The 128,624-nt window shown below is 48.6% G+C and overlaps 1 protein-coding gene across 1 annotated transcript; it reads left to right on the forward strand.

Moving 5' to 3' along the window:
- The first annotated feature begins 17,927 nt into the window (after positions 1-17,927).
- Positions 17,928-116,878, forward strand: LOC142309913 (uncharacterized). The gene is made up of 7 exons (XM_075347379.1): positions 17,928-17,981; positions 41,520-41,994; positions 81,252-81,371; positions 91,733-91,789; positions 97,343-97,459; positions 102,838-102,960; positions 116,187-116,878. Exons 2-7 carry the CDS (start codon positions 41,533-41,535, stop codon positions 116,253-116,255), a joined length of 948 nt encoding a protein of 315 aa, XP_075203494.1. The 5' UTR covers positions 17,928-17,981; positions 41,520-41,532; the 3' UTR covers positions 116,256-116,878.
- Positions 116,879-128,624: the final 11,746 nt, after the last annotated feature.

Raw genomic sequence — 128,624 nt, forward strand, 5'->3', positions numbered from 1 at the left:
ACATAAGCAAGGATGGTTGACCTTACGGAGATCAACATCATACACCGCGGAGACACCATCACATGTTTCTCAATGCTGGCAGGAAACTAACCAGGTCTTTCACCGGGAAGGAACAACCATGGCAAGGGCAGTCTCCAGTCAAAGAGACCACCTATGCCAAACATGGTATCCATCCACAGACAGCTGTTTCGGGGTATTTGCCCCTCATCAGTGGGGAGTAGGAAACTGGCTAGTGGAAGCAATGCCTAGTAGAAGACTACATAAGCAAGGATGACTTTAGGGAGATCAACATCCAACACCGCAGAGACACCATCGCGTGTTTCTCAACGCAGTGATTCTAGAGCAATGCCCCCTGGGAAATATTCAAAACAAGAAAGCCTGTGGAGACACCTTCACATGTTTCTCAACGCTGGCAGAAAACTAGCCAGGTCTTTCACCAGGAAGGAACAACCACGGGAAGGGCAGTCTCCAGTCAAGGAGACAAGTCTCTTTTGCTTGTTGCCTGTCCTTAGCAGTGGTTTCCTTGCAGTTATTTTACCATGAAGCCTCCTGCATAAAGTCTCTTCTTAACAGTTGTTCTAGAGATGTGTCTGCTGCTAGAACTCTGTGTGGCATTGACCTGGTCTCTAATCTGAGCTGCTGTTAACCTGCGATTTCTGAGGCTGGTGACTCGGATAAACTTATCCTCCGCAGCAGAGGTGACCCTTGGTCTTCCTTTCCTGTGGCGGTCCTCATGTGAGCCAGTTTCTTTGTAGCGTTTGATGGTTTTTGCCACTGCACTTGAGTACACTTTCAAAGTTTTCACAATTTTTCGGACTGACCTTCATTTCTTAAAGTAATGATGGTTACTCGTTTTTCTTTACTTAGAATTTGTATTATGGCAAGAAAAAAGCAGCTAACAGTCTACTCAATAGGACTATCAGCTGTGTATCCACCAGACTTCTGCACAACACACACCTGTGAAGTGAAAACCATTTCCGGTGACTACCTCTTGAAGCTCATTAAGAGTGTGCAAAGCAGTAATCAAAGCAAAAGGTTGCTACTTTGAAGACCCTAGACATATTTCCAGTTGTTTCATAAGTTTTTGTTAAGTATTCCATTCCACTTGTGTTAATTTATAGTTTTGATGCCTTCAATGTGAACCTACAATTTTCAGAGTCATGAAAATAAAGAAAACTCTTTGAATGAGAAGGTGTGTCCAAACTTTTGGTCTGTTATATATATATATATATATATATATATATATATATATATATATATATATATATATACACATGAAACACTAAATAGTCCTAGTGAATCAAACCTCATAACATACAGCACTGAGAAATGTTATGTAGCTCTAGATTTCAGCCAAAATAAAGGCTAAAGAGATGCAGTGATGTCTAAATATTCAAATAAATTATTTTATTTATAACAATTAAAAACAGCAATTGGTGCTTCATTCAATAGCTCATAAATACAGGGACATCGACTTAAAAGGTAATATCCAAGCTAATCCCCTACTCAATATAAATGGACTGTGTTCCCTCACCCCGACACATGTTTTGCCCGAAGTGTCTTCAGGGGGTGAAACTCGCCCAGTGACGACTGTGACGACATGGACACCCAATGCCAAGCATGGGTTAAAGTTTCTTAAAATTCAGCCAGACGTATTGTTCTTCTGTGTCTAATCTAATCTAAATTACCTTAGTAGCCATTGTCTAGTCTGTGACTTGCAGACTTCATCCTCAGTCTTTCTATCCACATCATTTAAATGAACATTATCCATGCAGCTTGAAATTCACCCAATAAGAGAAACAACCTTGTACAACCAATCCGCTGAGGGCACAGTATATCCGAAGGGAAGACTATGGCTATAAAGAGGGACTTCTTTAAGTCACCAGGTTGTTGGATATTGCATGATACAGTCTAATCTCTTAGGAGCTGGCTAGAGGATCAGGATACCTTGTGGACTCGGTCTAGGGACTTTGGCTCCGACTAGAGGATCACTTGGCTACATGACTTCAAACCAGAGACTACTTAAGAAGGAAACCCAGATTGGGACAATTCAGTCACCTGGTACAGACTTTGCAGACCTCAGCCAGCTTCCTAAATCTGGCGTTATTCCATTCTCGGTGGGTGCCCGCCAAAAGCGGGGTGCTGCTGGATTGGAGAAAATAGCCCTGGAACCTCTGAGGCATGGACATTCTAAATCCCTTGTGAGCCAGCGGAAGGGTGAGACTCTGTTGCCTGTTACATTTGTGTGTTTTGCTGGTTATGTGTTATGTGCCGTTAATATTTTGGGGATCCAATAAAGTCTTAATATTGGGACTCCCTCACCCTGTGTTGTCTGAGTAGTGTTCCGCCCACGGTTAAGGAGGTCGTGCGTTCAGTTGGGATGAGCCCTGAGCCACGCTGTCTTTCTAAAGGCAGCTGGGCCAGCAGACAAGAGCACCCACTGAGCCCCGTGTCTCCACATTTGGTGGCAGCGGTGGGACACTACTCAGCCTGGGTTATCTAGGGGAGCTGCAGAGGACTGGTGTTCGTGGACACCGTCCAGGGCTCAACAACCAGGGAGGCACATAAGCATACCCAGCAGGCCATAGGGGAGGCATTAAGGTTTCGGACGCTGCCATGTCCAACCCCACCAGCTCAGCCATGGGACAAGGACCAGAGAGGAGATACGACAGAAGCAGTAAATGGATGCTACAGGATCTGTGCCAGAGGCAAAAGATTGACTACAGGAACGCTGACACTCGGTCAGACTTGATCCGGAAATTAGTCCGTTGGGATGCCCAGAATGATGCAGAGGACGATGAGGATCCCGCCGATATTGACCCAGAGGATTTAATCTATGTTGCACATAATGGATATAGTGACAATCGGGAATCAACTTGGTCCAAAATGGCCCAAGCTACAGCATTGTTGACTGCATTGGGGCCTAAATCCTCAAGAGAAGAGAGGACTTGTGTTCTGGAATATGTTTATGGAGTTCCAGCTGCCGTACTGCTAACACCAGCCGCTCGAGAAGGATGGTCCCGCTACCCAGCAAAAGCTGCACCAAAACAAAGGTCTACAAACAGGGTCTGTGACTTGCCCAATCTACGGCGCTGTTATACATGTGGGCGCCATGGACATATTGATAAAGATTGTCTCCAAAACAGAGGCCGCATGCTTGGAGCCCGTCTGCCAGTCCAACCAGTCAACATATGCCGAGATGAACCAACGAGACCTGAGGAATGCTACTCCCGAGAAACACCAATAGCTGAGGAAGTGGTTTTCCCAGTCCACACCCTACGGCAGGCCAGACACCGTACACCAGCCAACCTCCATCCCCACATCCAGACGGTCAAGGTCGGTAATATACAGGCTCAGGGACTTCGAAACACTGGATCTTCCATCACCCTAGTCAGCCCAGATATTGTTCCCACAGAACAACATTTACCTGTTCGCCAAGTGACCATCACCCTTGCTGGGGGCCAGCGCTCGGACATCCCTCTGGCATGTGTGCAGTTGGACCTAAGGACCGACCAGGGAGAGGTCGAGGTGGAGCTTGTAAACAGCCTCCCCACACCTGGTATTTTGGGGACTAACCAGGAACCGATCGATGTGGGACTTGTGAACAGCCTCCCCATACCTCTCATTGTGGAGACTGACCAGAGCAAGGCTGATGTGGAGCTTATGGACACCGTCCCCACACCAGTTATTTTGGGAATGACCAGGAAGAGGTTGATGTTAGACTTGTGGACAGCCTCCACACACCTGATATTTTGGGGACCAACCAGGAAGCGATCGATGTGGGACTTGTGAACAGCCTCCCCATACCTGTCATTGTGGAGACTGACCAGATCAAGGCTGATGTAGAGCTTATGAACAGCATCCCCACCCCTGTTATTTTGGGGTCTGACCAGGAAGAGGTCCATATGGAGCTTATGGACAGCCTCCCCACACTTTTTGTTTCGGAGACTAACCAGGAGAAAGTTGATGTAGGGCTCATGGCTCCCCACTTCTGTTGTTTCAGGGACTAGCCAGGAGGAAGTTGAAGTGAGGTTCATAGATGGCCCCACCAAGCCTGTTGTTTCGGATACCACCCAGAGGGAAGTGAAAGTGGGGCTTGTGGATTATCTGCTCACACCAGTCATTTTGGAGAATGACCTAGGACAAGGACTATCCAGCCAGTTTGTTACCGCCATCACCCGCAGCCAAGCCAAACACCATCCTTGTGCAGATGTTTCTACCAACCCAACCAAGGGGAACCCTCCTCCTCAATCTTCAGCCTCCTCCTCAGATGCAATGAATGTGAGTACCTCAGACCCAACTGTGGCCATTGACTGGGGGGAGATAGATCATAAGGAATTCAGGGAAGCCCAACTCACAGACCCCACCTTAGTGCTGGTCTGCAATATGGCTGCTCAACCTGGGGGTGGTAATCAGGGGGAGGTGTATATGCAGCACCCTGGGATATGCTACCCCAGTGATCTGCAGGATCCTAAGGCTTTCTGGAACACCCTCTGCTGACAACCCACACCTCACACACAGGTAGGGGCACATTCCCTGAGACCTGAGCGCAGCATGTAGAGGGTTAACAGTGATCAGATGTGAGAACCAATCCCTTAGCTGTTAGCCTGGGAAAGGGGTGTGGCTTGTGGGAAGCAACAGGTGTTGCTAGGCAGAGTTGGCAGAGAGGAAAAACGACAGTTGAAGGAGTGTCAGTTGAAAAGGAGCCAGAGAGTGAGATAGGTGTGAGGATTGTGAGGAGACCCCCAAAAGGCGACTAGGAGGTAGTAGCCTGAGGGTAGAAAGATCCCAGGCACTACGCACGAAGGGGTACTGGACCCCAGAGTAGACAACAGCTTCAGACGGTCTGCTGATCCAGCCATGTGTGGTGACTTCCAGGGTACCACACCACCCATAGGCTCAAGGACACAGCCTCATATATGGGACCCGGGAGAGGGCACAGAGAAGTAGCCTACCCCACAAGGGACCACGAGGCCTGTCATACTGGGCCCGGAAAACAAAGGAGCGGAGCGCCGCAGGTCACCAACAGCTTCAGGCAAGGGGACCATCAGCTCTGTATGTGCACGGAGGGCTCAACTGGGACTCACATCAGCACCAGGACAAAGGAAAGTCGGTTAACCAGCTGTGCCAAATTGCACTTGCAACATCAAGTGAGTAAATATCAGTTAATCTGCAAGAACTGTGTTGTGTCTATTACTGGCGAACCACAAGGCGCAGCACACCTACATGGGACTTAAGCCCCTACTGGCGGAGGGTGCAAACTCACTTGCTGCTATACCATCTGTCCCTAAAACCACAGCAGCGGCAGGACATCTGTGGCGCCCTGGACAAGCCAGGACGTCACAGGTACTACAACAACACACCCCACACCCCGGCTAGGCACATCTAGGTCAAACACAAATCCTTGTTGCCTCCCTCCAGGGGCTGATGTCCACATCAGGGGGTGGGCCAGGCGGTTGGCCCCGCCCACCGAGGAGTTCACAGTCCTGGAGGCGGGAAAAGGAAGAAAAGTCAGATGAGTTTTGGAGAGTGATGTGGTAGTGAGGAGACTGACCGTGTCCGGGTGCGTGGCCCGGGCACATACAGCAAGGTTGGCAGACGGTGGTGACCGTCTGCAGGAGAGGCTGATTGAAGTGAACCGTAAGGACCGGGGACGGGCGGTGGCCCGCCGGTACCGGATCGGGGAGCAAAGAGAAGCCAGCACCATTCGGCAGGGCTTACGGACCCCGACCAGGCTAGGAGTCGCCGTAAAACCAGTCATATCCGTTAGCGAAGGGAACCTCCGGGGTTTCCCAGCAGTCAAGACCCGATTGAAGGCAACAGCTCAAACCGTGAAGGGAAACACAGTCACCGCCAAGGCTACAGTTCCCAAGGCCAGAGCCTGCGGGCAAAAGGGGCTCCCTCAGCATCCATCCAAGCTGGGGAGCGGGTTACCGGTGGGAAGCCATTGGAACCGTGAACACAACACAGGTGCAGGGAAAGGCAGTCACCTCCAACCTACCGAGAGAACTACCGCAGCCGTCTGTGGGATCCGTCCATCCAGCCGTTTGCTTTACCGGAGACTTTTCATTCATCATTGGCTGAGTGAGTACCACCGTGCCGTGCGGCACCGCGCTGCCCCCGTGACCCTGCACCTCACCAGGCCCCGTAACCTGCCTGCTATCCCTAACCCTCACCCGGGCCCCGGGACGACCAACCCCCCTACCCACGGAGGGGAGAAACAACATCCAAGCTGCTCCCTGTCATCGCTCCCGGGATCTCCGTCCAGAGCAGCGGTGGTGTCACAACCTCACCACAACCGTGGGTGGCGTCACGGACAATATCCCTAAACCAAACCACCCCCCCTTTCACTCATGGGCGAGGAGCGCCGCTCGACTCCCCGGGATCCGGCTCACTGCTCGAGCCACCGACCTAGCGAGCAGCAGCAGCCGGACCCGAGCAGTGGGTGAGCGCAGCGTCCCCTCCCCGCCCGCGACACATCTTATTACCGCAACCCACCAGTGGCGTCACAAGTGACATACAAAATAACCCTGTTACCGAGCGCCCCCAGGTAACGGAACTGGGCACGGCCACCTGTGATGGTTATCCCCATTATCCAACACCGAGTATCCCAAGGGCCTGGGGTGTGGCAGCGCTCTACATATAGATGCGAGCCTCTGTTGCTGACCTCACCATTAAAAAGGACAATGCCGTCAAGAGGAGAAGGGTGATTGGAAGCCCCTCCTGTCTGGCTAATATTAAGAAGGGGGAGGGATGTAACAACATGGACACTCAATGCCTAGCATGGGTTAAAGTTTCTTAAAATTCAGAAAGCCAGACGTATTGTTCTTCTGTGTGTTAACTCATGTTTGCTAAACTATTGTTTGGGACCAGACCCTTCGAGCAATCATTGTAATGTAGTTGTGTATTGCTAAACTAATGTAAATTACCTTAGTAGCCATTGTCTAGTCTGTGACTTGCAGACTTCATGTAGATATCCTCAGTCTTTCTATCCACATCATTTAAATGAACATTATCCATGCAGCTTGACTTCAAACCAGAGACTACTTAAGAAGGAAACCCAGGTTGGGACAATTCAGTCACCTGGTGCAGACTTTGCAGACCTCAGTCAGCTTCCTAAATCTGGTGTTATTCCATTTTCGGTGGGTGCCCGCCAAAAGCGGGGTGCTGCTGGATTGAAGTAAATAGCCCTGGAACCTCTGAGGCATGGACATTCTAAATCCCTGGTGAGCCAGCGGAAGGGTGAGACTCTGTTGCCTGTTACATTTGTGTGTTTTGCTGGTTATGTGCTATGTGCCATTAATTGTTTGGGGATCCAATAAAGTCTAATATTGTGATTCCCTCACCGTGTGTTGTCTGAGTAGTATTCCACCCATGGTTAAGGAGGTCGGGCGTTCAGTTGGGATGAGCCCTGAGCCACGCTGTCTTTCTAAAGGCGGCTGGGCCAGCGGACAAGAGCACCCACTGAGCCTCGTGTCTCCACAACGACTGCTTATAATTGGGATGTCATTTTGCCTACATTTTCTGGTCCCACCCTGTGTTGTAAAGAAGCTTGGAAGTTTTTTTTCCACCTTTATTATATAAGGTCTCCTTTTATTTTTTTAAAACCTATTTTAATTGTCTACTTTAGATTACGTATGCCACAAAATTGCAATTTGTCGCTGCAAGTGACTCGCCCACCCCAGGGCTATGGGACACCCGATGCCGGGCCGGAATAGTCCGGGGGTCGTCAGTGGTGGCAGGGCCCGACTCCGTGACCCTGGCGGGAGTCAATTAATATGGCTGGTGACTTGGGGGTAATTAAAGTAAAGTTTATATTCGTGACGCCACCTGTTGTTTGCGGCTATTAAGCCGCCGCTGTTGTATGGGGCCTCCGGGGCTGGTGGAATGGCAGCTTGGATGGTCCTGCTCCCCACAGGTGGAGCGGTGCCCCGCGGCAACAGTTGGTACTTGTAAGTGTCTATGGTGCGTAGTAAGGGAGGCGACACCAGGGGGTGCAGTTTCAAGATCTTTACTCACAATTCCTGGTTGTGGCGTGCAGGTGCCTTTGGACTGCTGGGACCCACTGTCAGGGACCTCCGCCAATCCCGGGTAGATCCTGGAATAAAAGCCGGTGCACCCCTCTACTGTGTTCCTTTCTTCAGCTGACTTCTGAGCCTCACCCTTGTTGGCTGAACCTGGCTTGGCCTCCACTACAGCCTCCGGGCCAGGGGCTTGCCTGTCGGTAGTTTTACCCCCTTTCCAGAGGTTCTGCTGTGGGCTGTAGCCCGGGGAGTTTGCAACTTCCCTGGGCCTCGGTTTTTACTTTTGGAGTTGACTTCTCCTCCTCCAGTTTCTAGGGACCGTCCCCTGTATGCAGCTTGATCCCTCCACCGATGTTTCTGTGGAACAGGCCACGAGCCTGAAAGCTATCTGTGGCCCTGGAATCCCTTCTGTTCTCTGCTTGGTGTCACCTGGACCTCCTGGGCCCCAGGGTCTTCACCAGGTAGCGTCACTTTCTCTTTCTTGCTCCTGACTGACTAGAGCTCTTTCCTACTGTCTCTCCTGCTCCTCTGCCTCCCGCAGACCTCCTCACACTCCTTCCTTCTCTCTCCACTTCTACTTCATCTCTCTAACTAACTACTCTTGACCTTCCTTGTCTACTCTGCTCTCGGGTGGCTCCTCCCACCCCCCAGTTGCTAAGCTACCACCCTATGGGAGCAGGGATGGGTCTTACGGCCCCTCCCAGCATGCAGCATGGGAGGGTTGCTGCCACTGTCCCTGGTCCCTGTGCATACCTAACAATGGTGTAGTGCAAATTTGCCTGTGGACCGGCGTTAACTCCTTTCCTTACCCAGGATGGGACATCACACCTCTGGCTGGGGTGCAATGTTCCTGTGGCGACGGAAGCCTCAGGGGCGCCACACTCCCCCACAGCGAATCCCAGCACGTCCGCGGGCTGAAACAACAAAAACAGTGGAGAAACTGCAAAAGACATTTTTGTTATACATAACATTAAAACAATAAAACTTTTAAAACTTTTTCTTCCCTTTATGGGAGGCCCATTTTCTTTAATGTTGCAAACATTCTTATAAAACTCTAAAATTCTTGTGTGCACTTCCAGTCCATTGCACGGTTTGGGGTATTTCTACCATAATTCTGGTAGGGAGCACAACAGGTGCAACTATATACAGGGGATCTTCTGACCAAACATAGTCCAGTGGCCCAAAACGTCTTTTCAACATTAACTTAGGGGGTTGCAGAAAGGTAACCAGCCACTAAGTCCAGTGGCCTGGTTAAACATGACACAGGACATTACCAGCGGACCACATTCCAGTCCCGTGGCCCAGTACTGTCACGCTCCCCGGGTCCCCTGCCCTGCTCCCCGGCTCACCTGCCACGCTCCCCGGCTTCTCTGCTTCTCTCCCCGGTCTCCAGCCTCCATTGCCCGCGGTCTCCAGGCGTCCCGGTCCCCGCTCCCGGCGCCCGTCGGTTACACAGCCCCAGCCCGGCTCTCCTGCTTCTTCCTCACCGCTCCCTGCCCTGGCTTCTGGCACCCGGGCCGCGCGCATGCGCATTAGGGCGCGCGCGCGGTCATTGACCCTTTCTTAAAGGGCCAGCGTCCACTGACAGGAAATTAAGCACACAGGTACAGGGTATAAAGGGGTTTAGTGTCCAAGTGGGCGGGGCCTGTTCTTCGTGTTTCCCAAGCTAGGAGTCAGGTCTCCTTGTGTTCCTGTGATATACTCACCTCTCTCTCTTCTAGAGCCGTTCCTGCCTCACCATCCGGTCCTGCCGAATCCCGAACCGCCGAACGCTGACTATCTGCCATCCTGTCAGTCCGTACCACCTCTGATCCCTGTGGTGACCCGTCCTCTCGCTCCATCGGTTCCGGACTCCGCCTGACAACATCTCGGCCTCCGAACCTGAGCTCCGTCACCCGGACTACCATCAGTGACTCCGTGGTCCCAGGGACTTCACCTTTCTACTCTTGTACACGGACTGTCCTGCTACCCGTAGTGCTCCGGCTACCGGACCCCTTGCCTTCATCAAGGAGTTCGGCCCAGTGGATCCACCTCCTGGGTCTGCCCGTCCACCTGGCCCTAACAAGTACACAGACAAGGGGGGTGACATCTTCGAAAAGAACAAAGGGGCAGAACATTCAGGATGGGTGTCATCTTCAAAAAGAACAATGGGATGGGGCAATGCAGGAAAGTCTTGAAGGAATGATGAGGGGCAGACAGGGTCTATTTACAGTTCAGCTTCTTCTTTTCTTCTTCTTCACATCACATCTCTGTGCTAGAGTCCCGACTTGGCAGGGCTTCGGGCAGCAGATAGGCCATGGAGATCCAAGTCTGTGTCTCCTGAGTGGTTGTAGCAGGCCTGCTGCAAGGTGCTGCGGCCTGGGCCTGCTCTGAGGTAGGGCTGCTTGCTTGCAGAAGGTTATGGGCTGGCGCGGGGCTGCTGGCTTGCAGAGGGTTTCTGGCGGTACGGCGCCATTCTGGCTCCTCCAGGGATGCTTTCTCCCGCAAGATATGGACACTCAGGGCATACCAGCCACGGCCCCCCATCAGCCTTGTGTATTCCACCAGGTCACCAGGCTTAGCGTCGCGCCCTGGGTGGCCTCTGGTCAGGTGTTCTTCAATATCGCGGCGGGCAACAAACACATCTTTGCCCAGGCCGGGCTCTCGGATAAAGCCCCAGCTTCCTTCCTGTCTGAAATCAATGATCTGGCCCCTTCTGACTGGGCCCTGGGATCCTTTGCGGGCCTGCCGGATTTTTGCTTTTGAGGCCAGGTTGGACGCCTCCACGGCCCTCCGCTTCTCCTCCCGGAGCTCCCGTTCCTGTTGGAACCGCTCCATTTGGCGGGCGCAGGCGATTTCTGTTGCAAGCGGGGTTGCGGCAGGGTGCAGGGGACGGGCCAGTCCCAAGTCGCGGACCGGAGCGGCATCCCAATTAATCCCAGGTGAGCGTGCATCTAGCAGGTCGGTAGGAGGGCTTGGGAAGGGGCCCACTAGGCTATCTGGGCCTGCGGTGCTCAGGGCGTCTTCGCTCCCAGCGTCTGCTACGCTCTCTCAGGCCACGGAGCTATCAGTGGGGGTCTCCTGCAGGCCTTCAGGAGAGCTCAGTGGTGTCACTTCGTAGCACCAGGAGCTTGGGCAGGCAGGGGCAACATGCGGCTTACCCAGGTCCAGTACCGCGGCCTGTTCTCGGTGGCCCACGACTTCTGCTGCCGCCTGGTTCTGCTCGGCACTCGCCCTCCGCTCTGCATCCTCCACCTGCCGTCCCACTTCAGCCTGCAGGGCGCTCAACCTCCGGGTGAGGAGCTCGACTTCCTCTCTCAGGAACTCTAGTCCAGGTTCCAGCCTCTGGGTCGCCGGGGCGTCTGGCTGCAGCTTCTCCGCCATGCTGCTTGCCTGGGGACCGTTCACTGCTGGACTGCTCGAGTGCTCGACCACGCCACTCGGCTGCACCCTTTCCCCTTTTGGAGGCGGGGCTGGGGGCTGCACCAGCGCTTGGCACCAGACTGGCACCCAGCCCATCACAGCCGGCACCGCTCCGCTCACGATCCAGTACATCTTCTTGGCCTGCTGGTCTGGCATTTAGACTTGTTCTGCCAGCCGGCCAGCTTTTCTAGGCGCCATTTCTCTCTCCTCCGCTCTGCATAGCGGGCACTGCTTCGCGCTTCTCCGGCAAGACCAAGGGGCGGGGTTTACTTTTGCGCCCTTTCTTCAGGCATGCCCCCCTTCTTCTCGCGCTTAGTACCTTCAATGGCAGCAGTTTTTACACAGTAACACAGTCTTTAAACACAGTTCTTCAGGCGCACAGTACCTGTTCGTGACGCCAAAGTTAACTCGCCCACCCCAGGGCTATGGGACATTCCTTGTCTACTCTGCTCTCGGGTGGCTCCTCCCACCCCCCAGTTGCTAAGCTACCACCCTATGGGAGCAGGGATGGGTCTTACGGCCCCTCCCAGCATGCAGCATGGGAGGGTTGCTGCCACTGTCCCTGGTCCCTGTGCGTACCTAACAATGGTGTAGTGCAAATTTGCCTGTGGACTGGCGTTTACTCCTTTCCTTACCCAGGATGGGACATCACACCTCTGGCTGGGGTGCAATGTTCCTGTGGCGACGGAAGATTCAGGGGTGCCACACAAGTTTGAACCTATGTTGCAACTTCACAACGCAGCATTTTCACTTTCCTTAAATCACATTTCAGTTAGGTTAAAGAGGGGGGATTGTCAATATTTAAAAAAGGAAATAAAAAATACACTGTTCTGCTGCTGCTAGTGCCGCTGGACCACACATTATCTGGTATCTACTCACTCTCCATAATGTCATCTATACCATACTACTACTGCTGTCATTTCTGGCCCTAAACTGACAAGCATCTGCTAGCCTGCCCCGTTTTAACTCTCCACCATACTGCTCCTGCTGCACCACTGTATCGTCATGCCAGTCACACATTGCCCACTGTACTTCATAATGCTTGACTGTACTGCCATAGCACCCAGTCATCCCAAATTCAGCAGGATTGTCTCAATTTGAAGGCTCAATCAGGCTGTCCCAGCTTTTGTCCAGGATTCCTCTCACCGACTCTGTGGCTCCATCGCTCCTACTCCTCGAGTGGCATCACGTCCATATTCAGCAGCTCTATCTATGAGCCACAGCCCTGAATGAGAGACATAGGAGGATTTAGTAATCTTAACCTGTATTGCAGACAGGGAACCCAGAAGCAGATTATACAGGTACATAGTCATACATCTATACACTGCAGTGTATTTCTATGTTCCTGTATTCTAGAGGTGAAGAAATAATCAGATTGCTTTTTGTTCCTATAAAATAAAATTATTAAAAAAAAATTGCAAAAATGTCAATTTTTTTCCAATTTCAAAAATCTAATTTTCCATTTTTTTTATGTATGTCCACTACACAAGAAGATTTTTACAAACCCTTTAAGTGATTGAAATTGAAGGTAATTTCTGTTGGTGTTGCTCTTTAATTTCTAATCTGTATCAGCTGTACAAGTACATCAGATGTGGGCTCTGCATGTGTGAGCAGGTTCAGAAACTGAGCTCATGCCACTTTGTGTGTGTATCTGTGACGCCCTGGCAAAACCAGATAGTCACAGTTAGGCCCCCGCATAACACTGTTCCCTCACTAGGAAACACACAGCCGACTAGAAAACCTAGTCACCCCTCCTTAGGGACAGATAGACACACAAGTGGGCGTGACCAGGCGGTTGGGACACACCCACCCAGGAGTCTAGACAGCCCGGGGCGAGAAAACAAGCAGTCTAAGTCAGTTCAGTCTGAAGTTCAGTTTGGAGAGGAGTGTGGGCTGGAGCTAAGTGTAGCTCCAGCAGGAAAGTCCAAGTTGAACGGTACCAGGGTAGGAGCCCTGGTGCCACTGGCTAGGAGGCAGACAGTTGTCTCCGTCAGCAGGAGATGGGAAGACGGCTCGGCAGAACCGAGGTGGACTGGGACAGGGTTGTAGCCCGCTGGTACCGACACGGGGAACCGACCCGTAAACCGTAGCACAAAGGGGGGTACTTAGACCCTGAAGCCAGAAACCGGAACCAAGCGGAACTGGTTAATTTACCGATTGAGGCCAGGACTAGAGGTCCTGTCCCCCCCCAAAGTCCCTCATAGAAGACAACAGCCCACAGATAGGGATAAGAGGTCACCGCCACGGTTCCTTAGGCCACATCCAGCCGGGAGCGGACTCCTGAGTTTCACACTAGGAAAGTCCACCTTAAATAAACAGTGCGGAGGAAAAGGATAGAGACCACCAGCCGGCTGGGGGACCCGAATGCAACCAGCTGCAGCACCGGCTACCATCACCTTGGTTTACCAGAGACTTGTGTGGTTTATTAACAGTGAGTACACCAACACTCCCTGCGGTCGCTATCCCCTGCACCAAGCCACCGGGTCCCAGGGCCATCTTCCCTGCCCACGGAGGGGTTAACAACTTGCTGCACAACATCTTCCCCGGGTGCCCCATAACAGCAGCGGTAGTGTCCCACCTCACCACACACCGCGGGTGGTGTCACGAACTTACTACGGCCTAGCCCGTAAATCTGCATTCCCCCATTTATTCGGCGTGTCCGCGAGATACCCGGTTCCAGAGACCCTTGAGCCACTACCACAGCAGGCCCGGATCCGAGCAGCGCCGGCTGCTGGCACGGGGGCGGCACATATCTACTGTGTAATACTCTGATTCAACAATTTAACATCTTAGATGCCTTTGTAAACTATGAGAGTAGCTTGTGATATTATAAATGAACCCACCTCACAGCAAGATCATTGAATGCTAATAGTATTTTTATTATACAAGGCATATGTCACACGGAGCTTTGCTTGCAAACACGCCGAGTGCCATTGCGGCACCAGACGAAGTTGACACTACAGATTCTGACACTTCACATTATGGTTTCTCTGGTGTTTCTGAGTTATACAGGCAGGCTTGGGTGTCAACTAGCTGTGCGCCCATTAAAGGTCAGGATAGCAAGAGTTAACCTCTGCTAGCGTGCTGGTCACCTCTGGGATCATATGCTGTTGGAAACCTATCAAATTTACCACCCGCCAATTTAAGATGGTGGAATCTGTCTTCCTACGCTGACTATAGTTTATTGCAGTGTTGGTCTCAATGCTGTTGTGTCCCAGTCCTGCTAGTGATTATATTGCATGGTGCTTAGAGTTGTTGTAGAATTCTCTCATTGTCTTGTTTCTTCCCTGCTCTTATTTTCCTCCTTAGCTCTTAATGTCTTATACCTTTGTGACTGTGCTGTGAGATAGAGTTTTGTTTTCCTCTGTTTGTCTATTTCTGTTGGTTTTAGCACACTTTTGTCCTGGCCCTCCCCTGGGAAAGGGGATATAAGAGAAATGCTCATGTACACTCAGTGCTCAGCCCAGAGAGAGCCGCTTGCAATGTTTGAATGGCTCACACTGGGAGTAACAACAGGATTGGATGTAGTGGTCCCCCCCACAAAAAAAAGTGGAAAAACACCGCCCACCTGCCCCCTGAAGTGATCTGTTTATGGCTGGCTGCTTTTTTGATAGAGAGCTGAACCACCCAATTAGTGACTTCCATTGGGGTTCAGGTCAAGTCCGGATCCAAAACCAAACTTTATCTAAAGTTCGGGTGAAGCCGTCAAACCGAACGTCCAACGGTCCCCCCATCTCTGCCTATTGCCTCACAAAGATTATGATGCCCACACAACTCCCCCCACACAATATTATTGCCTCCAATATCCACCACACAGTATGATATAACCCACACAATATGATTTTCCCCATCCCCACCACACATATTTTGATGTCACTTTAGCCTCCCACACACAGTATGATTCTGCCATAACCTCTCCCGCACACAGTATGGTGCTCCAACAGTATTATGTTCAACTCAGACAGTATGATGCCCCCACACAGACATCCTATTTTTCAGTATGTCCGCATTCTTAAATTACCTCATCTCCAATGCTGGTCACGTGAACTTTAGCTGAAGGTACGTGCAGATTTTTCCTTCTTTACCAGGAATGTTGAATTAAGGAAGGATCTTATTTTATTTCACTGTATTAATTGCTGTATAAATGTCCTGACATACACCTGACCTCCCGAATTTGGAGTGCTATCCTTCTGGATCCAGGATGGTTGGGAGAAATGGCTTATATGGTACAAATTAATGGTGGCATTCAAAACTGCAACTTGTCCCATGAAAAACAAAACTTCAGGTCTATATCTAAGGAAAAATTAAAAAAAAGTAATGGATCATGGAAGCAAGGAAGAAAACGAACAAGGAAAAATGAAAATGGCTGGGTTAAGGCCCTAAGGCACTAATTAGTTTATATTTTGAACATAATTAAGAATTTATTAAAGGAACACATTGAATACACTAGCACCTCTAAAAATCACATGAGAATGAAAACACAGGTGCTAGAAATTCCTGCACACCCCGTAACAATCAGGACTTTCTAGTCTATTCTGAGCTCCCTTCTTTTAGTGAGTGACCTCACCCGCCAACGCTCAGGCCACACCAATTAATACCAGGAGCACTACTTACCTGGTCAGAAGATAATGTTGTTCCTACACTCAGCGGTTGTTCAACTGCATCAAGGATATCCAATTTTGGATCTAATGGATTTTCAAAACAAAGTCATATGTGCCTCTTTTGCATATCCCCATCTAATTTGAGACTCCCTCTTAGGGCTAAGCCACACGGCGAGAAAATCGGTGCGAGTGGAGTGCGATTAAACATCGCATTCCCCTCGGACCAATTCTAGCCTGTGTGTCAGCACACATGGGCGATTATTTTCTCAGCCCTAATCGGACTGAGAAAACAATAGCAGCATGCTGCGATTGTAAGCTGAGACTCTTTCTCTCGCACCCATTCAAGTGAATGGGGCGAGAGAAAAATCGCACTGCACTCGCGGTACACCGGTGTACTGCTAGTGCAGTGCGAGAATGGCAATAGCCGGCTACGCAGTAGAGAGGGAGAGAAATTCCTCCCTCCCCTCCTGAGTGCCGGCCCGCCCCCCGCAGCTGAGGTCTGCTCGCACGAACGGACCTCAGTTGCAAGGACACAGGCATGACACTCGGCTCTGCTGTACTGCCAGCACGAGCCGAGTCTCATGCAAGTGGATCGCAGTAGTGCCCGTGTGGCCCCAGCCGTATTCACATTGCATTCATATGCTGACTTTGTTTCTGGCTGAATCATATTCCAGTTACCATATCCTTACATCACTGATCTTCATTTTATATTGTGTAAATGTAGCGCCCCACAGGGCAGGTGTTTTAACCTACTCGTTGCCGAGCCAGGGGTGCAGGTCCTCTGCGATGTCACGGGGTGTCCTGGGTCGGTTCTGTTACCCCGAGGCATACAGGAGGGGATGAAAAGTGGAGGACGGGAGGCAGGATAGAGGATGGGGGTGGTATTGACGGTTAGGAAAGTCTATTAGATGATCGTGACGCCACCTGTGGTACATGGCCAGTGATGGGGGTCACCTCTGCAGGTGCTGCTCCCGGGGCTGATGGTGAAGGTCACAGCTGGGATGGTGTCGCTCACCACAGGCAGAGCGGGATTACACCAGGGAGGATGATGGAGGAGGACAGGGGTCGTGGTAGTCCCCGTTGGTGCCCCAGCGCTGGGCGACGGCGCTGGTAAAGGAGAGGCAGAAACAGGGGCTGCGGTTCCAGGTCTTTTACTCACAAGTAGATCAGGCGCTGCCCCAGAGTACCAATCTTTGTCACAATGGGCTCCAGCTGATCCCGGATAGTCGGCAGTCACCGCCGGTGCCCGTGAAAGTCTTTTAGTGGTGTCCCTCCAGGTTGCTCCTGCTCCAACCCACGGGCCCAAAAAGAGAGAAACACTAACTCCTGTTGTCAGTGCTAGAAGTTATCCCAAGCTGTGCCCAGGAAGGTTCTGCTGTAAGTGTGTTGGTTGCGCCTACTTCTACCCCATTGGTGCCCGCCCCCAGTGGTTGTCCTAGCGACTTGGAAAGTCCCATGCTTTGTGATGGCTCACCTCCCTGTCTGCCCTAGTCCAACTTCCTGTGAGTAAGCACTTACTGTTGTATGTGTGTGTTTTGTGAAGGCACCGGCAGTTAACCCTCCCCTGACCCGGGATAGATATTACCCCTGAAAATTGGTGTAATATCATACCAAACAAGAGGGATGGTGGGCGCACTTGGTTCTACTCAAACTTTTTGACTTGCTAAAATTTTGGAAACACCTGCCAGAATCTTGGCAAAAAAACACCTTCATGAATTGGTCTGTAAGTATTCTCTGAAACAGTTCAGAATAAAACATACTTGGCTGCCATTGTGCAGCCGGGCTCTGATTCATGCTGCTGTAGTTTGGGCATCATCGATCTTGTGACAGGATACCTTTAATCATTGATTTTTTTATCTCAAATGTAATGGAGGCATGCAATAAAACAGGCTGAGGAAAGCAGACATTGCACTGTGAGGTTTACATTACTAGTGACGAGATCAAAGGTCCATATGTGAGTATCGTTAACTGTAACAGTTTATTTTTACTACAATATAGACTTGTACATTAATTGATTTACCTATATATCTTATGGCAAAACAGAATGTATTTGGAGCTGTAAAACAACAGATAAATCTATAATACTTCGATTCATGTCTCCCTCACATTGCCAGCTGTCCAAGGAGCTGAGATATGGAGGGTTATTTGCTGGAGTCCTAATAATTGCAGACATCAAGGGTTATTCCTAACAGTAAAGTTCTTTTAAATTAATTTCCATTCTGTTCATTTTGAAGAAAAACTTTGGGTGAAATCAATATTTTCTATATGTTACAGTAGCGGTTTACAGTGATTAACCCACTAACAATTCAATGTATGGCCTCATAAATGTCTGAAATATGTAACAAGAAGTGGATTAATGAGATTAACAGATTACTATTGTGTGGACTGGATTTACAGTGAATACTGTATTTTAAAATGAAAAATACATTGACTAGACACCAAATAATAACTGTTATATCCAATGATAGCAGGCTATATTGGTGTAATGCATGTCAGGTGTGTGTCCTCAATCTGTAAGAAAAGAAATCTTATCCAGAAGTGGGAGACTTGTAGAGTACTAACAGAGTTACCTTGATTTTCATGGGTGGATTCGGCTTCATTGTTTGATTAATATATTCGTTTTTACATATAGACATCAGCAGAAATGTCCAATGGGTGGTGGTAGAAGGGTTTTTGAGTTTCTGAAATTGTAGGATTTCCGTAACATCATGGATTTTTCAATTTTTAGAAATTTGAATTTGGAAGGATAATTTTAAGTTTAGGAGTAGGGATGATTGAATACCTCAAATATTCGGCTTCGCGAATATTTTCCGAATACCTCGCCGCTATTCGCGAATATTCGATGCGCAATGTAAGTCTATGGGAAACCCGAATAACAACTATTCAGAACTATTCGGGCTACCCAAAGACTTACATTGCGCATTGAATAGTCGAATAGTGGCGAGGTATTCGGAAAATATTCGCGAAGCCGAATAATCAAAGTATTCGATCATCCCTATTTAGGAGCCATCTTGAAGGATGTTAGGCTGCTTTCACATTGTGTTTTTACCTACGTTCAGTGGTTCCGTTGGAGCTTCCGCCCGAACACCCCATGCAAAACGGACAAGTCTGGGTGTTCACCTGCAGAAAGTGTATACACCTAAAAATGGTGCAAGACAGAGCACACGCTGACTCCGTCTGCTCTATTATAGTCAATTGCCCCGTCGGCACATGAGTCCAAAACCTGTTTTGTGGGCGTCTTCAGACAGAAGCTCCGACGGGACCACTGAACGTAGGTAAGAACACAGTGTGAAGGGGCCCTTAGACAATGTAGATGATTATATTTAAATCTTGCCTTTAGACTTTAAAAATAAACTGTTATCAGGTTTCCATATAATAGGCATTGGGACCCAGTTGTGGAGCTTTTTAAGCTTTTTAATCCATAACAAGCCGTGTTTATCACACAGATGTAGCACCCACAGGGCAAGGGGTTAACCTTACTGGCAATGCCCGATTTCGTGGCCCCGAGGCATAAAATAAAAAGAGGAGTAGAAAGATGGGGATGATTTGTCTCGTGACGCCACCTGTGGTAAGCGGCCAGGGATTAACCGCCGCTGCTGTCGCTGTCCTCCGGGGCGGATGGTTGTAGCAGCAAAGAAGATTCTGCTCCCCACAGGTGGAGCAGGCACCAAGGAGGATAATGAGGGAAGTAGTGGCCGTTGGCGCCGAAGCTCGGGACGCCGGCGCCGGCAAGGACAGGCGGATTCAGTTTCTGCAGTTTCAAGGTTTCTTTAACAACAAAAAGAAACAGACGTGCCAATGAGGGATCACTAGACATGCAGTTTGGAAAAAAGTAATTTACATTTTTTTTAAAAACTTTATAAAATCCCACAAACAACACCAAGGTTATCAGTAGCAACCATAGACAAAACAGACTAAAAACCTTTAAAAAACATATAACAAATACACAATGTATCACACAGGTCTGAACAGGCTAAAAAGAAAAACAAGGTGCTATGATTAACATGCAGTAATATACAAAGTAAACTCTAGGGAACAAATATGCTCAACATGCAAAGGTTCATAGATTCACAAAATGAAATAAAACCTTAGTGGCAAAAAATAGAAATGCATGAAACCTCCTGTCTGATCAGCACAAAGCAAAGTTTAGTGCATGACACCCAACGGGGAGTCAAATGGACAAAGTAAATGGCTCTAATAAGGCACATAGAAATTACGTGGAACAATATAAATTGCCATGAAAGAGCAAACTACTGCCCCAAAGCAAAGACATGAATGCATAAATACCCTGCCAGCCATGTAAGAGCTGCCGCAGATCCAGGTGATCCCCAACCCCACGTGTATCATCACGCTAGGTGACTTTATGATTAGCCGCCACTGCTGACACTGTCCTCCAGGGCGCATGGTTGTAGCAGCAAAGATGGTTCTGCTCCCTACAGGTGGTGCAGGCCCGGGGGGGGATGATGAGGGGAGTAGTGGCCTGTTATGATCCGGTAACCGTGGAAGATTACAAAAATCTCCCATTGGTGAAAAAACACCAAGAAACAAGTATAGTTGGAACCTGGGCTGACCGCAAGCACCTGACTATCAGACCACAGTAGAAGTGGCAGTGGAGCGTTCCTAAAAAACCTAGACGCCACGTCACAGCCTAAGAAACTAGCTACACCTCACAGAATGAAGTGAGGAAAACTACCTTGCCTCAGAGCAGTCCCCAAAGGAGTAGGTAGCCCCCCACATACAAAGATTACGGTGATATAGGAAAACACAATACTCAAATAGGAAAAATAGATTTAGAAAAGGCCCAACTAACTTGATACAAAGAAAAGGAAAGGAACTGATTGTGGTCAGTGCAAAATCCCTATGAAAAAATACCAAACTCCTGATAGTAAAAATGGCCCTGGAGGTCATACGACCTCACCCCCACTATATCAGGTACTCCTGTAAATAATGGGAGACCAAAATACCAAAAGAACACAAATACAGAAGAGAAAATAAACAAATCAGACATGGATAAAAATCCCTTTTCCTGCAGGAAAGCCAGCACAGGGGAAACACCCATGCTCACAACACAACTGTAACAAAACTTCACCTGCAAGAAAATAGATACAAAGTAGAACAAGGAAAAACAACACCCTAAGGTGTAAACCAGAAAGCAAGGCGAAAACTGAAACTTATCTGCAGAAGTCTTGCTCAGGGATACAGGGAAGGACAAATCTCCAGGCCAGGAACAGAAGCTGAGGAAAATACAATTATAACCGGCGCCCGCAGGGCCGAAAGTGCTCTCCTATATAGACCAGACTTGTCTGCAATAGGACTTCCCCAATTCCCAATTAACACCGACACCTGTCTGAGTCACAAGCTCAGATTCAACTCCACTACCATTCCTGGCCACCGGAGGGAGCTCCAGAACAGCACCCACACAGATGACATTCACAACAGTGGCCATTGGCGCCGAAGCACGAGGCGCTGGAGCTGGCGAGGACAGGCAATCACAGTCTCTGCGGTTTCAAGGTTTCTTTACTCACAGTCCCGGTTGCGACTCCCGGTGTACCGGTCTCCACCGTGCTGGGTCCCAGCCTATCCCGAGCAATTCGAGGTCACCGCCGGTGTTCCCACTGTGAGTCCTTTCTGGACGGGGTTCTTCCAATCCTGGTGTATGTGGAATGTGGAATGGGCTGTGGGTGTTTCCTGGACTCTCCGCAGAGCCTGGAATCCCATGTAGCTGTAGAGAACCCGGGCTGAGCTACCTGCTCCAAGCCGCGGGTCCTATGGCGCTCCCAGAAGTGTGAGGTATTAGAAGATTGGACCGAGGTCCCAACTGTGTCCTTCACCCCAAGCTGTGCTCGGGGTTGGCTGCCTAAGTGTGAAGATGCTCCTTCCCTTTCCCCCAAGTGGTGTCCGCCCCCCAGGTGGTTGTCTAGTGACCAGGAAAGTCCCATACTTCGTGATGGCCACCTTCCTATCTAACCAAGGCCATCCCCCTGATGGGAAAGCACCTAACTGTGTAATTTGTGAATGTGAGAAACACTAGCGATTAACCCCTTCTTACCCGGGATGAGTACTGCACCTTAAGTGAGATGCAGTACCCTGTGGCGATTGAAGCCTCAGGGGTGCCACATACCTCCACAGCAAATCAAAGCACTCTGGGGCTACAATACAACAGAATTAGAGTACCACAATTTTTGTTATATCAAGAATATTTTCTCTTTATGGGATGCAGCATCACATTAAACATTTCCAGCTGATATCGGTTAACAAGATGATCAAGTGCAACAAGGAAAACAAACATCAACATCTGCATAGAAAAACAGTTATTCTTGCTTGGCTGCTGTGAGGCCAGAGGGCTGGTCCCAGCCCCCTCGCTATGGACACTCAAGGGATGTCCTCTAGCAAAATGTCCTGCTTTGTTACAACAACGACATTAGCATGTCTATGGTGTCAGGAGCGGGTTTCTCCTCAGGAGCAGCCCTGGTAAAACATTCTGCAGAGGCTGGATTTCAATTACCTCAGTCTTTCCTCCATCACAGGGTTCTAGAGGTTTATATTGGAGAAAGCAGGGAATCAAAAGTCCTGGACAAAAATATTCACGATATATAGGAAAATGGCACAATTGTGAATATCGAGTTAAAATATAACTTTTAATTATTCAGTTAAAACCTAAAGTGCCTAGAAATACATACAAATTACCACCGGATTACCCTAGTGGACATACAAGCAGTGTCGTCCTAGATAGGTCATTCAAATCTCTAGTCTGCCCAATTCAAACAAACTACGCAGGGGTATAAACCCCAAGGGCAAGGGTGCTCAGAAAAAATAGACCGGATTGTTGTAACTCATATAATAATCATCACTAGTAAAATGATCCAAATACTGTATATAAATCCAAGACAGTGGTCGTAGACTATTACATATGCTTGGGAAAAACATGGGGAAACCTAAATTATGACATTGGTACATTTTATTTAGTCATATACATAACCCCCATGTCCAAATATACAACATATTCATGAGCAGCAAACAAAAAGAAAGATCTCACCCGATAAGATGATCTCGATGCCCGTCATAGCATTCTTGTCACATAGGCGGAGTGAAAGGGAAGGTTCTTAAGCCTGCTTTACACGTTGCAATATGTTGTGCGGTCGCATTTGCGATTGCACCTGCTCCCATCGTCTGTGCGGCACGAGCAATTTGTTGCCCGTGTCGCACAATCCTGCAACCCCCGTCACACGTACTTACCTTCCAAACGACCTCGCTGTGGGCCGCGAACATCCACTTCCTGAAGGGGGAGGGACGTCACAGTGACATCAAACAGCGGCCAGCCAATAGATGCGGAGGGGCGGAGATGAGTGGGGCGTAAACATCCCGCCCACCTCCTTCCTTCCACATTGCTGGAGGGACGCAGGTAAGCTGTGTTCATCGTTCCCGGGGTGTCACACGGAGCGATGTGTGCTGCCTCGGGAACATTGAACAACCGGACGCTCGATTTTTAGAAAATGAGCGACGTGTCAGCAATGAACGAGAAGGTGAGTATTTCTGCTCGTTCATAGCTATCACACGCTACGATATCACTAACGATGCCGGATGTGCGTCACTTACGATGTGACCCCCGCCGACATCTCGTTAGATATATCCTTGCATCTAAAGCCCGCTTTAGTCTGTTCAAAACTAGCTTACCCTAAACCCCAATAACACCCACCCTTACAAGAATGGTTCACAGCTAACACCTGGCTACTGTCCTTGAAAAACTATGCCTTTCAACGCGTTTCATCAACACACGTGGCTCATCAGGGGATTTGCATAAGTTCACGAAGAAAAGGGGGGTAAAGCTGGTGAAACACTATCCAGTGTAATGACGCCACTTGCCAGGAGAAAAAGAGTAGCAGATGTGCTTTGCTCTATTGGTTAATATTGGTGTGAGTGCAATGTGATTTTTTTTTCTCGCATTGCACTTGTAGCACCCAGGGATATGGGGTACTTGGTTTCGGGCAGTGTCTCTCTTGTTATGTGACGGTGGTGGCCGTTACCTGGTTCCGTGCCATGGGCCCTTTTTGTAATGGGGATATTTATAGGGGAAAATTTGATAATGTTCACTTGTGACACCACTTGCGGTGTTGCGGTTAAGTGTAGGGGGCTGCCGCTGCAGAATGTCTCTACTGGGGCTGGTGGTATTGGCAGCTAGAATGGTAGTCCCTCCACAAGTAGGGTTTTGCCCCAGAGGGTGTATGGTGCAGTGGGCGTTGGAAGAAGGCAGTCCACACAAGTATTCCGTGCAACTGGTTTACTCACTTTATGCAGATATTAACTGGTTGCCCGAGGCCGACTGGTTTCGCCTTCAGGTCCCCTTCATCACAGTGCCAGTTTGGTTCTCTGGTACCTTCTTTCCCTGCACCTGTCTCTGGTAAGTGGGTCCCCGTGGTATAGAACACTGGGGGTCCTTGTTTTGTGGTTTGTCCACTTCTGTCCGCCTGATGGTAGTGTGCACCCTGTGGGGTTGGAGTCTCTGTGACACCCCTGGACTATCGGGTCGTCACAGGGTATTGCACAATCAGTATCCACCTGCTTCTTGGTTTTGGGTCCCTAACCATATTGTGTTGCCTACATCAGCTAATCAAATCCTAGATACACCCTGCACCACACCCACCAAACACACCAGTGGACGGCTTGAGTGGAATCGAGTAGTTTACCTGTGGGGTTGGGGAGGGGAGGTGAGGAGTGAAAGTGAGAGGAGGTCGGGAGCGGGGCTCCTGGAACACTATCTAGGTGGCAGATGGTGGTCTGAGCCTAGAGAAGTCGGACCCCCAGTTGAAGGGGATTGTGGTAAGGGGTACGGGTTTGTCGAGGAGGACAGCCGGCGGCCTTGCACCATCACCGGTCCGGGTTTGAGGCACGACGGGGTACGTGGACCCTAGGTCAGGGAGTAGCTTCAGGCAACCCGATAATTTACCGGCGGAGAATGGAGCCTTCAAGATTCGTTCCCACCCAAAATCGGGGCACTAGCGGAACGAGGGGGATAGGATAGGACTTTCCAATCCAAAACGGTCCAGAAAATCCCAAGCGTGAGCCCTGAGAGAAAGCTCCCACACTTAGCCATAGTGGGGAGCGGGACCCGGAAAGTTTCACACTACCGGGACCACCAGAGAAGTAAACTCAAGAGGCAGGTCACGGATCACCAGGCAGCACCATTGGGGACGGGACCCGAACTAGCTCCCCTCAGCGGCACCGGCATCCAGAGACTTATTTTACCAGTTGTTGGTGTCTGTTTAATGGACTGAGTGAGTACTAAAGTGACCCCCTTGCACCCAATGGCATTCCCCTCAAACACCGAGTCCCGCGGTATTCGCCCCTACCCGTGAAGGGTTCTAACACCTGGCTGCCCCATTCCATCACCCCCGGGTACTCCCAACTGCAGTGGTGGTACTCCTAATTACCACATACCACGGGTGGCGTCACAAACTCTATAATATCCCTTGTAAATACCCCCTTCATTTGAGTGTCCGGAGACCCTCGAGCCACTGAGAACCCGGATCCAAGCAGCTCGGCTGCTGACACAGGAACAGCCCATGTCCACCTCCACCGTACTCCACCGGCAACCACTTCTCCTGAGAACCAGGTCACCATCAACCTGAGCCAGCACGTCACTTCTCTTTCACCTTTACACTCCTGCTGTCAACTCTCAACTCCACTAACTACTCTCCACAGTCTGCCCCTCCCACCTTTTCAACTAGGGATCTGAAATGGCACCACCTCTAGGCGGCCATCCATTGGTCCCACCCTAGCTGGGTACCATTGTATGGGGGATTGTTGGGGAAAACTGGGATTACCTGGGGTTTTGTTGGTACTGGCACTGGGGTTCTAAGTCCCTAAGGGGGTTGGCCCTGCATCCTTGTGGGGATGCAGAACCTTGTAGCACCCTGATGGTCTAAGGGGTGTTACATTCCCCCTTGGTTAATTCCAGCAGGTCCTTGGGTTGCAAGGTAAAACTGGCTACACTTCTGTTTTTTTTATTTTCACGTAAACATAACAGGTGTTCCCACACAGGTTCAACACTTTAAATGTTTCAACCTGAGGTATCCCTTCCTGCACCCACCACCCAAAGATCCTGGTCCCAGAACCCTTCTAAGGAGGAAGGCCACTGGTTTCACTAGCGACCAGGTCCGGACCATCTCTGTCCTGAACCTTTCCTGCATCCGACCTCCCCTGGTGGTGATGCTCACAGCAATATCCTCTGGATGGGTGTACCCTGGTGGGGCACAACCGGTGCAACTTTTGTACAAGACACAAGTTTGTGTTGGCTGCTGCCAGTCCGGCATCCTGGGTCCATTTTTATATCAACACATCAACTGGTAACTTTTTTCAATCTGGAACAGTCCAATGTTCAAACAACAAAACAATAAACAGTATTATTGGTAGCATATCAGGTCATGGCAACCCAGGTGCTGGGTAGGGGCCATCAGGTTCACTTGGCCTCCTGGTAAAGCACTCCAGGAACAAACACAACACATCCCTGGAGTCCGGTCCACAACCGGCGATGGAAGCGGTGTTGCCGGCGATGGTATGGCCTCGGGAAGCCGGGCTGGCTGGTGCTCCTAGACCAGATTGGAGATAGGTCCCCCCTCCGGGCGGGTCAGTAAAGTAAAGACGGTCTGCGTTCCTTCCTCCTGGCACTGCTCTGCGTGCACGACCCGGTTCTCGCGGGCCCACACTGCTGCCACCATTCTCCGCACCTATTCTTTCTAGTTCACGACCTGTTGAAGGGACTGTACCCGCACCCGGATGCAAAACCAGGCTAATTCTCCTTCCAGCCAGGCAGCGGTTCCCGGTACAGGACGGCTGGACTCCCAATCGTCTGGAGCAGCCATCCTGTTTTTCCTAGTGTCCAGAAACTTCTTGCGTCCCTGCACCAACGTCCGCTTTTACATCCTTGACGCTCCACTTGGTGTTCCTCACCACTCTCTCGCGGGACTTGAGCATCTCTGGGAACTTCCGGGTCAGGTTACTGCTTTCTTCTGCCCGCGCTTACAGGAGTCGTGGGTGGGATTTCTTTTCACGCCTTTTGGTCTGCTGTGGCGCAATTATTTTTCACAGCAAAATGGTGGCGTTTTTTCAGACAATAAAGTTCAGTCAATAAAACACAGTTTTTAAGGCACACGTCACCCGGTTTGACCGGGTCCAGTTCAATCCTGTTCGTGACGCCAGGAAAAAAGGGTTTTAGCACCCAGGGATATAGGGTACTCGGTTCTGGGCAGTGTCTCTCTTGTTATGTCACGGTCGTGGCCGTTACTTGGTTCCTTGCCCTGGGCCCTTTTCGTAATGGGGATATTTATAGGGGAGAATATGATAATATTCACTGTTGAGAATAAGTTTTCCAGTTTGGGGCTCTCTCTTGTGGTCAGTGCTGGCGGTGCAGTTGATTTGTGGAATGAAAGCCACATACCTGTGAAAGACTGGCAATCAGGGTCAGATTGGACTTTTTAACTGAGTAGTTTTCTCTTGTTATTTGCCGCTGCTCAATGGTCTTCTGTGTGTTAAGGACCTTCTGTAACCAGCTCTGCTCACTTCCAGATATCCTCTCAGATAAGTGGTCTTTGTACCTCTGCTGTTTGTTTTCCACTTTCTTGTTGTTTTTTTCTGCTTTGATACCAATGCTTGATTCCTATTTTGTCTGTGTGGAGTTCTTGGTGGAATGGGATCATTCAATGCTGGAAGTGTCTGTATACTTAGCTCCATGATTCTGCAAGGTATTGTGTTTGTTATGCTTGCTATTAATTCAGTCCCTAATCTATATTAGTGTTTTTGATATCACAGTAACTTCAGAGTGCTGATACAGTGGGGGAGAGGTTGTGTGACCTCAGGATTTTACCATATCAGAAGTGCTAATACTAGCGCCTTTTGGTCTGCTGTGGCGCAATTATTTTTCACAGCAAAATGGTGGCGTTTTTTCAGACAATAAAGTTCAGTCAATAAAACACAGTTTTTAAGGCACACGTCACCTGGTTTACAGTTGCAGACAGTGCTCCTTCCTATCCTTTCCTATAAAGATAGTTTGGGCCTCACCTTTGCTGAATCTGTTGTTTCTAGCTTTGTATTGTGTTTTTCTACATCACTGTAGCCTTTACATGTGATGGGCTATATATCTATCTTTGGGGACTGCTCCGAGGCAGATTAGCTTTCTTATATCTCTATCTGTGAGAATATTTAGTTCTCCTGCTGTGTCGAGATGACTAGGTCATCCTAGACTCGTCCCACGGCTACTTCTAGTTGTGTGTCAGGATTAGGTCTGCAATCCATTAAGGTTCCAGCCACTCTGTTACCATTTGGGATTCCGCATTTTTTGATCCTCCTCGGTCCCTGAATCATAACAGTTCACTTGTGACGCCACTTGCAGTGTTGCGGCTAAGTGTGGGGAGCTGCCGCTGCAGAATGTCTCTACTGGGGCTGGTGGTATTGTCAGCTAGAATGGTAGTCCCTCCACAAGTAGGGTTTGCCCCAGAGGGTGTATGGTGCAGTGGGTGTCAGAAAAGAGTAGTCCACACAAGTATTCAGTGCAACTCATTTACTCACTTTCTGCAGATGTTAACTGGTTGCCCAAGGCCGGCTGGTTTTGTCTTCAGGTCCCCTTCAACTCAGTGCCAGTTTGGTTCTCTGGTACCTTCTTCCCCTGCACCGGTCTCTGGTAAGTGGGTCCCCGTGGTATAAAACACTGGGGCCCCCGTTCTATGGTTTGTCCACTTCTGTCCACCTAATGGTAGCGTGAACCCTGTGGGGTTGGAGTCTCTGGTCCTGTCCCCGGTTCTCTCTTTGCTACTGAGTCTTCAGATTCTTTAGGGTCAGCAAGGTCCTTGATGGTCCCCTTTGCTGTGCAGGTGTTAACAGGTCATCGTGAAGCTCTTTCCTGTCTTAGGGTCCTGTACCCTGTCGGTGCATAGTTCCAGTAGTACTCCACGGTACTCCACCGGCAACCACTTCTCCTGGGTACCAGGTCACCGTCAACCTGAGCCAAGACGTCACTTCGCTTCCACCTTTACACTCTTGCTGTCAACTCTCAACTCCACTGACTACTCTCCACAGTCTGCCTCTGCCATCTGGTCAACTAGTGGACTGGAGTAGCTCCACCTCTAAGCGGCTATCCATTGGTCCCACCCTAGCTGGGTACCATTGTATGGGGGATTGTTGGGGAAAACTGGTATTATCAGGGGTTTTGTTGGTACCGGCACTGGGGTTCTGGGTCCCTAAGGGGTTTTGCCTTGCATCCTTGTGGGGATGCAGAACCTTGTAGATTTTATTTAGTCATATACATAACCCTCATGCCCAAATTTACAACATATTCATGAGCAGCAAACAAAAGGAAAGCTCTCACCCGATAAGATGATCTCGCTGCCCGTCACAGCATTCTTGTCACATAGGCGGAGTGAAAGGGAAGGTTTTTAGTCTGTTCAAACTTAGCTTACCCTAAACCCCAATAACACCCGCCCTTACAAGAATGGTCCACAGCTAACACCTGGCTACTGTCCTTGAAAACTCCCCTTATGCTTCCCAACGCGTTTCATCAGCACACGTGACTCATCAGGAGATTTGCATAAGTACAAGAAGAAAAGGGGGTTAAAGCTGGTGAAACACTGTCCAGTGTAATGACGCCAGTTGCTGTACTTAGCCAGCCTCTCAGACTGAAACCAATAGTCGTCATTGAGGTCAATGACCGCCGTGTTCTCACATCAAGTATCATGAGCGCCCACAACGTCACCACAAGTCACAGTCACGGGCTGTTAAAAACGCATGTCTATGCGCAGTCTGTGTGCCGTGCGTTTTTCTTGCACCCATTGATTTGTTTGAAGAGGTATGGAACCACTCGCAGCATGCTGTGATTTGTCCTGCTGCAGAAGATTTCAGGAGATAAAAGTAGCAGATGTGCTCTGCTCTATTGGTTAATATTGGTGCGAGTGCTATGTGATTGTTTCTCGCATTGCACTCACAGATTTTATACATCTTCTCTGTGTTGATATAAGCGTGCCGCAGACATGTGGCCCCGTCTTCATTGCTCTGAGCACCTCGTTTGTTGTTTTCCCACTGCTCTGTTTACTCTGTACCTACAGCTGTATAGTAGAGAAGCATTCATAGGGCTCACCAATGTCATAAAAAGCTGGCAGACTGGAATTCCAGCTCAAAAAGTATTAACCCCAAATTTCTAAAAAAATTCTCCTTTATTATATCAAAGCTAAAAAAGACTCATAGACATAAATACAAACAATGTCTCAACTGGAATCAGCCAATACAGGGGTAGATACATAACAATAATTCATCCTTCAATCACAGATCAATATACATTTCTCCTCCTAAACAGTTCCTCAGAGAGAAAAATTGCAATTTTTCAAGGATTTATATATGTTTCATACCGTTGTTCATATAAGATATTTTTAGAAAAACAACTATTAAACTCACCGTCACACAGTGGTTTAGGAGCTGAATACAGAGACAAAAAGATATTTTGTCTATATATCTAGTTCCAACCCCTATCCAGTTTTAGAGACCATATACCCACAATGATACAAGTGTCATCCCTGATAGCTCCTTTTGATGTATTTAATGACCGCTATTCAACATCCGGATCACATCCACAGCTGGTCGATTTTACAGAGGAGAAAACAGGGATAACTTTAAAACTAGGCACATCCTGGAATACCCATATAGTGTACATTCATCTACCGAACTGTTATTTTAGATGCCATGCACCTTATAGAATGCCAAAAGGTCATTCTCTACAGAACAGAGGCCTAATACTGGCTCAACGCCATCATCTGAACTGTTAGAAAAAAGATTTTTTTCAGCAAAGCAACAAACACATATATGCTAAAGATTACACAGAATAAGTCCAATAACCATAATTTGTTCCTTGATAAAATTCTTGATAGATGAGATATTTATCACATATGCCCTTGAGGTTAAAAAATAATATTCCTCTTCATAAAGATAGTTGATTTCAGACACATGATATGTCACAGGTTCCCTCCGGCAATGGCCACACACTCCGCGCTTGATAGCTTCACACTCCCGGCACACACCCTACACCTTACACCTCATTTCAGACACATGATATGTCACAGGTTCCTTCTGGTAATGGTTAGACCTCTGTGCTTGATAGCTTCACACTCTTGGGATACGCTTTACACCTTACACCTCGACGCGTTTCCCCTCTTGTATGATAGAGCCAAAGGGTTCATCAGGAGGTTTTATTGATCCATAAGTTCAATATCAATATTCAATATGGATCTAAAAGAGGAGGAGAGAAATATATACAATCTCTCAATAAAGGTGAGATACACTTCCTAACATATATATAAGAAGACTACACCATCAGGGTTTTACTCAAAATGAGGCTATAAATAGTCCCACTAGATACAAATTGCCCTATTCAATATACATATTCCCTACATCGATATAAGTCTACTCCTTACAAACAGACTGGAATTCCAGCTGCAGTTTACAAAAAGAGCTAAAGAGTTAATAATTTACAACGGCAACAAAGATCATGAGGAGCTGAAGAGGTAAAGTGGCTTGTCACAAGGGAAAAGTTCTAGGAATACACATTTCACTTTACAAATAAAGACCTTAGTCATACCAACTGTGTATGATATAATCCAGCTAATGTTTAATTTACCAAGATCATTTATGTCAAGAATAATTGGCAAATGTACGGTCATTGGTAAATTGCCAGGATGCACTTGCAGTGTAATGTCTGCCAATATAAATTTAAAAATCTATTAAATGTACCATTCTATGAGTAATACAGATGAGTAACAGTCCACAAGCTGAAAGATGGTCACATTATTTACCAGAAATTGACCCTTAAACTGTATGACTTGGGTCAAACGTCTTGGATATCCTTCCACAAGTTTCTCGGAATAGTTAGTAGGAATTTGAGCCCATTCCTCCTGACAGAACTGCTGTAACTGAGCCATGTTTGTAGGCCGCCTTGCTTGCACCTGCCTTTTAAGCTTGGCCCATAAATTTTCAATAGGATTGAGATAGGGGGTTTGTGATAGCCACTCCAAAACATTGACTTTGTTATTTTTAAGCCACTTTGTAACCAGTCTGCAGTATGCTTCGGATCATTGACCATTTGGAAGTCCTATATCCATCCAAGCTTTAAGTTCCTGGCTGATACCTTAAGATGTTGCTTCAGTATTGCCACATAATCTTCTTTCCTCATGATGCCATCTATTTTGTGAAGTGCACCAGTCTCTCCTGCAGCAAAACAACCCCAACAACATGATGCTATCGCCCCTGTGTTTCACAGTTGGAATGGTGTTCTTAGGTTTCAAACCTTCTCTCTTTTTCCTCCATATGTAACAATTCTCGTTATGTTCTAACAGTTCAATTTTAGTTGTATCAGACCACAGAACATGTCTCCAAAAATTAAGGTCTTTGTTCCTGTGTCTATTTGCAAACATTAATCAATTAATTGGAGTAATGGTTTCTTCCTGGTAGAGTGGCCTTTCAGCCTATGTTGATACAGTAACAAAATTTTAAGAATTAGAATCATCAGATCCATAATATGCAGTTACAGTGCATATACTATGGTCCCAACCAAAGACTTTACCTATAAATGACTAATAGTTTTTTATATAGAACATCAATTAAAAAAAATAAAAAAAAATAAATATATATATATATATATATATATATGTATATATACAGTGGATATATTTTTATATGATTTTCATATATATATATATATATATATATATATATATATATATATATATATATATATATATATATATATATATATATATACTGTTAGGTCCATAAATATTTGGACAGTGACACAATTTTCGCGAGTTGGGCTCTGCATGCCACCACATTGGATTTGAAATGAAATCTCTACAACAGAATTCAAGTGCAGATTGTAACGTTTAATTTGAAGGTTTGAACAAAAATATCTGATAGAAATTGTAGGATTTGTACACATTTCTTTACAAACACTCCACATTTTAGGAGGTCAAAAGTAATTGGACAAATAAACCAAACCCAAACAAAATATTTTTATTTTCAATATTTTGTTGCAAATCCTTTGGAGGCAATCACTGCCTTAGGTCTGGAACCCATGGACATCACCAAACGCTGGGTTTCCTCCTTCTTAATGCTTTGCCAGGCCTTTACAGCCGCAGCCTTCAGGTCTTGCTTGTTTGTGGGTCTTTCCGTCTTAAGTCTGGATTTGAGCAAGTGAAATGCATGCTCAATTGGGTTAAGATCTGGTGATTGACTTGGCCATTGCAGAATGTTCCCCTTTTTTGCACTCATGAACTCCTGGGTAGCTTTGGCTGTATGCTTGGGGTCATTGTCCATCTGTACTATGAAGCGCCGTCCGATCAACTTTGCGGCATTTGGCTGAATCTGGGCTGAAAGTATATCCCGGTACACTTCAGAATTCATACGGCTACTCTTGTCTGCTGTTATGTCATCAATAAACACAAGTGACCCAGTGCCATTGAAAGCCATGCATGCCCATGCCATCACGTTGCCTCCACCATGTTTTACAGAGGATGTGGTGTGCCTTGGATCATGTGCCATTCCCTTTCTTCTCCAAACTTTTTTCTTCCCATCATTCTGGTACAGGTTGATCTTTGTCTCATCTGTCCATAGAATACTTTTCTAGAACTGAGCTGGCTTCATGAGGTGTTTTTCAGCAAATTTAACTCTGGCCTGTCTATTTTTGGAATTGATGAATGGTTTGCATCTAGATGTGAACCCTTTGTATTTACTTTCATGGAGTCTTCTCTTTACTGTTGACTTAGAGACAGATACACCTACTTCACTGAGAGTGTTCTGGACTTCAGTTGATGTTGTGAACGGGTTCTTCTTCACCAAAGAAAGTATGCAGCGATCATCCACCACTGTTGTCATCCGTGGACGCCCAGGCCTTTTTGAGTTCCCAAGCTCACCAGTCAATTCCTTTTTTCTCAGAATGTACCCGACTGTTGATTTTGCTACTCCAAGCATGTCTGCTATCTCTCTGATGGATTTTTTCTTTTTTTTCAGCCTCAGGATGTTCTGCTTCACCTCAATTGAGAGTTCCTTAGACCGCATGTTGTCTGGTCACAGCAACAGCTTCCAAATGCAAAACCAAACACCTGTAATCAACCCCAGACCTTTTAATTACTTCATTGATTACGAGGGAGACGCCTTCAGAGTTAATTGTAGCCCTTAGAGTCCCTTGTCCAATTACTTTTGGTCCCTTGAAAAAGAGGAGGCTATGCATTACAGAGCTATGATTCCTAAACCCTTTCTCCGATTTGGATGTGAAAACTCTCATATTGCAGCTGGGAGTGTGCACTTTCAGCCCATATTATATATATAATTGTATTTCTGAACATGTTTTTGGAAACAGCTAAAATAACAAAACTTGTGTCACTGTCCAAATATTTCTGGACCTAACTGTATATACAGTGCCTACAAGTAGTATTCAACCCCCTGCAGATTTAGCAGGTTTACACATTCGGAATTAACTTGGCATTGTGACATTTGGATTGTAGATCAGCCTGGAAGTGTGAAATGCACTGCAGCAAAAAAGAATGTTATTTCTTTTTTTATTTTTTTTTTTACATTGTGAAAAGTTTATTCAGAGGGTCATTTATTATTCAACCCCTCAAACCACCAGAATTCTGTTTGGTTCCCCTAAAGTATTAAGAAGTATTTCAGGCACAAAGAACAATGAGCTTCACATGTTTGGATTAATTATCTCTTTTTCCCGCCTTTTCTGACTAATTAAGACCCTCCCCAAACTTGTGAACAGCACTCATACTTGGTCAACATGGGAAAGACAAAGGAGCATTCCAAGGCCATCAGAGACAAGATCGTGGAGGGTCACAAGGCTGGCAAGGGGTACAAAACCCTTTCCAAGGAGTTGGGCCTACCTGTCTCCACTGTTGGGAGCATCATCCGGAAGTTTAAGGCTTATGGAACTACTGTTAGCCTTCCACGGCCTGGACAGCCTTTTAAAGTTTCCACCCGTGCCGAGGCCAGGCTTGTCCGAAGAGTCAAGGCTAACCCAAGGACAACAAGGAAGGAGCTCCGGGAAGATCTCATGGCAGTGGGGACATTGGTTTCAGTCAATACCATAAGTAACGTACTCCACCGCAATGGTCTCCGTTCCAGACGAGCCCGTAAGGTACCTTTACTTTCAAAGCGTCATTTCAAGTCTCATCTACAGTTTGCTCATGATCACTTGGAGGACTCTGAGACAGACTGGTTCAAGGTTCTCTGGTCTGATGAGACCAAGATTGAGATCTTTGGTGCCAACCACACACGTGACATTTGGAGACTGGATGGCACTGCATACGACCCCAAGAATACCATCCCTACAGTCAAGCATGGTGGTGGCAGCATCATGCTGTGAAGCTGTTTCTCAGCCAAGGGGCCTGGCCATCTGGACCGCATCCATGGGAAGATGGATAGCACGGCCTACCTGGAGATTTTGGCCAAGAACCTCCGCTCCTCCATCAAGGATCTTAAGATGGGTCGTCATTTCATCTTCCAACAAGACAACGACCCAAAGCACAAAGCCAAGAAAACCAAAGCCTGGTTCAAGAGGGAAAAAATCAAGGTGTTGCAGTGGCCTAGTCAGTCTCCTGACCTTAACCCAATTGAAAACTTGTGGAAGGAGCTCAAGATTAAAGTCCACATGAGACACCCAAAGAACCTAGATAACTTGGAGAAGATCTCCATGGAGGAGTGGGCCAAGATAACTCCAGAGACCTGTGCCGGCCTGATCAGGTCTTATAAAAGACGATTATTAGCTGTAATTGCAAACAAGGGTTATTCCACAAAATATTAAACCTAGGGATTGAATAATAATTGACCCACACTTTTATGTTGAAAATGTATTAAAATTTAACTGAGCAACATAACTTGTTGGTTTGTAAGATTTATGCATCTGTTAATAAATCCTGCTCTTGTTTGAAGTTTGAAGGCTCTAACTTATTTGCATCTTATCAAACCTGCTAAATCTGCAGGGGGTTGAATACTACTTGTAGGCACTGTATATATATATATATATATATATATATAGATACAGTACTCATTTCACTGTGGATAATGACACTTACTTGCCAGCTTCCACCATTATCTTCACAAGGTCTTTTTCTTTTGTTCTTGGGTTGATATCCACATGTCTGACCAAAGCACATTCATTTCTGGTGCACGGAACCCATCTCCTTCCTGAGTGGTATGATGGCTGCACATTCCCATCTGTTTGTATTTGCATATAATTGTTTATACAGATGAACAAGGCACCTTCAGGTATCTGGAAATTGCACCCAAAGATGAACCAGTCGTCCACAATTCTCTTCCTGATCTTGGCTGATTTCTTTTGACTTTCCCATGATGCTATACAAAGAAGTGGTGTGTTTCAGGTGTGCATTAAAATACAGCCACAGGTGTGTCTCTAATTAACTCACATCTTGCCAATAAACCTTACACGAAGCTTACAAAGACATGACATCATCATATGGGCTGTCCCATATTATTTAAAGGCATTGTAGGCTAAGTGTATGTAAACTTTTGACTTTGAAGAAAGTAATAAAAATGCCTGAAAACATTCTCTCTCTCTCTCTCTCTCCCGTTATTCTGGCATTTGGCAAATATAAATATTTTTATATATAATATATATTTATAAATAATATAAATTATTTTGTGTAATCATAATTGATTTAAACGGGAAAGGTTTATTCTGATTTTATGTCAGATAGTAAGAAAAACATGCTATTGTGTCTCTTTATATAGTGTATGTAAACTTCTGGTTTTAACTGTAGATAGCTAGATAGGTTGTACAGCTATTTAGCTGAGTTAAATAATTTAACGGGAAAAAAAAAGTGGGGTTTACTCTAATTTTCATAGCCAGCAAAGGTAAAGCAATAGTTGTGGGCTGCAACCCTCGGCTGTTAGCTCTACCTTGGCTAATTTGGAAAAATATAGGAGATCCCAAGCAAATTTTTTTAATGATTTGTAAAAATAAATAAAAAAAGGCTTCCCCCCATTTTTTCCAAAATCAGCCAGGTACAGCAGATAATGGGGGGCTGATATTTTTAGGGTGGGAAGATCCATGTTTCTTTGACCCTTCCCAGCTTAAAAATAGCAGCCCACAATTACTCCATCTATTAGATGCATCAAATCTGGTGCTGTACTCAGTTCTTCTTATTGCCCTGGTGCAGTGGTAAATGGGGTAATATATTGGGTTGATGCCAGCTGTGAATTGCCAGCAAGCATCAAGCCTAGGAATTAATAATCTAGCAGACACCTCCATTACTAATCCAGTGGAAATATTAGAAAAATATTTTATTTGAATAAACACCCCCTGACTACAGCCCTGGTTCACCAATTTCATAAAAATTTATTTGAAAAAAAAATATCTGCCATAACCCAAGCAAATGTCCCAAGACATTCCTCAAAAGCGAACCTGAAAGACATAAAAAGAGAAAATGATTAAAGAAATAAAGACCAAAGACACCCTCATTCACCAATTTAGTTCCCTGTAAAAATCCTAATGCACTGTCCGATTTAATCCAAAAGGGGGTACCACTACATTGCAAGACTCACTGTTCCAGCCAATGAAGAACAGATGGTTCCTCATTAGCAGGGAGAATAGTTACTCATGCAGTTTCATGCACTACTGTGTGAGAATCACTACGGTGAACTGATATGACCTCAGGAGGTCACTCCAGGTCACTGCAGCGGGTCACACAGCAGTATGTGAACAGACGCGGGCAAACAGGTGGACCCCACATCATTTTATTCCTAAAATTAGTAATTAATTCTGCTAAACAGCTGTCTAGCTATCTCTCTATCTATATAACTATCTATATCTATTCATCTATTTTATGTATTATTTCTATCTATTCCATCAATTCTATTTCTCTCTATCTAGCATTTATCTTTCTTTTTTCTACATTTGCACATCTTTTACACAAAAAAAACATTTATTACAGTAAGATCCATTTTTTCCCGGTCGGTCTCACTTGGATGTCCCATGGATGCCATCCGTGTGATGCCTGTATTTGACCCATGCTGCCATAAAAAAAAAACTGACTTCTCTCAGTGTAACTCACCGGACACGCAGGTGTTTCACATTCACACATGGCCCATGTGAAAACATGGAGGTACAGTACAAAGATCTGTATTGACTTTAATTAGTTTGCGTGTGAACGTACCGCCGGCAGTTGTCAAAACGGACACCACTGAGACCGGAGACACAGAGGTGTGAAGGAGTCCTAACATGGTGCTCCATCTTGCTGGAAAAAGCATTATTCATCACCAAATTGCTCCTGCATCGTTGCGAGAAGTTGGTCTTGGAAGATACTTTGATTCCATTCTTTATTTATGCCACTATTCTTAGGCGGGCTTTGCACACTACGATATCGCAGGCCGATGCTGCGATGCCGAGTGCGATAGTGCCCGCCCCCGTCGCAGCAGCGATATGTGGTGATAGCTGGCGTAGCGAAAGTTATCGCTACGCCAGCTTCACACACACACTCACCTGCCGTGCGACGTCCCTGTGGCCGGCGACCCGCCTCCTTGTTAAGGGGGCGGGTCGTGCGGCGTCACTGCGACGTCACACGGCAGGCGGCCAATCAGAGCGGAGGGGCGGAGATGAGCAGGATGTAAACATCCTGCCCACCTCCTTCCTTCCGCATATCCTACGGAAGCCGCAGTGAGGCCGGTAGGAGACGTTCCTCGCTCCTGCGACTTCACACACAGCGATGTGTGCTGCCGCAGGAGCGAGGAACAACATCGGACTGTCGCGTCAGCGTAATCATGGATTACGCCGACGCTGCATCGATGATACGATTACGACGCTTTTGCGCTCGTTAATCGTATCATCCAGCCTTTACACACTGCGATGTCGCCTGCGATGCCGGAAGTGCGTCATTTTCAATTTGACCCCACCGACATCGCACCTGCGATGTCGCAGTGTGCAAAGTGCCCCTTAGGCTAAATTGAATAAGGGATCCCACTCTGTGCTAAAATAGGACAAAAATTACAAGCATACCTCAAAGTTCACCTAGATTTGCATTCAGAAGAAGCCTTGGAAGCTTATTGAGTGGTCTTCACAGTCACCTTTCACATTGAAAATCTTTGATGTGGTTTGAAGCAAGCAGTTGCAGCACAGAAACAAAAAATATTAGTCAACTGGAGGCCAAGGCTGATGAGAAATGGGATGCGAGTCCTCAGGAACACAACCAAAAGCTTTTTCTGGTTGTTCATTATATTTGCAGCAGGTTATGAAAGTCTTCAATCTTAATTTAGGGGTACTTTGCACGTTGCGACATCGCTACTGCGATATCATCGGGGTCAAATCGAAAGTGACGCACATCCGGCACCGGTAACGACGTCAGAACGTGTAAAGCCTAGATGCGCCTATAAGCGATCGCAAGCGTCGAAAATCGGTGATCTGTGTAGCGTCGGTCTGTGTGTGAAGCCGCAGGAACGAGAAAATCTTCTTACCTGCCTCCACCGGCTATGCGGAAGGAAGAAGGTGGGCGGGCAGCATACGTTCCGCTCATCTCCGCCCCTCCGCTTCTATTGGCTGCCTGCCGTGTGATGTCGCTGTGACGCCACACGACCTGCCCCCTTAGGAAGGAGGCGGGTCGCCGGCTAGAGCGACGTCGCAAGGCAGGTAAGTGCGTGTGAAGCTGCCGTAGCGATAATGTTTGCTACGGCAGCTATCACAAGATAACGCATGTGCGACGGGGGCGGGGACTATCGTGCTAGATGTTGCTAGCGATGTCGCAACGTGCAAGTACCCCTAAGTGTTAAAGAAAGACACTTTTCATGAAGGGGTTGAATAATTCTGTAACTGCAGCAATGGTATTTTGTGATGCATTTGTAGAAAGCACTTATTTATTACTTATGTTCAGATATTTAACCCCTTCTGGACCAGGTCATTTTTCATTTGTGCACTTTTTTCTTCCACTTCTTCCATGAGTCAAAACTTGCTCAGTTATTTTTTTGTTGCCCTAACTATATGAGGGCTTATGATTTTGCAGGACAAGTTGCAGACTTGAATTATAACTTTTACTTTTCCATAAAATGTACTGAAAAAAATTCTCCAATCATTACTCTTAGGGGTACGTTACACACTATGACATCGCAGGTGCAATGTCAGTGGGGTCATGTCGAAAGTGACGCACTTCCTGCGTCGCTCTCGACATCGTAGTGTGTAAATCCTAGATGACACGATTAACGAGTGCAAAAGCGTCGTAATCGTATCATCAGTGCAGCGTCGGCGAATTCCATAATTACGCTGATGCGACGGTCCGATGTGTTCCTCGCTCCTGCGGAAGCACACATCGCTGTGTGTGAAGTCGCAGGAGCGAGGAACATCTCCTACCTATGTCACGACGGCTCCCGTCGGCTATGCGGAAGGAAGGAGGTGGGCGGGATGTTTACATCCCGCTCATCTCTGCCCCTCCGCTCCTATTGGCCGCCTGCCGTGTGACGTCGCAGTGACGCCGCACGAACCACCCCCTTAATAAGGAGGTGGTTCGCCGGCCAGAGCGACGTCGCACGGCAGGTGAGTGTATGTGAAGCTGCCGTAGCGATAATATTCGCTACGGCAGCTATCACAATGATATCGCAGCTGCGACAGGGGCGGGGACTATCACGCTCGGCATCGCAGCATCGGCTTGCGATGTCGCAGCGTGCAAAGTACCCCTTAATCTCGTAAATGCTTTTATCAATCTCTGACAGCAGCATTCTAGGTAAAGTGTAGTGATGGTGAACCATCTCTTCCATCCACATGCTTCCAAGCTGCACATAAGAGACCATCATTTTAGATATATGGGACCTAGTGGATGAGGCCTCTACTTTTTGTGTTAGAATATACATTTTTCTTTCTCTCCTATGGTAGGACTCATTCAGACATTAGTAACTTTTCCTGTACACCAAAAAAAACGATCCAAGCTTTATTATTGTATTTGATCATAGTGTCATCAGAGTTTGGTCAGTGCGCCAGTTTTTACTATCAGAATTTGGTCAAGGTTTCATCAGTTTTTTCCAACAACAACAAAAAAAATAAAATATGAAGGTCTTTAAAACTTCTTATATCAGTCTGTGAAAATCAGACAGCACACAGATGGCATCCCGGTGATGTCCGATTTTTTGCGGACTGATAATCTTACATGAGTGATTCTGATCCGAGATTTGGATCTAAAGTGGACATTTCATTGTGATTTTACAGCGACCACTCAGTCTATAACTTACAAAAATGGTAAAATTCCAGCATCCAGATCCAGTAGATTAAAAATTCTCCTTTATTCCAAAATTTGGTAAAAAACAATACAAATCTTCATCATGATGGAGAGCGCATCACATAAGCGTGTTACATTGGACGTGTTTCGGACAAAAATTGTCCTTAATCTAAGACAACATTGTATTAGAAGCATTATAATTTACCTGAATAATTTGAAGGTTTTTGTGTTCCATCTCACTTTTTCCATAGTGATTTCCTGGTAATGTCCTCTCCATTGAATGATAGCAACTCTCAGAGGTGTGATTCTAAAAGCGACAGTCCTCCATCATATGAAGAAATTACCGGTCCAGCAGTATGGCCCGTTCCTCATGGCCCATGCTATCATCATGAATGGAATTACAACTCCTTACCATCAGCTTATCATACCTACAGCAATATACCATCTCTGAATGTTCCTCTGCCGGCATCTCAGCATAATAGTCCAGCTACTGTTGACCAATGGAGCACCCAGACACCCAGACCTATGAGTAGTAACCACCCAGTTTCTCAAGCAACAGTTGTCTACAATCAACCATCTAATACAGAAACACCAGCATCTACCTATAATAACATCTCCACCCCCCCAAATTGGGCAGATGGCATTCATACTCTAAATTTAGCCACCACAACCACCCAATCTGTCATTGCCAAAAGATTTCAGAAAGGAAGACCAAAAGTACTTGGGGTGAGTAACGAATAGAATTGGAAATAGTCCTAAAAAAAATCATAAAATTAAGCTCATAAGACGAAATTCAAGAAATGTAAAAGGAAATTTTATTTTAAATAAGCTACTGTGTATGTGACAACAAACTATTTGAGGATTTGAGGTGTATATATGACTTGTATTCTTCATATGCCACCAGATGTTCCCTCCGCATCCTTGGTATCTATTTTGCAATTCACTCCAAGCTGCTATGATACATTAAATACATTAACCATAACAAATGAGGAACTCCTGCTCTTTTTCCCTTTTGTAGCACACAGAAGCAACCGGGGCACCCACAGCAGTTTTTAATTGCAATGAGATGACACACCGTTAGGGTCACAGAGCTAGGGACCCCAATATAGAGATATACCTTGACGAGGTTTTGGGGCTCAGTTACATTGATCAATGCGATTGCTAAATATCTCCTTTTTCCTAATATTCATGGCAGGTATGCAATTCATTATTCACATGTTCAAGTTAGCAAGCAGCATTTTGCATTGTATTTTCCAATATTTTTCCATATGCTTGAGGCATTATACTATTATCTAAGTTTGATGTGCAGCCTTATCCTTATTGAAAAAATGACCAAGTGTGGAATGGACAAGGCAACTGTTAGATGGATTTGTAACTGGCTTAGTGATCGGAGTCAAAGAGTGGTCATAAATGGCTGCACATCCAGTTGGAAGACTGTTTCAAGTGGGGTACCACAGGGCTCTGTCCTGGGCCCCGTGTTGTTTAACATTTTTATCAATGATTTAGATGAAGGTAATTAAGGGTAAAATGACTAAATTTGACACAAAGTTAGGAGGAATAGCGGAACAATGGACAGCAACTAATAGAATAGTTTTTAACAGGGAGAAATGCAAAGTTATACATCTTGGCAAGAATAATGAAAAGAGCATATACAGCATGGGAGTAATAGAGCTATCCAAAAGCATGTGTGAAAAAGACTTAGGTATACTAATAGATCACAGACTGAACATGAGTCAACAGTGTGACGCAGCAGCAAAAAAGGCAAACACCATTCTAGGATGTATTACCAGAAGCATACAGTCTAGATCACGTGAAGTCATTATCCCCCTTTACTCCTCTTTGGTCAGAGCTCATCTGGAATACTGTGTCCAGTTCTGGGCACCACATTTTAAAAAAGACATCAACAAACTGGAGCAAGTTCAGGGAAGAGTGACCAGAATGGTGACTGGACTGAAAACCATGTCCTATGAGGAACGGTTACAGGATTTAGGATTGTTTAGCTGCAAAAGAGAAGACTGAGAGGAGAATTAATAGCTGTCTACAAATATCTTAAAGGTGGTCACACTGTAGAGGGATCAGTATTATTCTCATTTTCACAAGGAAAGACTAGAAGCAATGGGATGAAACTGATGGGGAGGAGACACAGATTAGATATTAGAAAAAACTTTTTGACAGTGAGGGTGATCAATGAGTGGAACAGGTTGTGAGTTCTCCTTCAATGGAAGTCTTTAAAAAGAGGTTGGACGGACATCTATATGGGATAATTTAGTGAATCCTGCCTTGAGCAGGGGATTGGACTAGATGACCCAGGAGGTCCATTCCAACTCTAATATTCTATGATTCTATGATTAATGGTAAAATGAGTAGATCTGTGGGATCAGATTTATTACAAAGTCTGTTATATTCACTCGTACTTTTCAGTTATGGAAAGTTTCTTGAAGGCACATCTCGCACCCCAGGGCTATGGGGTACTCGGTCCTGGGCCTGGTTTAACTGGGAAGGGTCATGGATGTAATGGCTGGTGCTCGATTCCGTGACCCTGGGGGTCACTTTTACAAAAATGGAGTATTTACAGTGATGATTAATTAAGTTTTTGCCATGTTACTACTTGCGGGTTGCGGCTATAGAGATGGAGCCGCTGCTGCACAGTCTCTCACTGCTAGGGCTGATATTAATGGCAGCCTGGATGTTGCGGCCCTCCGTAAGTAGGGCGAGGCCCCAAGGGATAGATAATGGTGGGGCGCGGAAAAAAGGTAGGCCACACAAGGGATTGCAGGGTAACTGGTTCTTTACTCACAGAGATCTTGCTACCCAATGGAGGCTGGTCCTCACCACTGGTCCCCTTTGTTCCAGTGTCGGCGTGGTGACCTGGTGGCTTACTTCCCCTGCACCCTTCTCTAGTTGGTGGGTCCCCGTGGCATGGAGCATCTGGGGGGTCCCCTCCTGGTTGTCTCTCAGTCTTAGTCCGTATGGCAGGTAATTTGAACCCTGTTGAGACAGGTCTTTGTTCTCGTTCCCAGGCTCTCCCGTCGTTACTGTCCCTCGGACTTTACGGTCGATGAGGTCCTGGATGGTCCCCTCACATGCAGATTTTATCAGGTCTGCCTGGAGTGTTTTCCTGACCTAGGGCTCTGTACCCTGTCGGTGCTATGGTTTCGAGAGTACTCCCCCGTACTCCTTCGGCAACCACATGCCTAAGCCTGACAGGTCATTGTTACACTCTTCCTGTCAGTACCGTTACGTCCGACCCCTTTCACCTCCACTTACTGACTGTCTGGCCCCGCCTCCCTGGTTGTCTTCTAGTGGACTGGATCAGTTCCACCCCTAGGTGGCCATCCATGGGGTCCAACCCTTGCCTGTCACAAGTTTTTTTTGGGGGGGTAAAACAGGGATTAAAATGAATATTTTGGTGTTACTTGCACTGGTCTTCTGGGTCCCCGGGGGTAGGCCCTGCATCTCTGACAGGATGCAGTTCCCTGTAGCTCCTGATGGCTCAGGGGCGCTAGACACAGTCCCTTTTAAACGGTATCAGACATTCTGTCTGCCATAATCGCCACTTTGGTGAGCTTAAAGTGTACTTATTTATGCAACTTCCTTGAGTAAGTATGTGAATCTTAAGGCTATGTTCACACAGGGATTTTTGGGTAAGTTTTTTTCCTGACCAAAACCTGATCTTGTGGTAAGAAATCTCCTTTGAATCATCTGCGTTTTTTGTTGCGTTTTTCATGCGTTTTTTTAGTGGCTTTTTTTTGCAGATTTGGTGCAGATTTGCTGCTTTTTTTTACAAAATGGGTTGTATCAATGAAAAAACGCAGCAAACCTGCAGCAAAGAATTGACATGCTCAGTGTTTAAAAACCTGACCAAAAACGCAGGTATTTGAGAAAACAGTGAGGAAAAAAACCTGATGTGTTTGTCTGTTTGTGTATGTGTGCAAGAGATTTCAGAAATCTCAGACTTTGCAGGGACTGTAAAAAGCAACGTTTTATTAGCATTGATTTGTATAAAACCAAGGCAAATCTGCAGCTAAAAAACACAGCAAAAACGCCCAGTGTGAACATAGCCTAAAGCCTACCTGATATTTCAGGTGATTGCTCACAGCAGCTATCCTGTGGGTGGAGTAACCCTGTATTTCTCACAAGTTTAATTGGAAACAGGTAGGAACTGATTCATTGATTGTGATTTATTGACGTCACTTTCTTTTTTTGCATTGTGTTATTTCTTGATATTTTTGGTGCACAAATTCTTTAAAAATCTGCACATGGTTCATGAATTTGGTGCAAAATGAAAAATACCCTTCATTTACATCTGTTACCCTTTTTTGTGACTTTATAAAACCAAAAGTAAATTTAAAAAAAAAAAAAGTCATCTGTCGCTTTAAAAATGGGTCAGATTGAAAACTCCTTGAGAAACCTTACTCCAGGGGGGACTGGAATCAGCTGCACCCCCAAAAATATGACATTTGGTAAAAGTCACAATTCATTAATCTGTCTAAAACATCTAGATAAGCAAAGTTATAGAGATAAAGTAACAAAAAGACTTAAAGGGAACCTGAACCCAGATTTTGGTATTCTAAATCAAAACTAGCACCTTAAGCAGTGCCTGTGCTGCATTCTGTAAAGGTGCATCTTGTGCCCTAAATCCGGTTGTAGACCCCACAAATGCCTGTACAATATCTCCCGCCATGTATGCAAATTCGTGGGTTCCGTCCGATGGGCGTCTTATTTTGCGGCTCTTGTTCCTCCTTTCAGCGTTGATTGCCATTCTCTTTTCATGATTGACGTGAATGATGCCTTTGCTGCCATCCACATAGCTGGGCAAAATCTCGCTGCTGCGCAGACACATTGCCGGCTTGAGCAGGCACAGTTCACTCTGCCCTATTGTGGGCAGAGCAGAAAACATAGGTGCACCTACGCCAACCCGGTAGGTTCTCTGTGCAGCCATGAGATTTTGCCTGGCAATGTGGATGACATCACCTGAATCATCCACGTATCTGGCCAAAATCCCGCGTCTGCGCAGAGAACTTGCCGGTTCACATAGGCACTCTTATGTTTTCGGCTCTGCCCGCAATTATACAGAGCAAAGTGTGACTGTGCGAGCTGGCAATGTCTCTGCGCAGGAGCGAGCTTCTGCCAGCTACGTGAATGGCGCAAAGCGTCACCCACGTCAATCATCAAAGGAGGACAGCGATCTGGAGGGACAGTAGCCGCGATATAGAATGCCCATCAGACCGGACCCACGAATTTGCATACATGGCAGAAGATATTATAGAGGTGTTTGTGGGGTCTACAGGAGGAGTCAGGGGACAACATACATCTTTATAGAATGAAGGCTATTTTAGACTCATACTTGTCCTTTCTGGAAGAATTTCCAGCAGGCTTATCATCAGAGGCAGGGTGAAAATGATAGTACAGTGCCTTGCGAAAGTATTCAACCCCCTTGAATTTTTCAACCATTTCCCACATTTCAGGCTTCAAACATAAAGATAAAAATGTTAATCTTTTGGTAAAGAATCAACAACAAGTGGGACACAATTGTGAAGGTGAACGATATTTATTGCTTATTTTAAACTTTTTAAAAAATAAATAACTGAAAAGTGGGGCGTGCAATATTATTCGGCCCCTTTAAGTTAATACTTTGTAGCGCCACCTTTTGCTGCGATTACAGCTGCAGTCTCTTGGGGTATGTCTCTATCAGTTTTGCACATCGAGAGACTGAAATTCTTGCCCATTCTTCCTTTGCAAATAGCTGGAGCTGAGCGAGGTTGGATGGAGAGCGTTTGTGAACAGCAGTTTTCAGCTCTTTCCACAGATTCTCGATTGGATTCAGGTCTGGACTTTGAGTTAGCCATTCTAACACCTGGATACGTTTATTTGTGAACCATTCCATTGTAGATTTTGCTTTATGTTTGGGATCATTGTCTTGTTGGAAGACAAATCTCCATCCCAGTCTCAGGTCTTTGGTAGACTCCCACAGGTTTTCTTCAAGAATGGTCCTGTATTTGGCTCCATCCATTTTCCCATCAATTTTAACCATCTTCCCTGTCCCTGATGAAGAAAGGCAGGCCCAAACCATGATGCTGCCACCACCATGTTTGACAGGGGGGATGGTATGTTCAGGGTGACGAGCTGTGTTGCTTTTACGCCAAACATATTGTGTGGCATTGTGTCCATATAGTTCAATTTTGGTTTCATCTGACCAAAGCACCTCCTTCCACATGTTTGGTGTGTCTCCCAAGTGGCTAGTGGCAAACTTTAAACAACACTTTTTATGGATATCTTTGAGAAATGGCTTTCTTCTTGCCACTCTGCCATAAAGGCCAGATTTGTGTAGTGCACGAGTGATTGTTGTCCTATGGACAGACTCTCCCACCTCAGCTGTAGATCTCTGCAGTTCATCCAGAGTGATCATGGGCCTCTTGGCTGCATCTCTGATCAGTCTTCTCATTGTTTGAGATGAAAGTTTAGATGGACGGCCGGGTCTTGGTAGATTTGCAGTGGTATGATACTCCTTCCATGTCAATAAGATCGCTTGCACAGTGCTTTTTGGTATGTTTAAAGTTTTGGAAATCGTTTTGTAACCAAATCCAACTTTAAACTTCTTCACAACAGTATCATGACCTACCTGTTGTGTTCCTTGGTCTTCATGATGCTCTCTGTGCTTTAAACAGAACACTGAGACTATCACAAAGCAGGTGCATTTATACGGAGACTTGATTACACACAGGGGGCTTATATTTATCATCATCATCAGTCATATAGGACAACATTGGATCATTCAGAGATCCTCAATGAACTTCTGGAGTGAGTTTGCTGCACTGAAAGTAAAGGGGATGAATAATATTGCACGCCCCACTTTTCTGTTATTTAATTTTTAAAAAAGTTTAAAATAAGCAATAAATTTCGTTCAACTTCACAATTGTGTCCCACTTGTTGTTGATTCTTCACCATAGCATTAAAATTTTTATCTTTTTGTTTGAAGCCTGAAATGTGGGAAAAGGTTGAAAAATTCAAGGGGGCCAAACACTTTCGCAAGGCACTGTATACACCTCTATTTGCAGCTAATAACACAGGATCCATCAATCACAATAGGTGACATCACAACTGACCTTGCTCACTTCCCTTTATAATGCCAATCGCACACACTTAGATGCTTCAATACATAAGATACTGTATTAAGATACTGTAGTGTTACGAGGGGGACCCGGGGAAGCGTGCCAAGATGGTATAGGACAGCTTCCGCCGGTCAAGGTTCACTGTGCGGTGTAGGGAACCGCTGCTATGGTTGATGAAGAGTGAGTGGGTTGCTGCTGGTGATCGTCTGTTACGTCACAGACGATCTGCGTACACCGGCCCGCCCTAACCCGTGAGGGTTGAATGGCATGGGGCTCATGGCTCGGTATACCTGTTGCACGAGGAAGCACAGTGGAGCCCGCGCACGTGTGCCAGAGTAAAGTCACGGAATTGTGGCACGAGGGTAGCACAGCGGTGCCCACGCACGTGTGCTTCAAGAACCAGGTGAGTTCGAAGGAGTCTCGAGGAGCTCACCCAGGACAGGGACACGGCCTGCAAACAAGATACTGCAGGAGCAGCAAGGGCAGGAACACGGCCTGCAAACATGGCACTGCCGGGGCAGCAAGGGCAAAGCCCACAAGAATACAAAATGACTGCACAGCAGCGTAGCAGCACACTGCCAATCATCCAACAATAGAGGACGGTCACGCGCCGCCATATTGGCAGGAGGAGCTTTTAAGGAGGCGCAGCTCCACTCAAGGGCGGGCGCGAGGTGGACATGACGGACTTGACCCAATCAGGATCACCGACGCCCCAGCCCGGCCAGTCAGGGTTCACCACATCACCAGTCTCGTCATCAAGCCGTGTGACGTCAATGGGCGAATCAGGACATGCCACGTAGTGCACATGTTCATCTTCCCGCCTCTCGGTTTCACAATGTGCAGAGATGAGGGAAGTCTTGCTGCTTCCCTGAGCAGATAACCTCTGCACATTGTGTAGTCTCTCGGACCTTTGGCGCTGCTGAGCAGGAGGACCCATGGCAGGCAAGGAATGGGAGACCGCCTCATTCCTTGCAACAGGAGAACCACAAGATGCCACACTCCTGCTGCCTCTCTGAGCAGGCATCTCCTGCATATTGCGTAGTCTCCCAGACCTTTGGCGCTGCTGAGCAGGAGGGCTCATAGCAGGCAAAGAATGGGAGACCACATCATTCCTTGCAACAGGAGAGCAACGAGGTGTAACACTGTAGGGTCAGAGTTTATTCATTGCTGCTGCTGCTGATGTACATGTGACGCCCTGGACCACATTACACACACACCCCCATCCCTTGTGAGGACACATCAGTCACCCGAAAGAGAGACCTAATGCCTCCCTCAGGGCCAGTAGGGCACACCAGGTAGGTGGAGTCAGGTGGAAAGGCACGCCCACCGAGGAGACTACTGTCCTGAGGCAGGAAATACAAACAGTCTAGTCAGGAGATTAAGTTGTACAGTGACAGGAGGTGTGGAGGAGCAGGGCTGTCAGGGACCCGGGTTGGAGCCTGGGATCCCCGTAACATCAGGCAGGCAGCTGTCATAGGGTTATTTGGACTGCCTATCTATTGCCTATGTGGTGACCGCCTGCATGAGTACCGGTATAGCAACCGGCGGAACTGTAGGGACTGGGCCAGGGTTAGAGCCCGCCAGCCCTGAACCAGGGAGTCAACCGTTTACCGGAGCACCAGAAACTGGGTACTCAGACCCCGTCCTAGCTTAGAAGCCACTGAGTATAGGCAAATTAACTGATTGCAGTCTGGACCTCATGGGTTCATCCTCACCCAAAGTCCCGAAAGAAGGCAACAGCCCACCGATACCGGGTGAGAGCCACCGCCAAGGGCCAAACATCTGACAGGCCGGCGCCTTCGGGCAACCGAGGGCTCTTCCGGCAGCTAAACGCCGGGGAGCGGGCTACCACTGCCCAGGCAGGGGAGCCGAACACTACAACAAGAGGTGCAAGGGAAAGGGGCCACCATCAGCCTCACAAGAGACACAAGCAGCTGGCTGTGGAACCCGACCATACCCAAACTTTGGTTTACCAGTGACTCTGAGTGTGAATTAATAGTGAGTACACCAGTGCCATCCGGGCACAACACCACACCGCAGTACGGCACCTTGCACCCCGACAACATCATCGCCCGGGCCCCGGGACACACCACCCCTACCCACGGAGGGGCTGACATCCAGGCTGCGCCTTTAACACCGATCCCGGGAGCCCCCTTTACTCCAGCCGCAGCGGTGGTGCATCCCTTCAGAACGACCCGTGGGTGGCGTCGTACGACGACAACGCGAACCTCATCTCACACCACCACCCCACTGCCTCCCCTTAACAGAGCGATGTTGCCCCCGGTCCGGAGGCGCTCGTGCCCCCGATAAACCAAGCCCGGCCCTCGAGCGGCTCAGCCCAAGCAGCGGAGCGGCCGAGCCCCTCTCAGGGCGGTACATACATGTAGATTTCCAGAAACAACAGAAAAAAAAATATATTCAAAGTGTGAAAATGGCAAGATTTCTAATGTTCTTTTAAATAAAAATTTTAATGCAGTAAAAAAAACATTGCCATTAAAAAAAGTATATACATTTAGAACAAAATTCCTAATTCAAACAATAGTTCATTTTCTGATTACTCCCCCTTTAAGTCAACACAATTGCATTGTCATTATTAATAAATGGCACTATGTAAGAGAGTAAGTGAAAAATGTGTCACACATTATATTATGTTTGGTTTAAACAAGGTTTTGTCTTTTAGGAAAAATGATAAAAAATCCTATTCTTATTTAAAAAAAAAAAATAAATGAAAATTAAAATTGTGGAAAAACTATAGCACAAATGCCATGTTTAAAAAGGCAGAAAACACTATGAATTAAAGGGTTATTTTAATCTCTAAGATCCTATCACATTATGTAGTAGAGATAATAATAATAATAATAATAATAAAAATAATAGCAAATACCTCCAGTTAAAATTGTAGTATAGTTCTCCTGATTAGCTATATCTCTTACCTCATGTGCAGGGCATTACAGCTTAGCTATCAATGATTACAAACACGAACAACTAACTAACTGTCACTATATGTGTGGACGTAACCATGGATAGCTAAGCTGTAATGCCCTGCACATGAAACATGGCTATATCTGGAGAAAAATTCTACGTTGGAGGACTTTGCTATTACTATTATTATTATTATTATTATTATTAATAATAATAATAATAATAATATCACACCTACTACTTATTGCGATAGGATCTTGGAGATGGGAATAATCCTTTAATTTGGCTTGGCTGCAGCTTTCTGACTACTAAAAAAATATTTTAATAATGCCCTGATATGTAAGCTTTCCTACATTGTTTCAATTGGTTCTCGATCACGATTCCTTTGAGATTGTTTTTGTAAGATGTCATGAAGCCAAAAATAACCTCTCAATTTGGGAAATTGTTATGATTAGTATGCTTTGTGTTTATGAGAAAGATTGCTGAAATGGAAACAGCTGTTTCTCATCTATGTCAAATTCTGCCCTCATTTCCCTCTCTAAAATCACTTACTAATAGAGCCTTTTGGTAACATTTGTACTGAAAATGATAATCTAAATATTGGAAAAGCATTATTCTAAGAGAATTTCAGGTGTTATATTATAGGGGAATCTGCCACTTGATGCATGCTGCCCAAACCACAGGCAGCATGGTTACAGCCAAGTACAAGTTCATCTCAATAAATTAGAATGTCATCAAAAAGTTAATTTATTTCAGTAATTCAGTACAAAAAGGGAAACACATATATTATATAGAGTCATTACACACAGAGCGATCTATTCCTATATATTATATACAGTAGAGTCATTACACACAGAGGGATCTATTCCTATATATTATATAACATCATTACACACAGAGTGATCTATTCCTATATATTATATAACATCATTACACACAGTGTTCTCCTATATATTATATAGAGTCATTACACACAGAGTGATCTCCTATATATTATATGGAGTCATTACACACAGAGTGATCTCCTATATATTATATGGAGAAATTACACACAGAGTGATCTCCTATATATTATATGGAGTCATTACACACAGAGTGATCTCCTATATATTATATAGAGTCATTACACAAAGAGGGATCCATTCCTATATTTTATATAGAGTCATTACATAGAGATCTATTTCAAATGTTTATTTCTGTTAATGTTGATGATTATGGCTTACAGCCAATGAAAACCCAAAAGTCATTATGTCAGCTGCAGGTTGTAAGTATACGTTTCTCTTTTTAGACTGGAGTCACACTTGCGTCTGACTTGGGCCAGGATCACATCGCTCTGCCTGGACTGGCCGCCTGTTCTTTGGACAGGAGAGTGCCAGCTTCATGTATTTCTGCAGCTGACCTGCTCCTGTCAGGAGATCTGCCCGCCAATCTGAGCAGTGCGATGTGATCCTTGCTCAAGTCACACGCAAGTGTGACGTCACCCTTAGGAAGGGGTTTTCTACTAAAGCACAACCCCCTGTAACCACCGCCAGTTGCTCTAACGTACCACTTTCAATATACCTATTCCAACTCATAGCCTTCAGAAATTAGTGACTGGAAATTTACATAATAACTTTTTAAAACCTTGTCCCAAATATATGCCAGATGAGTCACTGAGTAGGGAAACACTGAAAAAAAAATTACTTGATGGCAATTATGTGTGGAGCACAATCAATGTAGAAGCCTCTACAAAAGCTTGTTTTAATGCGCCGTGTCCATGGTTAGTCCAGTGTAAGAAACAATGGCAATCCCAGATAGAATAATTCCTTTACGAAAATGAGATTGCGTACACAAAGCATGACAAGCTGTGACTTTTTTCACAGCACAAATTTTACTCCGCTCAGTGACTGTGTACCACCCCAGCGTCATAGCCGGGCTGCTGCTCAGATCCGGATCAGCGGTGGCTCGAGGGATCTCCAGAGACAGGGGGGAGGGGGGGGGCGCGGACACCCGAAATAAAAGGGGGGTATTTACAAGGGGTTTTGTCGTTAGAGTTTGTGACGCCACCCACGGTGAGTGGTAAGGTGTGATACCACCGCTGCTGTGGAGAGCGCCCGGTGGCGATGGGATGGCAGCTAGGTGTTTAACCCCTCCGTGGGTAGGGGAAGAGTGCCCCAGGGCTTGGTGGTGGTGAGAGGGGAGTTCCGTTGGGGAGGAAAGGGTCACTGCGTACTCACTCAGTCCAATAACGCTGACACTGACAACTTGTAAACCGGAATTCTTAGCTCCGCTGTAGCAGGGAGGGAGCATGCTGGGATCCCGTGCCCGATGGTGTTGCTTGTTAGCCTGTGACTTTTTCCCTGGCACTTTCTTTACTGGTTGGCCCCTGTAGGAACGTAAAACTAGTCGGATCCCGCACACCCGTATGGCTAACGGAGTGAGCTTGCTCTCAGGGTTCACGCTTGGGATTTTCTGGACTGTGTATTGGGAAAGTCCTATCCCCCTCGTTGCGCTAGTACCACAATTTTGGAGCGGGTGGAGAACAAATTATGAAGTCTTCGCCTTTGTCCGGTAAATTACCAGGACGTGTAAAGCTACTTCCCGGCCTAGGGTCCACGTACCCCGCCGTGCCCTGGCCCCTGCCCGGAGATGGCTCAAGACCGCCGGCTGCCCTGCTTGGTAGTTCCGTACCCCTTGACACGATGCCCTGCAACCGGGGTTCCAACTCCTACCAGGCCCAGACCAACATTTGCCACCTAGTACTAAGGAGCCCAGCTCCTAACCTCCTCCAACTACTTGTGACCTCTCCTCTCGAGAGTCACCACTCTACTGACTTGCTCCTGACACTCTTGACCCTCCCTTACCAACCCCCCAAGTAGGCGGCCCTATTCCCTTCAGGCTACCCATTGGTGTGTCTGGTGGGTGTGGTGCAGAGTGTTTCTAGGATTTTTGACTGGCTTGTTCTCAGAAACACCAAAGGCCAGGGACCCGTAACCAAGGAGGAGATGGACACCATGCAGAAGGGCAGATTGCACAATGTCCTGTAATGACCTGATAGGCCAGGGCGTCACAACTGCAGTAAGATGTCAGACGTGGCGCACATCGGCGTCTGACTCCAGCACGCCCCCTCATCAAGACCGGCAATAAAATCAAAAATCTTGATGACTCTCGGCATCACGCTCCTTGATTGGAGTGGATTCACTTTGGGCACCCATACACGCAGATGAAGTCCTGGCAGAAGGCCCAGACGGCAGATTCGGCCATCTGATCCCTCGTGGGTGTCACGACCACAAACTTAGTGAAGTGGTCCATAATCACCAAACAGTATTTATAACCACTGCGGGATGGAGCAATCAGCTGGTAGTCAACCATTAGTATCTCCAGAGGTTCAGATGTTCTCAACACCTATGTGGTGGCCCGTTGTTCAGGGGACTTGGCCAATTCACATTATCAACATGTCCGGCAAACGTGCTTAACTGCCCGACGTAACTGAGTCCAATATACCAGCCGCTGCAGCCACTGGAAAGTCTTTTCCACTACGAAGTGTACCCCCTTCTCATGAGCTTCTTTAGCCAGGCCCGACACTATTCCTTCCGGGATCACCACTTAGTAGGTGGACCAAAACTCCCTCAGCAACTGGATCCACATATAGTAGCCCATTCTTATTGTCAAGACGCTCCTACTGACCAAGGAGTTGTAGAGCCATGACTGAAAGGCTCTCTCTTTCCTGCCAGCGGTGTCATTGGTTAAGGGTCACCCAGGTACGTATCTTGGTCAGCTTGGGGTCAGCCTGCTGTAAACGCACCCACTCCTCCCTAGGGCGTCCCAAGAATTGGGTAGGCTGTATTCGTCCAAATACCATAAAACCCTAACTAAAACTTAACATTTATTGATGTTATTAAAAGGTAAAATACCACATTTCAAGTGAATAAAATGACTTAGTGCACAGAGGAGAGAGGGAAAATCAATCCCTACAATATCCACTCCCTCCTGTGTCCTACCTAACCGTGGAGGTTGGCACCCTAAAGATACGTAATGGCGCCCCCACTCCTCGACGAATGTCCCTGCTATATCCCTGTGAACCCCTAAACACAAAGATAAGGTGCAGTGTGTCGCGGGCTGGGAGGGGACGCTGCGCTCACCACGCTCGGGTCCGGCGCTGCTGCTGCTTCGCTTGCTGCTTGGTGGCTCGAGCGGTGGGCCGGATCCTGGGGACTCGAGCGGCGCTCCTCGCCCGTGAGTGAAAAGGGGAATGGTTTTGGGGATTTATTGTCCGTGAAGCCACCCAGGGTTGTGGTGAGGTTGTGACACCACCGCTGCGCTGGACGGGGATCCCGGGAGCGATGACGGGGAGCAGCTTGGATGTTGTTCTTCCCCTCTGTGGGTAGGGGGATTAGTTGTCCTGGGGCCCGGTGAGGGAGGAATGGCAGGCGGATTACGGGGCCTGGTGAGGTGCAGGGTCGCGGGGGCAGCGCGGTGCCGCACGGCACAGTGGTACTCACTCAGCCAATGATGAATGCAAAGTCTCCGGTAAAACAAACGACTGCGTGGACGGGTCCCACAGATGGCTGCGGTTGTTCTCCCGGTAGGTTGGTGGTGACTGCCTTTCCCTGCACCTGCGTTATGTTCTCGGTTCTGGTGGCTTCCCACCGGTAACCCGCTCCCCAGCTTGGATGGAGGCTGAGGGAGCCCCTTTTGCCCGCAGGCTCTGGCCCTGGGAACTGTAGCCTTGGCGGTGACTGTATTTCCCTTCACGGTTTGTTGCCTTCAATCGGGTCTTGACTGCTGGGAAACCCCGGAGGTTCCCTTCGCTAACAGATTTTACCGGTTTTACGGCGACTCCTAGCCTGGTCGGGGTCCGTAAGCCCTGCCGAATGGTGCTGGCTTCTCTTTGCTCCCCGATCCGGTACCGGCGGGCCACCGCCAGTCCCCGGTCCTTATAGTTCATGTCAATCAGCCCCTCCTGCAGACGGTCACCACCGTCTGCCAACCTTGCTGTATGTGCCCGGGCCACGCACCCGGACACGGTCAGTCTCCTCCACTGCCACTTCACTTCCCCACTCAACTGCACTCCTCACTTCAACTGCCTTCCTTTTCCCGCCTCCAGGACTGTGAACTCCTCGGTGGGTGGGGCCAACCGCCTGGCTCCACCCCCCTGGTGTGGACATCAGCCCCTGGAGGGAGGCAACAAGGATTTTTGTTTGACCTCGATGTGCCTAGCCGGGGTGTGGGGTGTGTTGTTGCAGTACCTGTGACGTCCTGGCTTGTCCAGGGCGCCACACAGTGCGCATAATAAGGTGCAGTGCATATACATAAAGTGATAATGTGCAAATATGGAGTTCACAAATAACCTTAAAGGAGTTGTCCGACATTAGCTTAACAAAAATTTTTGAGTTTATCTGTGCTGTATTGTCATATAAATCACACCTACATTGTTATTTTTTGTTTTCTAACTTTTGTTCCTCTTGAATTATCCCTTTATTCTCTGCAGCACCTTGTTTACATTCAGCTCCAGCAAACATGACCACTTCCTGTGCTGAACCTCAGTCAGAGCTGTCACCACCCACCCCAGTGTCCAGCCTCGCCCTCTGCCAGCCCCCTGCACACACACATTTCCTGTCAGTATATTCTGCCCCAGCATCTGACCTGGTATCACTACAGCATTGCAAATAACAGCTCCACATCGGGCTCTGCACCACACACGCACACATATGGCTCTGCACCGCACACGCACACATATGGCTCTGCACACGCACACATATGGCTCTGCACCGCACACGCACACATATGGCTCTGCACACGCACACATATGGCTCTGCACCGCACACGCACACATATGGCTCTGCACACGCACACATATGGCTCTGCACCGCACACGCACACATATGACTCTGTACCGCACACATATGGCTCTGCACCGCACACGCACACACATGGCTCTGCACACGCACACATATGGCTCTGCAACCCCCCCATCTCCATCCCCATCCCCATCCCCATCGGGAACACATGTGGAATACATACTCACCCTTCCTCGGTCCCCGCCGCTCCTGCACGTTCGCGCGCTGTCTGTGCTCTGGCCATATCAGCACAGTAGCGACGTCACTGCTGTGCTGAAGAGAGCACAGACAGCGGGAGGGACAGTGATGAGAAGCAGCGCTGCGCACTTCAGCACTTTCAAATGTGATCTGTGATGCCGGTACATTTGAATGTGTGATCCTGAGCAGGGGGCCCGGTGCTGGAGCTGACACCATGGCAGCTGCCGCCAGGCCCCGCCCCCAGGTCACGGACCCCACAGCAGTGCAGGGGGAGGTTACTGGAGAGTAAAAGAGGTGCGGGGAAATGTGTGGGAGGGTGCAGGGAAGGGGGCGGGGCTCATCACACTGTAGACACCCAGCAGGGAGGCGACATGCTGTTTCCACATTTGCATGTCAACATGGCCCTGCCCATGTTGACATGAAATGACCGGAAGCAGCAAAATCGCGGCAGGAGCGGTCACATGACCGCTCTGAGCCGGGGGAGAGGGGCTGACAGCAGGGCAGGTAAGTAATCTCTATCTACTTACCTGCCCCAATGTTGCCCAATAGGGAAATAAAAAAAAATGTCAAAGAAGCCGGATAACGCCTTTAAATATCAGGAGGTCACAATCGTTTTCAATTATAGCAGGTAGATTAATACTTAGCTAAAAGCTGCCTCACGCCTACGGCTGTATTTGTCCCCAGATTCTTGGGCCTTCACCAGTGCCGCTGTGAAGCACTTAAAGTTGGGTGTCTCATCTCCTTCCAGCTATTCATCAATATCCCGTGTCGGTCACCCCAGGGTCATTCAGGACAATGCATCAGCATGTGTGTTTTCATCTTTCGACTGTTAGGAGATTTTATACCGGAACCTGGACATTCTGCCAACCCAGCGTTGTTCCAGGGTACCCAGTTTTGCATTCTCTAGGTGAGCGAGGGGGTTGTTATCGGTGCGCACTTGGACGTTTGTCCCTGACAGGTATTTGGCAAATTTTTCAATCATCGGCCATACCAGGGCCAACAACTCTAGCTTGAACGAGCTAAGTTGTCAGGATTCTTCTCCGAGTCCCACAGGGAATGACTGGCATATGCTACGACCCTCTCTCATCCCTCTTAAACTTGAGCCAGCACTGCTCCCAGCACATAGAGACTGCCGTCCGGGTACAATACGAACGGCTGGTTGAAGTCTGCATGGGCAAGGATGGGGGCATTAGTTTGTGCCATTTTGAGGGCCCAGAGGGCTTCTTCTTGTTCAGGGCCCCACTGGAGAGGCCGATTTCGGGCATTCCCCACCGTCCCTCTCAAAAGTGCATGCAGAGATGCTGCAATCTTGGCAAAGTCCTTGATGAACCTTCTGTAATACCCGGATAGGCCTAGGTAAGTCCGAAGAGCTCTCAATGTCGTGGGGGTCTGCCATTTTTGCACTACAGCGACTTTTTCTGAAGTTGGGTACGGCCCCTCACTGGATACACTGTGCCCGAGGTATTTAATTTCTCTTTGGAGCAGGCGGCACTTCCAGAGTTTGACCTTCAGTCCAGTTAAGATGTTTCTCAAAGGTGGAAGAATAAATAATAAGATCGTCCAGTTATATCAAGGTTGACTTGAAGTTCAGGTGAGCTAGGCACCTCTCCATCAGGCACTGGAACGTCCCCGGGGCATTGGTCGGCCCAAAAGGCATTCTGTTAAACTCTAACAACCCCAGGGCGAGGATAAAGGTTTTCTTCATCCTGTCGTTTTCAGCCATGAGAATCTGCCAGTACCCACTTGCCAGATCTAGAGAAGAGAAGTATTTTGCCTTCCCCAAGGCCAGTAGGGATTCTTCTATTCTCGGTAAGGGATAGGAGTTCCAGGTGGTGCAGATATTGAATGGTCTGTAATCCACACAGAACCATAACGTCTCATCCTTCTTCCTAACTAAGGGAATTGGGGCCGCCCAAAGGCTCTGGCGCTCCCGGATCACCCCCTTCTGCAGCATATGCAACAACAATTATTTCACTTCCTGGTACATACTTGGTGAAATCTGTTGGTACCTCTCTTGGATGGGGGTGGTGTTCCCTATTGAAATCTCATGTTGAATCTCAGTGGTGCACCTAAAGTCATGATCATGTTGAGAAAACACGGGTTGGTACTGCCTCAAAATTTCCTCCACTTGCCTGACTTGATGGGAGAAAAACTCAGTCAGATCCATCTCTGTTCTAGGAGGGTGCATCCACTTCCCACGTTATAACTCTACTCTCTCTGAGTGAGAGCCACAGACAGGGTCCACGGGTCTCCCCTGATGGGAACCAGCTCCACAGATCTTGCTAGTGTAAGTGTCTCAGGCATTATGGAGATCTGAGCCACTTCTCTCTTCGAGACAAGCTGCACACTTTCTCCACTCATGTTAAGGCACCTCACCAGCACCAGGGGCTGTGCGACCAGCAGGCCTGGAATCGCCTCCGCCTCTTCTGGAGGTTCCACTTGCACATCGACTCCTTCCACGGGCAATCGCACCTGAACCAGCATGATGAGCACCATCTGCCCTACCGGCAAAGTCAGTGCAGTACGTGGGGGCACCACAACCTTCCCTAAGTAGTGGGAGGCCGCAGGGAGCTTCTGAATCTGGCAAACCTGAATGAGCTGTTGGAGAGTACTCCCAGTCGAGCTTTGCTGGGTCTCTTGGGTCCAACATCTTCCCTGCGGATGCTCAGCTAGGAACTGTCTTACTTTCCTCAGGACTTTGATTCCCAAGATCACGGTAGGTCGGTCCTAAACAGGGCCATTCATCAAAACAATCACTTTCCTTCGCAGGTCTTTTCCACACACCCATATCTTCATCCATACCCCTACAGCTATGGGGATAGGGAGATCGTTGGCAGCAGTCAATTGAAGAGTGACTGCTGCGCTGGAGCGGACAACATGAGCGAAGTGCTGGCGAAAAAACTCTTCAGGCATGGTGGTTACCTGGGACCCGATATCCATCAAGCAATAGACTCGCTGCCCTTCAAGTTCAGCCTAGGTGGTGGGTCGATCAGCCACCAAATCTTCGGAGCCTTGTTCTTGTCCTCTCATGAATTCGGGCCCCCCGGTATTCTCCTCTACCATAGGGCCAGCTTCGTTAACACCTGCCCATGCGGTGTGTTTGTTTGCATGGCGCAGTTCTAGGAAGACACAGTGGTGACGCAAGAAGATTTATTAATACACAAGCGAGGGTTGGGAAATACAGAGGAAGCTTATCACAAGTGAAGAATTACAATCTTTTAGTTCTCAACAACACAGCAATCAATAAAGGCTCAGTCTACTGAACTTCAGGGAAGGATCACTCCCTCTAATAACTCGTGGCCCACATTAACTACTAGGGGGAAGAATATGGACCAGTCTGGGCCTATGTCTGTAGTCCTAAGCCACTAAACCTATGAAACTATGGGTTACAGTAGCTATATGCTGTGACAAAGTAGCTTAAACAATTATCAATACAATCCCTGCATGAAGTACCGCATGGCCGGAGAGGAGGCAACAGCCTGGCATATTTGGGTCACCCACGGCTGGCTATCTTGCCTGGTGATGTTTGCAGCTTGATCATGTAGTCTGGATCGGGGGCCTCGACCGGCGTAGCAGGGGTCTCGGTGATCTTGACTGGCGTAGCGGGGGGTCTTGGGGGTCTTGACTGGCGTAGCAGGGGCCTTGGGGGTCTTGACCGGTGAAGTGGGGGTCTTGAAAGCTGTTTTCAGGGGGTTTTCTGGATGGTGTGGGGGTCTTGCAGGATGATGCGATGATCTTGGGGGTCTAGAGGGATGTCTTCAGGGGCTTGCTGCTTGCTGGCCGATGCTGGTGTCTTGAAGGTCCTGTGGGACGGTGCGAGGGTCTTGACGACTGTCTTCAGGGTCTTGCTGTATGGTGCAGGGGTCTTGGGGGTCTTGCGAGATGGTGTGAGGGTCAGCTCCTGGGCACTTCTTCCCTGTTCCACTCTTACTCCCTCTTCCTAAACTAGTCCTTCTGTGACAAGCTTCCCCCTGGAAACAAACTGCGAGGCTTCGATGCTCTAGGTGAGTTTTAATTCCGAGTCTATTGTTCTTACTTCAGCCAGCAGAGGGCAGTGTCAAATCAATAATCTTTCCAGGTGTCTCCAATACAGACTGCTGCGTGCACTTTCCTACATATGCAAACCACTTGAGTGAGCACCACTATGCTCGGTGCTCAGCCCAGTGTGAGCTGCTTGCAGTGTTTGAATGGCTCACACTGGGAGTAACGACAACATGATTGGATGTAGTGTGCACAAAAAAAGAAATGAAAAAAACCCACCCCCGGAAGTGATCTGTTTATGGCTGACTGCATGTGGGTGGAGACTCAAACTGCCCAATTATTGACTTCCACTGAGATTCTGGTCAAGTCTGAGTCCCAAACCAAACTTTATCTAAATAGAGAATATAAAGTGAGTATCTGCACCTTAACTAAACACCACATAGAGAGCACAAGGATGCTGCCATCAGGGCATTACTACTGGGACTCCTGTACTGGGCTAGTTGAGCAGCAGGCAGGAGGGTGGGCTAGTTGAGCAGCAGGCAGGAGGGGGGGCCCCTTTCATTCCTCAGCTCACCGGGCCCCAGGGGCAGGGGGCGTTGACAGTACATTTCACAAGGCGGGCTGGTCGTGCAGTGAGCAGGAGGCTGGGCCCGGACACGCCGACAGCCCGGGCCCCTCCCCTTTCATTTCTCTGCTCACCGGGCCCCATGGGCAGGGGGCGGGGACATTGCACTGACAGCACCTGCAGTCGCACAGGGTCCCCAAGTGGGAGCGGGCCCCTAGAGCCTGAAAACGTGTTAACCCCTTAGCGACCTATGACGTACTGGGTACGTCATAGCTCCCTGGTACTTAAGGCGAGATCATGGCCCTGGTAGCTGCGATCGGTTTGCAAATATCTTAGATTCGGGGAGGAGGGGCCCTCTGCCTGACCTTAGGAGGGGTGGTGTCTGCTCCCCAGACCTACGGAGGCTGTGATTGGCTGACAAATGCTGCTCAGCCAATCACAGCCACTGTAATGTTTCAGCCATTGAAAATGGTTAAAACATTAAAACCCAGCAATGTTCAGTGCAGCTGTAGCACCGATCGTTGGCTGGAGCTGGGTGACCTCAGTTTCATCCGCCCCCAGCTCTGATTGGAGATACCGGCCTTGTGACCGATCTCTCCAATCACTGTGGATCTGGGGCCGGTGACCATTCCTCCCAGCTTCACTCCGGCGTCTGTGGAAGGTGAGGAGAGTCATCAGTAAGTTTAAATACACTGTCTCCTTTCAGCCGCCGCCATTGCCCCAGCCCCCACCCATCAGCCGCCGGCTGCAGCAGTCACTGCCCCCGATCCACCGTCACTGAACCCATCTGCTGCGTCCCCTCCATCTGCCATCTGCCACCACTCTCCCTATCAGCCGTGACCCCCACCTGCTGTGACCCCCACCTGCTGTGACCCCCAGCTGCTGTGACCCCCCACCTGCTGTGACTCCCCCACCTGCTGTGACTCCCCCACCTGCTGTGATCCCCCACCTGCTGTGATCCCCCACCTGCTGTGATCCCCCACCTGCTGTGACCCCGCACCTGCTGTGACTCCCCCACCTGCTGTGACCTCCCCACCTGCTGTGACCCCCACCTGCTGTGACCCCCCACCTGCTATGACCCCCCCACCTGCTGTGATCCCCCCCACCTGCTGTGATCCCCCCACCTGCTGTGATCCCTCCACCTGCTCTGATCCCCCCACCTGCTGTGACCCCCACCTGCTGTGACCCCTCACCTGCGGTCACCCCCCACCTGCTGTGATCCCTCCATCTGCTGTGATCCCCCACACCTGCTGTGACCCCCCACCTGCTGTGATCCCCCACACCTGCTGTGACCCTCCACCTGCTGTGATCCCCCCACCTGCTGTGATCCCTCCACCTGCTGTGATCCCTCACACCTGCTGTGATCCCCCCACCTGCTGCTGTGATCCCTCCCACCTGCTGTGATCCCCCCACCTGCTGTGACCCCCCCACCTGCTATGACCCCCACCTGCTGTGACCCCCCCACCTGCTGTGACCCCCCCACCTGCTGTGACCCCCCACCTGCTGTGATCCCTCCACCTGCTGTGATCCCCCCACCTGCTGTGACCCCCACCTGCTGTGACCCCCCACCTGCGGTGACCCCCCCACCTGCTGTGATCCCTCCATCTGCTGTGACCCCCCACCTGCTGTGATCCCCCACACCTGCTGTGACCCCCCACCTGCTTTGATCCCCCCACCTGCTGTGATCCCTCCACCTGCTGTGATCACTCACACCTGCTGTGATCCCCCCACCTGCTGCTGTGATCCCTCCCACCTGCTGTGATCCCCCCACCTGCTGTGATCCCCCCACCTGCTGTGATCCCCCCACCTGCTGTGATCCCCCCCACCGTCTATCCGTCCCTCTGTCTACCCGTCCCTCTGTCTACCCGTCCCTCTGTCTATTTGTCCCTCTGTCTATCCGTCCCTCTGTCTATCCATCCCTCTGTCTATCCATCCCTCTGTCTATCCGTCCCTCTGTCCATCCGTCTCTCATCTATATGTAGCACCCACGGGGCAGGGGTTAAATGTTACTCGTCGCCGGGCCGGTGATGTCAGGTCAGGGGGATGTCACAGGTGGCCCTGCCCGGCTTCGTGTCCCCGAGGTGTACAATAAAAGGGGATTTGGATGATGGTGGGGGAATGATGAGGATTATAGTCTTGTGACGCCACCTGTGGTATGTGGCCAGGGATTAGCCGCCGCTGCTGTCGCTGTGCTCCGGGGCGGATGGTGTTGCAGCAAGGATGGTTCTGCTCCCCACAGGTGGAGCGGGGCCCTGGGGAGGATGATGAGGAGAGTAGTGGCCGTTGGCGCCGAAGCAAGGGGCGACGGCACTCAAAAGGCTGAATCAGCTGCTGTGGTTCCAGCCGTGATAGGCCCCAGCCGATCTCAGATCCGTTGGAGGTTAGAACCGGTACGGTAGTCGATGGGCTCTTCCTTCTAGCGCCTTTAAAGATGGATCCCAGTGGCCTGATGCTGCTTTGGGACCCCGGTTTGTGTAGTGTTAGCTCCTGTCCCGTGTGTAGGTGACGCGGGGGCGCTGTGGGGCGTGACTGTAATCACAACTCCGGACCCTATGTGGCACTGTGCTCTGGGATCTCGTGGTGGTCAGAGGGACATGCAATCCACCTGTCCTGCAGATTCTGGTGATACAACGTGAAGTCTGTTCCAGCCTAAAGGCCACTTTACACACACAGATAAATCTGCGGCAGATCTGTGGTTGCAGTGAAATTGTGGACAATCAGTGCCAGGTTTGTGGCTGTGTTCAAATGGAACAATATGTCCATGATTTCACTGCAACCAGAGATCTACCAGAGATCTGCCAAAGATTTATCTGTGTGTGTAAAGTGGCCTTAAGGCTCTGCACCCTGAATCGCACTGGTCCCACTTGTGTTCTCTAACTGTTGTGTAAGCTCCTAACTCCCCCTGGTGGCTGCTCCTCCCCCGGTTCCCTGTCACTAGTGGGTGGCTGCCCCCCCATGTTTGGTGACTACCTTAAGACCCGACCCTAGCCTGGTCCCCAAAGGGGAGGGCAACCTGGTTGTGTGTTACGAGGGGGACCCGGGGAAGCGTGCCAAGATGGGAAATGGACTGCTTCCGCCGGTCAAGGTCCACTGTGCGGTGTAAGGGACCGCCGCTATGGTGGGTGAAGAGTGAGCGGGTTGCTGCTAGCGATCGTCTGGAATGTCACAGACGATCTATGTACACCGATCTGCCCTAACCCGTGAGGGTTGTATGGCACAGATCTCACGGCTCGGTGTACCTGTTGCACGGGGAAGCACAGAGGTGCCCACGCACGTGTGCCAGTGGAAGTCACGAGAATATAGCACGAGGGTAGCACAGAGGTGCCCACGCACGTGTGCTTTCAATAACCAGGTGAGTCCAATGGAGACTTGAGGAGCTCACCTGGGACAGGAACACGGCCTGTTGACGGGGGTACTGCCGGAGCAGCAAGGCAGGAACACGGCCTGCAAACGAGGTACTGCCGGAGCAGCAAGGGCCAAGCCCACAAGAGACAGTAATGCCTGAGCAGTGGCGTGGCAGCACGCTGCCAGACATCCAAACATAGAAGGACGGTCGCGCGCCGCCATGATGGCAGGGAGAGCTTTTAAGGAGGTGCAGCTCCACCCGAGGGCGGGCGCGAGGCGGAGATGACGGACTTGACCCAATCAGGGTCCACGACGTCCCAGCCTGGCCAGTCAGGATTCACCACGTCACCAGCCTTGTCATCAAGCCGTGTGACGTCAGTGAGCGAATCAGGACCCACCACGCATTGCACATGCTCACCCTCCTGCCTCTGGGAAATAGAGGCGGGATCCTCGGTCTCACAATGTGGAGAGATAACGGGAATCTCACTGCTTCCCTGAGCAGTAAACCTCTGCACATTGCGCAACCTCACAGACCTTCGAGGCTGCTGAGCAGGAGGAGCTGTGGCAGGCAAGGAATGGGAGACCGCCTCATTTCTTGCAACAGGAGTACCACTAGGTGTCACCTTTGTGCTGCCTCTCTGAGGAGGTTTCTCCTGCACTCTGCGCAGTCTGGCAGACCTTCGGCGCTGCGGAGCAGGAGCACTCGTGGCAGGCAAGGAGACTGTCTCATTCCTTGCCACAGGAGAGCCACGAGGTGTAACATTTCCCCCCCGTCTAGGCCCCCCCCCTGCCCGTGCTCGAAGGCTGCTATCAAACCCGGGGCGTGGATATGATCCTCCAATTCCCAGGATCTATGCTCCGGACCACGGCCGACCCACTCCACGAGGTAGTACCTCCTGCCCCGTATAACTTTTGTCTCCACAAGCTTTGCCACCTCAGAGTCGTCGGGCGGGGAGTCAGTTTGAGGCGTCAGGGACCCCGAGAACTTATTAAGTCGTACGGGTTTCAGGAGGGACACGTGAAAGGTGTTGGCTATAGCCCAGCGTGGAGGGAGCTGGAGTCGGTATGCCACCGGGTTCACCTGCTCTAGCACTTTAAACGGACCCAGGTACCTAGGGGCGAACTTGGCTGCCTGTACCCGTAGGTTAACATTCTTAGAGGACAGCCACACTAGGTCACCAGGGGCGAAGGATGGTGCAGGGCGGCGGCGCTCATCAGCCGTTGTCACCATCCGGTCTTTAGCCCTCTTAAGGGCCTCTTGGGTGTTATCCCAGATCTCCCGGGCCTCGGTCGCCCAATCCTCCACTCTAGGATCGGGTGACGTAATGGGCATCGGAACCGGGATTCTGGGATGTTGTCCGTTATTGAGCAGGAACGGAGTCTGACCAGAGGATTCATGGACCGAATTATTAATGGCAAATTCGGCCAAAGGAAGGAGGTTAGCCCAGTTGTCGTGGTGCGCGGAGATAAAATGGCGGAGGTAAGTTACCAAGGTCTGATTGGTCCTCTCTACCAGTCCATTGGTTTCGGGATGGTATGGGGAGGAGATGTTCAGCTCTATCTGCAGGAGCTTACAGAGCTCTCTCCAGAAGCGAGACGCGAACTGGGGACCCCGGTCGCTCACCACCTTGTCAGGCATGCCATGCAGCCTAAATACATGCCTAATGAATAAGGTGGCGAGAGCACGTGACGTCGGGAGTCGTGGGAGAGGCACCAAGTGGACCATTTTAGAGAAGTGATCCGTGATGACCCACATGACCTTGTGACCTGCTGACTTGGGCAGATCTCCCAGGAAGTCCATTCCCACCACTTCCCAGGGACGATCCGGCACTGGCAGTGGGTGAAGAAGACCTGCCGGTCTCTGCCGGGAAGGCTTATTCCATGCACACGACATACAGGCTCCCACATACTCCTGTATGTCCTGGGGTAGTCTCGGCCACCAATAGTGCCTAGTCACAAGGTCTCTGGTCCTTTTGACCCCAAAGTGACCCCCGACCTTGGAGGCATGGGCCCACGATAGCACCTCATTCCGTAGTTCAGGGGGAACGAGGGTCTTGCAAGGTGGCACCTGGTCCAAAGAAGTGGGAGTGACCATCCTCAAGCTGTCCGGGGGTAGTATAAGACGAGGCTCCTCCTCGTCCTCCTCCAACACAACCATACAACGTGACAAGGCATTGGCCCGTACGTTCTTCTCACCGGCCAGGTGGCGGATAATAAAGCGGAACCGGGAGAAGAACAAGGACCAACGGGCCTGCCTTGGGTTCAGGCGTTGTGCTGTCTGGAGGTATGTGAGATTTTTATGGTCGGAAAATACTTCAAATGGATGCTTCGCACCCTCCAGGAGATGCCGCCATTCCTGGAATGCTAGTTTCATCGCCAGTAACTCCCTATCCCCTATGGAGTAGTTCCTCTCGGCCGGAGAAAAGGTCTTGGAGAAAAAGAAACAAGGATGCTTCCTTCCTCGTTCGTCTTTCTGGTACAGGACTGCACCAGCACCGACCGAAGAGGCGTCTACCTCTAGTAGAAAGGGTTTGGAGATGTCTGGACGATGAAGGATGGGAGCTCTGGAGAAGTAAGTTTTGAGAGTGTGAAATGCCTCTACCGTTTCCCGTGTCCATGCTTTGGGATTAGCGCCCTTGCGGGTAAGGGCAATGATGGGTGCTGCCACCGTCGAGAAGTTGGGAATGAACTGGCGATAATAATTGATAAACCCCAAGAATCGCTGGATCGCTTTCAGCGAGCGGGGCTCAGGCCATTTCATCACTGTCTCCAACTTCCCCGGATCCATTGCTAACCCCTGACTGGACACGATATACCCCAGGAACGGCAAGGATTCACGTTCAAAAACGCACTTTTCTAGCTTAGCATATAACGAATGAGTGCGGAGCCTCTTAAGTACTCGGATGACATCCCTGCGATGGGTGGCAAGATCGGGGGAGAAGATAAGGATATCATCCAGGTATGCAACCACGGAAAGATACAAATCCCGGAAAACATCATTCACAAAGTCTTGAAATACGGCGGGGGCATTGCAGAGTCCGAAGGGCATTACGAGATACTCGTAGTGACCGTCCCTGGTGTTGAAGGCGGTCTTCCACTCATCGCCCTCTCGGACTCGCACTAGATTATACGCCCCGCGTAGATCCAGCTTCGTGAAGATCTTTGCCCCGCGGAATCGATCAAATAACTCCGTAATGAGGGGCAAAGGGTATTTGTTTTTGATCGTGATTGCATTTAATCCCCTGTAATCGATACAGGGGCGTAGATCCCCTTCCTTCTTTTGCACGAAGAAGAACCCCGCACCGGCCGGTGAAATAGACTTGCGAATGAACCCTTTTGCCAGGCTGTCCTGACTATATTTGGACATAGCCTCCGTCTCTGGAGCAGAGAGGGGATACACTCTGCCCCTAGGGGGCTCGGAGCCTGGCTTCAGGTCTATTCGGCAATCGTATGGCCGGTGGGGAGGAAGGGTATCTGCGGCCCTCTTGGAGAAGACGTCCCTGTAGGCCTCATAAGGTGTCGGTAAACCTGGCTCCCCTGTATTCCCTGAGGACCCAACCGACCTAATGGTAGCGGGTGGTTCGGTAGTCACGAGGTGCTCCCTACAGGATCCTGCCCATGATGAGATCTCCCCTGTTGCCCAGTTGAGTATAGGAGCATGCTGTCTCAACCAGGGGAGGCCCAGTAGGATCTCATCCGTCCCCCCTGGAAGCACCAGGAAGGACACCTGCTCATGGTGTCCTGGTGGTACTTCCATCCTGAGAGGGATGGTGATCTGGGTGATGGGATCGACTAGTAGGGACCCGTTGACTACCCGAACCCTGAGTGGCTTGGGTAAGAGAACCAGGGGAACTGAGTATCGGGTTGCCAGGGAGGTCGAAATGAAATTGCCATCAGCGCCTGAGTCCAGGCAGGCCAGAGCAGAGAAGAGAGTAGTGCCAAACTGCAACTGGGCGCTGATAGTCAACCTAGAGGGAGAAGCAGCGTCTAGTAACCCCCCTCTGATGGAACCTAGACGCTGTCTTTTCCCGACGGTTTGGGACATCGGGTAGCTATGTGTCCCCTCTGCCCACAGGAAAAGCAGATGACACCAGACCGAGAACCTGGGGTAGAGGAGACCGCTTTGGACACCTCCATTGACTCCACGGAGTCGCCTACAGAGCTGACTGGGAGACCTGTCTGGTGGAATACGGGAGCCAAACGCTTTTTAGGCCGTGAGGACGTGGGTGCTGAAGAGACCTCGAGCCTCCGCTCCGCCTGGCGGATGTCTATGCGAGAGGCAACCACAATCAAGGACTCTAAAGTAGCAGGCACCTCACGCGTGGCCAGTGCGTCTTTGACGAACCCTGCCAGGCCCCCCAGAACACAGGGACAAGGACCTTATCGGGCCAGTCCAGCTCTGCGGCAAGTGTCCTAAAGTGTACGGAAAAGTCCCCGACTGAAGCGGACCCTTGCCGAAGTCGTAGGAGGCGCAGCGCGGAGTCGTGGGTGACTTGAGGCCCGAGGAACACCATTCTCATGGCCTCAAGATAAGATGCTAAGTTATTCACCACCCGATCTCCGCGCTCCCACAACGGCGTGGACCACTTCAGCGCTCTCCCTGTGAGCAGGGACTGGACGAAGGCTACCTTCGCCTTCTCGGTAGCGTAAAGAGTCGCGGACAGCTCTAAGTAGGTGGTAACTTGGTTTATAAACCCACGGCACTCGGAGCTGTCCCCGCTAAAGCGCTCTGGAAGCGCAAGGCGAGGAGACCTTCCGCCCAATAGCACAGCCTGGGTAGCCGCCTGGGTGGCGACTGTCGTCAGAGCAGTCTTGTCGGAGGAAGACTGCTCCACTGCTGCCAAACGTGACTCCAACTGCTGCACATAACGCAGCAACTGCTGCTGCTCTTCAGCCATAGCCAGACCTTTGGCGCGACCGTAATGTTACGAGGGGGACCCGGGGAAGCGTGCCAAGATGGGAAATGGACTGCTTCCGCCGGTCAAGGTCCACTGTGCGGTGTAAGGGACCGCCGCTATGGTGGGTGAAGAGTGAGCGGGTTGCTGCTAGCGATCGTCTGGAATGTCACAGACGATCTATGTACACCGATCTGCCCTAACCCGTGAGGGTTGTATGGCACAGATCTCACGGCTCGGTGTACCTGTTGCACGGGGAAGCACAGAGGTGCCCACGCACGTGTGCCAGTGGAAGTCACGAGAATATGGCACGAGGGTAGCACAGAGGTGCCCACGCACGTGTGCTTTCAATAACCAGGTGAGTCCAATGGAGACTTGAGGAGCTCACCTGGGACAGGAACACGGCCTGTTGACGGGGGTACTGCCGGAGCAGCAAGGCAGGAACACGGCCTGCAAACGAGGTACTGCCGGAGCAGCAAGGGCCAAGCCCACAAGAGACAGTAATGCCTGAGCAGTGGCGTGGCAGCACGCTGCCAGACATCCAAACATAGAAGGACGGTCGCGCGCCGCCATGATGGCAGGGGGAGCTTTTAAGGAGGTGCAGCTCCACCCGAGGGCGGGCGCGAGGTGGAGATGACAGACTTGACCCAATCAGGGTCCACGACGTCCCAGCCTGGCCAGTCAGGATTCACCACGTCACCAGCCTTGTCATCAAGCCGTGTGACGTCAGTGAGCGAATCAGGACCCACCACGCATTGCACATGCTCACCCTCCTGCCTCTGGGAAATAGAGGCGGGATCCTCGGTCTCACAATGTGGAGAGATAACGGGAATCTCACTGCTTCTCTGAGCAGTAAACCTCTGCACATTGCGCAACCTCACAGACCTTCGAGGCTGCTGAGCAGGAGGAGCTGTGGCAGGCAAGGAATGGGAGACCGCCTCATTTCTTGCAACAGGAGTACCACTAGGTGTCACCCTTGTGCTGCCTCTCTGAGGAGGTTTCTCCTGCACTCTGCGCAGTCTGGCAGACCTTCGGCGCTGCGGAGCAGGAGCGCTCGTGGCAGGCAAGGAGACTGTCTCATTCCTTGCCACAGGAGAGCCACGAGGTGTAACAGTTGTGTATATGAGTTTCTGTTGTGGAACTGGTACCGACCTCCTCTGGATCCAGGATGAGTACTGCACCTTAAGTGAGGTGCAGTACCCTGTGGTGACTGAAGCCTCAGGGGCGCCACGTATCCATATATCTATCTATGATTCTATCTATCTAGCCATCTATCTATGATTCTATCTATCTGCTGAAAGAGCCTTAAAGTGAATCTGTCAGCAGGTTTTTGCTCCCCCATCTGAGAGCAGCATAAAGTAGAAACAGATATCCTGATTCCAGCGGTGTCACTTACTGGGCTGTTTGCTTTCATTGTGATAAAATCAATGTTTTCTCTGCTGCAGATCTAGCAATTATACAGAGCTCATGAATATGCTGGACTACCTGCAGCATGACAAGTAGCCCTGTAATGATAATCTCCTGCTGATTAACCAGTTACATAGTTACTAAGGTTGAAAAAAGACCTAGGTCCATCTAGTTCAACCTTCCTCCACCAGTTCTACATTTGGTCACAAAGTCATTTATAACCAACAATGTTGTGTATATTGAGGAAATCATCCAGCTGTTATAGTATCTGCCATTACTACCTCTTGTGGTAGGGCATTCCACAATCTGACTGCTCTAACTGTAAAGAACCCTTTCCTATTTAGCTGTCGGAATCGCTTTTCTTCCACTCGCAGTGAATGCCCCCTGGTCCTGAGTATTGTCTTCGGAAGAAATAAGTCATGCGCCAGTCCTTTATATCGACCACACATGTATTTGTTAGGGCCAGGTGGACGGGCAGACCCAGGAGGTGGATCCACTGGGGCCGAACACCTTCCTGAAGGTAAGGGGTCCGGTAGCCGGAGCACTACAGGTAGCAGGATAGTCCGTGCAAAATAGTGGAATGTAGAAGTCCCTGGGACCACGGAGTCACTGATGGTAGTCCGGGTGACGGAGCTCAGGTTCGGAGGCCAAGATGTTGTCAGGCGGAGTCCGGAACCGATGGAGCGAGAAGACGGGTCACCACAGGGATCAGAGATGGTACGGACTGACGGGATGGCAGATAGTCAGCGTTCGGGGTTCGGGAATCGGCAGGACCGGATGGCAAGGCAGGAGCGGCTCTAGAAGAGAGAGAGGTGAGTATATCAGAGAGACAAGGAGACCTGACTCCTAGCTTAGGAAACACGAAAAACAGGCCCCGCCCACTTGGACATTAAACCCCTTTATACCCTGTACCTGTGTGTTCAATATCCTGTCTGTGGACGCTGGCCCTTTAAGAAAGGGTCAATGACCGCGCGCGCGCCCTAATGCGCATGCGCGAGGCCCAGGTGCCAGAAGCCAGGGCAGGGAGCGGCGAACAGGAGGCAGGGGAGTCGGGCTGGAGCGAAGCTGACAGCGGACGCTGGGAGCGGGGACCGGTACGCCTGGGGATCCTAGGTGAGGAGGCCTGGAGGCTGTGGAGCGGGGAACGCCGGATAGAGGAGCCGGGGGGCGAGCCAGGGAAGCCAGGGAGCGTGGCAGGGGAGCCGGGGAGCTGGACAGGGGACCCGGGGAGCGTGACAGTATTTATACACATAAATGAGATCTCCTCTGAGACGTCTTTTTTCTAAGCTAAACATATCTAACTTTTTCAACCTGTCATCATATGGGAGGCCTTCCATTCCTTGTAGTAGTCTAGTTGCCTGCCTTTGAACTGACTCTAACTTCTGAATGTCCTTTTTAAAATGTGGAGCCCAAAACTGGATCCCGTATTCCAGATGTGGCCTTACAAGTGATTTATAGAGGGGTAACAATACGTTGGGATCACGGGATCTAATCTCTCTTTTTATACACCCTAGAATCTTGTTTGCTTTAGCAGCTGCTGCTTGACATTGAGTGCTGCTGCTCAGCTTATTTGTAATAAGAATACCCAAGTCCTTCTCCTGTTCTGTAGTCCCGAGTTTACTTCCATTTAATGCATACGCAGCTATAGGATTACTCCATCCTAGGTGCATTACTTTACATTTATCAACATTAAATCTCATTTGCCAAGTATCTGCCCATTCTGACATCTTATCCAGATCTTATTGTAATATTATACTATCAAGGTCAGTTTTTAATATCCTACATAGTTTGGTGTCATCAGCAAAGACTGACACTTTACTATCAATCCCATCCACAAGGTCATTAATAAAGAGATTAAAAAGAATTGGTACTAGCACAGATCCCTGCGGCACCCCACTGCTGACTATAGCCTATTTAGAGAATGTACCATTTATGACTACTCTTTGTTTCCTATCTTTTAGCCAATTCCTTACCCAGTTGCATATAGTTTCCCCTAGTCCTTGCTTCTGGAGCTTTAGTATAAGGCTATTATGTGGTACAGTATCAATGTTGTTCTCAAAACTATACTAAGAAGCCCAAAAAGTGACAATCACTGGAATCAGGATCTCTTCCCCTATGTTGTGCTGCGCTCAGATTAAGTGTTAAAAACCTGGTGACAGATTCCCTTTGAAGGGGTTGTCAGGTCTAAATCCACAAGTTAGTATTATTACAATTTGGTTTCAATTAGTTTAAAAACTGTATGTGACACATCCCCTTAAAGAAAAAAAAATAGATATACCAAAAATAAATATATAGCAAAGAAGTTAGATTTAAAAAGAAAAAAAAAAAAGTTAGAGTAGAGTAGGGCCCGGCCAAAAGAGTCTACCTTGTTGTGGTGGAGGCTTACAAAAATCTTTTGGCCAAAACAAAATCTGATGGCTGTGTGTGTGATACGGTGTTCAATGTGAAGGGTTAATGTGTGATTGGTGAGGTTGTAGTGCAGAAGTGAAGTTTTTCCAAGAGTGGCGGTGGGACTGTGGAAGATTCGCGTGGCGGAGGCGAAGCTGGGGCTGTTAATTAGAGATGAGCGGATCCGTGGAAGTTTGGTTTGGCAGGCTCAGCCGGACTTTAGATAAAGTTCAAAGGATAAAACCGCTGCGCAGATTGCTCTCCTCCTGGGGTCAGACACAAATCAAATGAACTAATGAACAGTTGAGCATCTTAAAGAGGATAGACCCTCACAGTACCCCGCACTGAGGAGCCATACCAAGGTTGGCGCACGTTTAAGCAGATATACTTGTCAGGGCCGGGCGGTCGGGCAGACCCAGGAGGTGGATCCACTGGGCCGAACTCTAAGATGGTGGTAGGGAGTCCGGTAGCTGAAGCACTGATGGGCAGCAGAACAGTCCGTGCAAGTGAAGGTAGCGGAGGAGTCCCTGGGACCACGGAGTCACAGATGGCAGTCCGGGTGACGTAGCTCAGGTTCGGAAGCCAAGATGATGTCAGGCGGGGTCCGGAACCTTTGGAGCAAGATGACGGGTCACCGCAGGGATCCGAGATGGTACGGACTGTCAGATGGCAGACGGACAGCGTGCGGGGCTCGGGATTCAGCAGGACTGGATGGCGTGGCGGGATCAGCTCTAGAAGAGAGATACGTAAGTATGGCAGGAAAACACAAGGAGACCTGACTCCTAGCTCAGAAAACACGAAGATCAGGCCCCGCCCCCTTGGACAAGAACCCCCTTTATACCCCGTACCTGTCTAACCTCATTTCCTGTTAATGGGCGCTGGCCCTTTAAGAAAGGGTCAGTGACCGCCAGCGCGCGCCCTAATGCGCATGCGCGCGGCCCGGGTGCCAGAAGCCAGGGAAGGAGGCTGAGAGGAGGACGCAGGGGAGCCGGCCAGGGCCTGGGAGGCCGTCGGGCGCCGGGATCGGCGGCCAGGGAGCCTAGGAAGGACGGGCACAAGAGGCTGGGACGCGGGGAGCGTGGCAGGTGAGCCGGGGAGCGGGACAGGAGACCCGGGAAGGGGAGCCGAGGACCCGGGGAGCGTGACAGTACCCCCCTCCCCACGCCCCCCTCCCCGCAACCGGGACATGAAGGCACGGATCAGAGGAGAGCCCACGTTCTCCCTGGGTTCCCAGGATCTATCCTCAGGACCATACCCCTCCCAGTCCACCAGGAAGAACTGCCGGCCACGAACAGTCTTCATGGCCACGATATCCCTTACCGCATAGATGTCGTCCTCAGCAATAGGAGGAGGAGCCGGACTGGCAGCAGCGGAGAAGGGACCAAGGAACACCGGCTTGAGTAGAGAGACGTGGAAGGAGTTGGGTATTTTCATCGTGGTCGGAAGCCTCAGTTTGTAGGAGACCTCATTGATCTTGCTGAGGATCTTAAACGGCCCGATGTAGCGAGGACCCAGCTTGTAGGAAGGTATCTTCAGTCGGATGTACTGGGAAGCAAGCCAGACCAGGTCACCAGGAGAGAAACACGGAGGGTCTAGACGCCTTTTGTCAGCGTGTTTCTTCATCCGCTGGGAAGCGCGCCCAAGGGACGCCTTGACAGAGTCCCAAATAGTAGCGAAGTCACGGGCTACAGTATCAGCAGCAGGGACATCCGAAGAAGGGGATATAGGCAACGGGACGGAAGGCTGCAGTCCGTAAACGACATGGAAGGGAGATTTGGAGGACGACTCACTGACGTGGTGGTTATGGGAGAATTCAGCCCAAGGCAGAAGCGTGGACCAGTCGTCGTGATGGGCGTTGACATAGTGACGTAAGAAGGAGGTCAAGATTTGATTGACCCTTTCCACTTGGCCATTAGACTGAGGATGGTAAGCGGAAGAAAAGTCCAGAGTCACTCCCAGATGTTTGCAGAGAGCCCTCCAGAAGCGGGAGGTGAACTGAGTTCCTCTGTCGGACACGATGTGGGAAGGAAAGCCATGCAAGCGGAAGATATGTTGTATATAGGCTTCCGCGAGTTCCTGAGCAGAGGGCAGTCCGGGCATAGGGACGAAGTGAGCCATTTTGGAGAACCGATCCACCACGACCCATATGACTGTGTGTCCGGATGATACTGGCAAGTCCGTAATAAAGTCCATCGCTATGTGTTGCCATGGAACTGAGGGTATCGGCAGAGGCAGAAGACGGCCATAGGGCAGGTGTTTGGGCGTCTTGTTCCTGGCACAAGAGGGGCAGGCAGAGACAAAGGCGGCAACGTCCGTGCGAAGGGATGGCCACCAGTAATGGCGTACAATCGCACCCCATGTTCTCTTCTGGCCTGCATGGCCGGCTGTTTTCGAGGCATGACCCCAGTGTAACACTTTTTGCCTGTCGGTCTCAGAGACATAGGTCTTCCCGCGTGGTATCTGGGCCAGAGTGACAGGGGCCACCGGAACAATCTTGCTAGGAGAGATGATAGGTTGGGTAGTCTCTTCCTCCTGCTCCAGAGGCATGAGAGACTCAGACAAGGCATCAGCGCGTATATTCTTGTCTGCGGGTCGGAAGTGAAGCTGGAAGTCAAACCTGGCAAAGAATAAGGACCACCTGGCTTGTCGTGGGTTCAGTCGCTGAGCGGACCGCAGGTATTCCAGGTTCTTGTGGTCCGTGTAGATAATCACAGGGTACACTGCTCCTTCCAGGAGGTAGCGCCACTCCTCCAGAGCCAGTTTGACCGCCAATAGTTCTCGGTCACCGATGGTGTAATTACGTTCAGGTGCTGAGAAGCTTTTAGAGAAGAAACCGCAAGTCACCATCTTCCCGGAGGAGGATTTTTGCATGAGCACTGCTCCGGCTCCTGAGGAGGAGGCATCCACCTCTAAGGTGAACTGGCGGTTTAACTCCGGTCGGTGGAGTACAGGAGAGGAGGCGAATGCTCGCTTCAGGGAGCAAAACGCGGCGTCGGCCGCAGGTGACCAGTCCTTTGGATTAGCCTCCTTTTTGGTCAGAGCGGAGAGAGGGGCAGTCAGGGCGGAGAAGTGAGGGATAAACTGGCGGTAGTAGTTGGCAAATCCCAGGAACCGTTGGATTGCCTTCAGTCCAGACGGGGGAGGCCAGTGGAGGATGGAGGAGACCTTCTTTGGATCCATCTGCAGCCCAGTACCCGAGATGATGTATCCCAGGAAAGGAAGAGAAGACTGCTCAAAGACGCACTTTTCATATTTGGCGTAGAGATGATTCTCTCTCAGTCTTTGTAGAACCAGCTTTACGTTCTCTCTGTGGATCTGGAGGTCCGGAGAGAAGACAAGGATGTCATCCAGATACACTACTACACATACGTAGAGGAGGTCCCGGAAAATGTCGTTCACCAGTTCTTGGAATACGGCAGGAGCGTTACACAGACCGAAGGGCATCACGCAGTATTCATAGTGCCCATCGCGAGTATTAAACGCGGTCTTCCATTCGTCTCCAGAGCGGATACGAACTAGGTTGTAGGCACCCCGAAGATCCAGTTTGGTGAACACACGGGCTCCTCTGAGCCGATCGAATAATTCGGGGATGAGCGGTAGAGGGTACTTGTTTTTTATGGTAATCTGATTCAAGCCCCGGTAGTCAATGCATGGGCGTAGGTCACCCTCTTTCTTCTTAACGAAGAAGAAGCCTGCTCCCGCAGGAGAGGAGGATCTCCGGATGAATCCCTTTGCCAGGCTTTCCGTGATGTAGGTGGACATGGCCCTGGTTTCGGCTGGAGACAACGGATATATCCGTCCTCGAGGTGGTGTTGTTCCTGGGAGCAGGTCGATGGCGCAATCGTAGGGACGGTGTGGCGGAAGTACCTCGGACTCCTTCTTGTCAAAAACGTCCGCGAAGGACCAATAGGCCGAGGGCAGACCCGGTAGGTACTCAGGAACCGGAGGTCGTCGGACTGGTTGTATAGACTTTATACATCTTTCATGACAGGCAGAGCCCCAACGGGTGATTTCGCCAGTACCCCAGCTGACTGATGGTTCGTGTGTTCGCAACCAAGGAAGTCCCAGCAGGATTTGATGGGACATGTGTGGAAGGACGTAGAGAGAGATGTTCTCGGTGTGCAGAGCACCGATACGCAGTTCCACCGGCTTGGTGATCCAGGAGATGGTATCAGAGAGGGGTCTCCCATCCACCGAGGCAATCAGTAGGGGCTTCTCGAGTAGAGTAACAGGCAGCTGGTATTTGTCCACCGTGGCCTGCTGGATAAAATTGCCTGCTGCTCCGGAGTCGAGGTATGCCTCAGCCGTGAAGCGCGTCTCTCCTGTTGATACTTGTACCGTCCACATAACTGGGTCTGAGAGAGTCCCAGCACCTAGGGTGGCCTCTCCTACCAACCCTAGGCTTTGGAGTTTCCCGGCCTTTCCGGACAGGAGCGTAGGAGATGTGTGCCCTCTCCGCAGTAAAAGCAGAGGCCCTTGGCGAGCCGCTCTGCTCGACGTTGGTCAGACTGTCTTACTCGGTCAACCTGCATGGGTTCGTGGACAGGAATCCCAGCTGTTGATGACTGTGGCACAGAGGATTTCTGTGGCGGGGAGGAGTGCCGTACCGCACGTCGCTCACGAACCAGCTCCTTGGAGCGCTCCTGAAAACGAATGTCCACTCGAGTGGCTAGGGCAATCAGGGCATCTAGGGTGGAGGGCACGTCACGACCCGCCAACTCATCTTTGATGCGACTCGAAAGTCCTTCCCAGAAGGCGGCTGTCAGGGCCTCATTATTCCACCCGAGTTCAGAAGCCAAAGTGCGGAAACGGATGGCGTATTGGCCCACCGTCAGTGTTCCTTGACGTAGGCGGAGAAGTGATGAAGCAGACGCAGAGGCGCGTCCCGGCTCGTCAAAGGTACTGCGAAAGGCCTGCAGGAACTCTTGAAGATCCTTGGTCATGGGGTCCTCCTTCTCCCACAAGGGGTTCATCCACGCCAGTGCCTCGCCCTCCAGGTGAGACATGATGAAGGCGACCTTGGCTTGGTCGGAGGCAAACAGATGTGGCAGCTGCGTGAAATGAAGGGAACATTGGTTTATGAAGCCCCTGCAGGTCTTGGGATCTCCAGCATAACGAGGTGGTGACGCCAAACGGAGTCGGGAGGCATCCGACGCGGCTGCCACTGGTGCGGGAGCCGTGGATTGCCTAGTGGGGGACCTGGTTGCCGCAGGCGTCATTGATGCTTGTAACGTGTACAGGCGGGTGTCCACGGAGGTCATAAATTGCAGCATGCGGGTCTGGACTTCACGCTGGCGTTGGAGTTCCTCTTGCAGGGCCAATAGTGCTGCAGCGGGATCCATGGCCTGATCTTACTGTCAGGGCCGGGCGGTCGGGCAGACCCAGGAGGTGGATCCACTGGGCCGAACTCTAAGATGGTGGTAGGGAGTCCGGTAGCTGAAGCACTGATGGGCAGCAGAACAGTCCGTGCAAGTGAAGGTAGCGGAGGAGTCCCTGGGACCACGGAGTCACAGATGGCAGTCCGGGTGACGTAGCTCAGGTTCGGAAGCCAAGATGATGTCAGGCGGGGTCCGGAACCTTTGGAGCAAGATGACGGGTCACCGCAGGGATCCGAGATGGTACGGACTGTCAGATGGCAGACGGACAGCGTGCGGGGCTCGGGATTCAGCAGGACTGGATGGCGTGGCGGGATTAGCTCTAGAAGAGAGATACGTAAGTATGGCAGGAAAACACAAGGAGACCTGACTCCTAGCTCAGAAAACACGAAGATCAGGCCCCGCCCCCTTGGACAAGAACCCCCTTTATACCCCGTACCTGTCTAACCTCATTTCCTGTTAATGGGCGCTGGCCCTTTAAGAAAGGGTCAGTGACCGCGCGCGCGCCCTAATGCGCATGCGCGCGGCCCGGGTGCCAGAAGCCAGGGAAGGAGGCTGAGAGGAGGACGCAGGGGAGCCGGCCAGGGCCTGGGAGGCCGTCGGGCGCCGGGATCGGCGGCCAGGGAGCCTAGGAAGGACGGGCACAAGAGGCTGGGACGCGGGGAGCGTGGCAGGTGAGCCGGGGAGCGGGACAGGAGACCCGGGAAGGGGAGCCGAGGACCCGGGGAGCGTGACAATACTACACTCTGAGCACTCAGTAACTGGAGTTCACGCGGGCACAGACCTGTGATTGCATTCCTGCAAGTGAACGGTTTGCAACCAGCCTCACTATGGAGCCCTCCTGATTTGTACCTCCGGTTACGTATGGTCACAGCGAGTGCCCCCTTGGCTGAGAAATATATGTATTGTCCTTGATACACCTCTTTAAGATGCTCAACTGTTCATTAATTCATTTGATTTGTGTCTGACCCCAGGAGGAGAGCAATCTGCGCAGCGATTTTATCCTTTGAACTTTATCTAAAGTCCGGCTGAGCCTGCCAAACCAAACTTCCACGGATCCGCTCATCTCTAATTAACAGAAAGCTGCCAATCAGTGGTAGTTGTAGAGTTACACTCAGCTCAACATTGCAAGCACTGCTATATCCACAGCAAAGAAAATTGTCATTTTATCACAACTGATGCACCAAGTAAATTAAGTGTTACATTGTTGGACTCAGGATCTTTGCCACTACAACCTGCGCTATCAGGTTACCTTTCAAAAACCTGCTGACAAATTCCCTTTAAATGAATTTGTCACCAGGTTTTTGCCACTTAATCTTAGAGAGCTTAATGTAGAGGCAAAGACCCTGATTCCAGTGATGTGTCACCTACTGGCCTGCTTGTTGTAGTTTTGATCAAATCATATTTTTATCAGCAGGAGATTATCAGTAGTAGACCTGCCATATAGTCCTCCATATTCATGAGCTCTGTATAACCCTACCCTACAGCTTATTGGCACCTATATGTCTATGAATAGGACATATAGAAAGCTGCCAACTGGATTGAAGGGCCGGCTTATACAGAGCTCAGCATTCCGAGAACTGCTAGGTGTGTGCAGAAAAATCTGTGATTTTATCAAAACTGCAGCAAGCAGCCCAGTAAGTGACACATCGCTGATATAGTCTTTGCCCCTATATCATAATACTCTCTGATACAATAAAAAAAACCTGATGACAGATTCCCTTTGTGTCTGTGAAAGTAAAGGTTCATTTTTTTATAGTAACACTAGCAAATTGTTCTTTTTCTTAAACTCTTATTTGTTTTTATTACCTAAATACCTGCATCCGATATCTGAAATCAAATAGCTAAACCCACTACTACGGACAAAAATAGTCATTAAATTAATAATGAGACAGCACTGTGAAATTTTACACAGATAAGTATTAGTCCTTAGTGTTGATGTGCAAATATATTGATTTGTATTATTTTATTTTCAGATTTTGATGATTCTAGCAGCCATTGCACAATTTGGAGTGGGTGCAGTATTGCCGTTTAATCAGTCTAAAAGTTACTCTAAATCCCTGTCATATGGTATTCCATTCTGGACCTCAGCAATTGTAAGTATTATACATGCAAATACCTATGGAGTGAAATTATATATGCATACATCTAATGTGCCGCCCTGGCAAAACCAGGGTGTCACAGAGGTCTGCATCCATGTTTTTGGTGCAGATCTCACGCTCCCTTGGGGAGGTTCCCACACAGATACACACCAGCCAATCAGGCCCCACTCGCCCCCTCCTCAGGAAAACGGGAGGGGGAGAGAGGAGCTTAGAAAGAGCAGAGCAGAGTGTAGTTTCAGGCAAGTCTGCAGGAGGAGAGAAGTCTGGAAGCCGCCCCTGTGTGGGGCTGGGGAAAGTGGTAGTCAGGGCCTCAGGAATAGGCCAGCTGCTTGTGGGACCCGAAGTGGACCGGGAGAGGGTAGTGGCCCCCCCCCGGTGCCAGCTGTCGGGACCCTGTCCGGAACAGTGTGCAAAGCAGACGCAGACCTCGGACAGGAAAAGAGCACCTGAATTACACAGCACCCGTTGAATTACACAGTGAGGACCCATCCTCACAGCAGCCGTGGGCACCAGTTACCAGCAACTTGGTTAATTCTTGGACTCATGTCAGTTATTGCCTTATACTGTGAGTACTCCTGCACCACCCGGTCCAAGCCAAGGACTGCACCCGTCACTCCCCAATCCATCACACCGGGGTCCCGGGATATCAATATCCTAACCATGGAGGGAAAATTACCACCTTGCTGCCCATTACCATCCCCGGGATCCTGTAACCGGCAGCGGTGGTGCTCCATTACTTCACCGCACACCACGGGTGGCGTCACGGAACATAGACTACCAAATCTCCCCCGTATATAATGCCCCTTTTGTTGTGGTGCCTGGGATCACAGACCAGGTCACGCCACCATGATACCTTCAGAAGTGACCCCTTGGCCCCGATCTGAGTCCCCCTATCCCTGGGCGACACACTAACCTTTTATGAGAAAAACTATGGGAAAAGTTGGCAGTATACATGAAAAAAGACCTATAGTTACATATCAGGGTGGCACGGTGGCTCAGTGGTTAGCATTGCAGTCTTGCAGCGCTGGGGTCCTGGGATCAAATCCCACCATGGACAACATCTGCAAGGAGTTTGTATGTTTGCGTGGGTTTCCTCTGGGTACTCTGGTTTCCTCCCACACTCCGAAGACATATTGATATGAACTTTAGATTGTGAGCCCCAATGGGGACAGTGTGTATGTATATAAAATGCTGCAGAATATGTTGGCGCTATAAAAAAAAAATACAGTATAGGAACAGGGAATCAGGTCATTCGAGATTGCATTTATATATATATATATATATATATTATCTGGTGCTGCCGTTTTCCCTTCTTTTATTTTTTCTTTATGAGAAAGTTAGGTACTAACCCACCAGTAGGACATCCAAGAATACCAAAGCACCAGAGAATAATCTTTAAAAAGTTATCATCATACCTGTATTTTGAAGTTTGAGGCATTGTCTTCCTATTGTTGTGATTTTTAATACTATGGAATAAAGATTTTACTTTTTATGGATTATTCTCTAGGATATTCTACTGGCAAGCCCCATTGAGCAAGTGTAAATGTGTCGCCCGGGGACCAGGGGGGTACTCAGATCTGGGCCACGAGGTCACTTCTGTGAGTATCACGGTGGCGTGACCCGGTCTGTGATCCCAGGCTCCACAGTAAAAGGGGGTTTGGTAAGGGAGATTGTCCGTGACGCCACCCACGGTTGTGGTGAGGTTGTGACACCACCGCTGCTCTGTATGGGGAGAGAAGATATGCACACCAGTGACTATGTAAGGGGAATACATGAAATAGCAGAAACTGCTGTGTGAATACTGACTTGAAAAATCCAATAGCTATATGTAAAGAGTGAAAATGTGAAAAATGGAATCTGCATTACTGCCATGAACATATGAATCAAGAGAAATTTAGCTACTGAATTGATCAATGCAATAGAGCCCCAACACTACGCCAAAGTATTTCTCTACGTTGGGGTCCCTAGCTTGTGTGTGTCCTCTCATGCAGTTAAAAAACTTACCGTGTATGGGAAGCTGAGACCCAGGCTATTTATGCGTATGATATGGATTGGCAATAGGTGTGGTTGGGGTGGGTTCACAAACGAAAAACTACTATCAAATAGTAATAACGTTTGGAACACCATTCTAAGTCTTAACTGGGTGCAAAAACCTAAAAATACATCACTATGGGGAGATAAGGTATGCACACCAGTGACTATGTAAGTTTACCACCGCTGCTCTGGACGGGGATCCCGGGAGTGATGGTATGGAGCAGCTAGATGTTAGTTCTCCCTTCCGTCGGTAGGGGGTTGGTTGTCCCGGGGCCCGGTGAGGTAGGTGGATGGGTAGCAGGCGGGTTATGGGGCCTGGCGAGGTGCAGGGTCGCAGGGGCAGCACTGTGCCGCACGGCACGGGGTACTCACTCAGCCAGTAATCACGACACAGTCCTTGGTAAAACACTCTGCTGGATGGACGGGTGCCCACAGACGGCTGCGATTGTTGTTTCTCCCCTGACCCAGTTTGGTGGTGTAAGTCCTTTCTTCCACCTCCGTGCACACTCCACCTGCGCTCCGGCTTCCAGCTGGCTCCCCGGTTCGGTACCGGTGGGCCACCGCCCAGCCCCGGCTACCTACGGTTCCACCAACTGTCTCCCTGGCTCCCTGCAGACGGCCACTACCGTCTGCCTGACTCTCTGCTGCACGAGGGCCCTAGGCTCCAATTCTAGGCCCCAGTCTGCGTCTGCCTCTCTGCAGACCTCCTCTCTCTTCCTCTGCCTGAACTTGACTGGGCTTGTTTCCTCCCTCGGCCAGCCAAACTCCTGGGTGAGCGTCTCCATCTCCTAACTCCGCCCACCTGGTGTGTCTGTCTGAGCCTGAGGAAGAAAGCAGGTCACTTTGGGGATGTCTGCTGTGAACTGCTGGGGGGGGGGTGTGTGTGTTGTTATCTGTGGCCCTTGGCTTATCCAGGGCGCCACATAAACAGGTGCCAGGAATGCAACACCCAATAAAGGCGACTCAGTGGTGCCTCCAATGTGTGTTTTTTATTGTACGGGAATGGGGAAATAGGAAACGGACGGGTAAGTAGAGGGTGGTACAGAAATTCAAATCAGACAATAAAATCATAGGTGTGAATGTAAAAAGTAATAATCGACTGCTCATTTGCATACAATGACTTAAAATTCTGGTTACATTCTACAAGCAATAACCCAATCCAGGTCCTTCTCTCAGGGGAGTGTCAGTGTTGGCCTACTTTAATCACATTATTCGATGTATGTAAGCAAATTTAAGTTCTATATAAGTTTATCTAATCTAACAGCACACTACACTTGGCACCGTACTCGTACAATTCACTAAATCAACAGTCCTGCATTGGTAGTTATTCTCACTTAGTATCGTACACCAGGACGGGAAGTACCGGTTCGGTTCACTTGGACACTGCACTGGAATGAATGTTCATTTCCTGGTCTCCAGTTCTTGGTGTTTGACCTCATAGTCTGGTCCTCCCCTGGAAACGGTGCTCAGATTATTGACTTCAGGGCTTGACCACACATACAGGTCCTCCTTTGGGACCGTAGTCAGTATTTGGTCTTCCTGTCCTTCTGGCAATGGTATTAGGAATTCGGGTTCCTCTGACAACGGTATTCGTCTTCGGGTTACTCTGATGACAGTAGGGCTCAGGTCTTTCTTGGACTCAGTACACTTCCAGATGCTTCCATTACAGAGAACATTGGCCTGCTCTGCTTTGCATGTGTCTGCTCCCCTTGCATGTGCCAACTCTTGCCTTCTTGCTACCGGCCTGGCGTATTATAAAATACTGGGGGACGCTGGATATGGGTGTGTTCTGTTTGCCAACCCCTTACACAAGCACATAATTTATCAATGGTTTTTGGAACTTAGACATTGGATTAATAACCCCTTTTTGATCTCTGCTGGGATGGGTGTCCATAATTCATTTTTTTATTTGATAACCAGCCGTTTGCATGGAACGATTGAAGTTTTTCAGTTATATCATTCAATTGATTACCTGAACATGGCAAAATCACACTAAATATACAGAACTACTCAATAGGATGGGAATGGGATATTAGTACAAATACCCAAGAAGGAGAGGTATGTAGCAGAACATTGCAAAGGGCAGGCTACAACTGCAGATCATAAGGACATGACTTGGTACAAGTTAACCTAAGCTATTGAAGGGACATGCTTCTTGTCGACTCTTGTCTCCCATGTAATCAGCGCCTGTAGATGTGAAATTAACAGCAATATAATTTATAGGGTTCTTAAAGGAACCAGTCATGTGGAAAAATGCTATTAACCTGCAGATATGGGGTTAATCTGCAGGTTAATATGAGCATTTTGAACCAGTCCGGTGGCTACACATTAAACCCCGTTGCTGGGAGGAAATTAACTTTAAGGCTCCTTTCAGATTGCGTTTTTCCCTACGTCCATAGGTCCCGTCAGAGCATCCATCCGAACTGCCCCTCCCCCACTCTGCAAAGTGTGTTCCGGACGCATGCGCCTGGCAGGGCCATTCACTGTAATGGAGCGCACTGCGTTAGCGTGTGCTCTGTTTTGTGCCATTTTTGCACATATACGTGTGACGCCCTGAACTAGCCAGGTAGTCACATACATACCAACATACACACCCCCCACCTTAGACAGTTACAACAGTCAGACGAAAATCCTTGTTGCCTCCCTCCAGGGTCTGATGTCCACACCAGGTGGGGCGGAGCCAGGCGGTTGGCCCCACCCACCGAGGAGTTCACAGGCCTGGAGGTGGGAAAAGTGTCAGATCAGTTTTGGAGGTGAAAGTGAGAGGAGTAAACACTTCAGGTCTCTGGGTAGGAGCCCAGGCACTGACAGCAAGGTTGGTAGACGGTGGTGGCCATCTGCAGAAGTTGGTGGAACTCCGCAGAGCTGTAAGGACCGGGGTCGGGCGTCAACCCGCCGGTACCGGACCGGGGAATGGAGTGAAGCTAAGCACACAGGCAGGGCCATCGGACCCCGACCAGGCTTGGAGCCGCCGTCAATAGTCAAATCCGAATGTGACAGGAACCCCAGGGGTTTCCTAACAACCAAGTCCCGATTGAAGGCAACAGTCCACCCAGAGAGAATATACAGCCACCGCCACAGGCTAGAGATCCAAGGGCCAGCGCCTGCGGGCAAAACAGGCTCCTACGGCACCTATACGCCGGGGAGCAGACTGCCGGTGGGCAACCACAGGAGTCAAGAACATCTTCACAGGTGCAGGGAAAGACAGCCACCATCAGCCATCCGGGGAGAGCACAACAACAACACTGCAGCCGGCTGTGGGACCCGTCCATCCGGCCGTTTTTGGTTTACCAACGACTCTGTCAGTGATTGTCTGAGTGAGTACACCAGTTCCGTCCGGCACCGCGCCGCGTAGTCCCTGCACCCCAGCCATCTGGCCTCCCCGTTGCACCACCGGGCCCCGGGATCCCCAACCCCCCTACCCACGGAGGGGACAACATCCTAGCTGCACCCTACCATCTCTTCCGGGATCCCCGTTACCAGCAGCGGTGGTGCCATCATCACCACATCCCTTGGGTGGTGTCACTAACAATCTCCCTAAACATACCACCCCCTTTTCACTCACAGGTGAGGAGCGCTGTTCGAGTCCCCGGGTGTGGTCCACCGCTCGAGCCACCGAGCAGCAGCAGCAGAAGCCCCGGACCCGAGCGTGGCGAGCCCGTCCCCTCTGCCCCGCGACAACTGTTTTCTGCAGACGGACACCAGAACTTAGTCCACTACGTTCGGGTGTCCGTCTGCAAAAACGTATACAGTGCCTACAAGTAGTATTCAACCCCCTGCAGATTTAGCAGGTTTACACATTTGGAATTAACTTGGCATTGTGACATTTGGACTGTAGATCAGCCTGGAAGTGTGAAATGCACTGCAGCAAAAAAGAATGCTATTTCTTTTTACATTTTTTTTTTTTAAATTGTGAAAAGTTTATTCAGAGGGTCATTTATTATTCAACCCATCAAACCAGAAGAATTCTGTTTAGTTCCCCTAAAGTATTAAGAAGTATTTCAGGCACAAAGAACAATGAGCTTCACATGTTTGGATTAATTATCTCTTTTTCCAGCCTTTTCTGACTAATTAAGACCCTCCCCAAACTTGTGAACAGCACTCATACTTGGTCAACATGGGAAAGACAAAAGGAGCATTCCAAGGCCATCAGAGACAAGATCGTGGAGGGTCACAAGGCTGGCAAGGGGTACAAAACCCTTTCCAAGGAGTTGGGCCTACCTGTCTCCACTGTTGGGAGCATCATCCGGAAGTGGAAGGCTTATGGAACTACTGTTAGCCTTCCACGGCCTGGACAGCCTTTGAAAGTTTCCACCCGTGCCGAGGCCAGGCTTGTCCGAAGAGTCAAGGCTAACCCAAGGACAACAAGGAAGGAGCTCCGGGAAGATCTCATGGCAGTGGGGACATTGGTTTCAGTCAATACCATAAGTAACGTACTCCACCGCAATGGTCTCCGTTCCAGACGAGCCCGTAAGGTACCTTTACTTTCAAAGCGTCATGTCAAGGCTCATCTACAGTTTGCTCATGATCACTTGGAGGACTCTGAGACAGACTGGTTCAAGGTTCTCTGGTCTGATGAGACCAAGATCGAGATCTTTGGTGCCAACCCCACACGTGACGTTTGGAGACTGGATGGCACTGCATACAACCCCAAGAATACCATCCCTACAGTCAAGCATGGTGATGGCAGCATCATGCTGTGGGGCTGTTTCTCAGCCAAGGGGCCTGGCCATCTGGTCCGCATCCATGGGAAGATGGATAGCACGGCCTACCTGGAGATTTTGGCCAAGAACCTCCGCTCCTCCATCAAGGATTTTAAGATGGGTCGTTATTAATTCTTCTAACAAGACAACGACCCAAAGCACACAGCCAACAAAACCAAACCTGGTTCAAGAGGGAAAAAAATCAAGGTGTTGCAGTGGCCTAGTCAGTCTCCTGACCTTAACCCAATTGAAAACTTGTGGAAGGAGCTCAAGATTAAAGTCCACATGAGACACCCAAAGAACCTAGATAACTTGGAGAAGATCTGCATGGAGGAGTGGGCCAAGATAACTCCAGAGACCTGTGCCAGCCTGATCAGGTCTTATAAAAGACGATTATTAGCTGTAATTGCAAACAAGGGTTATTCCACAAAATATTAAACCTAGGGGTTGAATAATAATTGACCCACACTTTTATGTTGAAAATTTATTAAAATTTAACTGAGCAACATAACTTGTTGGTTTGTAAGATTTATGCATCTGTTAATAAATCCTGCTCTTGTTTGAAGTTTGCAGGCTCTAACTTATGTGCATCTTATCAAACCTGCTAAATCTGCAGGGGGTTGAATACTACTTGTAGGCACTGTATGTGCAAAATGGCACAAAACAGAGCACACGCTAACGCAGTGCGCTCCATTACAGTGAATGGCCCTGCCGGGCGCATGCATCCGGAACACGCTTTGCAGAGTGGGGGAGGGGCGGTTCGGACGGATGCTCCGATGGGACCTGTGGACGTAGGGAAAAATGCAATCTGAAAGGAGCCTAATCCTCCCGGCAGTGTTTTGATTTCAGTCATAGGGGTGGCACCTGGGTGGGTTCAGTCACCGCTCTCTATGAAGAGCAGCAGGTTTTACTGCGCTCCCCGCCGTGACTGACTGTAATGCATAGCATCTGTCACTCAGTGCGGAGGATGTAGTAACAGTCACTGCTCTTCATAGAGCCATTGACTGAAACCGGAATGCCAGGAAGATTAAAATTAATTTCCCCCTGGCATCGAGGTTTAATGTGCAGTCACCGGGCAGGTTCATAATGCTATTAACCTGCAGATTAACCCCATATCTGCAAGTTAACACTTTCCACATGATAGGTTCCCTTTAAGGCACCACTTCAGCAGGTTTTTTTTTTCCAGCGTTTCGTTGGTGCTTTAAACCAAAGTCCCCTTCCATCTGTCTTATACTCACCTCAAGTGTCTCCACCTTTTTTCAGTGTTTCTCCGGTCCTGTGGAGCCATCTTATAACTGCAACTTCTGACTAAAAAGTTAGAAGTTACATCACAAGCTCTCAGTGCAAGTCTATGAGAGCAAGAATGAGGTTCTCATAGAATTTCATTGAGTTGTGACAGACTGCGCCCCCACCCTCTGTGCCAGTGTCTGATATTGGTTGCAATCACACTAGCTGTCTAATTCCCCAAAGTGGAGTGTAAAAATAATTTGGAAAAATAGCACAGGGTCCCCCATATTTTGATATTCAGCACTGATAAAACAGACAGTTGGAGGCTGCAGCCCCCAGCTATGTGCTTTATCTTGGCTGTGTATCAAAATACAAGGAACTCCATTTTAATTTTTTACATTTATTTAAATACTTTCGTCCTTGGGTCCCCTCAATTTTGATACCCAGCCAAGATAACGTTGACAGCTGGGGGGTGGTATTCTCAGGCTGTGGAGCCCCATGTTTATTGGGCTCTCCCCAGCCTAAAAATAGCAGCCTGTAGCCACCTCTGAATTGGTGCATTGATTAAATGTGCCAATCCTGACGCTTACCCTATTCATCCACTGCAATGGAGTGGTGGCAAGTAGGGTAATATAAGAGGTTAATGATAGCCCCAAAAGTATTACCCTGATTGCCACCACACCAGGGCAATTGGGTAGAGCTGGGAAAAGTGCTAGAATTTGTGCATATAATGGATGCCCCACTTTTGGGGTGGCTGCGGGCTGACATTTTTAAAATGGTTGGGGACAAATAACCATGGACCTTCACACCCTGATAAGACAGGTGGGGGCTGGTATTATTTACCTTGGCTGCTTATTAAAAATAGGGCAACGCCCACGCCTTTTTTAAATCCCGTCTTTTTTTGATAACCAGCCAAGGTAAAGCTGACAGCTGAGGGTTGCAGCCTGCACCTGTTTGTTGTATCTGCACTGGTTATTAAAAATAGGCATAAGGCCACGTCATTTTTTTTCCATATCCACATGTTTGCAGGACAATTGCCCCCATTTTGCTTCCTTGTGCAGCACTCTAAACATTACTACAAACATTTTAAAGCCATTTTACAGCAGAGAAGTTCAGGTCAAGTTTGAAGACCGAACCAAGCTTTTAAATATAGTCCAGCCGAACCCATCGATCCCTAACTTCCACAGCTCTGCTCATCACTATTAGGCCTTGGTTACACTTGTGTATAGCTTCCAATGCAAGAGCATTGGATGCGATATGCTAATGATCCTTGGTTCAGGCTCTCCTGAGAGAGTTAAACCTGCTTTACACGTTGCAATTTCGCATACGATGTCGTATGCGATTTGCAACGCCCCCATCGTATGTGTGGCACGTTCAATTTGTTGAACTTGCTGCACAAACAATTAACCCCCGTCACACGTACTTACCCGTCCATACGACCTCGATGTGGGCGGCGAACGTCCACTTCCTGGAGTGGGAGGGGCATTCGGCGTCACATCGACGTCACGCGGCAGCCTGCCAATAGAAGCGGAGAGGTGGAGCTGAGCAGGACGTAAACATCCCGCCAACCTCCTTCCTTCCGCATCGTGGGCCGGGAGCCGCAGGAGGCAGGTGAGATCTGTTCATCGTTCCCGGGGTGTCACACACTGCAATGTGTGCTACCCCGGGTACGATGAACAATCTGACGTGCAATTCTAGAGCAAGGTACGATGTGTATGCGATGAACGTTTTACCGTTCAATCGCAATTGCAAGTCGCTGTTACACACTGCAATGTACCTTACGATGCCGAATGTGCGTCACTTACGATGTGACCCCTGCCGACACATTGTAAGATATATTGTACCGTGTAAAGCGGGCTTAAGACTAGTGTCATGCGACTGTGATCCGATCTTGCTATTGGATCACCGGTGTGGAGAAGAAGGAGAGAGTGATCCCTCCATCTCCTCTGCTGCCTGTCTGGGCGTATATTTTATATATATTATAGACTTGTATGGTTGTGTGTGAACTGAGACTCGCTGCCAAACGCAATTCTTTAAGCATGCCAATATGGTATGAGAAAAATATAGCAGATGGACACTTCCCCATAGTTTTACACTGGTGGAAATGGATGTTTTACCTGATTGCACTCGTACGTGTAAAACGCAAGTGGAACCGAGGTCTTAGAGGGCGCACCAAATTGACACTGTTGCAAGCTGTACACTGACTAATTTAAATTGTATCAAGACGTCATATCTTCAGTAGTGTCCCATGAAAAGATTTGACAAAATATTTACAAAAATATGAAGGGTGCACTCAGTTTTGTGAGATATATATATATATATATATATATATATGTAGTAGGACTGTAATTCATACATTTACGAATGTTTGTGTTATTTATTTTCTCCCAGGTTATTTTTACCGGGTCCATATTACTGGCTGCCACAAGAAGAACTTCCTCACTCTTGGTAAGTTCATTGATTAAATATTTTTTTTATTATAATTATTTTGATTTCTATTTAAATATTTGTTAATGTAGTTAGTGAAAGTTCATGAAATCATCAGTTAATTCACATTATTGTATTTGGATTTTAGTAAGAGAATTGACTAACAGGTTCTAATAAGAGCGATTCCATTTGAAACAAAATATCATTCCTATACAATATATACACTATATATACAATACATTTCTATGTCCACATTCACATAAACATATAGACACATGTGAGCTTCTTGGACATACTGGCATACTATTCTAAAAACATTTACCAAAACAGCCCCCTTCCATTATCACTTAGGTTAGAGCTACTCTGCAATTTGGCTTTGACACCTGTCGCACCACCAAAGTTTGCTAATGCACAATACAGTAGGAATTGCATTGCAGTCCCCTGAATGCTTCGACTATGAAGAGAAAATCACAAAAAAAAAATCATAAAATATCAGACACAGTTGGACTTCTTGCAACTTGCTTGTCGCGGTAGCAATACCCCTGGCATCACAATGTGACCCTATTCGCTTGTACTACACTGTGATGTAGCATCGACACCTTGCGAACCTTGGTCTCTCAGCAGTAGAGATCAGCGGACCTGAACTTTAACCCCTTCAGCCCCTGGGCACTTTCCGTTTTTGCGTTTTTGTTTTTTGCTCCCCTTCTGCCTCGAGCCGTAACTTTTTTATTTTTCCGTCAATCTTGCTATATGAGGGCTTGTTTTTTGCGGGTCAAGTTGTACTTTTAGATGAAACCCGTAGTGTTCTCATTTTTTGGGATCTATGGCTCAGTGATAGGTTATTTTTTGTGTCTCGAGCTGACGTTTCTAATGGTACCATTTTTGCGCAGATGCTACGTTTTCATCGCCTGTTATTGCATTATGCGTAAACCTTGCGGCGACCAAAAAACTTAATTTTGGCGTTTGGAATTTTTTTTGCCATTACGCCGTTTACCAATCAGATTAATTGATTTTATATTTTGATAGATCGTGCATTTCTGAACGCGGTGATACCAGATATGTGTATATTTATTTATTTTTTAACCCTTTAATTTTCAAAGGGGGGTGATTTGAACTTTTAGGTTTGGTTTTTTTTTTGTTTTTTTTTTTAAACTTTTTTTGTACTTTTTTTTTTTATTTCACTAGTCCCCCTAGGGGCTATAGCGATCAGCAATCCGATCGCTCTGCCCTATCTGCTGATCACAGCTGCACAGCTGTAAACATCAGATACAGTCACTTCCTGCTTCACTGGCCTCCGGGCCAAGTGAAAATGAAAGTGACTCGTCATAGCTGCAGGCGTCATCACATGACCATGTACTACCATGGCAACCACCAAAAGTCACGTGATCACTCACGTGACTTCCGGTGGGGCGACGGTAAGTGGAAATCATGACCGCGCGTATATGCATCTCGCTGCCAGACTTTGGCAGCGAGATTTAAGGGGTTAATGTTGCGGGTGGAATGCGATTCCACTCGTAACATGCAGGCACACATGTCACCTGTTGAAAACAGATGATATGTGCGCGGATCGCCGCATCCTGCCCGCGGCAGGGGGGTGGGGCTTAACGTCACACGCTCCATGATGGATATATCCATCAAAGGTCGTGAAGGGGTTAAAGTTCGGTGTTCGTGCCGACACAGAATTTACAAAAAAAACAATGTTTGAGTTCGGAGTTCGGGTGGTTTACGTATGCTAACCACTCGTGTGAGCAGTGCTGGGGTCAGGTATTCTCGGTGCTCAGCCCAGTGTGAGCCGCTTGGAGTGTTTGAACGACTCGCACTGGGGGTAAAATAAGCATTATCAGATGTAGTGTGCAGGAAAAAAAAGAAAAAACCCAGGCATGCCTCCCCTGGAAGTATTTGTTTTATGACTGGCTGAATGTGTTTCGTTAGAGTCTGGGTCCAGAACTGAACTTTATCTAAACTCTGATTGAACTCACAGAACTCGAACTTCCTCGGGTCCGCTCATCTCTACTCAGCAGGGGTCGTCATCAAAGTTGCAGTAGAACCCAGCCTTATCCACCAATTTAGAAATGATTTAGAGGTGTGTTTCCATAGCTTTCTCTATATATATAAAAAACAAGAAAGCTAACAAAAAATGTGCACTACTGCACTAAAAATTCCAATCTGTACTTATTATTAAAATTTGAGATTTTTGGCAAAAAATTGCAATTTCTTGAGCTACCCCGCCAAGTCACGGCAAATCTCTTTGGCACAGTCCCAGGAAAGGCCCAAGCAAATGCTGCTTGAAATAAATAGCCTGTGGACAGGGCCTGATGGCTGAATGTGAACAGCCACCAATTGCCAAAATCAAGACAGGTTTAATAAATCCCAAATTGGGGTGCACTATACATATATATATATATATATATATATATATATATATATATATATATATACACATATACATATACATATATATATATATATATATATATATATATATATATATATATATACTTCTCTATATATACTATATATAGTAGGTCTATCAACTAACAAGAGCACTAGTGGCCATACAGTCATGACTGACAGTGTTGGCACCCTTGAAATTGTTCCAGAAAATGAAGTATTTCTCCAAGAAATTATTACAATTACACATGCTTTGTTATACACGTTTATATCCTTTGTGTGTATTGGAACAACACAAAAAAAAAACGGAGGAAACAAAAGGCAAATTGGACATAATTTTACACAAAAACACCCAAAATGGGCTGAATGAAATTGTTGGCACCTTTACAAAATGGTGGGTAAACAACTTTGTTTCAAGCATGTGATGCTCATTCAAACTCATTTGTGGCAAGCAACACGTGTGGGCAGTATGAAAATCACACCTAAAACCAGATAAATATAGGAGAAGTTAACTCAATCTTTGTAGTGTGCATCTGTGTGTACCTCATTAAGCATGGAGAACAGAAAGAGGAGAAGGGAACAGTCTGAATACTTAAGAACCAAAATTGTTATAAAATGAAAACAATCTCATGGTTACAGTCCATCTCCAGAGATCTTGATGTTCCTTTATCCACAGTGGATCCCTGGACGTGCACGGCAGTGAAAACTTTATTAAAGATTGCAATGTAGGACAGCCATTATGGTGGGTAAGCAGTCCCAATCAAGTTCCAAAGAAATTCAAGCTGTCCTGCAGGCTGAGGGTGCATCAGTGTCAGTGTGAACTATCCATCAATATTTGAATGAAATGTTATGGCAGAAGACCCAGGAGGACCCCACTGCTGACAAACATAAAAATGATAGACTGCAATTTGTGAAAATGTATGTGAGTAAGACAAAATCCTTCTGGGAAAGCATCTTGTAGACAGATGAGACCAAGATAGAGCTTTTAGTAAAGCACATCATTCTACTGTTTACCAAAATGGATTGAGGCCTACAAAGAAAAAACACAGTACTTACAGTCAAATATGTTGGAGATTCAATAATGTTTTGGGGTTGTTTTGCTGCCTCTTGCACTGGGTGCCTTCACTGTGTGCAAGGCATGATATATTCTGAAGATTATCAAAATATTTTGGTTTGCAACATAGTGCCCAGTGCCAGAAATCTGGGTTTGCGTCCTATGTCATTGGTCTTCCAGCAGGACAATGACCCCAAATGTACTTCAAGAAGACCCCAGAAATGGACAGAAATAAGGGCTGAAGACTTCTGAAGCGTCACCAATGAGTTCAGCTCTAAATACCATTGAACACCTGTGGAGAAATCTTAAAGTTGCTGTTGGGAGAAGGCACCCTTCAAATATGAGAGACCTGGAGTATAAAGTATTTCTCCGAGAAATTATTGTAATTCTACATGTTTTGTTGTACACATGTTTACCTCCTTTGTGTGTTTTGGAACAACACAAAAAAACTGAGAAAAAGGAAAATTGGAAATAATTTCACACAGAACTCTAAAAGTTGGCAGGAAAAAAATTGTTGGCACCTTTACAAAATTGTTTGTAGATAACTTTGTTTGAAGCATGCTCATTTGAATTTAACTGTGGCAAGTAACAACTGTGAGCAATATGAATATCACACATGAAACCAGATAAATATGGGAGAAGTTGATTCAATCTTTGGAATGTGTGTCTGTGTGTGCCACACTAAGCATGGAGAACAGAAGAGGAGAAGAGAACTGTCTGAGGACATGAGAACAAAAATTGTTGAAAAATATTAACATTCTCAATGATACGGGTTTGGTAAAACACATCATTCCACTGTTTACTGAAAACAAACTTAATAAAGCCTACAAAGAAAAGAACACTGAAGTGAAAAGAAATATAACATAAATACCGGAAAATCATTTATTTTTAAATAAAATACACACACCCTCTTTCACCCCTTTATTAACTCCCAAAACACTCTTTTCAGATGTGACGTAGTCCATACAAAGTCCCACGACAATCATCAGTTCTGCTACATCCAGTATGGATTATGTCTGCAAGGGTGTTTTGGGGGTTAATAAAGGGGTGAAAGAAGATGTGTGTATTTTATTTCAAATGAAATATTTTTTCGGTGTTTCTGTTTTATTTCTTTCCACTTACAGGATAAATAATGAGAGTGTCTCATAGACACCTCCCATTACTAATCCAGGGCTTGATTAGTTGTTAATTGTTGACAAATCACAGCTGTCATTAACCCCTCATATTACCCTGATTGCCATTGCACCAGGGCAATCAGAATGAGGCAGGTAAAGCGCCAGGATTGGCACATCTAATGTAATTTGCCAATTCTGGTAACCTGAGTGCTGGTATTTGCTGGGGGGCGGTTCAATATCCTAGCTCCTCTCATCCTGATAATACCAGCCCCCACCTGTGGCCTTTATCAAAAATATCTTCGCTTTACAGTGGATGGGTATCAAGAGTAGAGGGAACCCTACACCTGTTTTTTCCCCTCTATTTTGATATCCAGCCATGACAAAGCTCACAAATGGGGGCTGCAACCTGTAGCTGTTGTTTTACCTATGTTGGCTATCAACATATGGAGGAAGCATTCATCATTTTTTTAAAAGGTATTTATTTCTTTTTACACTACTATAGAGTAAACTGACTGCAACCAATCACAGACACAGACACAGGATGGGGGGGTGCGTGAATAGCCATCTACAACAAATCACAAACACTGGCACAGAGGGTGTGTGGGGGAAGCAGTGAATATTGCTGAACCTTAATTAGCTTGAGCCGGAAGAGAGTCTGACTGCAGCGTGATGATAGTAAAATATCCTTGGCATTACATATCTGAATGCCAGTATTCCTCACCCTTTTTTGTGTGGATGATGATGAGTTAGTGTTTGCCTCATCCCAATTCTAACCTACATGCATATTGATTCCAATAATTGGCCTGAGTGTATGTATCCGAGAAAATGGAATTTGAGAACTGCTCCAGTCCTCAGTGTAAAGCACTATCTTTTATTTCAGGACAATGAGAATAATGGATAATAGATATTATGTAACTAGCTACCCATGATGTAATGATAGCTTGTGATTGTACAGAAACTATGGAGAAGCCATGTTACCTTTGTAATATTTGCATCTGATTTCTGTTGATCTAGGTGAAGACTTCCATTTTCTTTATCATTTTAACATGGATTTCCTGCTCCGTTGCAATTGCATTTAGTTATTTTGACCTTGAGGAAACTAAATGCTATCATGGTTTCTGCCAATCTTATGTAAGTAAATCTGAACTTTGATCATAAGGGTTTGAGAGTGTAGAGGGATTACACATACACAAAAAATGCTGCTGAAGCCATTGCTTTTGGGAGATTATGATTATGGGATATGTTCCCATTAAATCTCCCTTAACCCCTTCACCATCCGGCAATTTTCCATTTTTCGTTATCGTGTTTTCCTCCCCTTCTTCCAAGAGCCATAACTCTTGTATCCTTCCATTAATATAGCCATATGAGGGCTTCTTTTGCAGGATGAGGTGTACTTTTGATTGACACCACTAATTCTGCCCCATATTGGACTAGAAAACATGAAAAATATTCCAAGTGCGGTGAAATTGCCAAAAAAAATGCAAATCTACAATTATTTTGGTTATTTTATTTACCATGTTCACTATATGGTAAAATTGACCAGGCAGTATAACTCTCCAGGTCAGTACGAGTTTGTAGATACCAAACATGTATAGTTTTTTGTTTTTTTTAACTTAAGTGGTGAAACAAAAATCAGAAATTTGTCAAAAAATTAATAGTGATTTTGGCGCCATTTTCCGAGACCCATAACAATCTCATTTTTCAGGATCTGGTGATCAGTGATGGCTTATTTTTTGCATGCTGAGCTGACATTTTTAATTGCACCATTTGGGTGTAGATGTGATGTGTTGATCACCTCTTATAGCATTTTATTACAATGTTGCAGCAACCCAAAAACCTGTAATTCTGTCATTTTGATTTTTCTCATTATGCCCTTTACCGGTCAGATTAATTTATTTTAGGATTTGATAGCTCAAAAGACGTTGATGCCAAATATGTATAATTTTTTTAAATTGTTTGATCTTCAATGGGGCAACAGAAATGCTAATCTCCTGTTCACAGGAACTACATCATGACAATAAGAGGTGAATGCTGGCTTTCACAGGAACTACATCATGACAATTACAGGTGAATACTGGTCTTCACAGGAACTACATCATGACAATAAGAGGTGAATGCTGGCCTTCACAGGAACTACATCATGACAATTACAGGTGAATACTGGTCTTCACAGGAACTACATCATGACAATAAGAGGTGAATGCTGGCCTTCACAGGAACTACATCATGACAATAAGAGGTGAATGCTGGCCTTCACAGGAACTACATCATGACAATAAGAGGTGAATGCTGGCCTTCACAGGAACTACATCATGACAATAACAGGTGAATGCTGGCCTTCACAGGAACTACATCATGACAATAAGAGGTGAATGCTGGCCTTCACAGGAACTACATCATGACAATAAGAGGTGAATGCTGGCCTTCACAGGAACTACATCATGACAATAAGAGGTGAATGCTGGCCTTCACAGGAACTACATCATGACAATAACAGGTGAATGCTGGCCTTCACAGGAACTACATCATGACAAAAACAGGTGAATGCTGGCCTTCACAGGAACTACATCATGACGACAACAACAGGTGAATGCTGGCCTTCACAGGAACTACATCATGACAATAAGAGGTGAATGCTGGCCTTCACAGGAACTACATCATGACAATAACAGGTGAATGCCGGCCTTCACAGGAACTACATAATGACAATAACAGGTGAATGCTGGCCTTCACAGGAACTACATAATTACAATAACAGGTGAATGCTGGCCTTCACAGGAACTACATCATGACAATAATGCTGGCCTTCACAGGAACTACATCATGACAATAACAGGTGAATGCTGGCCTTCACAGGAACTACATCATGGCAATAACAGGTGAATGCTGGCCTTCACAGGAACTACATCATTACAATAACAGGTGAATACTGGCCTTCACAGGAACTACATCCTGACAATAACAGGTGAATGCTGGCCTTCATAGGAACTACATCATGACAATAACAGGTGAATGCTGGCCTTCACAGGAACGATATCATTACAATACCAGGTGAATACTGGCCTTCACAGGAACTACATCCTGACAATAACAGGTGAATGCTGGCCTTCACAGGAACTACATCATTACAATAACAGGTGAATGCTGGCGTTCATAGGAACTACATCATGACAGTCACAGGTGAATGCTGGCGTTTACAGGAACTACATTATTACAGTGACAGGTGAATGACGGCGTTCATATGAAGTACATCATGATAGTGACAGGTGAATGCCGGCGTTCAGGCCTGAAACACACATCCGTTAAAACCACATCCGTGTAAAACGGGCCGTTTTTCGGGTCCGTTTTCCGTTTTTTAGGTCCGTTTTTATGGTATGTGTGGCCTGCGTGTGTATCCCGTATGCTAGCCGTATGTGCGTGTGGAATGTCCGTGTGTGCGTGAGTGAAATAACTGACATGCGTGTGTGTTGCCCGCGTGAAATGTTCCATGTGTGTGTGTGATGCACAATGTCGTTGATACATGTCGGCTGACAGCAGACAGAGTTGTGCGATGAGAATGAACTCGGGTGAACTTCACCCGACTTCATTGTCATGCCGCGGCTCTGTCTGTGTGACGCGTACTGATTAGCGGTCACTCGTGAAGGACTCACCGGTGACCACTAATTCCCTGAGTGACTGAATTGAGCAGCCCTCTCTCATACTTACCGCTCCCTGATCCCCAGCGCGGCGCTGCACGGCTGTTCTCTAAACTCCGGCGGCTTTTCCTCTTTTGAAAAAGCCGGCCGCTCATTAATCAATCTCGTATTCCCTGCTTTCCCCGCCCACCGGCAAATATGATTGGTTGCAGTCACACACGCCCACCACGCTGAGTGACAGCTGTGTCACTGCACCCAATCACAGCAGCCGGTGGGCGTGTCTATACTGTGCAGTAAAATAAATAAATAAATAAAAAAAACGGCGTGCGGTCCCCCCCTATTTTAATACCAGCCAGATAAAGCCATACGGCTGCAGGCTGGTATTCTCAGGATAGGGAGCCCCACGTTATGGGGAGCCCCTGCCTAACAATATCAGCCAGCAGACGACCAGAATTGCCGCATACATTATATGCGACCGTTCTGGGACTGTACCCGGCTCTTCCCGATTTGCCCTGGTGCAATGGCAATCGGGGTAATAAGGAGTTAATGGCAGCCTATAGCTGCCACTAAATCCTAGATTAATCATGTCAGGCGTCTCCCCGAGATACCTTCCATGATTAATCTGTAAGTTACAGTTGAAAAACAGACACACCCGAAAAATTCTTTATTAGAAATAAAAAACACTAACAAATTCCCTCATTACCAATTTATTAACCCCAACAAAGCCCTTCATGTCCGGCGTAATCCACGGACCTCCAGCGTCGCATCCAGCTCTGCTGCATGAAGGTGACAGGAGCAGCAGAATACACCGCCACTCCTGTCAGCTCCACGCAGCAAATGAGGTGAGTAGTGCGATTAGCTGCTGTCAGTCACGTAACTCACGGCCACCGCTGGATCCAGCGGTGGCCGCGGGTAACCTCACTAACAGCTCAGCTGATCGCGCTACTCACCTTATTTGCTGCGTGGAGCTGACAGGAGCGGCGGTGTATTCTGCTGCTCCTGTCACCTTCATGCAGCAGAGCTGGATGCGACGCCGGAGGTCCGTGGATTACGCCGGGCATGGAGGGCTTTGTTGGGGTTAATAAATTGGTAATGAGGGAATTTGTTAGTGTTTTTTATATCTAATAAAGGATTTTTCGGGTTTGTCTGTTTTTTAACTGTAACTTACAGATTAATCATGGAAGATATCTCGGGGAGACGCCTGACATGATTAATCTAGGATTTAGTGGCAGCTATGGGCTGCCATTAACTCTTTATTACCCCGATTGCCAACGCACCAGGGCAAATCGGGAAGAGCCGGGTACAGTCCCAGAACTGTCGCATATAATGTATGCGGCAATTCTGGGTGTCTGCTGGCTGATATTGTTAGGCTGGGGGGCTCCCCATAACGTGGGGCTCCCCATCCTGAGAATACCAGCCTTCAGCCGTATGGCTTTATCTGGCTGGTATTAAAATAGGGGGGGGACCGCACGCCGGTTTTTTTAATTAATTATTTATTTATTTTACTGCACAGTATAGACACGCCCACCGGCTGCTGTGATTGGGTGCAGTGACACAGCTGTCACTCAGCGTGGTGGGCGTGTGTGTCTGCAACCAATCATATTTGCCGGTGGGCGGGGAAAGCAGGGAATACGAGATTGATTAATGAGCGGCCGACTTTTTCAAAAGAGGAAAAGCCGCCGGAGTTTAGAGAACAGCCGTGCAGCGCCGCGCCGGAGATCAGGGAACGGTAAGTATGAGAGAGCGGCAGACAGCGAGTGGGACAGAGAAGTCAGAGACCGACCGACAGACATAGAGAGAGACCGACCGACGGACTGAGGGAGAGAACGAAACAGAAAAAGAAAAAAGACCGACATCACATGAAAAAAGCACAAAACGTACAGGGAGCAAACAGAGATGCGTCCGTGTCACTCGGACGTGCGCACAGACCCATTGACTTTCATTGGGTCCGTGCTGCGTGTTGCGCGCTGAAAACGGACATGCTTCCGTGCAAAACGGAGACACAAACGTAGCACGCACACGGACCCACGGACCTTAATGAAAAACGCACACGTGTCCTCAAACAGTAAATAACATTGGTGCACGTTTGGCCGTGTCTCCGGTATATACAGAAACGGACCAAACACGCACGTTTTCAATGGATGTGTGTTGCGGGCCTCACAGGAAGTACATCATGACAGTCACAGTTGAATGCCAGTTGTGGCTAAATCCCAGTGGCTACAAGGATCTTGGGTGTGGCCAGCTTGAATAGTGGGCATGGCCAGCTTCATTGGTGGGCATGGTGAGGTTTCTTCCCGATCACTATAATTATACAAGGGGGGCTTTGCCCCCCTGCACTCCCCTCATCTGGGGGTCTTACCCCCAGACCTAGCTTCTACTATAATCAACTCTAAGCCTATGTTGACTTAGAAAAATAATGTTGCTTCCTGGTATCAGCTATGTTGGTGGAGGTCCGCCCCTTCTCGTCACATGGGCATGACGTCATCAGAGGTCCCTCTGTCCACTGGGATTTAAACGTTACCGGTGAAAGCCGGCGTTCACATGAACTACATCATGATAGTGACAGGGGACATCAGCTGACCTCTGGTTGTCATGACAACCTATCAGCACCCTGTGATCACATGGAAATGGCGCCCTCCCCGCCGCTGTGCGTTAAAATCTCTGACAGTGGGATTCAATTGTCAGCTCATCAGATCAGCCGAAATTTGTGGATAAATATGCAGGCTCACCATGTGAGCCCGCATTAAAGGGATAGGTATGACCTTGGCCTTACCGGTACATCATAGGTCATGAAGGGGTTAATATTCATATTAGAATTATTTGATTGTGGGTTATACATATTAAGTGACAAGAATTTCTTTTTTCTGTTTCCAGTCCAGTGCTACTCCACTTTACTACGCCCTTATTGGTGTGAACGCGCTGATACTCCTACTTTCCATTGTAGCTGCATTGGTTGGACTCTGTACACTTACATCTCATTCAAAACAAGATCCTCAGGTACGAATGTATTGGAGGTGTAGCATATGGAACCCATAAAGTGCAATTGTTTGGTTGTAATGTAGGTAAGAGCAGTGAGGCTCTGGAACGCTCTTCCTGAGGACGTGGTGATGGCCAACTCACTGAATGAATGTAAGAGAGGAATGGATGCCTTTTGGGTTATTAACAGTATAGAAGGTTATGAATAACATAATATTACAGGTAGATCGTTGACCCAGCTTTAGGAGTCGGGAAGGAATTATTTTCTTATGGGGAAAATTGGCTCCTGCTCTGTGGGTTTTTGCCTTTCTCTGGTTTAACAGCTGCACTTAAATTAGTCTGAACTAGATGGACGTAAGGTCTTCCTTCAGCAATAGAAACTATGTTACTATGTCACTGTGTTACTATGTTATATTAGCTATTAATATATGGAATACTCTGTTGAATCCCTTTGCGGGATGTTAGGAGGCAGCGCCAGTTTCCATATCTGACGAGTTACTTAATAGAGTAATAACTTTGGAATGTCATTACTCATCCAAGTGATTCTACACTGATTTCCCATGCTAGATTGTACTTTGCACTAATAGTAAACTTAGGCTGATTTATTTTTAGAGTTTAAAAATAAATTAATAGAAAAAATGGGAACATTTTGTCCTTTTCACACTTTAAAGGGAACCTGTGAGGTGCAATATAACCACGAGCAGTTCTGGGTGCATATTGCTAATCCCTGCCTAACCGTCCCTGTATACACTAGCATAGATAAAGGAATCTTTAGAGAAGTATTTCTAAAGATCTTTTATCTTATGCTAATGAGCGCGGGGACTAGTCCCCTGGGCGTTATATCCCTCGAATAGTCCGCCCTCTCAGCATGTTAGTACGCCCCCAGGGGTCTACTAACATGCTATTCAAGGCAGCATCACCAGCAGTGATGTGCATACCTGTGTTCACTGTGACCGCACATCTGAATGACGGGCACTTCCAGTCATGCATAGTAGACCTCTCTGAAGCCGGTACGTGTACACCCGGCTACATACTGCGCCTAACCGGAAGAGCGGGGCATTCAGAAGCGCGGTCACAGCAAACAGATACGCACATCACCGCTGGTGATGCTGCATTGATTAGCATGTTAGTACACCCCTGTGGGTGTGCTAACATGCTAAGAGGGCGGACTAGTCGAGGGAAGTAACGCTCTTGGAACTAGTCCGCGCGCTCATTAGTATACGATAAAAAAATTTTAGAAATACATTTTCTAAAGATCTCTATCAATGCTACTAGATACAGGGATGGTTAGGCAGGGATTAGCAATATGCACCCAGAACTGCTCGTGGTTCTATGCATATTGCACCTGACAGGTTCCCTATAAACGTGTCTCACAAACTAGTTGCCGATATTTGCTATATGTTACACGACTTATACGTTTAGCAGCAATTTTTCACATATCCAACTAACCTATTTTTAGGAAGTTAGTTCAATCCTCAAGTGCCTTTGAGGGGGCTATGTATTAGAAACCCCCCCAAATCAGACCATTTAAAAAAAGTTCAGCCTTTAAAGTATTCAAATTAGTATTAAACCTTCAGATGCTGCAAAAAAATTAAAGAAGCTGTCAGGAGCGAAACAATTTATGACGTATTTCATGGGTATGAGATGAATGGGGGTTTGACACATGGCCCATAGATGATCAGCTGAAATGTGCTCCAGCAGATATAGGTGTTCTATAGTACAGTGATAAGCAGCGGCCACTCAGCAATGTATGGAGCCACTGTGTTCGGCCCCATACATAACTTTTACTCGGCTGCTGCTGAAACAGGTTCCGGGTATGGGATTATAATGTGTTAGACTCCCCCTGATCTCATCGATAGTCAATTGTTATGGTTCACATAACCTCTTCAATAGAACGTTTCTCCTAAGTCCTCTAAAAGCAGCATGAAGTAGGGATAGAGACCCTGATTCCAGAGGTGCATTGTGCCGTCCCCACGTCAGCAGTCAGGCTGCTCGGATCCGGATCCGTAGTGGCTCGAGGGGTTTCCGGACCCGGGGGTCGCGCGGACACTCAAATAAAAAGGGGACGTATATGTACGGGGATTGTTGTAGATACTTCGTGACGCCACCCACGGTGTGTGGTAATATGGAGTACCACCGCTGCTGTTGGGAGGCACCCGGGGGTGATGGAATGGCAGCTGGTTGTTAACCCCTCCGTGGGTAGGGGTGGATGCCCCGGGGCTCAGTGTCCAGGATACGGGGAGCGATGTAGGCTGGAGGTGGCGTGCTAGGCCGGACCGGGGAATGTTGGTGTACTCACTGCTGAAGAATTGCACACAAGTCTGTTGGTAAACCAAGGTGTCAGTGGCCGGCTGCCGCGTCCGGGTGTACTCAGGTCCCACACCTGGTGTGTCACTCTGTAATTTTTCCTCACTTTTGGACGACTCCGTCTGGAACGGGGAAAGTCCACTCCTGGTATATTCTGGTTGGGAGACGTGCCCGCGAAAACTGACCCTTGGGATTTCAGTGGGTGTTTGCGGATACCTATTCTCCGCAGTGGGCTGCTATTTCGCTCTATCTGGGCTAACACTTCTGGAGCTAGGCTTGAACCCTCTCCCGGCCCGGTGAATTAGAGAAGGGGCTTGTAACCGTCTTCTAACTACGGTCCAGGTTCCCCGCCTGTGCACGATTTCGGGACCGGATCTCCGGGGTCAGTACCGGCAGGCTCCAACCCTGTCCCGGTCCACTCTGGATCTCCCGTGACCTTACTCCCGTCGCCTTTGGACACGGTCCACTGCTTGCCACCCAGCCAATAGACCATAGCCACTATGCTGGCTACCCTCCACTAGGCACAGCCTTGACCTTGCACTGTCACTTCCACCCCTCTCCACTTGAACTTCACTTAGAAATTACTATGTTCCCGCTCCCGGATCCTGAAGACCCTTAGGTGGCTCCCAATCCGCCTGGTCCTGCCCACTGGTGTGTCCTTCTTACCCTGGGGGGGTGGCTAGGATTTGGTGGCTGATGGAACCCAGTGTGGGATGGTGTTATGTGGGGTGTAGTTTTCTTCTGTGACCACCTGGCGGCGCCAGGGCGTCACAATATTATTTAGTTTCATGTATGCAGCTGATATGATAAAAGTTTTCACAGCTACAGATCTAATCGACCTCAGAATGTTGCTCCTTGTGTAACCCCTCCCTCACCACTGATTGTCACCTTTCTGTGTACATTGTGTACAAAGAGCTGATAATCAGTGATGGGGCATGGTTGGACTAGAAGGTACTAGGCAGCTAGTCCTATACTGATAATCTCCTGCTGATCAAACCCTGATTGTATTGAAGCAGCAAAACACAGCCCAGTAAGTGACACATCACTGTAATCAGGATTTATTCCCCTATATAATGATGCTCTAAGATCACATGGCAAAAACCTACTGACAGATTCTCTTGAAAATAAAGTAGAGTGAAAAAAATGAAAAGTTTCATTTTTTTTTCCATTAAAGTGTTTTTAGCCCAAATTGTTCATTTTCATAATGAGTGTTAAAATAAAAAAATAATACCACAGTTTGTTGCGTAATTATTTCCAAGTGAAGCAATACCACAGTATGGGCACATGACGGGGCTCAGTACAGTGGAAAACTCCCAGAAGTGAGTCACCACACTTAAGAAAATATAAGCCTTAAGGAACATTTTTCCTGCAAAAGTGTTGTAAAAAATGTTAATGCTTAGCAGGTGGCACAGAGTGGACATTTCATTTTTTTCTCCAATTACATTTTTTTAAGGCATTGATTCTGTGGTATAAGTGACATGACCACTGAGGAAGGATTTCCGGTCGTGATGGTTACTATACCCCTTAAAACTTAACCTAATAAATAACACACCGACTGCATGCCACTTGGTTAAACAAATTGGCCACAGCAGCCTTTATTACCTATTATTAACATACTACCACAAAGGGGGCGCCGTCCAACGGGCGACCCCAAACACAGAATAATAGGTAACACATAATAATAAACTGTACATGAAACCCTATGTAGGCCCGGTCCAGAAACCCTTTCCTACACCAATATCCCTGGCCGCAACACTCCGACCCAGAGATGAGGTATTAATCACCCCACGGATTAATACCCCCCAAACTTTGCAGAACCCCGTGCCTGCAATTTCCCGGAACCCAGAGACACCATACCAAGACAGTGCCTCTCGGTCCAGCTACAAATCCCTTCCAACCGCTTCTGGACCAGACCTACCCCCGCCACAGGACAGGACACGTGACACCTTACGTGGCCTGGACCCGCCACACGCCCAAGGCTTGCTCCACACCATCCCGCAAACCCAGGGCCCATAAATCAGAACCAATGTCATTAAGATGAACCCCATCATCTCTCCGAAACTGCCACTTCGCCGATTCCAGGTCCACATGCCTCACCACCACGCCGCCGTTTCTCCGCACGAAACGCGCCACCACCCTGTTCACTTGTGCCCGGGCGCGATTAATCTTCTCAACCGACCGGGCCCCCCTCCACCATAATCTGGCCACAATATCCGACCACACCACTATCAGGCCCGGATACCTTGCCCATAACCGCAGTAGGTCGATCTTAATGTCCCGAATCAGATCGCGGGATGCCCGCGAACCCAGGTCATTCCCCCCCACGTGCAAAACCAACACGTTCGGGGGTCTGTCCATCCTGCAATAGTACTCGAATTCCGGCACGACCCTGCTCCATTCCATGCCCCGCACTCCAATCCACTTGACCGATGCCAGCGACCTGTCCAGACCCAACTGCCGACCATTCGGGCGAGCGTCGGCCCGACGGGCCCCCCAAAAAACGAACGAGTGCCCCAGGATCCAGATCAGACACACTCCTACAATAAAGGAAACAATTTTAACAACAACACCAGCATTCCAGATCGCAACAAAGAACAAGAAAAACCTAACGGCAGAACAAACAACTCCCCACCAGAGCCCTCAACGAGATAATAACTGCGGGCGCACATAACCACGAAAACGAGAGGACTCCCACCGACCAATCCGTCTCACCATGTCATCTCCAAGACCCCAACGAGAAGCCTCGGTAGCCGCCCCAATCCTGAACGAATGGGACCCGTAATCCTCTGGGCGCTCACCCGCCCAGCGCAAACAACTCCTCAGCACTGCCACAAACTGATAACGAGACAACCAAGCCCCGTCCTCGTGACGTAGCAGCGGGCCCGGAAGACCGCCCCGCGGACCACAAAACTGACTCACCACCTGCACCGGGCACAAGCCATCCCCCTGCACCGCATACAACACTACCAACCTGCCCCGACCCATCTGGTCCGTCTTGGACCGCCGAAGCCGACACTCCACTCTCCGTCCCACTACCGACACATCCTCGAATAGCAAACCACCCCCACTCACCCTTGACGGGCTCACCAATTCTCCTATCCGAAAAGCCCCGAAAAAAGCCAACACGAAAGCAGTTTTAAACAACACCGTCTCATACGCTGAGACACAAATGCCCTGCAAACCATCCACCAAATGCCGTAACAAGTCCAACGAAATGGGCCGCCTAGTGTCCCGCACCTTCACCCCTTTCCGAAAACCTTTCAATGCTTGCCGTACCCGAAAGTCCCGTGAAACGTCCTGCTCACCCCTAACCTTTAACCAGAAGGCCACGGCCGCCACCCTAAGCGCCACTGCCGACGCTGACCTCCCAGCCCTAAAATCCTCACTCACCAATGCCAAGAGCGCCAGTAAATAATCCACTCGCCCGTTACCAAACATCTCACCCAGCACTGCCTGCCACTCAACCCACACCTTAGCATAACGGCACCAAGTCACCTCAGTCACCGAATTCCTAATCAAACCCGCAATCACTGCCTCACCAGGCTCCACAATTCCTCTGGGCACACCGCTCCGACCTCGTCCGCCCCCGGCAGTAACTCCCGAAACCTGTGGAACTGAAAACGAGATAAAGCGTCAGCCACCCCGTTATCCACCCCCGGCACATGTTTTGCAACCACATGAATATTCCACAGCAAACACTTGAGCACCAAATGCCGCAAATATGCCACTACAGGTCCAGATTTCGCCGACAAGCTGTTTATTGCATGTACAACTGCCTGATTATCGCAATGGAAGCACACCTTACGTCCCGAAAATTGCGACCCCCACAACTCCACCGCCACCACGATTGGAAACAACTCGAGCAGGGCCAGATTTTTGACAAGGCCACCCTGTCGCCAATCCTCGGGCCACCTTCCCACACACCAATGACCCTGAAAAATGGCGCCGAAACCCGCCGACCCGGCCGCATCCGTATATAGTTCCAGAGCATCATTGGGCACCACCTTCTTCAACCACAAAGTGCGGCCGTTAAAATGTCGCAAGAAGACGTCCCAAACCAACAAGTCTGCCTTGATCTCCCGCGTGACCCGCACGAAATGCGCCGATGACCGTACGCCTGCCGTAGCTGCCGCCAACCTCCTGGCGAAAACACGCCCCATCGGCATAATCCTGCATGCAAAATTCAGCTTTCCAAGCAAAGACTGTACCACCTTAAGCCGCACTTTTTTTGCTGCCAGCATTGCTGCAACCGCACTCCGCAAATCCACAATCTTGTCCTCTGGCAACCTACATTCCATGGCCAGCGAGTCGATTTCAATCCCCAGGAACCGCATAACCGGCGCCGGCCCCTCCGTTTTTTCCTGCGCCAAAGGGATCCCGAACCGATCCGCCACTCTCTGCAAGGCGAACAACAAACCAGCGCATACCATGGAACCCGCCGGACCAACACACAGAAAATCATCCAAATAATGAATAATGGACGACAAGCCGGACACGTCCCGCACCACCCACTCAACAAAGGAGCTAAACGCCTCAAAATATGAACAAGAAATCGAACAGCCCATGGGCAAACAACGATCAACATAAAACTTCCCGTTCCACCAGCAACCCAAAAGGTGCTGACTCTCCGGATGCACCGGCAACAAACGAAACGCCGATTCTACATCCGCCTTTGCCATCAATGCACCGCGTCCTGCCGCCCGTACCAAGTCCAACGCTTTGTCAAACGAGACGTAGTACACCGCCGACAATTCCGGCGCAATGCCGTCATTCACAGATGACCCCTCCGGAAATGAAAGATGATGAATGAGCCGAAATTTATTCGGCTCCTTCTTTGGCACCACCCCCAGCGGGGACACCACCAAATTACTGCACGGAGGGCTCTCAAATGGCCCCCCCATCCTGCCCAGCTCAACCTCTTTACCCAACTTCTCACCCACAACCATAGGGTGGTCCCTTGCCGACCGTAAGTTGCGACAAACCGGAGGCAATGCCACAACCGCCAACGGAATCTGAAAACCGTACAAAAAACCAAACCGCAAAAGGGACGCCGCTGCCCCGTCCGGGTACCTACTTAAAAACGGCGCCATCGCCTCTATTTTCACCGGCGTCCTCCCTTTTTCCAGACCCGTCCCCAGCCTTGCCTCTCCCTTTTTTAAAGCATTTGGACAAGCTATGTCCCCCCCCGCAGCCGGAGCACTCATGCTTGAACCTACACGCTGCGCCAAATTTGCACTGGCCTTCGTTAAATTGCCAGCACAATCCCTTTTTCTGAATCCCCGAGGGCCCGGCTCCCGGTCCCCCGGCACCGCCACGAAAGGGCTGGCTCGGGGCCGCCATTAAGCGCATCCATAAGGAAATGTCCTTATGGTCCCACCGCATGCCGGGCCGCAACGCCTTCCGCTGCCTAAACTGCTCATCATACCGCAGCCATGCCAAACCCCCGTACGTGCGATACGCCTCCCCGATTGCATCCATATAGCCGAATAGAGCCGAGCAGTGCTCCGGCTCCTTTTCCCCCACCACGCTAGCCAAAATTGCGAACGCCTGCAACCAATTGGAAAAGGAACGAGGAATGAGCCTATAACGGCGTTTTTCTTCCTCCTCCTTTTCCTTCTTGGAATCGCTCGGCTTCACCTTGTCTAGGTTAAATTTTTCCAGGGGCAGCAGGGAAAATATATCCACATACTCCCCTTTCCAAATTTTTTCCCTCACCTCTTTTTTGAGGTGCGCCCCTAGCGGTCCCTCAAAGCACACATACACCTCGCTCTTAGCCCTATCATCCAGCCGCACCACCTCATCTTCCTTTTCCTTCTCCTTTTCCTTTTCTCCCGCTTTATCGCCTGCAGTCTCCACTACTCCGCTACCTACACCCGCCCCCACCGGCACCTTCTCGCCGCTAGCCGCCGCCGCGCCATCCACCGCCGACCCTGTCCAGGCCGTCGCTGCCGCCGGCGCTCGCGCTAAACCCTGCAAAAGCCCCAGCAACTGGCTAAGTAAAACTGACCCCTCTGGCGCTGCCGTGCCCGCAGCCACCTCCCCAGCACCCGCACCCCGCGCAGCAAGCAATGCCGAATCCATGGCTAGCTCACCCGACCGTGACGCGGAGACGGAATTCGATACTGCGATGTCGTCCGCCAGCGGCTCCTCTAATTCATCCCCCGACCTGAGGGCTCCTTCTTCCTCTTCGCTGTAGCCGTCCTCCACCGTCCCAGCTCCAGAGGACGCAGCCGATGCGTCCCCTCCACCACAGCCACCCTCCTGGGCAGCCGCGTGGACACTGGCGGTGGGCGTCCGCTGCTTTCTTTGCGGCGACAGCCCACAAGACCGTCCTGTCCCCTGGGCCGCCGCCGACCGAGTCCTCTTCCTGGAGGAGCCTCTCCCCGAGCTCAGGGGGCTCCCCACCGCCGGCTCCCGCCCTCCCGGGCCTCCGACCGAGACCTCCCGCTGGGTCCTCCCCCCCCGAGGGAGACCGCGTCCGCCGGGCGCAGAGCTGATGACCTGAGGGACCTGGCGCGACCAGCGGGGGTCCCACCGTCCCTCCTCTCCTCCGCAGCCGTGCAGGTATCCGGGTGGCGCCTGCCCACGCCGGTCCCCCTGCTGGCTGCCTGCGCCCGGCCCCCCCAACGTCCCCGGGGGGTATCGCTGGCCTCCATCACAAGCCGGGCACGCTCCTGGTCAGAAGCAGCCGCCGGGACGTGCCCCACCGCCGGGGGCCCAGCGTCCAGAGCAGGCCCCAGGCTGGACACGCCCCCTCTCCGTGCCTCCGATTCATGCTGGGCTCGGCCCGGTCCCCGGGCTGCCGCCGGCCTGTTAACTCGAGCCCGCGGCCTGGGACCGGAAGTAGGCCCCAGGCCGGGCCCGCCTCTATCCAGGCCACCGCTGGCCTCATTCCATCGCCGGGCTCGCTCCCGGCCGGGAGACGCCGCTGGGCTCTGCACTCCAGCCCGAGGCCTGATACAGGAAGAAGGCCCCGGGCTGGCCACACCCCCTTCTCGGCCGTCGCGGCCGCGTCGGAGATTCCTCCCGGCGGCCGGAGCGGACGCAGGGAGCTGCCGCTGCCCGCCCCGCCGCGGAGGGTCCCGGGGGGGGCTCTCACTTGGCCTCCTTGCTCCCCCCGCACCCGGAGAGTACCGGACAGGGGGCCTGGAACGCCGCCCACGGCGAGGGGGGGAACAAGGGGCAGGTGCCGACGGGGACACACAGGCAGCCCTGACGTGGGATTGCACTGCCTGGACCCCGTGCACCGCCATCGCCGCTCTAATCAGCCGATTCAGCTCCTGGAGGTCCGCCATGCTGGTCCTTGTGGTCCTGGTCCTGGGTCTCTAATCTGTCGCCGTCCGGAGTCCAAAAGGGGAGGTAAGACCCTCCCTCATCGCTTTTATACTCCCCCCCCCCTCCCCTACAGGGATCCTTTCTCCACCAATCCCCTATACCTTCCCATAATGCCCCTCATTATAACTTTATTAACCCCTCACTCCCTCCCTTCCCTCTGGTCATGTCGCCCCTCCCCCCTATGGGGTCCATAGCTTTCTTTACCTTTATTCTGTGGTTCATTCCAATATGACACTAATATATTCATATAGGTTTATTATACTCTGTTTTCACAATAAAAATAATTTTTTGTCAAATTCTAGGAGCTATAATTTTTTTTATTTTTCTGACGATGAAGGTTTTTTATGGGGTTCACTTTTTGGGATAAATAGATGATTTTTTAGGTTAGGTCTTTATGGAAATGGTATTTAAACATGTGTAGAGATTTTTTGTAGCTTATTAATTTTTTACAATAAAATCAATAAAACTTTTTTTCTTTTTGCCTGGTTCCACTTGATCATTTACCAGTTTGATGGCTGATATAATACGTTGTAGTACTTCTATATTGCAGTGCATTATGAATGTGAGCTTCACACTGACATACAGTCTATAAGTCCCTCCGGTTATCAGGGCCTACTGGCATTCCCCTGTTGGCAGACCTGCAGTCCATTAGCACTCATGTTTGTATAGTAATCCCTGGCACCTCATCAACACATCACAATGGGAGGGATAGAAAAGGTAAAGGGAGCCTTCTCGCTTTTTAATAATTTAGCTCCCATTGCAATTATTCACCGCAGCATCTGGAGGGTTAAATTGATTGTATCAGAGCTTTACTTAACCCAGTGAGGTATCAGTTATATACTACAGTTGACATCTCAATCCACACCAGGGACAGTAGGCGACTGCAATAACACTACTGCAATCTGTGTTAAGGTCCTGTCACGCTGTACTCTAAGATGTACAATAGCAGTACAGCGCAGTAATGTGGGACTAAGAGGATCCCTGAAACTATCTGAGAAGGTAGTTAGCTGGTAAACCACTAGGGGGCGTAAAGGTGGAGGAAACGTATGAGCAGGGAATTCCCTAGCAGAGGTAATACTAGTCAAGCCCACCAGATGGCAGTAGAATCGTCAGAAAGCCGTGTCACAACATGAGGTCTTGTAAGTACACAGGGGCAAAGTCTATACGTAGTCAGAGGGAAGTAAATAGTCAGTAGCCGGGAAATCAGAGCCTAGAAGCGAGGGGGAGTGGGAAGACAAGACAGAATAAAGGTAAACAGATAAGGAACGAACAGGGAGACAGCGGGAGAGACACTGATGGAAACAGACAACAGAGGAGGTTAACAGATCAGGTGTACACGAAGGTCAGGAGGGGGCAGGGCAGACAACAGGTCACTCAAGAGCAGAACACAGCAGAGCCAGAAATATCACTGGCGAAGTCCAAGAGAAACAGTGCCCTAATAAAGCAGCCTGACCTCCAGAACGAGGCAGGAAGGATTAACCCCTAACGTGACCTGCATCAGAAGTGAAACTAAAAAAAAGGCTCAACTCCAGCTGAGCCAGGAGTCAATCATGACAGGTCCATTCTTCCAGGACGTAGTATTCTGGGGAGTTAAGATGTAAGGGGTACTTTGCACGTTGCGACATCGCTACTGCGATATCGTCGGGGTAAAATCGAAAGTGACGCATATTCGGCGCCGGTAACGATGTCGCAACGTGTAAAGCCTAGATGCACCGATAAACGATCGCAAAAGCATTGAAAATCGTTGATCTGTGTAGTGTCGGTCATTTCCATAATTTCGTTGCAGCGACAGGTACGATGTTGTTCCTCATTCCTGCGTCAGCATACATCGCTGTGTAGGAAGCCGCAGGAGCGAGGAACTTCTCCTTACCTGCCTCCAGCAGCTATGCGGAAGGAAGGAGGTGGGCGGGATGTTTACGTCCCGCTCATCTCCGCCCCTCCGCTTCTATTGGCCGTCTGTCGTGTGATGTCGCTGTGACGCCGCACGACCCGCCCCCTTAGGAAGGAGGCGGGTCGCTGGCCAGAGCGACGTCGCAGGGCAGGAAAGTGCGTGTGAAGCTGCAGTAGCGATAATGTTTGCTACAGCAGCTATCACAAGATATTGCATGTGTTTCTGCTGACCCTGCCCTTATAAACTATAAAGATGAGAGCCACAGTGCTGTTCCATATTATCTACTACCTGTATTTAGTGTGATGCTTCAGCTGCTCTTTGCTGCTCCTCCTCCCTTCTGGGACATTATTTCACACATCAGCAGCCTGCTCCATGCTGCTGGTAACAGCCAGCCCCCTAAAAATAGTTGCTTTCCCGCAGTGCCCTTTCACGACTCCTGCTCTCAGTTAGAACCAAAGCAGATATTATGCTTCTACTCTGTCCAAGAGAAGGGGCATAGAGAGGTCGCGCCTCCTGTTCTCAGGAAAGCAGCTATTATCATAGGGCTGGTTGTTATTAATAGCATGGAGCAGATCCCACCCCACTACGCCCCCACTTTGTACCCTGTTCTTGAACTGCAGGGAAGTAGCTATTATCAGGTGGCTGGCTGTTCCGAACAGCATGTAACAGGCTCGCCCACTGATGAGTGATGTAATGTCCCAGAGGGGAGGGGGAAAAGTGAAGAACAGCTCCAGCATCACAGTGAATTGCAGGTAGTGTTAAGATACAGAACAGCATTGTGCATATTCCTTGTTTATGAAGGCAGGGACAGTAGAAGAATTATTCTATCTCCCCTTAAATTCAAGAATCAAACACATTCACATCCCAGAGAGTCACTCAAAACTCCATTTCTAAATTATAAGGACCTCCCACACATCTATTATAAACGCCATTTGCATTCTATTGTTCATTCCTTTCAACAAATCTGACAAACACAAACTGCTGTAGTGTTCCTGTGGTCGCCTACTTTTCTACTATTTTTATCCTCCTTTTTGTCCTTTTTATCTTCCCGATCTTATGTTTCTCTTTCCTTCTTATTCCTGTACTTAATCTTTTTGATCTTTATATTTTATTGGCCCTGTCATTTTTCTTCCTTTTTTCCTGTTTTCTTCTTTCTGTCCTACTACATTTTCTAATTCTTTAGCTTTTTCATGTTTTAATCCGTCATGATCCTTTTCATTACCTTCCTGAACCAATCACTGGGTTCATGCTGCATACGTCACGAGAAGCATGAATCAGAGCCTGGCCGCGCAGTTGTGTCGGATATGTATTTCTCTGAAATACTATGGCTTTTCAGAGAAATCTTAGTTTGAATAGCCTCCTATGTGCTCACATGGGAGGGACCTGTCAATCAACTAGAACAGTGGGGCATAGAAGCTGTCTGGACTAGTCTTGACTCTGTCTATGATTTCCGATCAAATCTTTAATTTATTCGATCTCTATAACACTAGAGTATTTTAAAGAAAAACATACTTGGCTGGAATTATTTTAGGTAGCATCGATCTTGTGTTGGGTTCCCTTTAAGCCTTTTCTTTTGCCCATTTTGCATTTTTGCCCTTCTCCCATTCTTCTTCCTCTCTTTCTTCCCCCTCTTTTGTCTTTCTGTTATTCATCTGAAATATCATATTTTCATAGTTTAATTCAATGTGTTAAAACAGAATGTTATATTTTGCAGGAAAGCATCGTTTTGCCTACAGTTGCTCCTTCGGCACCTCCAGTAGACACTGCTCAACGATATCTATGACCCAAGGATCTGAGTACTCAATCACATTATACCAGTAACTCTCAGTATATTTTGAAGGGTAATATTAATGTTTGTAATTAGTCTAATATACAACAATCTGTCATAAAATTATAATCAACTGCCTAATATTGTGTATGTCCTGCTCTCCTGGACCAAAACAACGCTGATGGACACCATAAAAACATTATTAGCTCGATCCTTAATGGGATTTTACCAAGATTGAAAGGTATCTCCCAGTCCATAGGATGGAGAGGGGATTAATGTATTGACTGCTAAGCTTCCAATGTTTGGGGTACCCATAAAAAAACTATTTTACCTGAATGGAGTGGATGTCGAGTCTGCACACTTCTGCTCCATTCGTTGTCTATGAGACTGATGAGAATTGGCTATCTATGATGGACCTGCATCTTTTTCAATATCAATGTCACAAAGAATGTGTTTACCAATCAAAGAGAACAGGATTTCACTTGAAGAACCTGACGTCAACTGGAAGTGGAGATGCTCCAAGCACAAAAACATCTCATTGACTCATTCTATACTGATGACCATTTTCAGTGTTCATGACAAGATATGTGCATGCTATTGTATTATTTTTGTTTGTGTGTATAATGATGTGTAATCAATGTGTGCTTTTTATTAATAAAATATTTATAAAAAATATTGTGTACCAGCTCATTCATTTCCCTCTAAGGTCAACTGTGACTACTTGTGATTGGAATGAGAAACCTTTCTCTTTTTCACAAATATTCCACTTTCTGCACGTTACCACCTCCATAGTATGTAAGTGTGGAGTAAGGACAATCCCTTTAAGGGGAATCTGTCATTATGATCAACTTCTACATACATGCACTGGCAGATCTTTGAAATGCAAATCCAGGGACATTGTTATATTTCTTGTTGCTGCACTCCCCAAAAAATATTAATTGATAGCATATGAGGCGTTTAAAGGAATCTGTCAGCAGGGTTTTGCTACCTCAACAAAGAGCAGCATGATGTTGCGATGCCCTGAGTTCAATGATATATCACTTAGATTGGTGGCTGCAGCTGTTTTGACAAAGTGAAAGATTTGAGAATTTGCATGTAGCAGAGCTGGTAGAGCTGTCCCCACCCATACAAGGCTTTCAGTATACATTTCCATAGATAGAACCTGCTAATCACAGAAGGGGGCAGAGTCAGACTACAGCTCATGAGCTGCTGAGACCCTCTAATGATAAAGATATCAGGCTTAAGCTAACATTGCAGGTAAACAAAAAAAGACTGAGATAACAGATGCAGGGTTGAAATCTGTGTTTTAACACTTGCAGCATGCTGTCTTCAGGTTACATTGCAGAAATCTGCTGACAGAGTCCTTTTAATCACTGTAGGCATGAAAGAGCTGTTAGCTAGACTCTGCTTCCTGAGGTTGTTTCCTTGCCCCAAACGAGCTTCTTTGTCTTGATTGGTAGCACACTGTCTGCAGGACATCAGGTGCCATGCAAGGAAATTAGACAGTGAGCTATCAGTCAAGACAAAGAGGCTGGTTCTGGGTGGGACAACAATCTTGGCAGGTGCTCCTTCACACCCAGAGCTCCTAATATCTCATTTCTATATGAGTGTAAAAGCTATGCAGCAACAGATAAAAGATATAAAAGTGTTCATGGATTTATCACTCAAAGATCTGCATGTCTAAATATGTGAAATATGTGGTTTAGGGGGGAGATTGATCTTACATTATATTGATATTCCATTTAAAATCCGCTTTGTGTAAAGTGAAAATGCAATGATTCACTGATTGCATTGTGTCATTTTTAGTTATTATTGGGGAAAAAAGGAGAAAAGAGAAAAATGAAAAAGATAACTTTATAAATATTTTTCATTAGCAAACATCACTTTAGATCAATAGCCGAGTCTCCTCATAACAAATAGACAATTTAATGTTCACGTACAGTCATTTAAAACAAATAGGGTCTACCAATATTTCATATTCAAACAGTATAAGAAAGGTAAAACAAGTATAACTGTACACAAAATAAAAAGCAATAATTATATCTTATCAAGCAAAAAACTTCGTTATGACACTTCCTTCTAAGGAAAACGTGAATGTTGTAACTTTATTACTACAGGAAAAGTTCACACATCCTTTCAAATCGTAGATTTTAGAGATTTTTTTCTTTTAAACAAAACCTGCCCCCAGGTTTTTCCCTTATGAGCTGTGGCCAGTACCAGTGAGCTCTTATATACAGCATTCCAGAATCCTGTATATAAGAGCCCAGGCTGAGCTATGTAACGTAAAAAATACATTTATAATACTCACCTAGGGGGCAGTCTAGTCCGATGGGTGTCAGTGATCTCGGTCTAGCGCCTCCTCTCTTCTTGCAGTCGCTGTTCTCCTACTCAGCCCTCCTATAGAGGTCTCCATTGTGTTCCTGCATGTGCACTTTGATCTGCTCTGCTGAGGGCAGCAAAAGTACAGTAATGCTCAGGCGAACTACAGTGCTTTGATCTACCCTCAGCCGGGCGGATCAAAGTGCGCATGCGCAGGAACACAATGGAGACCTCTCTGTGAATCACACAGGATGAATTATGCATACGGGGCTGGGCAGGAGGACGGTGATCGCACAAGATGGAATAGGCACTGGACAGAGAGCAGTGACACCCTTCGGACCAGACCGCCCCCTAGGTTAGTTTTATAAATGTGTTTTAAATGTTATATAGTGTGGCCTGGCACTTTTATACAGTATTCTGAAATGCTGAATATAAAGGCGACATATTGCTGGTGGCTGCAGGTTATAATGGAAAAACCTGAAGACAGGTTCCCTTTAACTTGCTACAAAGTGAGGCAGTTTTGCTGTGATTTTGCACAAATTCCAACATACACATGCACCTCCCCAGCAAGTAAACCAAGTCTCTGGGTGCCGCTGCCACTCTGGGGACTCGTCCGGGAATCCGTCCCCGTTGGTATTGCTGATGGTTCCTCCATGCACTGTGTTTAGACGTTTTTAAGTGACCCTTTGGCCTGAAACTGTCGGGGTCCCGCTCCCTATAATTAGAGGAGCTGTGCTCTAGATGGCTGACACTTGGAATTTCAGTGGGCCGAATAAGCTGGAAAGCCCTATCCCCCTCGTGGTGTTGGTGCCTTCGATCTCTGAGCTCTTGGGGAAAGTTCATAAAGAGACTATCCTCCACAGGTTAATTATCAGGTTGCGTGAAGCTACTCCCTGATCTAGGGTCCAGTACCCCGCTGTGCTCGGTACCAGTCCGGTTACCAGATTTTCCGGTGCCGACCGTTCTCCAAACCTGAGCCTAGGCACCTTTCTCCAATACCATGTGACTGGGTTTCTGACTCCTCTGGTCCCAGACCATCGTCTGCGACCTAGCCAACGTCTCCCAGGGAGCTACAACTCCCTCCAGCTCCTCACTCTCTGAGGGCTACAACTCAACTGACTATTTTCCCTCCCACCAGTCTGCCTGACCCCTAGTGTGGTGTGAGGTGTGGCTAGGATTTGAATGCTGATGGAAGCAATCAATACCAATAGTTAGGATCCCAGAACCATGGAGGGTGAGTTCTGCACCATAAGAAAGGGAGTGCAGTTCCCTGTGACACCTGGATAAGATCAGGGGCGTCACACACACAATATGACAATAGTGTGTCTGTGTGCTGTAATGCAGTGTGCCACAGTCATTCATCTATTGCTGAGATTGAATGAAGGAATAGAAGACTTTTTCTTGACAGTTATAGGACTGATGGCAGGTACAGTTAGGTCCAGAAATATTTGGACAGTGACACAATTTTCGCGAGTTGGGCTCTGCATGCCACCACATTGGATTTGAAATGAAACCTCTACAACAGAATTCAAGTGCAGATTGTAACGTTTAATTTGAAGGTTTGAACAAAATATCTGATAGAAATTGTAGGAATTGTACACATTTCTTTACAAACACTCCACATTTTAGGAGGTCAAAAGTAATTGGACAAATAAACCAAACCCAAACAAAATATTTTTATTTTCAATATTTTGTTGCGAATCCTTTGAAGGCAATCACTGCCTTAAGTCTAGAACCCATGGACATCACCAAATGCTGGGTTTCCTCCTTCTTAATGCTTTGGCAGGCCTTTACAGCCGCAGCCTTCAGGTCTTGCTTGTTTGTGGGTCTTTCCGTCTTAAGTCTGGATTTGAGCAAGTGAAATGCATGCTCAATTGGGTTAAGATCTGGTGATTGACTTGGCCATTGCAGAATGTTCCACTTTTTTGCACTCATGAACTCCTGGGTAGCTTTGGCTGTATGCTTGGGGTCATTGTCCATCTGTACTATGAAGCGCCGTCCGATCAACTTTGCGGCATTTGGCTGAATCTGGGCTGAAAGTATATCCCTGTACACTTCAGAATTCATCCGGCTACTCTTGTCTGCTGTTATGTCATCAATAAACACAAGTGACCCAGTGCCATTGAAAGCCATGCATGCCCATGCCATCACGTTGCCTCCACCATGTTTTACAGAGGATGTGGTGGGCCTTGGATCATGTGCCGTTCCCTTTCTTCTCCAAACTTTTTTCTTCCCATCATTCTGGTACAGGTTGATCTTTGTCTCATCTGTCCATAGAATACTTTTCCAGAACTGAGCTGGCTTCATGAGGTGTTTTTCAGCAAATTTAACCCTGGCTTGTCTATTTTTGGAATTGATGAATGGTTTGCATCTAGATGTGAACCCTTTGTATTTACTTTCATGGAGTCTTCTCTTTACTGTTGACTTAGAGACAGATACACCTACTTCACTGAGAGTGTTCTGGACTTCAGTTGATGTTGTGAACGGGTTCTTCTTCACCAAAGAAAGTATGCGGCGATCATCCACCACTGTTGTCGCCCAGGCCTTTTTGAGTTCCCAAGCTCACCAGTCAATTCCTTTTTTCTCAGAATGTACCCGACTGTTGATTTTGCTACTCCAAGCATGTCTGCTATCTCTCTGATGGATTTTTTCTTTTTTTTCAGCCTCAGGATGTTCTGCTTCACCTCAATTGAGAGTTCCTTAGACCGCATGTTGTCTGGTCACAGCAACAGCTTCCAAATGCAAAACCACACACCTGTAATCAACCCCAGACCTTTTAACTACTTCATTGATTACAGGTTAACGAGGGAGACGCCTTCAGAGTTAATTGCAGCCCTTAGAGTCCCTTGTCCAATTACTTTTGGTCCCTTGAAAAAGAGGAGGCTATGCATTACAGAGCTATGATTCCTAACCCCTTTCTCCGATTTGGATGTGAAAACTCTCATATTGCAGCTGGGAGTGTGCACTTTCAGCCCATATTATATATATAATTGTATTTCTGAACATGTTTTTGTAAACAGCTAAAATAACAAAACTTGTGTCACTGTCCAAATATTTCTGGCCCTGACTGTATAAATAACTTGGTGCTAACCAAGAAACAGAGCATAGGATCTATGATGCACTGTGTCAGGTGGATAGGGGATAGCTTGGGTAAGGTGGAGGCTTGAAGTAGTTATAGGATAGTATTGGTTACTGAATTATTTGCTGGACCTGTGTGTCACACTTCGAAGTATCCCTAGCCTCGATCCTATGTCACCTTGAAGAGCATGGTTATCTCTGTGTGTTGGGGTGGAGGAAGATTGAAAGGCTCTTGCTATGATGGAGGTGATGGACCAGAGGTTTGGACATGCCAGTCATGCCATGTAATAGATAAGCCTACAAATATTTTGTATGTGCTGCTAGCTAATGTGTGGTGGCTGACATTCATAGTTAAATGAATCACACAAGTCCAGTGGTAAACCAAGGTGTCGGTGGCCAGCCACCGCGGCCGGATGTATTCTGGTCCCTCACCCGGGGTGATGGTCTGTGTCACTTTCCTCTGCACTATTTTTAGTTGTTTTGTGGACTTCCCAGTATGGAACACGGGAGTCCATCCCCAGTACTTTTGTTGGGAGCCTTGCCCACATACGCTGACCCTTGGGATCTACCGGGCCCTGGCGGATGCCCTATCCCCCGCGGTGGGCTGTTGTCTGTCTTTCTGGGACTTTGGGTGGGACAGGACCTGTAATCCTGTCCTTAATTGGTTAATTAGCGAGGCCGTTGGTTTCGGTCCTGGCTTCAGGGTCCAAGTACCCCCTCTGTGCACAGTTTCCGGGTCGGTTCTCCGGTGTCGGTACCGGCGGGCTCCTACCCTGTTCTGGTCCACCTCGGATCTCCGGCAGCTGTCTTCCCGTCTCCTGACAGACATGGACCACCGTCTGCCACCTAGCCAGTACGCCGGGGCTCCAACCCCGACACCTTTCCTCTCTGACTTCACTGGCACTCCACTTCAACTAGAACTTTACTTGACTGAACTCTGCCATGAGCTCTACTCAACTTTCAACTTCAACTCCATACAACTCCACTACTCCTTTTCCCGCCCCGGGTTCTCTAGACCCCTAGGTGGGCGTTCTCCATCCACCTGGTCCCGCCCACTGGTGTGCCTGTCCTACCCTGGGGGGGTGACTAGGGTTTGGTTGGCAAGATGTAACCCTGTGAGGGAAGATGTTGTGTGGTGGCCTAATTGGTGTGTGACCACCTGGCGGCGCCAGGGCGTCCCAATTGCAAGTATCCAACTACTTGCTTGTGTGTTGCCCAGGGAATGGGGTACTCACTCCCGAGCCGTGTATCACTGGGGAATGTCACATTGGTGGTCGTTGCCTGATCCTGTGCCCTGCGTGCTTTTTAATGGGGAATATTTACAGGGGAGATTAAAGTCATTTGTGTGACGCCACCTGCAGGTTGCGGTTAAGGTTGTGGAACCGCTGCTGCTGAGTTTATTATTCCCCAGGGCTAGTGGTAATGGCAGCTATGGTGGTAGGCCCTCCACAGGTAGGGCTGAGCCTAGGAGATGTATGATGGAGTAATAAGGGAGGCCACACCGTGGGTTGTAATTAATAGTCTATACTCACTCCGGACCCTTGGACGGCTGGTTCAGGTCCTTGTATTGCCAGTGTCAGTTGATGACTCGGTTGCTCTGTCCCTGGTACTCTCAGTGTGGTTGGGTCCCTGTAGCGTGGAGCGTTTGGGGCCAGACTGTCCCTTTGCGGTGGCAGTCTCCTTCTCCTTACGGCGGGCAGTGTGGACCCTGTAGGGCTGGTCTTTGTCCTGAACCCTGATCCTTTCATTACTGCTGGTGCCCCCGGATTTGTGGGTCAGTGAGATCCATGAAGGTCCTTATACTGTGCAGGTATTTGCCAGGCCGTCTGAAACTGTCGCCTGACCTAGGGCCCTGTGCCCCGTGCGTGCTCTGGTCCCAGTGGTACCCGAGTGTACCCGCCCTGGCGACCACTCTTCTGTGCCCCCAGGCCACCGTAATACGACCCAGCTCTAGGCACTTCTTTCCTCTTTCACTTCCTACTACTCAACATACTGCTGTCCCCTCCCACCAGGCTGTCTAGTTCCCTGGTCCGGCTCCGCCCTCTAGGTGGCCCTTCCCCTTGTTTGACTAGTCAGTGCCCCCTGTTGTGGAGTGGTAACTAGGATTTTGGTGTGTGTGGGTGTTGCTGGCACTGGTGTTCCAGGTCACAGGTGATAGGCCCTACATCCCCGTGAGGATGCAGTTCCCTGTAGTGCCCTGAGTGTCTCAGGGGCGCTACACTTGTACTGACAATACCAAGAAATCAAAGCAACAAGCGTACTGTACACTGTCACAATTCAGAAATCTGTAGTCACACAGAGTGACTGCAGACTTTGCTCCCATACCTGGACAATCCCTTTAAAGGGAATCTGTCAGCAGGATTTTTCTATGTAAGCTGAGGACAGCATGCTGCAAGGGTTATAAAAGAAAAAAAACTGTGCTTCTCTGTGTGAGCTATTGTTTATGTAACACCCTGGGGTTTGGAGGTTTTCACCCGACTCGTCGCCGGGCCGGGAGTGCAGATACTCCGCGTCATCACAGGCTGGCCTGGCCCAGTTTCGTGACCCTGAGGCACACAGAAGGGAGGGAAGCGGTAGACGGAAGGAAGGATGAAGGATGGGGGTGGTAGTGATGGTGAGGAAAGTCTTTTTAGATCGTGACACCACCTGTGGTATACGGCCAGAGATGGGCCACGGCTGCGGGTGCTGCACTCCAGGGCTTATGGGAAAGGTCGCAGCCTGGACGGTGTTGCTCCCCACAGGCGAAGCAGGGTTACCCTGGGGAGGATGATGGAGGATGGACGGGTGTGGTGGTAGTCCCCATAGGCGCCACAGCGCTGAGCGCTGGCAAAGGAGAGGCAGAGACAGGGGTTGCCATTCCAGGTCTTTTATTAACTGGTTGTTCAGGCGCTGTTCCAGAGTATCGGTCTCTGCCACGATGGGCTCCAGCTGATCCCGAATCCGCAGAAGGTCAGGTCCAGTGTGTGTCAGCCTATGGGCCCTTCCTCCTTTGATGCACTAAGTATCGGATCCCCGTGGTGTGAAGCACTTGGGGATCCCGGTGTCAATAAAGTGTCCCGTCCTGTATGCTGATAGCGCAATTCCGATATGGGGCCGGTCGAAGAGCTCAGCCCCGGATCCTGCATGCTATTTGGCTCTAGGAATAGTGGGACAGGACAGGTGACTTTTCTAGCCTGTTCCCGCAACCCTTGCAGAGTTGGTAGACAACGTGAAGTATGCCTGCCCTAGGGTTCTGTACCCCGACAGCCCCGATCCTGTGGAAGCAGCCTCCTGCTTCTCCTCAGCAACCGTGTTGAAAATGCCTTGGCCCACATAGCTGCCTTGCGGCATGACCGCTCTGTTCGGCGTCTGTAGCTGTTCTCCCTCTAGTTGTGCTGTGTGTTGGAAGTTGCTGCCCCCCAGCCGCTGCCACTGGCTGGTTCACTACTCTCATTAGGTCAACCTGCTTCGTCCCCTGTGTGCTCCTAACTCCCCTTCCTGGTGGTTGCTTCTCCCTGACCCTGAATCCCGGTTCCAGTGGAGCAGGAGCCCCTAGTGTGGTGACGTCCTGTAAACCCAATTGCTACGGTGACTCCCTTCTGTGACCCGACCCCGGCCTGGTCCCCATTGGGGAGAGCAACCCACTGTCTATGTAAGTGTATGTTGATGGAAACGGTGCCGACCTTCCTTGGACCCAGGATAAGCACTACACCCTAAAGGAGGTGCAGTAACCTGTGGTGCCTGAAGCCTCAGGGATGCCACATTTACCTAAACTACAGTGTTTATCAATTATCACCCTGTGATTAGCATTAGAGAACCAAAATGTCACATGCCAAGTTTTCTGGCATGCTACCCGCTGTGATTGACACCTCATACTCAATGTACTATCTCTATTGAGAGCCTGGTGTGGGTGCGTACAACTCCCAGCTCTGCCACACTCAATTATTTCATTATTTCCGAATGGCTGCACCCAGTAATCTAAGTTAATGCGGGTTAGTTTCAGAATCTCTTTGCCTACATCATGCTGCTCTCAGATGAAGCAGCAAAAACCTGCTGCCAAGTTCCCTTTAAGTATAATTATATGAGAATACCTCACCCTCTAAGCTATTGCACTGTATGCAATTATTTCTGATGGTATCCATGGAGGACTACATGACCATTGAGGAAGGATTCTCCAGTCGTGCTGTGTGTGTGTTACCCACCAATACCATCTGTAAATAATACACGAACTGCATGTGACTTGGTTTAAAATTGGCCACAGCAGCCTTTATTACCTATTATTTACATACTAACACAAGGGGGCGCCGTCCAACGGGTGACCCCAACAAATAACAATAGGTAACACAGTAACCAATACAGCAAATATATAACCCTGAGTAGGCCCAGTCCAGGAACCACTTCTCACCCCAATATCCCTGGCCGCAACACACCGACCCAGAGATGAGGTATTAATCACCAACGGATTAATACCCCCAACTTTGCAGAACCCCGTCCCTGCAACATCCCGGAACCTGGAGCCACCATACCAAGATGGTGTCTCTCTGTCCAGTTACCATTGCCTTCAACCGCCTCTGGACCAGACCTACCCCCCGCCACAGGACAGGGCACGTGACTCCTTACGTGGCCTGGACCCGCCACACACCAAAAGCTTGTACCACACCTCCACGCAATCCCAGCGTCCACAAAACAGCACCAAGAACGTTAAGATGCACCCACATCGCATCTCCGAAACCACCAGTTCAGCGACACCAACTTTTGGCGCCGCCCCCCAATAAGGCTCGATTGATACTGCCTACCGCACGAGCCCCACTCCATTCCAACCTGGCCACACTATCCAAAACCACCCCACGATTAAGCCCGGGTATGTCTTCCACAACGCAACAAACCAAAAATTTTTTTTTTCTTTTTTTAAACATTCATAAATAACTTCTCGAGATGCCCGGGCCACCAAATCGCTGCCTCCCACTTACAGGACCAGTACCCTCGACCCGTCCAGACCCAGCTGGCAAAAAATTCGGGCGAGCCTCAGACCGTTGAGGCCCCGAGAACCAACGAATGCCCAAATAGCCAAATGAGGCACACCCTCACCACAAAACCCAGAGGTCATAAACCCACAGATACAACCAACCGGTTACGCCAACATATTCCACTGCCAAAAGACTCAAACCCCCCCATTGGCCTTAACGCGATAACAACTGAGGCCGAACGTAACGCCGAAAACAAGAGGACTCCCACCTCCCAATACGTCTCACAACCTCTTTCCTGAGACCACGCCGAGGGGCCTCCGTGGCAGCCCCAATCCAAAAGGAATACGACCCGTAGTATTCCGGGCGCCCACCCCCGCCGCTTGCAATCAAGTCTGCAGCACTGCCACAAAATGGTACCTTAACAAACGTGACACAATAATGAGCCTGGGCGTCCTCACCATATAATTCCGCACCCGGGACCGCGTATAACAACACCAACCTTCACAACCCGCCTAATCTGATTCAGTGAGCGTCGAAGCCGGCGCTCAACCCACTGTACCACCGCGGAAACATCCTCCAACATCCAACCTCCGCTCTTAACCGTAGATGGGCTGACCAACCCCACAATCTCAAAGCCCCATACAAGGCTAACACAACAGTTTTGGACAAGAGGAAACAAAACCCGCTCGTGTTCAGATGAACATAGCAACCACAAATCACTCACTAAACGCTGCAACAAAACACCGGAGATGGACCCTTGTGTCCCGCTCTTTCACACCCTTACGACAAACCCTTCAAGGCATGCCGCGCACTAAGATCCTGCAAAAACATCTCTCCACATCTAATCCTCAACTAAACAGCCACAGCTGCCACCCTCTGCTCCACTGCTGACGCCGGCCTAGCAACCTGAAAACCGTTACTCACCACTGCCAACGCCACCATCAAATACTCCACCGGGCCCTCCTCAAACATGGCCCCAAACAACGTTATCCATGCCACCCACACTTCTGGATATCAGCACCAAATAACCTCAGTCACTGAGCTCCGAGCCACTCCCAAACACAGCCTCCCCAGACTCCACAAGCCCTCCGGACACACCGTTCCCACCTCGTCTGCTACCCGGCCTCAACTCCCGAGACCTGCAGAACTGGAAGGAAACAAAGCAGCAGCTATTCCCTTGGCGAACCCCCGGTACGGGTTGCGCCACGCATAACATTTTTTTTTTTTTTAATCGCATTCAATTGAGAAACCAAATGCCGCAAGTACGCCACCCTTGGCCCAGAATTAGCAAACCAACTATTAATCGAATTCTCCACCAACTGATAGTCAGAATGACAGCACACCTTCCTCTCGGAAAAAACTGCCAACCTCCACAACTCGACCCCTACCACCAATTGAAAGCGCTACCCACAATGCCCAACCAGAAAACAACTGGACCCGCTGCAGCCGAGTACAGCAGCAACGTTCCATCAGGTACCACCTTACCCAGCCACAATCCGCGGCCATTGAATCACCGTAAGAAAAAACCTCCTACACCATCAGATCATCATTGATCTCCCTCGTGACCCATACAAATGATCCGATGCTGCACCCTTGGCGCAGACATCGCCAGCCGTCCAGCAGACACGCGCCCCAGCGGCGTAACTCTGCACCCGCGGTTCGACCGCTCCAGCAAAGACTGCACCACCTGAAACCGCACCGTCTTAGCTGACCTAACTGCCTCTATCGCAGCCCATAGGACCACACCATTACCCACGAAGCCTACCTCCCTGACCATAACATCAAACTTTATCCCCCACAAACCGTATCACTGGCGTTGGACCCTCAGTCTTCGCCTGCGCCAACAGGATGCCAAAAGAGTATCCACCACCATCTGCAATGAAACAATCAACCCAAACGAATCATCAACCCGCCAACCCGATGGAAAAGAGAATCAACCTATAATGAATGAGTGGTGTAAGCTTGGACACACCACGCACAAACCACTCCACAAAGAAATAACCGCCTCCAAAGGAACATAAAATGGAACAAAAACCCATCA

The sequence above is a fragment of the Anomaloglossus baeobatrachus genome, chromosome 5 (genome assembly GCF_048569485.1).
Source record: "Anomaloglossus baeobatrachus isolate aAnoBae1 chromosome 5, aAnoBae1.hap1, whole genome shotgun sequence".
Classification (NCBI taxonomy): Eukaryota; Metazoa; Chordata; class Amphibia; order Anura; family Aromobatidae; genus Anomaloglossus; species Anomaloglossus baeobatrachus.

What these genes read in the sequence shown, in the direction of transcription:
- LOC142309913 (XM_075347379.1), top strand. Translation starts at nt 41,533, where the DNA reads ATGTCCTCTCCATTGAATGATAGCAACTCTCAGAGGTGTGATTCTAAA. An exon ending in CATTCTGGACCTCAGCAATT is followed by an intron (nt 81,372 to 91,732) that starts GTAAGTATTATA and finishes ATTTTCTCCCAG; the next exon opens with GTTATTTTTACCGGGTCCAT. An exon ending in ATTCAAAACAAGATCCTCAG is followed by an intron (nt 102,961 to 116,186) that starts GTACGAATGTAT and finishes TATATTTTGCAG; the next exon opens with GAAAGCATCGTTTTGCCTAC.